The sequence below is a fragment of the Erpetoichthys calabaricus genome, chromosome 3 (assembly GCF_900747795.2).
Source record: "Erpetoichthys calabaricus chromosome 3, fErpCal1.3, whole genome shotgun sequence".
In the NCBI taxonomy this organism is placed as follows: Eukaryota; Metazoa; Chordata; class Cladistia; order Polypteriformes; family Polypteridae; genus Erpetoichthys; species Erpetoichthys calabaricus.
In genome coordinates, this window is record NC_041396.2 from 142,366,436 (window position 1) to 142,502,731 (window position 136,296).

Consider the following 136,296-nt stretch of genomic DNA (forward strand, 5'->3'; position numbering starts at 1 on the left):
TGTGTGTGAGACACTCACAACTCACAACTATCAAGACAATTGTGTGAAATCTTGAGAAGCATTGATTTAATGATGGTTGTTTGACAATATGAATTTAAATGCTTTGCCAGGATCTGGTTTTGAATCTGATATTTTAACATTTTTTATATATATTTTTATATGAATTCTTTGGAAAGCCATACTTTGATTTTGCTTTTTTTTCATTTTCAGCACTTTCAATTAAATCTGTTAAATTAAATAAAAGTTTTTAATACTGGTTCACTTATTCAACCCTTTAAGTAGCTCTGATTTTTAAAAAAAAAAAAAAAAAAAGGGGGGGGGGGGGGGACTTCAAATCATTATTGTCAAAGGAGGCTGAAAAATTATGTGCCAACTGACATTTATAGAACCTTCTAAACATCCATTTTAGCCAGTTCACTGACTCCCATTAATTGAGACTTGGTGGTGGTCATATAAAATGTATATTTTATTAAAAATATTACAAATTGTCTGTTGGTGTCTCCTTGTTTGTTTATTATTTAGCATTTGTACTGTTAGAAAGCAGTGCCCTACTTGTATGGTAAAAGTCCCATTGTGTCTCTGTAGATTGGTTCTGTTTAACAGCCATTAAATCAGTTTTCGGTATTACAGATGACGAGCAGCTTTTTTTGATGTATAATTTGATCCTCTGTATATTGGCCTAATCTGTTAGTAACAGTCATAACTAGAAAAATGATACCCGAATCTGCTTCAGAAATCTGACATGTTGCTATGATGAAGCAAGCCCTGAACTTGAATAATAGATGGGAAGTCTTTTTTTTTTTTTAATCTTTTAAAGATTTACATTAATTTTATGGTTGTACTTCTCCTTACTTTAGAGACATGTACATTATGCAAAAGTCTAATTTTCTTTAGAATATGCAAATCACCAATTTCCAATTTTCCTGTGCTACATTTTCTACTTCTATATTCATTTTAATACTTTTGATCAATGTATTAATATAATTGACTTTAATTTGCAGTGGACAAATATCGAAGACAAAAGAGAAATTACCAGGTTGCAACCAGACCACTGTCCCTCACAAGAATAAAGTTAACAAAACTCGGCCTAAATGTGAGAAATACTTGCTTATTAATTACTATACAAGTAAACATAGAAACTTCAGAAACAGAGCCAATGTCAATAGTGTGGATCACCTAATATTAAATCTGATGTGTTGTAATAGTGTAAAGCATATGGTGAAATTCAAAGAGAGTGGCTTAGTTATTACTTTCAGGAACACAAGTTGAATTCAGCCTGTACTGCTTACTTCATGAAACACTAAATGATGTAATCCTCGATTAAGGTAAATTTAAATTCAGATGAATTTCTTTTTTTTTTATTTAATATAATGTTAAATTTGCATTTGTGTTTTTTTTTTTTTTTTTACAGTGTTATGAAAAAAGTTGAAACATTTATTTTTCAATAGAGGAAACTGGGGAGGGGTAAAATATTCCTAAACACATGTTTATGCTGTAGGATAGTAGAGAGTAATAACATAAATATTAGTTGTGGCAATTTTAAAACTACATTTAATTTTTTTAAATCACGTAGACTGATTTTTCAGTAATGCTGTGTGCAGAAAATAGAATTACTTCATGAACAGCATGTTTTACAGTTGAGAATATACATTTCTTTTTGTAAAGCGTATTTAGTTAATATTCTCATTTCAGTTTTTTGTCATGGTTCAAAGATGCCCCGTTCAGGTGTGTACCTCGAGCTCATTGCTGTCTTTTGTCGTTGATCAAGGACAGGCTTCTGCTGCCCAAACCAGAGAAAGGTAAGAAAAGAAAATGCTTAATGCACATTATTATAGACATACGTCCCAAGGCCTTTAGAGAATTATGGTCTCCCTACAACATATGTACAAATCCGATTTTCATATGTAATTTTTATTCAGTTAATAAGAATTTAAATCCTACATTATCAGTGTATAATGTCATTTAAGAAATGGGAGGAATGATTGTATTTCTTGCACTTTACCAAGTTAATATAGATGTTATGTTCACATGTGGATAGTTCTTGTCATTTTTGTTTCTTTGTATTCTCCTTTTTCCATTTTCTTTTTATGTAGATAGTTTTTACAGAAGCTCAAGAAATGTAGAATTATAACAAACAGCAAACCCCTGAAACAGATATATTAATCACAAAAATGAAGGAAAAAAAAACTTCTGACTTAGCTAATGGTAAGAGAACAGTCACTGTGAATATCATAAAGCCGTATTGCTGTAGCTGTGAAAGACCCCCGGTAGCGTTTGTTTGACACTCTTCTCCTGAATAATTCATTGGCTGAATGTGCTCAGTGATTGTGTGTAGAATTGTTCACAATATCCTTCAGTTTTGTTGTAGTTCTGTCCTCTGTGGCTACCTTCAGCAGGTCAAGAGCACATCCCATAACTGAGCCCGTCAGAATCATCTTCCTGATTCAGTGGGCTTCTCTTAAAGTGACGTTACCAGCCCAGCATACTACCTCACAGAGTTATAGAGCATGTAAGGGGGGTGTCACTTCCCACCTTAAGTGAGTGTAATCTTCCAACTGCCATTTCTTATGTAATTGCTTTATGTTGCTAGACCAGTCCAGCTTGTCATTAATGCTGACCCCCATGAACTTGTAGTAGTGTACCACCTCCACAGCCATTCCCTGAGTAGTCAATAATCAGTTCCTTGGTCAGTTGCATGTTTATCACTCTCTTCCACAGCTTGTGAGACATACTATTTCACCGTAGTTACAGTAATTTCTGAAGTGAAATATTTTACTTGAAAACGTTGATTGAGAATGGTTAAAACATTGTGGAGTGGATTTCTTTAGCATTCTGCGTCTTTCTTTCATGTAAGGCCCTGCACCATTTGTTTGACTCCCTAAGTCACTCTTTGTACTGGACAAGTGATTGCTCAAATAGTGAGTGAGGGACTTGCATGCTGTAATAGCATTCGAAATGTAAGCTGTTTCTTTCATCTTGTGATCCCCTGCGTCAATTCATGTTCAGGTAATTCCAGTTCCTTTATTTCACTCAGTCTGGCCATTGCACTTATGACATGACATGTTTAAAATAGCCAGCAGTTTTTCTTGCTATGACAATGAGAATTCTGAATGAACATGGGAGTCATGAATACAAAAATGAAGAGTGTGAGAAAAGCAGCCTACACGTAGTCTCGGTTTGCATATTGTATTACCTTCTCAATGTTTCTAGCATTGTCCCTGATAAGCATATCCATCTTATTGTGTTTCCAATGACTCTGTCATGGCCAAAATAGTATTATAAGTATTTCAGTAAAATGTCTAATACAGTAGTTACATTTTCACGGTGGAGCACAACAAATTGTCTTTGTGTTGAAATTGTCATTAATGCAGTGTGCAGTTAAACTCGTCAAGGACCGTTTGCTGCATTAAGATGTCTGTGTGTCTGTTGTAAATGAGATGCCCTTTATGTCATGCAAACAAGTTTTAATCTTTTGAAACATTTTCATACATCCATCCATCCATTTTCCAACCCACTGAATCCGAACACAGGGTCACGGGGGTCTGCTGGATCCAATCCCAGCCACCACAGGGCACAAGGCAGGAACCAATCCTGGGCAGGGTGCCAACCCACCGCAGGACACACACAAACACACCCACACACCAAGCACACACTAGGGCCAGTTTAGAATCACCAATCCACCTAACCTGCATGTCTTTGGACTGTGGGAGGAAACCGGAGGAAACCCATGCAGACACGGGGAGAACATGCAAACTCCACGCAGGGAGGACCCGGGAATCAAACCCAGGTCTCCTAACTGCGAGGCAGCAGCGCTACCCACTGCACCACCGTGCCACCCCATTTTCATACATATCGGGGAAAATTTGTGAGGTGGTACCTTGTAACAGGGCTCAAAAACAGCAGTTACATTTCTAAAACCTTCATCCTCAACTGTTGAAAATGGCTGAACATTTGTGCATACAATCCAAGTTATTACTTCATGAACGTTTGAAGCTTCAGTGCTGCTATTTGACCATGTCTTGATTCTTTTTACTACATGAAACTCTTAAGGGTTTGTTGTGGTGTGTGCATGTGTGTGTTTTTTTTGGGTAACGTACTGCCAGGGTCACTAATCCCATTGTCCAACCTTAACTGTTCCTGTGGTGTGGAGTAGATATGGCAGGCACGTATGGAAATACCTGTGAGTTCGACATGTAAAGGCAGAGAAAGTACTACGCAGTGTTGTGCACCGAACAGCTCTACTATAAACGGACCAGGGTACACATCCTCTGTGCGTTTCATCGCCTAAAGCTGTCTGCGCTGGAGTATAAACGGGCCTTTAGACAAGACCTTGGACATGCTTCCCAGCTGCTAAAGCATGTCAGTCTTTGTGCATGGCCGCTCTCGAGTCTCAGATTTGGACCCTGGCCTTGGGCCAATTCATAAACCAGGGAATAGCGTGGTATATAGGTTGTCTCTGAACTTGGGTGAGTGGAGAGTGACAGAGCCAGGCAGTGGGTGTAAATGAACCAAGGAGCAGAGCAGCTGGGAGTGTGTGTCGCCGCACATTGTCTGAGTGACATGGTCGAAGCTGTTTTGAAAATGCTAATGGCCCCTCGCAAGCAATCAACGTAAAGGGGCTAATTCCATTCCTCCATCTCTACTGCAAAAATATTAAAAACTATTGTAGAAATTTGGTCATGTTGGATTGACGTTCGCAGACACAGCATTTGTGTAAGAGTATAATTTTCCATCATTGATGGTGATGAACAATTGAGGTTGGTATTTGCAGAGTTTTAACACAATTTTTAATGTATGCCCATTAAGAATGTATATTCTTTCAGTTAAATTAGTCTTCAGCGGTGCATACAAAGTCAACAGTCATTTTGGTCATTTTTTACTTTGACATGTCCGTGTTTCATATACCAATTTGAGAATTTACTTTGGCGTCGTTTTCTTCTTGCCTTATTTTCAACTTGTCTTTCAGGAAGGCGTTCAAATTCAGGTTGTACTTGCTCAAGTAGTATTTTGTTAAAAATTCAGGTTTAAGATTTAAGTTTAAAGTATGCTATTTTTTAAAATTCCTTTGTGTTGATTCTACATTATTTATGTGATTCAATGTGTATGTGTATTATAATTGCATTTTTTTAAATGTTAGACATGATTAATTACATACATTTATGTATTTAATTAGTTATAACTTGTCTGTGAAACAAGCTTTAAATTAAGTATCTCCTGCAAAAACATCACTAGTTGAAACATATATGTTGTATTTTCATTATACCACACAGTAATTTAAGAAGTAAAAAAATGAAATATGCTTTTACAAGTCCATATGGGCTGAAAACATTAATAGCATCAGAGAACCTTCTATATGGCCAGCTTGAAATAATTTTCCATACTGATAAAAGCAGAAACAATCTTTGAATTTTATTTAAAATTACATTTAAATTGGTAAAAAAGAACAATTCTGCCTAGCATTAGTAGACTTTTTCACACTTTTTTTTTTTTTTTTTTTTTAATAGAACAAAGTCAGCACAAGTTTGTAAACTGAGCAGTTAGCTTCTAGGCTTAATGGTAAAGCATTACATCAAATCACTTTTTCTACAGACCGCCTTCATAATTTGAAGATAATCAGAGAAAATCAAAATATTTATTTTTACAAAAGAAATCATCAACAACCTATCCTTTAAATTCATTTTGACAGGATTTCTCTATAACGATAGAAAAACAAGATTTTTGACTCTGAAACTTTTGTGTCTATATATTATCCTTAGGAGATAGCATTTGAAAGTATTCTAGTTCATTCGTACCCTGACCTAAGTAGCAGTGTGTCTTAGTGATATTTCTCAATACCTTGTTTCTGATGAATTTAATTAGTGAGGTGAAAAAGAAAATAAGCGGAAATTATGTTTCCTTTAACCTAGACAACCTACAACAGTAACCATATCAATGCATTTTCTCACTAGGGCAGGTTACAGAAAAATTAGTCCATTCGTTTTTAGCAAGAATTGATTATTGCCATGTATTTCTTTCATATTCAAATCGTTCCATGTCACCTGTTGAATTAGTTGAACATTTTGTAGAAAGGATAATGACCATTACTAGGAAATATCAGCCTATTTCTCCTTAGATCAATAGCATGTACATGGCTTCCTAGTTAAGTTTAAAACAACCTTCTAACATAAGAAAAAAACATGGATAACTTGGTCCAATCCAGTTTATGTAATATAACTTGTTAATACTGTAAAATATAATGTATGCTCAGAGGCTACTTTATAAAATATACCTAACTATTACAGAGTGAGATCCTCATTTGCTTCTAGAACCGCCTGAAATTCTTGACAGCTTGGATTCAAAAAGGTGCTGGAATTTTTTTCTTAGGATTTTGGTCCACTCTGACTCGATAGCATCGCATGGCTTCTGCCATTTTTTTATTCACCCATTCATGCTGTGAACCTCCTTTTCCTATTTATCCCATAGATGTAAGTTAGATTAAGATCTGAGGACCTTGCAGGCCAATGGAGGAAATTTAAGCTGGTGTCACATTTGTGAGACCATCTTGAGCTATTACGTGTTTTGTGACATTGACAGATTATCAAGTGGGAAGTGTCCATTTGAAAAAGACTAAAATGATGTATATGGTGAATCACAATGCTTGGGTACACTGTAGTAGTCACGAGGCTTCGTTTAAAACTAAAACACATCACCAACATGTACTGTTCACACAAGCCAAGATGGATCCATAATGTTTGTTACCACAAATTCTGACCCTACCATCCGCATATTTTAGTAGAAATCTTAATTTGCAGACAAGGTGACATTTTTCCATATTCAGCCTTCCAGCTTGGTTGATCAGTTACCCATTGTAACCTAATCTTGTTGTTTTTTGCTGACAGCAGTGAAACCCGGTTTACTCCTCTGCTGCTGTTGCCCTTGCACTTCAAGTCTTTTCTGCATACCATTGTTGTAAGGATAATGCTGTGTGCAGTGGAGCAGACGGTAAATACAAGTTTACGCAATAGGAAATTTCATGTTAATGCCCATCAAATTGGCAGATCCAAATGCTAGTTAGTAGAAAACAATACTACTCAATTAACCAAGTTGTGATGTAACATTGACCTCTCATCTCATTAAGTCATATTGAAAGAAATTAAGTAGGATAGTTTTGAGTTTTTGTGGTCAAGTTGTATTTGTAGTGATCCAACTCAGTGTGTTTAGTTTTTGTATTTACTTTCACAAAAAAAAAGAAACTAGAAATAATCTTTAAAAGCTTTTTGCATGGACCAAGTAGAAAATCAATAAAGACCTTGTGTTTCCCCAAAGTTATCGACTGAAAGTTCATGTAAAAACTAGGAAGTGGCAAGATGAAATATCACAAGTCCGAAAAATTCTGATAATCCACTGACGCGTGTCTCCTCTCATCTCGCTCATTAACAAAGTGGTTTTGCTCACAGAGTTGCCCCTCATTGAATGTTTTTATTATGGCGACATTTTCTGTAAACTCTTGGGAACCGTAGTATGTGAAATTCCCAAGAAGGCAGCACTTTCTTAGATATTGGGACCACCTCTTACTGTATGTCACTTAGATTGTGTGTCTTTCCCATCCTAATGTTAACTAGAAGAACCTCTTGACGGTGGCTGCATGCCATATTTAGTGACCACTTTAGTGATTGGCTATTTGGAAGAGCAGAGTTTTTGCATTAACAAGCAGGTGTACTTCCTAATAGTGGCCATTAAGTGTGCCTACTGTATTTGAAACCCATGAGTATCGGTTCAAAATGAGTGATACACCTTAAGAATCTGATTTAATATTCAGCAATACATCAGAAGCTCTATAGACTTTTAAATGTGGGCTCTTGGCAAAGCGCCACACTCACCCATTCAAATAGGTTTTCCATTTTGGGGTTGCCTGATCCTTTTCCAGCATCATCATCATCATCCATAAGGCAGTAGCCACTTTTAATGCAGACACACTCACTCACTCAGTGTCAGTTTAAAGTTGCCAGTTAACTTTGTGTCTTTGGGATGTAGAAGAAAACCAGAATACATGGTGAAAACTCTCTTGGCCCCAGGAAAAACCAGCAAACTCCACATGGCTGATATCCAACCAGTAATTGTACACGTCACTGGAGTTGTGAGACTGCACTATGCCACCCAAAACAGATTTATTCTGATGTATGTTTTACTACATTTTATCATTTTCATTTAGAAACACCAGTATCATAAACTGCGCAAATATTTTTTTATGATAACTCAGGTGAATGGAGGTTAAAGAAAATACAAAAAATATATACATTCATTCAAGTATAAAAATATGTATGCAAATATACATATAGTTTTTTTCTTTCATTATACCTTCTATAAAATAGAGAACTAATATTTTCATGTGATAAAAATACAGCAATAGGTTATTTTTCTCTCGGTGTAATATACACCAATCTCTTGCACATTCCAGGGAGTCCAGAATCTGAGGTTCCCGCAGGTGTCTTCACAGTCCATTATGCAATGTTTCTTTCTTCATTTACTTGGCTTCCTGGACTTGGACCTTGTTTTCTGTTATGAAAGAAAGAAATCTTCAGTAAATTAAGGAGCTAATAAACAAACAAACATTTTCTGAGTTTTATTTAATGTTAATATTCTGTATTAATTTCACCTACTGTTGGGTCCCTTGAAAGGTCTGCTACTAATTGAGGATTCTACAGTAACACAACTGTGCAGAGCAGCAAAGAACTCAATCTTTTCATTGTTACTTTGCCTTATCATACCATATATTATGGAAACATTATTACCTGGTCAAAATGTCAACTTTGTTATCAACAGAATTAGGTTTGATCTGTCTCAGTCTCTTTATGTGTCACAATGTAATATGTCACTTTGGACTTGTAATTGAATCATTCAGTATGACAAAAAACGCAAGACACATTCTGAATTTGAGCAAAGTTGCTCCAGTTGATTTTGCTCTGTATACAGAGGTAATTGTTTTTTTTTTTTTTGCATTTTTTGATCATATTACCCTGCAATAGTTTACTATAGCTTTATGTAGGAATCGTCAAGTTCTGGACTTTTTTTCTTTATCATCGCCCATGAAGATCTTAGTCAGTTCCACAAACAGCCACAAGGTGGAGCATAAGTTCATGTAAATGCCTGGCTTTTATTGTATGCTTTAGTACTAGGGTGTTGCACCGTGTTAGCCATTATGAATGTAGAGAAAAGCCAAGCAAAATGACACCTTTTATTGGCTAACTAAAAAGATTACAATATGCAAGCTTTTGAGGCAACTCGGGCCCCTTCTTCAGGCAAGATGTAATCAATGTATGCTTGTATGCTTTATAAACTTCAGTACTGTGATATGTGTGTGTCTTCAGAATGAACTCGCAGGAGCCATTCCAGTGTCAAGAGCAAAAAAGTTAAAGCTTCAGTTTGAAAAATTTTTCAAAAAATTAATGTATATGATAAACCTCACAAAATGGGTAGGTGAAATTAAGTATCAAATAGTGGGTTCATGAAATATCAGAAATGTGTGCACAAAATCATCCAGGATTTGCAGGAAAACCTGAACTGACATCTTGTATTTTATTATTCATTTTATGATCCATTATTTATATACAAAGTAAAAATAAGGCAGGCCATGCTATGTCTACCTCACAGCCTCAGCAGACCGGGTTTGAGTCCTTGGCCTGGCCACTGTCTGCCTGTGTTGGGTTTGGCACATTCCCAAATGGCTTGTAAGGCTTTCCCTGCTGGTACTCTACGCTGTTTTTTCCTCCCATATCCTAAAGTCTTGCTGGGTTGATTATTTGGCTCTTTATGTGTGATTGTTCATGACTGCATGGGGGCACCTACACTGGACCTGTGCCCAGTCCTGGGTTACTCCTTGACCTGCCTACAATGCTGCAAGCCCTTGCCATTTTCAAAATGGTAAGTCTAGCACTCTTAAGAGTTACTGTATCAATCAGTAAAAGAATGGTTTGTCCATACAGCTTGTTAGGTTCCTGTTACTTTGTGGCACTTAAGCCCATAAAGACAAGTTGTGCAACACTTACAGAACATCTAACATTTTATTACCAACATGGACAGTGGCACACACATGCTCATAACAATAATACAACTGAAAAAAATGAACGCGTCATGGAAAAGTTTGCTGCATGATTATGGCTGTTTCTCTAATCAAGCAGAGTCCACATAATGGTATTGGGCGAACATTTTTTTTAAACTTGGAAAAAGGCCTTTGCTCCATCGCCAATACAGTTACATAATGCAAAATAAAATTGTCAGGATATATAATGAAAGGATACATTATGCAATAAGAATTTTGTATTCATTTAGACTGCTTAACATTCACTTGTTTTAACCAATTATGCTGTAACTTCAGATCTCTGCTTATTTTAGAACCACACTTGCTTCCCCGTTTTCTGAAAGCCATAGCCAATCCAAGGAAGGTAAAGTGGATGCAAGTCGGCTGCAGTGTCTTCAGGTCTTCAATTATTAAGTGCTGTGGCAGCAATGTGGAAAATTGATAAATACATATACTGTATAAAAACCTAAAACTCCCTGATAGACTCACTGACTGGTCAATTCATGAAAAGAAATAACCAAGTAAATCTCATCGCTGTTGGCCCCCAGAAAAATCCATCCTGACTGAAAAGTTAACAATGGGGGAAAACCAAAAAAAGTATCGTTTTGGCAGCAGTAACTGTGACGCTACTATTGGTAACATCTGGGGTCACACTACACATGTCATTGGGGGCAAGGGTATGAAGGTCCGCTCCATGCCTAGCCTGCTATCCAAGACTGGACAACGTCCTTTCCCTTGCTTGTGTGTGCTTTCTTGCCTGATTTTTATGATTTATAGAATCTTTGGACGACTCCAAATAGGGTGTAGAAAAATGTCAATGACGATAAAAAGAATGGGATGCATTTGAGCCAGAATTCATGTGTGCCACAGCAAAGGTTCTGAATACTTGTGTCAATGGGATATTTTTTGTTTTTTTTTTGTTTTTGTTCTTTATTTCGCCTTATACAATTTCTTGTATTAGGAATTTGGTAGTTTTCGTATACCCCTTGGGGTCAGAGCGCAGGGTCAGCCATTGTACAGCGCCCCGGAGCAATTACAGGTTAAGGGCCTTGCTCAAGGGCCCAGCAGAGCAGTGGCCTTTTTGGCAGTGACGGGGATTCGAACCAGCAACCTTCGGGATACCAGTGCAGATCCTTAGCCTCAGAGCCACCACTCCGCCCCCAAATTTCCGTGTGTGTGTGTGTGTGTGTGTTTTTTAAATAAATTAGCAAACATTTCTCAAATCTTGTTTTTGCATTTGTCCCTGTGGGTTTTTGAGTTAAAATGAATTTAAATGATTTTGGCATGAAGCTGGAGTATGACAAAATGTGGAAAACGCAAAGGGCTCTGAAAACTTTAGGAATTCACCAAATAATGGAAATCATGTGAAAATTTTCTAGGGGGGTCCCACCAATGGTGCACCCCTTCTGCTAGATACAACATTATCTCACATGTAATTTTTAGCTTGTAGTTATTTGTATATATTGCAGCTCATTTGGTTTTTGTTATACTTTGGAATGCATTATTCTTTACTCAGTTACCGTTTTTAACATGAGACAGTAATGTCTGCCATGCAGACACATTTTCTATAAGACAAATACAAAGCCAACTGGTACTTCTCCATACTGAAAAGGATTACCTGAGCTCAGAGAGGGATTGCTTGTTCCGTATTCTGACTTCCTCAGTTATTGGATATAACAGCAGGATGACTAACCCCATCACGATGAACACTACTGGGGCCGCTCCAATTAGCAGCTTCAGGATGTAGGCCACGTGGGGGGGCTGTTTACAAGCCCCTGTATCATAGCCGGCAAATCTGTAACAAAAGAGCAGACTCGGAGTAATGTGCAGTTACAAGTAGATGGAAGAGAATTCTGTTAGAAACAAAGTGATAATTAGATGCATTATGACTTCTGTGCTAAAAAGATTACAAGATTACTTTCAAGGCAACTCAGGCCCCTTCTTCAGGCAAGATGTAATCATTGTAATCATTGCCTGAAGAAGGGGCCTGAGTTGCCTCAAAAGCTTGCATATTGTAATCTTTTTAGTTGGCTAATAAAAGGTGTAATTTTGCTTGACTTCTCACTACATTTATAACGGCTAACACGGCACAACACCCTAGTACTACAGACTTCTATGCTGGAAAAACCATGGCATTTTACATGGATATGCAGTAAGCTTTATTTCTGTGGAATTAATAGCTTTAAGTGATAATTTTATATAAAAAATTGTCAGTTAATTATAAGAAATCCTCTCAAAATATCCACCCCAATTTCAGGTGCAGTGGTTAAGGCCCAGGACTCAACTCCACAAGTCTGTCAATTTTTGCCTTCCTGTATAACCTTTGCAAGTCACTTAACCTGTGGGTGCTCCATTGTAACAGACTAATCTTGTAAAGGGGCCTGAAAAATATAAAATGATCACACATTATTATTGCTATTTCTCCAATCCATAAAGGATTTTTTTGAATGTTTAAGAGGGGTCTCCAACACCACTCTTGGAGGGATACAGGTCATCCTAACCCTTTTCTTTAGTAGTGACCAGTTTTTTTTCTGCTAATTAACTTTTCTCTTAATTTTGATGTACTTGCTATTTAACACTCAGACTCCTTAAGTGTTTTCTTCCTTAATTAGCAGCCAAACAATAAAGAGATACAAAACGAGGCAACATGTGACCAGCTCACCTGTGTGCATAATAAAATATCTAAAAATAAAGAAAATTGAAGGTCTCCGTTAACATTCATCTGCTCAGACAGCAAAACATTTTGACTGTGCTCTTTTGGAAATGTCTGCTGTGGCAGAATGAGAGCAGTAACAGGCCATGGAATTCAATAACGGGTTTAATTAACAGCAAGAATCGGCTTCTCAGTAAGAAACTATTGAAGTAAAATTTGTTGGAGATAAAAGAGACTGAGCTGCTCATCTATTGGCTCACTTCACATCTCATTTTATTTGGCTGCTACATAAGGAAAAAAGAAGCAATTCAGAATGTTAAACACATCAATTAAAAGGAAGTGAAAAGACGTCATTGTATCAGTATGCTGCTGCTGGAGAATGTGAATTTCCCATTGGGATTAATAAAGTATCTATCTATCTATCTATCAATTCACAGCAGAATTTGGTCACTAATTAACAAAGAGATTGGAAGGAAAACCTGCAGTCCCTGAGGCCCTCCAGGACCAAAGCTGGACACCTCTGAACTACTGTACAGTATATACCACCTAAGACAGGGGTGTCAAACTCTGGCCTGGAGTGCCGCAGTGGCTGCAGGTTTTCATTCTAACCCTTTTCCTGATCAATGGTCACTTTTCACTGCTAATTAAATTGTTTTTTCCCTTCATTTGAGTAGCCCTGTAAGGATTCAGTCCACTGAATTGATTCATTTCTTCATTAAATGACAGCCAAACAGAAATGAGATGTGAAACGAGCCAAAAGATGACCAGCTAAATAGGGACTTCATGCTCCACACAATTTCACTCCAATCACTTTCTTAATGTGAAGCCGATTCTTGCTGTTAATTAAACCCGTTATTTAATTCCATGGCTTGTTGCTGCTCTCATTCTACCAGAGCAGACATTTCCAAATCTGTTGATTTTTCTATGAACACCGTCAAAATGTGTTGGCGACCTAAGAGATCAACCTTACTGAGACCTTCACCTTTCTTTATTTTCAGATATCGTGTGATGGGCACAGGTGAGCTGCTCATGCGGTGGCTTGTTTCGTGCCTCATTATTGTTTGGCTGCTAATTAAGGAAAAAGAGATAACTAAGAGGCCTGAGTCAAGCTAAATAAAACTAAGGTGAAGGAAGTTAATTAGCAGCAAAAACTGGTCACAAATGAAGAGGATGGTTAGAATGAAAACCTGCAGCCCCCCAGGACCAGAGTTTGACATCCGTGGCCTAAGAGATCCCTATCACCAAGTAAAGGGTGTAGTACATCGTGCTGATAGGCGTGTACAGTATAAATACAAAGACAACATGAAAAGAAGAAAATGACAATACAGTAGCACTTCCCTTGTATCCATAAAATTGTTCCAGAGGGGAAACACCCAAACATAATATTGCAGAATCTCTAATGACATGAATTACAAATGGCAGTGGATTATAGCACAGAGCTGTAATGTTACCAAATTGCATACTGTGGCAGATCCAAATCTGTACATTTGGCAATGCAGTGGGTCTGCAAACAGGATGGACAGAGCTTTAGCTGGCATCTCAGAATTATTTGTGCTGATTACATGATTTAAATCTATTTAGTTGGAGGTTAAGCGGCGACATGATAGAATTCAGAATCATGAAGGGGCAAATAGGAGTGATGCTGTCAAACTGAAATAAGTTTTTCAATAAGAATGCAGGAGTAGAGTTGGAAGTTGGTAAAGGGTAGATTTTTCTTTTTCATATAGAGAGCCGTACATGTGTGTAAATGAGAGGAAGGTCAGAGGAATGGTGAGGATGTAGGGAGTAGAGTTGGCGAAGGTGGATGAGTTTAAATACTTGGGATCAACAGTACAGAGTAATGGGGATTGTGGAAGAGAAATGAAAAAGAGAGTAAAGGCAGGGTGGAATGGGTGGAGAAGAGTGTCAGGAGTAATTTGTGATAGACGGGTATCAGCAAGAGTGAAAGGGAAGGTCTACAGGATGGTAGTGAGACCAGCTGTGTTATATGGGTTGGAGACGGTGGCACTGACCAGAAAGCAGGAGACAGAGCTGGAGGTAGCAGAGTTAAAGATGCTAAGATTTGCACTGAGTGTGACGAGGATGGATAGGATTAGAAATGAGGACATTAGAAGGGTCAGCTCAAGTTGGACAGTTGGGAGACAAAGTCAGAGAGGCGAGATTGTGTTGGTTTGGACATGTGCAGAGGAGAGATGCTGAGTATATTGGGAGAAGGATGCTAAGGATAGAGCTGCCAGGGAAAAAGGAAAAGAGGAAGGCCTAAGAGAAGGTTTATGGATGTGGTGAGAGAGGACATGCAGGTGATGGGTGTAACAGAACAAGATGCTTAGGGCAGAAAGATATGGAAGAAGATGATCTGCTGTAGCAACCCCTAATGGGAGCAGCCGAAAGAAGAAGAAGATAGAGAGCCATAATTGCGTGGACCTATTCGGTAAAAAGGTACTAAGAATGTCACAAACACATCTCTGCTCACCACACATCAGCAGGGTGCATATACAAAGCTATTTAATAATCCCATCTCTGGACTATAAAAATGAAGGTCAAACTTAGGGCCAGGAGAGCTTCCACATCATTTTGTGCTTTACTTGTATTCTTGTTTGCTTTTCTAGTTGTGATGTTTTATGTAATGATTGATTGTCTGGATGAGCTACAAATAATAACTTGAATGTGTTTGTTAGCTAAGCTGGAGACGCATCATTTTTCAATTCAAAATGCCTGAAAATATAAATAAAATTAAACAATTCCAAAGGTTGCAAAGTGTATAAAAACTGTAATGTTTGTCAATTTTAGGTTAAATGAAAGAATAAATTAGAAACAGGGAAGATATATGTTTCTCAGTAACCTAACGTTTAATCATGTGAAGTGAAACTAATCACTGTGTAATTATTTAGTAACTAACACAATTTCATTTATAAGAGTTATTTTCTGCTTCAGTGGAGCTTTCCCAGTAATGTGAACCAAATAAAAAAGCAATGTACTTTTTTAGTCTACAATTAAATCATGTTAAGATATAAACTACCTGAATATTCAACTGTTTTTCCCCTTAATGAGTAAGAAAAAAATGAAGTTATTTTATAGACATTCTTTTTTCATAATTTTTCATGTAATAGAAATACACAATTGCTGATGAAGTCGAAATAACAGCTGGTATTATATTTTAATGTATTACTATTAAATAAAATATTGGGCCATCTCAATGCAATATTCTAATTTGGCTTAATGGTTTTCAACTGTTTATATATTTAAAAAAAAAAAAATGTTCTTAAAAATAACCTGTTCAGCCGAGCACACCGTGGGAATTCATTTGTAACTAAAGTCTCACTTTAATCAGGTCCTGCAGTTGTTTCATGGCTCCAATTGCTTAATTTTCAGCGCGGATACCATTTTGCTGTGTTCTCCATCGTGAAGGCCTCATCACTCCGAGACACGTTAGTGGCATCAAGTTCAGACGGCCAGATGCATACCCAGCAAGACTGTTTCTAATTCTAGATGCTTTCTTTCTAGAGTACTAGGACAGAAAGTATCTTTGACAAATATTTCCTGGCTCAGTGGAATGGTTGATCCCCTCCTTTCTGATCTGTACCAGAGATATTTATGATTGTGTTGGGGTTACCAACTGCGCATTAACCACTTCAGTTTTCATCCATCTTTCACGTCAGCTGTCAATGTATCCACCACCATTACATATTCTGGACAAATCCATCTCTGTAACCCGTCATTCGGTGAATCCATTTACATTTGCAAGACTCTGTGTACTTTTGATAGTAAATATCAGTTGTGAGCTACAGAGTGGTATTCAAGTCTACATCTTAGGACTTCCTTCAATTCAAGACTAAACACACTTGTACATGTAGGTATCCACTATGTATGAGAGTCAGGCGTAAACCCAAACAAATCGAAAATCATTACAAGCTATCCAATCATCCATTTTCTGCACTTGTCTGGTTCGCAGGGGCAGTAGTCTAAGCATTACAAAGTAGCTTCTATCAATTTCTATTGACCTAAGTAAAAACTTACTCAAGACAAAGCGTTGACACTCCTAAAGAAACTCCAGCTGCAAATTTTGTGAAGAACACATAAAATGAATAGAAGATAGCTTCATGTCCCTTGGAGTGTGGATTTATTAATCTAAAGTCATCAACCACATCAGGCAACATGGACCTGAAAAGAAAAGAAGAAAGTAATAAATCCGTCTTCCTGACAAGTTCTGCCAAGGTCTAACCTGAAGTACATTCTTCCAGTCAACTTTTGTGCTATAAGGTGATGAATACATAAAGCTGATTTTATAGTTGATCACATTGTTACTAATGAAAAGGCAGTGTTCAAAACAAAGTGATTTTTTTGAAACTACGGTCCTATAACATTGGTCTGCACCATAAAAAAAGTGTACTTTTTAGATTTAGGTGTGCTGAATCCATTTCTGAAATTTCTCTACCACTTTCTCTATTGGGTTACATAAAAATAGCTATTTTGGGGAAAAATAAACTTTTTTTTTGTTTTAAATAAGTTACATTTGTTTTATGGCATAATTATTTTTCATGCTCCGAACATTTTTTGAAGCACATTTTAAGCTGGAAAATGTTCCTCTTTCTCGTTCTTCATGTTAGCTGAGGTGGAAATAATTGAAAATAATGCAATAAGTTGTACTTTTTTTCTCTCTTTTTTTCCCTTCAAAATAACTGAATTTATATTCAGAAGGTCTAAAAGAAGCCTTTTTATTGTACAGAAGAGAGAAAGTTATTGTTTATTTTTACAGAAATGTGCACGGTCAGGTTGATTCATCCATTGTCTTGACCAGATAACTGGTAAGCAAACGGTAAGCTAGAACATGGGAGCGGCGTCTGAACATGAGGAGATTCAACAAGGACGTCACGGAACAGACTTCTGTTGGGCATTCTACCGTGAAACACCTTCACAGGACTATAAAAGGAAAAAATGTAGTAAGTGACAACTCTTTTAAAAGTAATAATTTCAATAATGTGAAATTGTTTCAAGTGTAAATAATTTTTTTAATATATTACTTTTTTCAATTTTAAGCCTTAATTTTTCAAAACCTGGATGTGATAGAGCAGGCCTGTTGCCAAAACACCTAAAATTTCTGACGGGAGTACATTTTTTTTTTTTTTTGCAGGCCAGTGTAATTCCCCCATTTTCAAACCCTCAAACCAGTTCAAGATCGTGAAGGCCTTCTTACCATGGTAAAAGAAGAGAGGCTGCCACGCTCAGACCAGACGACAAAGCCACTGCATAAGCCACTATGATATTAGGGATGCTGACCAGCATAACTGCAAATGGGATGATCCACTGAAGGAGAGGAAGACCAAACAAAAACAGCAGTCATGAAGACATGTATGGCGATCATCTGAACAACTCATTGAGATAAGTCACAGACTGAGCTGCATATTATTAGCAGACCTGCTAGGATCTTACTAAAGCCTAGTACTGTTTTAAAAACATAAACTGTCAGTATTAACAAGCCACCAGAGCCGAAAAATACACAAAAAGGTACAGTAACTGAAATAATGTAACTTAAACTGGTCAACAAACATTTTGCTACTGGGATTCTTTCATCTGTACTTTAACAAATTTCACTTGCTGACTCCAAATCTGAAAACCGCTTTCGTCCAGCACGTCCCATTTTTTAGTTATGATGTTCCAGGTCTTGGACAACTAGGGTGACTGGACAGTAAAGGTGATGAGTTTCAGCATTTAAGAAATAAGTTTGGTCTCAAGAAAAGTGAAGCCAAAATTAAGGAAGGTGTTTTTGTTGGCCCTGAAATCCGTGAACTGATGCTTGACGATGAGTTCAAAAAGAAACTGAAGCCAACTGAATCAGCACCCTCATTCGTGCAGGTTGTCCAGAATTTTCTTGACAGCCACAGAGCAGAGAATTATACTGAGCTTGTGGAGAATATGCTGAGAGTATATTAGAATACAGGAGCCAGAATGTTACTGAAGATATATTGATATTCAAAAGTGTCAAAACGTCAATGATGTGTATTTCAAAAACCTGACGTGTTGGCTTAATAACGATTGCATATATGAAATCAGAGTAAAAACTTAATAAAGAGCTGCTCTGAAGTTCCCAGAAGCAAACAAAAAATATTTTTTTGTAGACCAGTGTTATTTTTTCTAGGATTACACAACTCTTCAATTATACAGTAAGATGAAGGGCTGGGGAAAACAATAGCTGCTGTGTACTGTACCTTTTAAAGTGCCCAGTTTACAGTATGTTGTGTTCAGAATTTTTATAATTTTTAAATGTATTAAAATAATGCCATTTCATGTTCAGGTCTCTGTTGTTCCTAGGAAACCCTGTTTGCCCACCCTGAACCCCTTTGCTGCAGGTGTGTCCTACTGTAGTGAATTGCCAGTGTCACTCACCCTTTTATTATACTGTAAATATGTCTGTGTGAAAACATACACTAAATTTTACTTCTTTCTCTCTCCTCCTTCGTGTATTTTTAAATACCTTTCCAGTGATGACATTACACCAAGTTGTGATATGTTTATCTTTTTCTGCCTTGAACATCTCAATGTCTGTCCCTGTTAGTGTGTGTTTGTTATATAGAATCCATTTCTTTCATTCATTTTCTGTTTCAGCTTCATTTTTTTGGTTGTTGAAATATTTTCATGTTCTTCTGAGACACCATGTTGCTTTTCATTGGCACCACTATTTGGTCAGTGTTTTGTCTACTTTACTATGTTGTTACTACACAGGAAACTGGAAGTCTGTGGTGCGTAACGTCTCAGATTTGACGGGATGAGGTCAGCTCCATGTACTTTGTGGCTGTCCGAGGTTACAGATTTAAAATAATGGCACTTCACACAGTTGTTGAGATTCAGTGTTCCTGGCTTTAGATCTTTGCCAAGTTATTGACTACAATTTAGTGTTGTATTTTGTTGCAGACTTATTGGTTTAACATCCTTGGTGTTAACGCCATGTCTGTCTCGGGCTCAGAATTCCTATTAAAAATGGTTAAGTCCAAGTTTCTCTTGGGCTAAACTATAGATAGATAGATAGATAGATAGATACTTTATTAATCCCAATGGGAAATTCACATTCTTCAGCAGCAGCATACTGATACAATAAATAATATTAAATTAAAGAATGATAATAATGCAGGTGAAAAACAGACAATAACTTTGTATAATGTTAAATGTTAACCTTTACCCCCCGGGTGGAATTAAAGAGTCGCATAGTTTGGGGGAGGAACGATCTCCTCAATCTGTCAGTGGAGCAGGACAGTGACAGCAGTCTGTTGCTGAAGCTGCTCTTCTGTCTGGAGATGATACTATTTAGTGGATGCAGTGGATTCTCCATAATTGATAGGAGCCTGTTGAGTGCCCTTCGCTCTGCCACAGATGTCAAACTGTCCAGCTCCATGCCAACAATAGAGCCTGCCTTCCTCACCAGTTTGTCCAGGCGTGAGGCGTCTTTCCTCTTAATGCTGCCTCCCCAGCACACCACCGCGTAGAAGAGGGCGCTCGCCACAACTGTCTGATAGAACATCTGCAGCATCTTATTGCAGATGTTGAAGGACGCCAGCCTTCTAAGGAAGTATAACCGGCTCTGTCCTTTCTTGCACAGCGCATCAGTATTGGCAGTCCAGTCTAATTTATCATCCAGCTGCACTCCCAGATATGTATTGTTCACATGTACTGTGTTAAGCCCTAAATAGCACTAGAGACAGTATATAAAAACATAATGCTGCCAAAAATCATGCCACTGTATGGTAAATCATCAATATTCATAAATGTGCCACAGCCTTTAACCTAAACACACAATGGCGTGTAAATGAAAAGCTATAAAGCCAGGTTTAAAATAAACTCAAAATGAACCATTAGTTTAAAAGTATGATAGTGATGACAATAGGAGTTGGTCACCAGACGTTGACACATGTAGTGAAACTAATGCATACAGCACTGTATGACCTAACTGCCATGATGTGCCCGGTGAATTCAGTCACATAAAGCTTTAGCATGGCAGAAAGGTAAAATGATTGTGATTAAGTGGAAGGACAGCTATCCCATTGTACTGGACTGCTGTGCTCTGGCTTTGAATCCGGTTAACCTCCAAAGCTTCTGCGTTGTGACTCGCGATGTGCTGCTTCATGCGAACCACCACAAAGGGTTAATGACACCACCTTTATCTGTTAATGTTTATTATTAACAGGTTGAATGTTAAAACAGAAAACATGAGTGCTCAAACTCTGCCAGTACAATTCCAACTCTCACAGTTAATACAGTGAACACTGATGATGTAACACCGACAAAGAAAGGATTTGTGAAGCGAACAAAACAAAATAATAAGATAAAAAAATAATTTACAAAAATAAAGAAAATCTACACAATGTGCTAAGAATGATTATTTAAAAAAAAAAAAAAAAAAAAGATATGAAACAAACAATATGACTGGCGGAGCCGAACGTGATTGTAAGTCGACGATTACCTGTAGTGTGTTTTTGTCCTTTTTTTTTTTTTTTCTATAAGTTTGTTTCCTGTCTTAGGGAGTCAAGGCTAGGGTGCTGTCAAAAAACAGGGACTGTTCAGGCCCATTTTGGGCTTTACAAGAAATAAATCGTTGTTGGTCGTTTTTCACAATTTGAGTAATAAAATATTGACACGTTTCATGAAAACTTTTTTTTTTCTTTAAAAAAAAAAAAATAATAATAATTTGGGTTCAAACGTTTTAAATCTGTCGCAGTGTCATTCCGAATATGCAACATAAATCACCATTTTGTGCTCCTTGTTCAAGGACACTGCCATTTTGTTTACCAGTGCCATGGCAACCTTCAGTTTCGTGACTGACATCACAGATCAAAAGTGGTGAATTACATCATCACCGCAAACCTATATAACATGGTATTAGCTTAATAGTATTGGCATAACAAACACATCTGGTTAATCTCCTTCTTTTCTTTAGACTTTTCCTTCCACTTTTGATTTGTTTCTTCTGAGATGACCTTTTCCTTTAGACTTTTAATACTCTTTTACCTAGCTCTTCATCTTCTGATCTTCATGCCTTTTATCTCCTCCAGGCATGATAAGAGCAGTGGGTGTAATGGTATGGGTTGCCAACACTTAAGATAGATTTTCACCTTATTAGCTAATAAGGGGATGTTTGATCACACAGATTGTATGATCTATCGTGGAGCCTGCTGTGGTAGACTGGCCAGAGGGGTCTGTTTGACCACACATTTCCTGGAAGCACTTAGGTGACCACCACATCCTATGTTCATCACCCGTGTCCCCAGCCTTCAGTCTCATAGAGCAGATTTGAGACCTTCACACCCTCGAAGGACAGATCAGTTACACAATGCTTTGTTGGCTGTGTAACAGAATTCCAAACAATCAGATAACCATTTGTTTTGCCAGCCCAAAATTAACATTATTTTCCTCTTCTGTACTGCGGTTTTCATTCCAGTTAGATTCTTCTTTGTTTGCATACTTATTGTAGGCTTTGTTGAATGTTATATAGTGTGCAGCTTAAGTCACATCAATTTGTGCAGCACTCTGAGCTTCTTAATGGAGAAGTGTGCGCTATACAAGTAGAGTACTGGATTGAACTGAATCTGAAAGCTTGTTTTAAGATCCTGTGATATATCTTTGACAGCAACACTCCCCATTGTGCTATTATTATAAACTCACTACCGCAAACACAGAATTCAGCCATTCTACTGAGCAACACTTTTTAATAAAAGACTCTTGTGCTGCTTCCTAATTCTATGGTTCCTATCAGAGATACTGACCAAAATGGAAAGCTTTGTTAATCAGGGTGGAGTGACCTTGGAAAAAAAAAAGACAAAAACAAAGAAGAAGAAAGAGCTTACTGAAATGCCACAGTATGCCGCTGTCTTCTTGCCAAACCTCTGCAGAAACCACTGCCAAAATGGGATGCTCACAAGAGCGGACATCTGGATAAGAAAAGAAAAGAGAGTTCGAGAGTTGCATTAAGGGTGCAGTTCTCTAATCATAAAAGTTTGTTGTATTTAAAAAGTTATTTTATAGTTCAGCTTCAGTATGAATTCTAAATGGTAGAATCATTTGGATGAGTGTAACTGAATGTAAGGAGGACCAGCACAGGTCACCAGAATGCCAGGCAGAATGCAACACTTGACGGGACTCCAGGCCATCCAGAGTCCACCAGGCCAATTTCCATTTGTTAAACTAAATCATTCATATATTAAGTTCCTTTACTGTGGCTTGGAATTCTACATACTTATGGTTAAACCCAAATCGAGTATGGGGTGACATGTAATGATATACTTTAAGCCTGATTAACTCTTGAAATAACATTGTGCTACAAAAGGCCAGGAGTATTTCTATGCATTCTGGCACTTTATGGTAACTCCTCAGTATTGCTGGGTGGGGTGGAGCCTCAAACAAAAAACACAATGTCAAAACGATAAGCCGTAAAGATAGCTTTAGAATTATTTGAAATTGAAACATTACTTGAATCGAGCGATAGTGATGCCAATGTGAATTGGTTATCAGACATTGACATGAAAAGTGAAACTGATGCATGATATGGCACTGTGTGACCAAACTGCCGTGATGTGCCCAGTAAATTTGCTCGCCTGAAGATTCACGGTGGTGCGACAGTAGCTGCATGAAAAAAAGCCAAGATAATTGCAATCAAGCAAGACATTAGGCCCCTATGCACTGTTCACAATGCGGCAACTGTCAATGTTTGTGTCAGGGGAAATGTGGAAGTCACTAAACCTTGCACTGTGTAGCCCGCAATAATGCAATGGGCATGTCGATCATGCAGGTCCGGCGCTGACATTCTATCTCCTGCAAGCAACAGGAAAAAAAAATATAAGTGTGCAAAGAAACGCAATTTTACTGTCCTCATTGCAGTGTTCGGCTGTGCGTTGGTGACTATCTCAAATCATATCACATGGAGGGCATGTACTAATTCTGCATTAGTACAGCAATGGGCACTAGACATAGGTTTTTCTACTATATGTTGATGTTTTGATATTTACATTAAAACGTTAGAAAGATTTAGATGAGAATAGGCCATTTAGTCCGGCAAAACCCACCAGTCCTCTCCGTTTAATTCCTCCAAAATAACATCAAGTTGCATTTTGAAGGTCCCTAAAGTCCTACTATCTACATGTTTCTGTTACACATAACAGGTCTTTTGGCTTGTTTTTCCTGGCGTAAACAGAATGCTTAAGAGGCTACTCCACTTTTGAACCAATGAGCCTATTTTGGCAATATCTGGTGCCTAACTGGGATAAGGAGCCACATCTGCACACACCTCCACTCACCAGTGCCCAGTTCGTCTTTTATTGACATATTAATACACTGTTCAAGAGTGGATGGCAAAACGTGGAGCTGCTTGCTGTTTGTTCACATGCCAAGACTTATTTGTGCATTTCTGTTCTGAAAAAATGGTAAATGTCATTTAGAAGAATGCTGCAACTGTACGCTGTCCGTCTTCATGAATATATGAGTATGTTAAAGGATAAGTTCAATATTTTTCAAATCAAAGCCGTTTCTTCATAAACTATATATGCATTTACAATTGTGTTCTAAAATTATGTTTTCTATAAATTAAGTTCTGGCAATTACAATGGCAAAGAGTAAATCGGAAAACTCTGAAGGCTTGTTTTTATATAACAAAACTTTTTCCACTTCATCAGTAAGTGTGAGAAAGGTATCTTTTTTTTAATTTGAAGAAAACACCTAACTTTAGAACACCGTTTCATGTGGTAAAAGCATATATACCATGTTTGTGGAGAAATAACTGATGTGAAAAATACCGAACTTATCCTTTTACAGATGAGCAATGCAAAGACTAATTATGCCCAAGGGCAAAGGTCACTCCTGGTTAATTAATTAATGTCTATTGTGGCATACGAACAGGCATCCCTGTCAGGAGAGAGCATAAGTTATTACCAGGACAGAAACATCATTGGCCAGCTGGATGGATAGATAGATAGATAGATAGATAGATAGATAGATAGATAGATAGATAGATAGATAGATAGATAGATAGATAGATAGATAGATAGATAGATAGATAGATAGATAGATAGATAGATAGATAGATAGATAGATAGAGAAAATTCACATATTCCAGCAGCAGCATACTGATAAAAACAATATTAATTAAAAACTGATAAAAAACAAAGTGCAAGTTAAAAAATGCAAGGTGGAGAGTGTGAGGCATAACAGTATAACAGTCAATAACTTTGTATAACGTTACCGTTTAAGGGTGGAATTGAAGAGTCACTTTGTTTGGGGGAGAAATGATCTCCTCAGTCTGTCAGTGGAGCAGGACATTGACAGCAGTCTGTCGCTGAAGCTGCTCCTCTGTCTGGAGATGATACTGTTTAGTGGATGCAGTGGATTCTCCATGATTGACAGGAGCCTGCTCAGCGCCCATCGCTCTGCCACGGATGTCAAACTGTCCAGCTCCGTGCCTACAATAGAGCCTGCCTTCCTCACCAGTTTGTCCAGGCGTGAAGCGTCCCACTTCTTTATGCTGCCTCCCCAGCACACCACCGCATAGAAGAGGGCGCTCACCACAACCGTCTGATAGAACATCTGCAGCATCTTACTGCAGATGTTGAAGGATGCCAGCCTTCTAAGGAAGTATAGAAGTGTCCAGTTTTTTTATATCATGCCCAGCCAGTATAAAATAATGGAGGGACCAGAGGAAGCCGGAAATTGGGAGTGGGTCCATCCCCCATATGCTAGGTGGTAGTGGTCTTCATGTAAGAGCCTAGTTGGGACACTTGCAGGGGTGCTAGGGAAATGAAGTCCAGAAGTGCAGCCCTGTAGGTATCCCTTGAGATCAGGAGAGGGCACTGTCAGGGGAGGCCCATTCTACTTTGTCTATGACCCGAAAGTGCATCCTAGAGGGGACGGAATGATACCGGAAGCACGGGTCTGACAATAAAGGAAGCCCACTGCTACAAATGGGCGAGTTGGAGTCGAAGGAGGAGGAAGGATAAGAAGAACCAGCAGATCATTTATTGGATAGTTGGTGGCTTGTTGTTGTTATTCTTATTATTATTATTTTTACTGTAAGACAAGAGGATTGTGAGAAGGTGCCTGAAAAAAGGAATAAAAGTCTTTTACTTTATTCTATTACACATGTGGTGTATTGATGGGACTGTGGTTTAGGGCACTCTGGTGCCCTCTTGTGATCACACAGTATAAGTATAAAATATTCTATTCATACTTTCACAGCCCCTTGCATTGATTCATCACTTACTAAAAGTGAAAGCAATGCTGAAGAGTTGTTGGTTTGAATTATCAGAGGAAGTGATAAGTGCTGTAACGTGCTTAGAGCATAAAGAGTTGAGCAACTTGATGAGTGGTTTGGATGTTGACAATAAAAATCAATTATTGGTGAAGTGGCTATTGAAGGAAAAACCTTGCCTTTGGCAGCAAGGTGCCTCACAGGTGAAACTTTGTGGTTTTGAAACCATCACCTGGTCATCTTCTATTTGGAGTTTACACGTTCTCCCTGTATCTGCATGGTTCTGGCTCCAGGTACTCCCAAGTTTTCGTACCACATCCCCAAATTATGTGTAAGTTAAGTTGCATGGTGATTCTACATTGGCCCCTCTGTGAGTATAGGGGTGTACAATGCAATGGCCTTGGCACCCTGTCCAGGATTGTTTTCTGCCTTTCATCCAGTGCTGCTTGGAGAGGCTCCATCCCCATGTTCAAGTTCAAGTCGGCTGTCATGTGTACTCCATACACTGAAACTCTTACTTGTATGTCTCCCGAGAACAGTAACAAAAACACAATACCAACTAAAATACACAAAAAAGTATACATAGTTTGCACCATTTATATGTATACAATAATATCTAGCTCAAGCAGATCCTTTGACAACTTTGAAAAAGTGTCTGGATGAGATGTAGGGACAACTTAACCGTGAGCTAACAATGCAAACTTGATGGACTAAAGCGCCTCCTGTTGTTTGTCAGACTTCTTCTGTTCTTATGAGACAACACAATAGCTGAGGATTATATGAGTAAAAGGAGAGGCACTTGTCTTTCTACCAAGACTAATGAATTCCATATACTGTTCTTTTAGAAGAAGGAACATCCACTTCTTTTTCCCCTGTGACCTGTATATCTATACAGTGTAACTTGGCCACTTCAGTCCACAGTAAGTATTCCCATGGGTTTGAAATTCCTGAGCACAGTATAATCTGCCATGTACAGCACTGAAAAAGTTAAGGCTGTGATTTAGTCACAAGTTAATTACAAAGCAAAGAAGAAGACATTCCCACAATGTTATGTGAAGCAGGTTAAATATTTTCATCCGAGGAAGAAGGTAAATCTCAGCCAAAAAACAACATAACCATTGGGGCACAAAGTATAATTTTATGTCATTATTTTCTTTTCCATCCTTTCAAACCTTGAATGAAAAGCAAAAGTGCAGTACTTACTAGAATCGTGAGAACAATGTTTTGAAAATGATCTCGAAGATCAGCAGCATATGTACAGAAGAGAACAAAATTACTCTGCACCATCTGTGAAAACAGAAATTCAAAAGGAAGTCGTTTAACATTTGACTTTATACAAATCAGTGCACCAATTGTTGTTTTATTTACATGGAATAACTTATAAATGTGTTTAGAAATTAACTTTAATTCAGGTAAATTAATTTTGCCATCATCAAGTCTGCCTAAATCCAGTTGACTGGCACGTGTGGGGTGCAGCAGGAATAAGTCAAGAAGCAGCTACAGATAAGGATGGTGGTCTGTTACAAGGGTTTTCCTATGTTCAGTCATTTTGGGCCAGTTTAGGGAAAACTCCAGACCATCATGAGGAAAACATGGAAGCGCCATACCAGTTGAGGTCATCCTGTGACCACCGATTTGTGCTTCCATGCCACCCACTAGGACATGTGTTACCTATAAATTATTGTGGATATTCAGGATATACAGTAAATGGCTTGTGGTCGCTCAGACCAAAATATTGCTGAACCTGCTATATCTGAAGGAGTATCAGAATAGAAGAATGGAAAATAAAGCAGGGTGTGAAAACACCAACATATCAGGGAGGGCTCAAGCAGAAATCTTGTGTGCAGGCTGTATGTGAATAAATAGAAGACACAAAAGAAAGTTTGTGTTTGCCAAATAATTGGCATCTTTGCTTGGTGAGCACAATTCTGGTGAACCTTACTAACGTTGCATGGCAGAATTGCTTCCTTGTTTCTATAAAGCAGGCAGCTTTTTCCTGTCATTTCCTTTTCTAACCGCTTAATCCAGACCAGAGTCATGGAGGTGTAGGTCCTAAACAAGCAGTTCAGCAATGGATGACTCTTAGCCTGGTCTAGTTCTAGATTCTGAGAAGGTGCTTGACATAATGTAATTTATTAAACAACTAACCTTAGAGTTAGGGAAGGGCAAGCTGAGCTGTCTCTAGATAGAAGATGTCCTTTAAGGCTTATGGGCAGTGCACACTAATCTACACGTCACCAAACTGCTGCTCTTGTCCTCCAAGATGAAGAATAATCCAGCTGTGACTTTCATGGCAAACCTTCTGAACTGAGAGGAAGCAGATTTGCCTGATAAAAGTCTAGTGGACAGAATGATTTCTAGGGGTGCATCGGAGCGAAAAAGTAATTTTGTGGATTGTGAGTAGTTAATCACATAGAGTGCTGAAATATATCATGCATGTGCTCAATATGCAAGTTAAACAAGCAAAAAAGTTAAACATCTGAGGAAAACTACTAAGTGGCAGGTTTCCTACAGTATTTCCTCCCATCCAATCATCAGTTTATTTATGAACGTTGCATTTTAGTCTATGAGCTAATAGAAGGAAGAGTATGTCCCATGTGTTTAAAATGATTTCATTTTTCTATTCATGTGAGCCAACCTAAATATTTGACTTTCTTTTATAGTGGCTCAAAGGAATGCAGCCGAATTCATGAAAAATGTCTGCTATGGCTTCATTCATCTCTGGGAATTGTGCACTTTGTATTCTGTTTGAGACTCGCCAAAGTCCCGAAAGCCCAGTAGTCAACTAAGCAGCAATCTTGTTCTTGTTTATGGGTGAGACTATAAAGTATTGTTTTCAGAGACATTTTATGTTAGAGTCATTGACGTAAAAGGAGGTAAGACACTGTTAGAAGCAAAACTGGCCTAATGTTGTACTATGAAAAAAATTAGAGAGAGGTTATTTCCACACTGAAGATTAAGGAGAAAGTTGCAGACATGACATTTCACCAGCTATGTCTTTCATTTTTCTTTTAGCACTGATATAGCCTAAATCTTTAATTTTCTTTTGCAAATCCACGCCATAACAGTTCCTGACTAATTTCTGTAACAAGCTTACTTAAGGGTGCACATCTATGTTGAAGGTATCAAAAATGGCAACACAACCACAAATTACAAAATCAAGCATCTGTTTCCCATCAGTGATCAGTAAAGTACTGACTTAATATAACCGATCCTGTTTTTGTCAAAAGCCCGTTCACATTTTTGTTTCGTTCTGCTTAAACCACCGCAGTTCCCTCTACACTGGTTATTGGCACTCATGGCTGTCTCACTTACAATTAATCCAAAATGATGTTGACAAAATTTTGACTGGCAAAAAATGAATGTGTGTGTGTATATATATATATATATATATATTTGACTCATGATGTACAGGATGGATTTTAGGATTTAACTGTTTGCCTTTAAAGCTTTACATGGCTTAGCCCCTTCTTAGCTTGTCTATCTCCTCTTCCAGGTCTCTTAGGTATATTGGCCAATTGTTACTGTTCATTCCACAAACATGCTTGAAGCCTAGAGGTGCGATAATGACTCCTAGGTTCTCAAATAGTTTACCCCTCACAATGAGATCAGCTCCCACAACAACTACTTCTTCTTCCTCATTTTCCCACTTCTTTGTGAGGTTCATATACCTGGTCATCCTTCTCGATATACAGTAGCTCGGTGAGGCACCTCCTCCACCTCAATCAGACCCTTTTTCCTTCAAATCTTCTTTAATTCCATATATCCACCTCTGCTTTGACCTCCCTCACTTTCTCTTTCCCATCACTCTTTTGCCATCATATTCATTGTCTTTCCTCATCACATGTCTGTTCCACCTTAACCTACTTCCCTGTACTATCTTAGATATCTCTCCCACTTCTGTACTACCACTGATTGACCCATTTATTTTTCTGTCCTTTTTTGTAACTTCACACATCCATGGGACACAACTAAGTTCTCCTGCTCTCCCTTTACTGCTCATGTCTCCACTCCATACATCATGGCTGGTCTTACTGTCTTAAAAACCTTACCTTTAATCTTCAACTTAATTCTTTGATCACACAATACTTTTGATACCTTCTTCCAATTATTCCATTCACACTACACTCTATGGGTTATCTCTGCATGTAGCTTTCCATCTTGGGCTACCACTGATCCTAGATATTTAAATGTATCCACTCTTTTTTCAGTAGCTCTACCTGCAGGCTAACTTCTGAATCCTGATCATCATCAAACTTCATATACTCTGTCTTCTTCCTACCTTCAACTGTGTATTTTCTAAGGCCCTTCTCCAGTCTTCCAACTTCCTTTGCTCTTCCTCTTTTCTGATGCTACACAACACAATGGCATCAGCAAATAGCATGTACCAAGTGAATTGGTCTTTTATCCCATGACTCAACAAATCCATGACCAGATCAATGAGGCAAGGACTTAAAGACAATCCCTGATGCTGACCTACTCTAACTGGGATCTTCTCTGTTACCTCAACACTGCTTTTAAACCCGAGTCCTCACTCCCTCATACATATCCTGGACAATCCTCATATACTTCTCCAGTCCTCCTTTCTCTCTCATGCACCTCCAGAACTCTTGACATGGCACTCCATCATAAGCCTTCTAAACACAATGTGCAAACCATTCTGTTTTTCTCGATGTTTGTCTAGGAGCTGTCTTGATGCAAATGCTGCATCAGTTGTTTCTCTCTAAGGCATAAAACCAACTGCCACATCTAATCACTTTAAATCACAATTAAAAACCTATTTTTATTTACTTGATTTTAGGTCATTTTGAAGGGCTTATTTCCAATTTTCTTCTTTCATTTATATTTGTATTTGTGTGTATGCCGTGATTGTTTGGTCTGTTTTGATTTTACTTTCGTTTTTTCCCTTCTTTTACTAGAAGTTCTTATGTTCTACTCTTGATTATTAATTGGCTATCTGGTTTATATTGTTGTAAAGCACTTTAGTTAACTTCTAGTTGTGTAAATTGTGTTATAGAAACACATTTGACTTGCTCCAGAAATGTGCTTTGTGATATCCAGGCTAAGCACTGCTCACCAGTTGCAAAGTGGTGGCCTTCTACTTACACATCATGTTGAGCAACAGAAGGAAACCCCCCTTTCATTGCAGATATCACAGCTTCGGAGCTGCAAGTGTCATAGTTCTAAGTGTTATGATTTAAATTTTTTAAACCTGCTTTTTCTAATAGGGTAATATGGGGAGAGAGGGGCTGTCCCGGCAGTGTTGGAAAAAGGCTTGGGGTAAAAGTAAATGGATATCCTGTCTGAATAAAATGTGTGATGATACTCCTGTTATTATTTCATACAGAACAGCGCATAAAGTATTCAAAAAATATACTAGTGAAGCTAGTGTGATGCCTGCTGAGTGATTCATAAGGTCTACAACAGTTTGGAGGCCTTCACTAAATACAGGACAGGCCATTTCTCATTAGAGAGATTAGTGTTTTTAGCAAAATGAACAGAAAATGACATTCAAGTCACCTAGTTTTCACGCAACAAGGATACAAATCAGCAGTCAACATTTGGTTTACTTCAGGAAACTGAAACGCTAACGCATCGCATTTGGGAAGCCAGATTCTTACCTGAATGGCAACAGATATAAATAGAAATGCAGCCGTCAGTTTAATGTAAGGTCCATGCTTCATCACCAGCTGTAGGCCTTTTAAGAACGGTATTGGCTTGTCAGTTTTCAGAGCGTAGGGGTCTAAGTGATGCAAACACAAACAGACACAAAATAAATAAATACAGTCATTCTGTTGGCAGTGCAAAGTAAAACAGGCAGATTACTTCGATTTAGAAACCAGGGCAGTTTATAACTGTAACATATCAGCAGCACCCTCACACCTATCAATGGTAAATATTTTTTTAGAATGATTAATCCTTAAAAAAAAACTGTAGAACTGTTTTTGCTACATCTATGTATCAATGACCCCGGACCATTTAGGAACACAGTTAAACATCTACGTATAGACACTGGCACAGGCAGCACCATCAGATGTGTCTAAATGCTCAAAGCAGGGCGGTGTAAGAGCAGCTGGGAATAAAGTCGGCCCAGCACAGTGATGTACAAGGCCAGTTGTGACGAAGTCTGATAGTAAAGACATCATCATAGCATATTCGCTAAGCTTTTTGTTATCATTATTATATTTGGTGGTGGGTTTATGAATGTTATGTTATTTTCATTTTTTAATGTTTTTACTAGTCTTGGTCTAGTGAGCTAGCTAGCCTTACTGAACTCTTCATTCTGCAGTTGTGTAGCCAAAGACACACAAAGTTACAAGCCATCAGTAGAAAAAATGAAAAGCACAACCTATTCAGAGTTAACTGGAGGAAATAATGTCCTTCAGTTTGCCTTTTTTCATGTTCTCCTTAAGGTTTTAGAAGCATTTATGATTTTTCCTCCATTTTCAGCCCAGCTGTTTTACTTTAGGACATTAGAACACAGTGAAAAGGACAGGCCTTTCAGCCCAACAAGTCTGGCAATCCTCTTCACCTGCAGTCTCCTCATCAAGTATCAACGCAAACAGTATTTAGCAGCCGGATGTCACACATCCTTTAAACTTTTTTAAGAAATGAAAACTGATTAAGTCTGCCAAACATCACAAAGCTATCTGGCAACATAAGAGAAATCCAATATCTAATGTTAGATAATGTTAGATACAGTGGCAAACAGTCTTATGAAAAGTGTTGATCAGAAATGTATTCCAAATTGTGTTTTTTTATTTAAAATTTTTCTACCCATATTCCACTTTCAAATTGTCCAGATATAATGACACATGTGGGTGGGTGCTTGATGATTGAAAAGATGTGTATTCCCAAGAATTAGGATATACATTATTTTATATTTTAGAGTTGGGAGTAAATATACACTATGCATACTTTTTTCAAATTAATCGGAATTAGGAAATCAAGCATGCAAGTTAACATGGTAACACTTTATAATAACTTTCATTATGTTACTAAAATATCCTTACAAACTTTTACAATGATTAGCTACTGCAAAAAAAAAAAAAGCTACAACTAATGAGCATATGATTTTGAAAGATTTAAAGAAGAATTTATATTGTTTCTTAAAAAGTTATCCAAAGTGACTTTCAACATTTGAGATGTAATTGGTTATGTTTCTTTTCTCAAATTGGAGCACTGGCAGGTAAAGGGTCTTGCTCGGGGCCACAGTGTCAGGATTTGATCCCACCAACATCAGGGTTTGTAGTCCAAAGCCTTAACCACTACACCACACTGCCTGTTATTACAGTGTGTGTGACCTGTAGAGGCACTGCAGACCCCTAATGCAGGTTCAAAAGACCTGTTATTTGTCACAAGATCTTAAGCTGTTTCTTCAAGGGTTCAATAAACAAATCAACACAAGTGTTTTCCTCTCCTTAAACTCCTCCCAGACAAGCCTGGTCCACTCCACCTGACTCCAACTCCCAAACTGAGGTGAAGCAGATTCTTTTATGTTAGAGATAAATGCCACTGCATTGCATGGTGGACACACTTTTGGGACATGTGGAAGTTCCATAACGCTGGGAGGTCTTCTTCTGGCAGCACCCAGGGACTCCAACAGGGCTGCCCTTCTGAACAGCAAGTCCTATCTAACCTGTGGGTGTCCAAACTGAGGCCAGGGAGGAGGTGTACTGCCACCTATTATGTTGGGGGATGAAGGGCTTTGTGTCGGTAGCTTCCCCCTGTCTGTCCATTATTACTTCTGCCTAACTGGGAAAACGAATGGGAAGCCATCTTGGCCACACTCCAAAAAAATGCATATGCATGTATTTAGCAAAAACATCTGCCAAAGGTGCGGTGGGCTGGCGCCCTGCCCAGGGTTTGTTCCTGCCTTGCGCCCTGTGTTGGCTGGGATTTGCTCCAGCAGACCCCCATGACCCTGTAGTTAGGAAATAGTGGGTTGGATAATGGATGGATGGATGGATCTGCCAAAGGGGTAAGCAAGTCAAGTCAGTAATTCTTACAATTTGGAAAGCAAGACCTAATGTCATGATTTAAAACACATTTCACTTGGCTTGGATTTCATTTTTTTTGCAGTGCAGGTTCCACCTCCACCCATGCAGTCCATCCATTAAGCTATTGTCCTCCATTCCATTCCAGTCAATCAATTACGGCATTTCCAAGTGTTCTCAATAATATGAATTGCTTTTTGATGGCATCATTAGTTCACACAATGAATTAGCATTATTTAGTGTTTGATATTAACTTGGTAAGGAAAGTTATTATACAGTAAAGTGCTACTATTAGTATCATCTATATTGAGAGACAATTCATTGCATGTAGTGAAACTGTAGACTTTATATAAAAAAAAAGTCAGTAGGATTCATTATGTAAATATTTTTAAATCATTGAATGCAAAACAAAGGTAGCAGAAACAAGAATGATATTTTTTTATAATAAGTGATGGAATAAAGGGACTAATGTACCACCACTCCCACACCACTGCTTCTTTTGAATTTCTTAATTCTTTCTGATCATAACCTCGCAAAATAAAAACAATATCCTATTGTTAACAGTTTTTATTGTTTATTAGTATTGTTACAGCTTTGAAGATCTTCAGAAAAAGGATAGAATTTTCTGTGCTGCCTTCTCTGAAGCTCACCAGTGGCTGGAGCCTCACAAACAGCCCCTCTTTTGTAGGAAATCTCACTTCTGAGGCATACGTGCTAACGTATTCAATTATTGATGTATACAGTATGACATTCTTTCTGAAAGTCGATGGTAGCTTGTAAGGGGGATGCCAAACAGCAGCGGGCACTGATTTCCTGGAGAGATGGCTGAAGGGCAGTGGACAAATGACATTGCATTAAGGTTTGTAGATATTTAAAATGAGATGCTTTGGGCTAAAATGGGTATTCTTCAGAGCTTGACATTGACTGACATTTTATGTAGGAGTGAACAGGCACATAAGAGAAGAAAAGGTGGAAGGTGCCCACATCCCTGAGTGGTGCTGCAGCGCCTAAAGGAGGCAGCGAACTCTTTTAGCTCAGTGAAGACTCGACATTTTACATTAGTCACTTCGTCAGTGCTCTAATACGGTGTCCAAATACTCAAAGAACAATCAAACCCGCAAATATTAAAAAATATATACATTGATAAAAATGAGAATTCAAAAAAGGATGTGCATTTACTTACCATCTTTTTCTTTGACCCCCATAAATAAAACCACTGTGCATAAAACAAACAGTGCACCTATGACACCTGCAGCTATCATATAGACTTCTTTCTGTCAAAAAAAATAAAAAGAAAGAAAACTGTGTGAGTTTTATAAACGTTCAGCAACTGCAGGCTGTCATTTATGTGGAAGCCACATTTATAATTTCAGGAGGATAGATAGATAGATAGATAGATAGATAGATAGATAGATAGATAGATAGATAGATAGATAGATAGATAGATAGATAGATAGATAGATAGATACTTTATGTATCAATTAGTCAGAAATTGTTATGGAACAAGACCCTAATAAACACCTTATGATGTCGAAAAGCACCAATGACGACACTAAAACGGGTGCTACTTATTCTGCATCTGTTAAGTGACTTATTACCTTCATAAAGGCTTTGTTTGAATCAAGCAACACTAATGGCCGCACTACAGCAAGATCTTCAAGCCATTAAATGATTAGTAATATTTTTATTAACATTTGTGCATTTAGTTATTATTTTTTAATGTAAACTTTTTAAACTATTTAAATATTAAAACTACAATGTAGCCCAAATGTTTTAAAGACATACATTTACTATCTCACTAACTGAATATGAAATCCTGTTGCACAGTGTATTACTGTGGAAGTCTGCTAATCCATGGTGCATAGTTATAGCTAATTCTGGTGTTGTATGAATGCTAGGTATACCCGCTTTATGGCACCCCATGTGTACAGCTTTACCTGCACGTGAACAGCCTCCTTAAGCCAAATGAGACTTCTCTATAGCGCCCCACATGTACGGCTTTACTTACATGTGGTGGGCTGCCTTAAGCAAACAGGCCTATAACTTGGCAAGAGCAGACCAAATGGTTATCTTCAAACCTAAGGGTCACCCAACCCCTGTACCACTTAGCAAAACAAATGCCCACTCACCATGCTGCTATTTATTGAAGGCATCCCTTCTCAGCCAGCAGTTCTTGTCAGAATATGGCAATCACCCACACTAGGTGCCCTAGACAAAATACCTTGTCCCAGCCAAACAACATTCACATTATATTGCAATAAAACAAAATTAATACAAAACCGTAAAAACCAATAGTAGCAAAATGTAGGAAATTTATTTAAAAGATTAATTTAATCTCCTTAGCGTGAAGTTTACCCCTGGAAAAATGAGTCAAAAATTTTGAATTTTTTTTTTCTTTTCAACAAGAAAACAGGCTTATTCTCTCATGTCCAAAGTTTACAGTGACAAAGAGATGGATAGGAGGTAGTCAGATTTATATAGCACCTTTCTAGATCCTCAAAGCACAGTACATAAACAGTGGGGAGTCACTTCAACCACCACCAATGTGCAGCATCTGGATGATGCAATGGTAGACATTTTTCCACCTGCATGCTCACCACACCTTAGCGATTAATTGGTATAGGGGTGAGAGAAAGAGATTTACAAATTGTTCTGCTTTATAATAATAATAATACAGTTTATATAACACCTTTCCCATGGTCAAGGTGCTTCACAGAGTCTCAGAAAGAACAGCAGAGTATAAATAACATTGGATACAAATAATATCGACATACAATACTAAGAACTGATAAATACAGGATATACAAAGCATTACACAGAAAAAAAGACAATAAACCAGAGTAAATTACTAAATCCAATACTAGAAGAAAAGGCTGAACAAATAACATAATTGGTGATATAATACATGCACATATCATCCTGAGCATCTGCACAGAGAGGTAAACTGAAAGAAGAGGCAGAGTGTCAGGTTAAGTTGAAAGCCTTCCTGAACAGATGAGGTTTTTTAAAGAATGAATGGAGTCAGCTGATCTAATTAATTTTGGGATGTCATTCCAAAGTCTGGGTGCTATGGAGCTGAAGGCCCTGTCACCCATAGAGTGCAGGTTAGTGTGAGACACAAGATTACCAGAATCAGAGGACCTTAGTAGGCAAACAGGAGCATAGTGATTTAGAAGGTCACTGATGTAGTTTGGTGCAAGGCCATTTACAGCTTTGTAGGTTATTAATGGAATTTTATATTCAATCCTTAAAGACACAGGGAGCCAGTGAAGGCAAAGCAGGATGAGTGTGATGTGTTCACTGCTGCTGGTTCGAGTAAGGACTCTTGCAGCAGAGTTTTGAATCAACTGGAGCTGTGATATAAGATTAGAAGGGGCTCCTGCCTCATAAGAAAATGAATTATTGCTGGACATTTTCGTTTTTACTTGAAAGCTTTTTAATAGGAATATAGAATTATTTGTTGGTTTTCTGATCTCTATTTAGCAAACTTCACCTATTTTTTGCTCTCAAATTCAACTGTCATCTCTCTTTTACTAAAATAATAACTAATGAGGTTGTTTGAGCTTATTCTTTCTCAAGTGATCATTGTCATGAGCTACATGGGGTGCTCACAATATGACAAAACATAAAGAAATATTACAAAATGTTAATGCTGTTTGATGTAGAATTGTGTCCCACAACGTTTTGGGGTGACAGATATTGTGTACGTCTTAGATAATAATGGTAATCCATTGCATTTCACTTTTTTCAAAAAGATAGCCTCATCATATCTTACAGAGTCTGGATGGAATTGATGTGTCACAAATTTGTAATTTGAAATAATAAAGTGTGACATTTTATGACTTTCCCTTGTTCATCAATAGTAATTGAAATAGAAGCAGCACCCTGATGAACTGAATTCCTCATCTGCAGGGCTCTGCATAGCCATAAAAGGCTTCCTAGCATTCGATAAGCATTTGCTTACAGTTTACTGGGCAAAGTTATTAGTATAAATCCATATATTTATTTGGACCATAATTTAATATATAATACAAAACACATATCTATACTAATAAAAGGCAAAGCCCTCAGTCACTGACTCACTCATCACTAATTCTCCAACTTCCTGTGTAGGTAGAAGGCTGAAATTTGGCAGGCTCATTCCTTACAGCTTACTTACAAAAGTTAAGCAGGTTTAATTTCGAAATTCTACGCGTAACGGTCATAACAGTCAACAACGCTAAACTTTCTTATTTATGGCCCCATCTTCACGAAATTTGGTAGGCGGCTTCCCTGTGCTAACCAAAATCAATGTACGTACTTATTTCGGTGGTATGACGCCATTGTTGGCCACCATATTGAACTTTCCAACAGTCTTTGTTACTTATGGGCCCATCTTCAAGAAATTTGGTACGTGGGTTCCCAACGCTAACTGCATCCTACTTACGTACATATATATGTCCATAGCCTGCAGCTCGGTCGCCGTGTGAGGCGGCGTTGGGTCCCCCATCCCCACGCCTCCCACGTAGTTGGCTGCCTGCCTATATAAGGCCGTCCATCGCTCCGGTCTCTTCATTCCCTTCCTTGCTTCACCACGGTATTCACGTCTCCCTGCTGATAACTGCATCCTTTTTATTTAATCCACGGCTTCTCCGCTGTTTTATTGTTCGTTTATTAGGACTATAGTTATTGTGTAGGTATTTTAGACTTATTTTACATTGTTCAGGTACCCATTTCCTTTATCGTTGCAACCATACCCCCATTAACATGTCTATCGAGGTGATCACCATCGATCAAAAAACTGTCACTTACCGAGTGGTTTCCATGCCCGGAGATGGCGACTGCCTTTTCCATTCTCTGTGTTACATATGGCACAGCCATATCAGGCTCACTCTTGATATCCGGAGGAACATTGTGTCTTATGTATTGAATGACTGGGACAGGTTCAAGGTGTGGACTGATGACGGTACAGGAGATAATTATACTACACAGGAGCACTGTAAGAGTGAAATGCTTAAGCCCTTCACCTATGGTTCTGCATGTGAGTTGATGGCGGCCGCTGAATTGTTCGGTTGTCGCTTTCAAGTGTACTGAAATGGCCAAATATTTTATACCTTTGGACAACCGCCAATGCCTCTTAAACATATTAGATTCACAGGTGACAATTTCAGTAGTGGACACTTTGATGTTTATGAATGTTTAAACTCTCAAAAGCTGGATGCGAAGTTATCGATGAAACCCATTTCAATTCAAATGCTTCCAATTTCCAGTAAGGCTCTGCTTCACAATGACAATTAATAAGTCTCAGGGACAGACCCTACAAAAGGTTGGCATTGATTTGAGGCAAGATTGCATTTCACGTGGCCAACTATACGTTGCATGTTCAAGAGTAAGCTCAGTGCACAGCTTGGTCATATTACAACCGGGGGGCCAAACTGACAACGTGGTATACAAAGAGATCCTTAACTAAGAATTATTGGTATATTTTCCCTCAGTTTAAAAAGGTTTACTTTTCTTCTTAATAAAAATTTTAAAGCAGTACTTTGCCGCTGCGAAGCACGGGTATTTTGTTAGTCTACAATATACTTTACTACTACTACTTGGTACAGCGTTACTTATGCCTCCAAAAATTTCAGCCGTACTGCCTGATTTAATGAATTCTCCATAGACACCACTTTCTTATACTCACTTAAATGGAAGCTGATCTATCCAACCATCTTCTTTATCCACTTTCTGCAGTGCAGGGTGCAACAGACAAAATACCACACTCACACCGAGAGGCACAGATTTATGTATTTTCATACCCTGCTGTCTGTTGCCTATGATGTCAACACAAATCCTCTTTATGTGTAAACAACTCAACATAGAAATTAACACAGACTGCATGGACATGATCTAAGTTTGTTATATTTGGCTAATAAAGACATTTATTTGTCTTAGAGTATTGTGACCTTTTGATTAATAGTCTAATATAATTCCATTCCCAGATTGGTTAGCCGACTGAAAAAATCCTGGTTGCACTCCATGTGGGGTGAGTTATTACTTGGATCTCTTCTGTCTTTCACTTGCTGCAGCCTTCATACTGATTGTATGCAATTCCTTGGCTGTTCTTGATTCTTGTGTTGAATACGTGATTAGTATAGTCTGTAGCACTTAATTAATATAATAATTGGCACAGTCTTACATTCAGCCCTCACTCACTCGCTGAGGTGTTCACTGTTTTTAATGCTGTTATTGACTGGTTTCATTTTTGTATCGGTGGCCTTAATGCTGGTCATATGCCCAACTTAAGATTTGGTTTTTGTTACTGGCCTGCTTCAAAAGGTGTCTCAAGTGCCACTGGGACATTTAATTGCACTGTACATGGTAGTCTCTATACATAATCACGGTGTAGGAAATGATGCTATTTTCCTGCTTTTTAACTTTAATAGTGCCTTTTTACATTCCCTTTTTCATTTATTCTGCTATACTTACTGTTTGGAAAGAAGGCAAAAATAACTTATTTTCTTCTTATTTGTTACTGCAGGACCTGTAAACAAACTCATTATAATGAGCAGCCATGCCATGTAAGTTTCACCAACATCAGACAAAACTCTAAATCCGATGCTTTTAATTTGACACTTACTTGCCATAGATTACATGCTGTAGTTTGTGATAAAAGAGTGCTAGGAAGTGTTGGTGCCTTTAATTCTTTTAGATCACTACTTTCAGAAAACTAAAGGCTGTCATCCAGCATCTCCTTCTTATAAAGCATGGATAACTGAACACACACTCTCTTATTCTCTCTAAATTCCATTTCCTGGATCAAAAATTATATTGTACCTAGTCTGGGAAAACCTATTCAAAAACATGACATTCTAGATGCCTAATGTTAAGTAGTCCAAAAAATGTTTTACTTACTACCTGTACCATTTTTTTTTCACTTTTTAATAATTAATTATTTATTTATTTATTTTACTGAAATCTCACAACATTCCATACAAATACATCAATTTTACAAGAATAGGATTGAAAACAAATCAACCCCCATCCCAGAGAAAGGGAGCATGGCCAGCAGAATAAAACTAGTAACCTAGTAAAAATAAGCAAATAGATAAAGTAATAAGTGAATATAGATAAATGGAGAAGACAAAAAAAAAACTAGCTGTCATTCTGTTATAAAGCAAAACAAATTTGAAAATCCATCCATCCAATGTCCAACCTGCTGAATCCGAACACAGGGTCACGGGGGTCTGCTGGAGCCAATCCCAGCCAACACAGGGCACAAGGCAGGAACCAATCCCGGGCAGGGTGCCAACCCACCGCAGGACACACACAAACACACCCACACACCAAGCACACACACTAGGGCCAATTTAGAATCGCCAATCCACCTAACCTGCTTGTCTTTGGACTTTGATTTCTGTTTGGCTTTCATTTAATTAAGAAAATAATTAATTCAGAGCACTGAATCCTTAAAAACAGGGCTATGAAAATGAAGGGAAAAAGAAGTTAATTAGCAGTGAAAACTTGTCATTGATTAGGAAAAGGGTTAGAATGAAAACCTGCAGCCACTGTGCACTCCAGGACTGGAGTTTGCCACCCCTGTCCTAGGCCCTTTTCATAAGGTATAAGTTTGTGTGTTATGAGATGCAAGGTATCCAAGGATTTTTGTGAAATGAGAAGAAAATAATCAGGAGATGATAAACCTGAGTCAAAAACCATAGTGGAGAAAAGTAAGATCAAAGCTGAGAAGACCAAACAAGGCAAACAAAACACAAAGGCAAAATGAGATTCAAAGCTGAGGACAAAAAGTCATTCAAAAATGACCAGAAATGAATCCTAACACTAGGGCCTCCTGGGTATAGAAACTAATTATCACTTATAGAGTTTTTTATTTTCAAAATGTGAATTCACCCAGGAATAATGCATACAGGGAGTGGTGCCATATTCATACCGTCACCTCCTGTGATGACATGGAGGCAACATCGTGATCCAGTCACACATCATACCATCATATTGACTGCAACGAAATTAAACTTTGTCAAAATGATTGAAATGATTAATAAACCCCAAAACAGGGTCTACATAATAAATAAAATCCAAAATATTGGAAAATACACATATAAAATATGTTAAATGGTAACACTGTGGGGTGTCATGCTTTCATTTTAAGGCCCATGGGTATTTCCTTATGTTGATTAATGTAAAGTACTCCTTGATTTTTATTTTTTTTTATTATAACGTGATTAAACAATCCAATGTCATCAGTAAGGTGATCGTCATCATTAAAAACAAGATTTCTCAATAAACACAAATACTACTTTCAGGAAATTATTTAAACCCACAATAACTGATGCCAGCCCATTGCAAGGCACACATGCATAACCTTTAGTGTTATTGATGGATAACTGAGACTTACCAAGTTCATTTACTACGTCACACCTTAAGATTAACACACACACAAACACACACACACACACACACACACACACACACACACACACAGATCTTATTCACACAATCATGTATGAGTGATACCTAATGCCTATCATTCCTTCAGTACTCCCCAAAATGACACACTATCTCCAGCACTAGCAATGTATGGTTGTCCCTGAGACATATGAAGGCTCGTCATAAAGTTTACTTTATTACTTTAGTCATTCTAGATATAAAGACAAAGAATAGAAATTTAATATCAACATGGTATTTTTTAAAGTATAATAATACCAATAGAAGAAAGTGTAATAGAAAATAAAATAGAGAACAAAAGTTGGGGTATACAGTACATAGTTTTAGAAAAGCCTACTGAAAACCAGCAATGTCAAGGGTGGATGTTGTCCTGGGGGACTTTTTGATTCAGCACTCGGCGTGGTCCATATTTTACATTATTTTACAGCCAGATGAAATGGTCACCCTCTCTTTTTTTCTGACATGTCTCCAAGTCTGACATCACCTCCTCTTTTGTTTTTTTTATTTCAATCCTCGGGCGAGCCATATTTATGCTAAAATCACATGTGGGATTCTAGGATTTGTGGTATTTATACACGTTTCTGGCAAGCTATCCTGGTGATTGACATCTGTGCTAATCTTTTGCCTATCTGTACAACCTGTTGCTGTCTCCATTCTTTTTACCATTAAGTTTCAACTGACTATTTTAGACTAAAAGCACAATGCAGAACAAATGTACAAATGTATTTGGTCAAAAATTATTAGTCCTAAAGAGAGAATGCTTTCAATGTAAATTGCCCCTGTACATTAGTTAGTTAAATTGCCTTAAGGGTCCTGTAAATTCCTTTGTAAGCAAATTCATCATGGTTCATTTGAGCCAAATTAAAAATATAATATAAGCTGTCTGAAGTGATGATCTTATTCTCAAGGACATCCTACTAACCTAAATAAAAAATTGTAGTGGTGCTAAATGATTAACGTCGTCTTAAATGTATTCTGTGCTGAGTCACGTCTTTCAAAGCATTGTCCTATTTACATGGTCTGTGTAAATATTGTCCCCTGGAAACAGTGGGGAAGGATAACTCCATGGAACCATAGTCCCTCATGATAGTTTGTCCAGTCAATCCCATCATTTGCATCTGGGTCATTTACTATTTAAACAGGAAGATGAAAAGAAGGAAAAATCTCATCTATTACACTGACACTTCATCACAGAACTAAGAGAGAGCATCGATCGAACCACCTACACCTTCCCCTGCTTTCAACATTTCAACGATCCTGATTATGCTGAGACTCTGAAGATAAGAACGGTAAGACTGTCTTTTTTGTCATTTGGGAGAGGAGCAAGCCATCATTTTCATCTGTGTATAATTGCCATAGGACACTTTTCCAGCTGAACAAGGTTTACAATCATTATTCACTCTCCGTTTAATCTTCAGGACTTTTATGTGCATTTTGTGTTTCCATATGCCTTACTTGTTTCATGTTCAGTGTGGGGTCAAGGGAGGGTTTGTGTTGTATATTAGTTTTTTGTTTTTTTGCTGCACCTTTTTATTATATTCCGCCGGTCACTGTTGGGGTTGGGTGTGATGTGAGAGCTTTGGAGGGAATGAATTATATATTGCTCTGTTGTTTTGTTTCTTATCACTATTTATATATATGCACATTATTATTTTAGAAACTGTTTGCTTTGTGATTATTTAACTGTCAACTGTATTGTTTGTTGGGTCTAAAGTTCCTCAGCTTGCCAGGCCACGGGTCTTGGTGGTGTAGCTGCCATTCCAGGTGAGTGGGTCGGCCATTACAACATGCCTTTGTGATGTAGATGGAAGCTAAACATATCCACAGAAAAACCTAAACAGAAACATGGGGAGCACATATAAACTCCACACAGACAGTGGCTAGGGCCCTGGATTCAAACCCAGTCTTCTAGACCTTGGTAGTCTCGCGGGACCGGACATGAAGGTCAAACAAGAATACACATCAGGGGATAACCCATTGCAAAGTTTGTAGTGAATAGCAGAGAAATACACCACTGCAAAGGTTACTTCTATAGGGATTCTTAATAAAAATCTGCCTGCAATTTCTCTGCAGGGATTTCAGGGAGAGAGCAAAAGAAACTAAACAATGCTGAGAGAAAATAAAAAGCTAAAACTGCTGTTATCAGTTCAGGAGCTTAGTAGCATAAGGGTACTGAAGCTTAATGATTAAGTTGTGCATCGTAATAAGTGCTGAGATATTGGAGACAGACAGACACACACAAAGAGACCACCGCAGCTACTTGGCTTCATGCATTTCAGATGTGCCTCTCTCTGCAACAATATTTATCTGTCATTTTGACTATTGCAAAACTATTTGGCATAACAACTGAAAATTGAGTTTAGATAAACATACTGCATGTTAAAAGGCTTGCATTTCCAATTTGACAGTAAAGTTAACTTCGTTTAGTTACTCATTTAGACGTGCAGTCAGAAGATGAATATTGTGTAATTTCGCCATGCTTTTACTGGTATCCTTAGGCAGATTGGTTGATTCTGATCTTTTGAGTACTGAAATCTGCATCTCCTGTGGCTCTTTGCTATCAGCTCTCTTAACAGCAGTCCTTTGGGCCAAGTGTGACACACCGTTTATTTTGAATGCATATTTTGCACTTCATATCATAAACATAGATATGCCAGTTCTTTCAAGTTTACATTGACTCCTACACTTTCGTCATAAGTGAACAAAAGAGAGCACACAAAGCGCCTGCGACAACATATCATTTATGCTAACCACTGGTTCATTGATGTCTTTGAATGCCAATATATAATCTTAATATTGCAGAATGGTTTTCATTTGAATCAGGTTATGTTTATTTTTAAAATGTGCAAAATGTTCTCTGCTCAAGCGACACACTTTGATATTTAGAATTAGGGTCTTTTTAGGAGACTTTGACTGTAGACAGGTTATCGTTAATCGAAGCTTGCTCTCTGTCAGACCAAGTAAATGAGAACACTTCTGCTCATTGCAGATCAAAATCGCGGCCCTACTTTGAGCGCCACCTTCATTAATGGCATACTCCATGAGCTGTTTAATTGTCCATACCCAGTTCTGAGTAAAATTGACTCATGATTGTCTCCAGACATGTAATTTAAACCTATTACTTCAGCGAGACTAGAACCACGGGGGCAGCAGTGGTATATCCTGCTACAATAAGAATCAACAGAACACCCACAAGACATTTGGAAAGTTAAGATAAAAGATGGGTAATTCCAGGTAACAGTACCTGTTTAAATACTACTTAATAAGCTAAAGGTATGCACTATGGGTAAATTGTGTGAACCATTGTCTAGCAAGAAACATACATAGAATAAGAATAACTAGCATTCAGTCCTCCTGACTCCATAACTTATTCTCACTGAGAAAAATGCAGCCTCTTAACATGCAGGCCATTTTCTAATACACTGAAGGAGATCAGTGCAGCAAAATATGTTTCTGTTGACTTTATGAGAGATAGACTCTAGACATCAAGTCATGATTTGCAGCCCTGCCCCACTTTAGGAAGTACTTGGGGAGGCCATTTGTTTCCATTGAAAACAAATATCCTCTTCTGTGAGGAAACCTTGCCAGCAGCTCAGTGCCTTCTAAATGGGTGTTCAGGGCATCTGGTAAGCTATTTTCAGACAGAGGCGAGGTCATGTTAGAGCATGTGGTTTTAGAGGAACATCACTAAGCTGCTTATATGCAGCATGCACTACACACAAGATGCAGTATAAGGCCTCACATAAAATGAAACCTCAGACAAATGGTGCCTTGTGTGCTTTTCTGTAAAACATCATGGGCACCTAATGTATACAGGCAGTAAGCCAGATATTTATTACTCTGTTTGTTAGGTGCACTTCCATAATAGTGAGCTGGCCCCATATTTGCTCCTTTGAATTAAATAGGAGGTGTGTCCGGGTGTCAAAAGTGGGGCACATGTCCAATATGTTCCATGATTATTGTGTAAAAATTTTAGGAGCTCCCAAATGCTGCTACATGATAGCCAGAAGTATGATGCGTAATGTCATCATGCTGACACTATTTACGAAGGCTGCAGGCTGTACCTAGCATCCAACTTTCTGAATGTGAGTATTTAATTAGTTTAAAACTTGTTTAGGAGTTTGGTTCATATGTACTTGTTTGACGTTAAGTTCTGGTTTACACGTTGGGTTGGGTATTGTGGGTAGTATCCTTATTGACTTTGAACCCTACCTACTCCCGACAACATTTCTCTGTCATTTCCTGTTCTTTGTCTTTCTTTGCCTTAGAGTGTGCCATATTCCGAACTTCTGGTAAAGCACTTTGAGCTACACATCTTGCATGAAAACATGCTATAAAAATAAATGTTTTTATTTTATCTGTATTTTAGGGCTTCTTTTTATTGTCTTTAGGAACCTGGGTGGTGCCTACATCTGTTGCTCTTATAATGGATATTGCAATTATTATGTAACAACTGTGCTCTTTGCATTGCAGCAATAATAATTATTGAATAAAAGAAGTCAGTTCAGCATTCAATTATTCATGGATTAATAAGGCAATGGTCTGACGATTGACATGAACGTGGTATAAATGACAATGACCTAAAATGGACACCGTAGTGGTAAATTTTCCTGCTTTGCAATTTATTATGGCAGAATATTTTTTAAGATTAGGCTGTGATGGACCTGTGCAATACTTCACTCATTACATCATATTCCATAGATGCTCCACCAGGCTGTTGACTGTGAAGAACACTGCATTAAACTAAATTTACTGTCATTCTCCTCAGACCATTTCAGGAATTCCCACGCTTTCTAGCACTGGATGTTATTTTACTGATAAAGCTCCTGTGTAAGATTAGCAATGGTGTCCATATATTCTGTGGCATTCAAATATGTCTAGAATAGCATCAAGAGATCCAATGTGAGTCATGAAAATGAACCTCACACCATTGGGGTTATGCCGCTGAGAGGAAAAATATTTGTAGCAACCAGGGGATAGAAGGGAAGCAAACCAAAGGGCAGATACCACACAGTCAGTCCTAACTTCAAGTACGTTAGAAACGCTAATCAAGAAATGACATTCAATCAACACTAGCCAGAAGTCGAAAACCAAAATAATCTTTCAGAAAAATCACACACCAGCGTAGAGTTTTGTTTACATATCTGTAATCTCAGATTGTTTCAGGTTTGCCAGGCAGCTAAGCTTCACACATCTGATGTGACATGTAGCAACATTGTAGTAGTGATACCAAAATGGCAATGCCAAAAACAAAGTAGTGTCCCAAAAGATGTGATAATATTTGAAATATTAAGATCCTTCATATCAGAAAAGTAAAAAACATGAAAATGATTAAACTGATTGATAGACCGACAGATATGTAAGGCGCTGCATCAGATAGATAGATTAAACAGACACACAGGCAGACAGATAGATATGTAAGGCACTATATTATATAGATAAATATACTTTATTTGTATATGAGATAAGAAATAAATATATAAATAAAAGCATAGTTATACCCATTAGTTCACAATGTCTGCCAACATCCGCTGAGATGGATCCCTAGGCTTATAGCACTTAATGTATATTTTGGTGTTCCCATCGTCATGATGGTTTCCCAATCAGCAGTTGTGGAAAAATTTTTAAGCCCACTGCAACTAAACCTTCTCACTGACAAGGGTGGAAATAACTTGAGTCCTTAGCTCCCATACCTCATTTGTGACAAACTATGACAAGTTTTATTTCCAATATAAATTACCAATTGTAGTCATTTTACTTCAACTAACAGCTTAGCAAAACTCAAAAACAGGCTTCTCTTCAAAATGTAGGCCACAAAGTGATATGCTAGGCATGCTAGCAAAAAGTATTTTATGACGGTGATCAGGAATAAAAAGTCTAATTGAGAAATTGAAAGTGGGAGGTCACTCAGCACCAAAATCATAGCCACAACGAGAGACAAAGAGTTTTGAAATGGTCAAAAGGACCTTTGAAAAAGGGTGTTTTTTATCTGCAAATTCAGATGAGGAAGTGCTCTGAAAGATGACCTTTTAACCCATCAGGTCGTCACCTCTGAGGACACGCCCCTAGCAACGCAGGCTGCTGTCCTAGCATTGAGAGACACAAAACGACAGCAGATGTAAATAACTAAAATGGCGACAAAAATGGCCCAAACATTATTTTAACAGTCAACATAAGGTTTGTTTCAAATAACTGATTGCTCAACTATAAAGACCTCCAAAACAAGTGTAAGAACATCTGATTTGTGCAAATTACACAAGAATTTTCTGAAATGTACATTCCTAATGCAGAGCTTACATGAGACCTAAAAACAAACTAAGCCTGGCCCCATAGTTGAAATGCAGGTTTTGTTGCATGAACAGGCCAAAAGGAACCATATCTAAAACCTCAAAAGTATGAAGAGAACTGTAAAAAAAAAATTAAAAAATCTCTGGTCCCAAATACCAAACAGTGTTCATCAATTTAATAATTGAGATTATTTCATAAAACACAATAATAACAAAAGTTGTTCCAAAAGAGGCAAGCCAAAAGATGAACTAAACCACAACCACAAACCAATAATAAGATCTAAAACCAAGGCATATGTCCATAAACCGAAGGAATCAGAAAAAGAGAATTTGCAAAAGTGAAACCCAAATTAAGTATCCTCAACCCAACAAAGCCAGACAAGCATCAATAGTGAAAACGATTGCCTCAGTGAAGGACTGAACTTATTCATTATGGAGGCTGAGGTCTCCTTTTCAGTTGCAACATTAGGGGGCCGTGCCCCTTAAGTTTAGCATCACATTTACAAGAAAAACAAAACAAAGAGGTAATAAATACATAATCAACAGAAATATATTTGACAAACCTAAATTACTAAATAAGACAAAAGTTAAAAAATAAAGAGAAAAAGACAGTAGAGCCAAGATGAAGTCCTGGCAATGCTGTGACAATCACTTTCCCTTTTGTCAATAATCGGTTTCCAAGCAAAGAACTCCATAGAGTTTTGTTTTTTTTTTTGTGCAAAGATAAAAACTTCAGCAGCCTTTCTGATCCTCAAACCCTCCTCATGCCAGCAGGTCTGACTGCCACAGCCATGGTGCATTCAAAGCCACTTAAATCTTAACTTGCCACTCTCTCCCTGTGTTATTTATCACACACAATCCATTTCTCCCACTTACCTTTTTCTATAGGATATTTGGTGCACATATGATGCAAAGTGCTTTCTAAAATATTTGTCTCATAATGATATTATTTTTGTTTGGTTTAGTAGGACAAGTTAAACATTTTATTACTGTGATTTCAGATATGAAGCTGCCAACTCCAAAGTACAGTGCATCCGGAAAATATTCACAGCGCATCACTTTTTCCACATTTTGTTATGTTACAGCCTTATTCCAAAATGGATTAAATTCATTTTTTTCCTCAGAATTCTACACACAACACCTCATAATGACAACATGAAAAAAGTTTACTTGAGGTTATTGCAAATTTATTAAAAATTAAAAAATTGAGAAAGCACATGTACATAAGTATTCACAGCCTTTGCCGTGAAGCTCAAAATTGAGCTCAGGTGCATCCTGTTTCCCCTGATCATCCTTGAGATGTTTCTGCAGCGTAATTGGAGTCCACCTGTGGTAAATTCAGTTGACTGGACATGATTTGGAAAGGCACACACCTGTCTATATAAGGTCCCACAGTAGACAGTTCATGTCAGAGCACAAACCAAGCATGAAGTCAAAGGAATTGTCTGTAGACCTCTGAGACAGGATTGTCTCGAGGCACAAATCTGGGGAAGGTTACAGAAAAATTTCTGCTGCTTTGAAGGTCCCAATGAGCACAGTGGCCTCCATCATCCGTAAGTGGAGGAAGTTCGAAACCACCAGGACTCTTCCTAGAGCTGGCTGGCCATCTAAACCGAGTGATCGGGGGAGAAGGGCCTTAGTCAGGGAGGTGACCAAGAACCCGATGGTCACTTTGTCAGAGCTCCAGAGGTCCTCTGTGGAGAGAGGAGAACCTTCCAGAAGGACAACCATCTCTGCAGCAATCCACCAATCAGGCCTGTATGGTAGAGTGGCCAGATGGAAGCCACTCCTTAGTAAAAGGCACATGGCAGCCCACCTGGAGTTTGCCAAAAGGCACCTGAAGGACTCTCAGACCTGAGAAAGAAAATTCTCTGGTCTGATGAGACAAAGATTGAACTCTTTGGTGTGAATGCCAGACGTCACGTTTGGAGGAAACCTGGCACCATCCCTACAGTGAAGCACGGTGGTGGAGGCATCATGCTGTGGGGATGTTTTTCAGCGGCAGGGACTGGGAGACTAGTCAGGATAAAGGGAAAGATGACGGCAGCAATGTACAGAGCCAAGGATAGGTGTGCCAAGCTTGTGGCATCATATTCAACAAGACTTGAGGCTGTAATTGCTGCCAAAGGTGCATTGACAAAGTATTGAGCAAAGGCTGTGAATACTTATGTACATGTGATTTCTCAGTTTTTTTATTTTTAATAAATTTGCAAAAACCTCAAGTAAACTTTTTTCACGTTGTCATTATGGGGTGTTGTGTGTAGAATTCTGAGAAAAAAAAATGAATTTAGACCATTTTGGAATAAGGCTGTAACATAACAAAATGTGGAAAAAGTGATGCGCTGTGAATACTTTCTGGATGCACTGTATACAGTATTTACAAGCCATGATGGTGTCTGTGAGTGCCACAATTAGATAACACGTCATTTCTATTTCTGTGTGCTACTACTTACTTGTTTATCAGTATTATGTATGTTTCTTTTCAATCATTTTGGTATTATGTTTTATTGGGTGGTGCAGTGGTAGCGCTGGTGCCTTACAATAAGGAGACCAGGATTTGCCTCCTGGTTCTCCCCGCATGTAGTTTGTGTGCTCTCCCCATGTCTGTGTGGGTTTCTGTCCAAAGTCATGCAGGTTAGATGGGTTGGTGATGCTAATTTTACCCTGGCGTGTGTCTGACACACGATGGACTGGCACCCTGTCCAGGGTTTGTCCCTGCCTTGTGGCCTATGCCCTCTGAGGTAGGCTCTAACTCACCCACAACCCTGGTCTGGATTAAGTGGCTTAGAAAATGACATGACATTTTGGTTTATTTGATTATTTTTCTTAACTTCTTGTTAAGCAATTTGAGCTACATATCCTGTAGGGAAATGTGCTATAGATATAAATGTTTTTATTTTGTCTGTCTTTTGGGGCTTCTTTGTATTATTTTAAGAACCCATATGGGGCCTAAAATGTGCTGCTCTGAGAATGGATATTACAATAATTTTGTCACAATGGGGCTCTTTTAATTGCAGTTACAATGATACATTATTGAATAAAAGCACCCACTTCGGCATACAATTATTTGGTTATGCAGAATATGTTGTTATTTATTTACAAAAAAGAAATAAGTACATCATTTCTTGTGCTTATATCTTCACACTATTAATGTTTCAAAATGCACATACAAAAGGGTGCCAGAGACACAATAACCTGAATATCGAATATAAGTGGCGCCCGGATAAGCTGTTTACATAGAAGTTAAAAGTAAAGAATGTCACGGTCAGTGTTTCCACTGCAACAAGAAGGTCTTTCTTTGGAAGCAAAAAAATCTGACAGACAAATGTTATGAGCTTGTTCCTCCAAAGTAAACAGTCTGGAATGACAGCTCAACTTTAGTGCTTGAATAATAAAAAAGAAAAGCAGCATCCTGCCTTCCCTCCTCATGCAGCTAATCTTAGTGAGGGTCTCACTGGGACTGGAGCTCCAGGAGTAAGGCAGGAACCCACCCAGAGGAAATGGGATATTTCAGAGTAATATGGCTGTGACCAGTTTGTTTTTGTATTTATAGATCATGTGCAAAAAAAGGCATGCATTATTATTATTGTACATTTGAAGAAAATTGCATATTGTGTGTTTTCAATCTTTAGTATATGCTAAACAGATTCAATCTGGAAAATTTAAGTTTAGAAAATTGTAGATATTATGTGTTTTATTCTTTAATATACAGTGGATTTAGAAAATATTTAGACCCCTTCATGTTCTGCACACTTTATTGTGTGGAATTAATTATTAATGTATTAATTTTAACGTGATATGTTTATCCTGTTGCCCATCAATCTACACTCAATAACCCTGGATGACAATGCAAAAACATGTTTTCAGAACAGTTGGCAAATTTATTAAAAATCAAAATCTGAAATCTCTCATTGATATAAATAATCTATTTAGACTCTTAGCTGTGGCAGTCCAAAGTGTGATCAGGGATATCCTGTTTGCTTAAATTATCTTTGAGATGCATCTAGAACTTGATTGGACTTCACCTCTAGCAAACAAAATCAATTGGACACCGTTTAGAAAGTCATGCACCTGCGCATACCTGTATAAGGCACCACCATTCACATTGCATGTCAGGGCCAAAAAATACAAGAAGTCACAGGAACTCCCCTGTAGGCCTCCGCCATCAAATTGTGGTTAGGCAGAGATCAGAGCAAGGAGCACTTCTAAAGCTTTGAGTATTGTCAGGATCACAGTAGCATTGATAATTGTGAATTGGAACAGTTTTGGAACTACCAGGACTCTTCTTAATGTTGAACATCCGACCAAACTAAGTAAATGAGCAAGAAGGACATTGGTCAGGAAGATGACCAAGAACCCAGTGGCCAATCTCACAGAGTTTTGGAAGTCTTCTGCTGAGATAGGAGAACCCAGTGGCACACCTAGGCCTTCAGTAGTGCTCCGTCTGAATCAACCCGCCCCTCAAAAACTAATTTATGGTTATAAAAACCATCTTAATATGCAGAAATACAGTATAAAGAGCCATTGCATCGCAGATAGATAACTCCTGTAGCCACAATAAATGCCTTTATTGAATAGACAAACCAGGGGTGAACAAGTTCCTTTCTACTGCAGCTACAGATGCGACACACATAAAAAACATCAATAATAACTCATAAACTTGCAATATTATTTAGGAAAATCGCAACATTTTACTCACCAAAAATTTGGATTATTTGTAAACAAAATCCATCCTCCTCTCTTTCCTCAAAAACAGTTCAATTACTCTGTCGTACAGATTATCCGTGCTCTTCAGTTCCATCACGATGTCCCTTTCTATCGCCATCGAAGCTAATGCTGAAAGTCGAACCTGCCCTGTCATATTTCTGGCATAAGTTTTAATTCGCTTTAGGGCTGAAAATGTCCACTCGACAGAAGCAGTGGACACAGGAATGGTCACCGCCAAACATACCATTGTGTACAGCTGCCCCATGATGCTCTCATTCGGATTTTTCTGTTACATCATCCTATCCAATCAACGGGTCTGAATACGGTGACATTGCCGTACGCCTGCTAGAGGGCCCTAGTGAAACCAACTCAAAATCTGATTGGTTGAAGCAACAGTTTAATCGACATTTATTTTGTGTTAGAGGGCCTGTAGAACGGATTGTGAAGGCCTCCAGGCAGACTTCATTGATTTTGACCCTGCCTGGCAACAAATGATGGCTGAAATGTGATAATGCTTTAATACGAAAATACATGTCTGGAAGCAGCACAACCATCGGAAAAGCTATGAAAGGAAGCGGACAGACTATTTGGAATTATTTAATAAGTATTCATGGACAAAATATAATTAACATCAGTTTGTGATTCAGATATTTTTTTAGGCCAGCAGAGAAGGCCTTTCAGGCCCTGATGGCCCACCACTGGGAGAACCTGATGGAAAGATGACCATCTCAGCAGCACTCCATCAATTAGGTGTTTATGGTAGAGTAGTTTGACAGCGGCCACTCTTATGTAAAAGGAATATGATGGCATTTAAATGACTTGGAGAACATGATGAAAAAGATTCTCTGGTCTGACTCTTCGGTCACAACTCAAAGCACTCTGTTTGGCGAAGGCCAGGTCTGCTCATCACCTGCTTAATAGCCTCTTTATGGAGAAGCATGGTAGTGATGGCATCATGCTGTGAAGGATCTTCTCTGTGGCAGGGACAGAGACATAAGTCAGAACTGAGGGAAGGATGAATGCAGCCAAATACAGAGAAGTCTTTGAAGAACACCTGCTCCAGAATGCATGTAACCTCATACTGGGGTGATGGTTCACCTTTTAGCACAACAACGACCCAAATTATACAGCCAAGACTATGCTGGAGTTGCTGTAGGACAAGTCTCTGGCTTTCCTTGAGACCAGACATAAACCCCACAGAAACATGATAATTACAAAAGTAAACAAAGACAGTTAACTCCTAGATTATGATTTATTGTCACTCTAATAAATAAAGTTTAGCTGTGTAGCACCTACTGCTTGTCGGAGGAAATCGTGGGTCATTGTTGAACTAGGGGTGCTATTTGAGCTCTCCGAGTCTTCAGTAGCATTGGAAGAGGCGTCAATAGATGTGTTGTAAAGTGGACAGTGCCTGGATGCATGGGCACTGGCTACTATCTGTCCCTGGATGGCAGCTCCAATTAAAGTGCCAAGAACTTCCATGGTCATTCCTGAAAAAAAAAATATATCCACAAAATATGATAATGCCTTTTAATGTATTGAATAAGTATTTTATAGCTTTTCAAACAACGTTAATTTTAGAGGGTCAGCAGCAGTCCCTCTTTCTAGTTCTTTAACCATAATTCACACACTTTCTGCCCAAAGTGACTATTCATATTTTCACAGTGTGCCCTTGTGTCCTCTTCCACTTGTAAATAATGTACTTCATGTTGTAGTTAACGGGATGTATGCTGTGCTTCCATTAATGTGTACAGTTGATAATTGAATAGCTTTGGGAATAAATTTATCTTGCAATTTTTTTTCTTTTCAGTACCAGTTGCCATTGTGAAGTTTGTTTTTTTTAAAGGAAATGTAATGTTAAAGTTTGAAGATTTATTTTACACTTATGAACCAAGCAGAGCTGCACTCCCCTATATAGAACTTTTAAAGTAGATATAAACCAGCTAGCATACATTACAAATCATATCTCCAGATCCCCCCAAAACAGCACCAGTTCTATGTTGAAATGACATTAAAATAAGACTTTCTTTTGAAATCAATGAAAAATTTGTAAAAAAAAAAAAAAAAGAAAAAACACACAAGATAGCAATAAATCCTAAGTGACTAGCGAGCTGATGATACCAGTGCCACTCCAGTGTGCCTGATGCGGATTATGTTGTCCAGCTCTTGCTTTCCTAGTGATGCTCATTGATTGCCTGCCTTAATAACACAGAGTACTGAAATTAAGTTTACAAGCCTGTCTATCGCAGTGCAGGGTTTCAGTGATCCAGTCACTCATGCCAACTATGGACTGGGTGACAGTCAGTTATAGGGTGCACACACATACAGCTTAACATGTACATGTTTGGGATGTGAGATGAGACCACTGCCAAAGAAATACATTCTCTGGAATGTTGTGACCAAGCTATACGTTTTTCCTCTGTGCTTTAAAAAAGCAGTGTATATCTGGAAGCTGAAAGCAGTGTAAGGAAACAAGTCCATGTAAAGTCATAATAAACAATTCATTGGCAGGACCACAGACCAGCAGCCCTCCTAAACGAAGTGCCGATAATAGAAGTGCAATTGAGAGCGAAGGATTAAATGTACTGTACATCAGAGGATCTTTTCTCTCAATTATAAAAAAAAAAATCTTGGAAGAAGACGAGACGTGATTGTGTCAGAGACACTTTCACATCCCACAAGACGAGTCTTTGTGCCAAGCGATGTAACCACGCGAGACAAGAGCTTATGCAAAGAGATTTGGAAAAGTCCTGCGTGGTTATGTCAGACACATTTATTATAGGGAGAAAGAAACCATATTCACTCACAGGAAGTTAAACATTGTGTTGTAATGATGTAATTCCAAACACGGAATCAAAATTCAATGCGATATTGATGGAAAGGTAAAAGTGAAAAGGGATCGAATATATGGACATAGGTGATATGACAGAAGTGCGCTGCGTAATGCACATAGCATTATTAAATATTAAATATTTTCCTTGCAGGATCATTTAGTCATCTAAAGTTACTGTAAAAACATGTTACACTTGGACTGGTTTAGACCCCTGTCCCTACAGGTTGTTCATTGCTTTATATGAATTGTTAGTAGTAATGAGCGGAAACTACAGTGCTCCTTTGCTATTGGGTTTAACTCGGCTAGGAGCTTTAAGTATGGTGAAGAATGGATGGATAAATTCATAAACTAAAGAAACAAGTGGGCAGATTGGTACAAATAACAGCCCAGCTCTTCCATCAACTTAAACATTTAGTATTCTAGGGAGCTTTGCCCCCTGCTCACTTTGCTCGACCTCTCACCTGCGCTATGCGCCAACCACTTTGCATCTCTGCCACTCGCATTGTAAAGAGGGGGGCTGAACACACCCCAAGGAGACGCGGTTGCTCCTCCAACACCCCCTTTTAAATGGTGATACAATGGGAAACACGTGCAATTTTTTTTTACCTCCTCTTGGCTTGCTGCTGCTGATTAAATGATCCTGCAAGGAAAATATTTAATATGCTACCCTCATGAGATGCTGCACTCATATTACAAAATTTTAAACAGTATACTAATCTGACATCTCTAACAGTGTACTATACTATATTGATTAATAAAATTAGTGAATCGGTGGAGATTTGACTGTTGATGTTTTCACCCATTTTACAGTTAGACTTCAGTCCAGATGAGATCTCGCCAATCCTTTCATAGTCTGTGGTCATCACAAGTCTTTACCAACCCACCCAAGCTGTTGGCAAAATAAGCCGTGCCTTCTGTTATCACATCCTGTAAGGAGTGAAGCGATCTCAGAGACTGAAAAGTAAGTGATGTTTTGCCTTAGTATGACACACACTGAGGCATAGTAATTTTTAAAGGACCAGATTATCAAAAGACCAATACAGTGATCCCTCGCTATATCGCGCTTCGCCTTTCGCAGCTTCACTCTATCGCGGATTTTATATGTAAGCATATTTAAATATATATCGCGGATTTTTTGCTGGTTCGCGGATTTCTGAGGACAATGGGTCTTTTAATTTCTGGTACATGCTTCCTCAGTTGGTTTGCCCAGTTGATTTCATACAAGGGACGCTATTGGCAGATGGCTGAGAAGCTACCCAACTTACTTTTCTCTCTCTCACTCTCTCTTGTGCTGACTTTCTCTGATCCTGAGTAGGGGGATTGAGCAGGGGGGCTGTTCGCACACCTAGACGATACGGACGCTCGTCTAAAAATGCTGAAAGATTATCTTCACGTTGCTACCTTCTGTGCAGCTGCTTCGTGAAGCGACATGCATACTTAAAAGCTCGAAGGGTACGTATTGATTTTTGCTTGTTTGTTTTTCTCTGTCTCTCTCTCTTTCTCCGCTCCTGACGGAGGGGGTGTGAGCTGCCGCCTTCAACAGCTTTGTGCCGCGGTGCTTCGCATACTTAAACTCCAAACAGCCCTATTGATTTGTTTGCTTTTCTCGTATCTCTCTGACATTATCTGCTCCTGACAAGCACTCCTTTGAAGAGGAAGATATGTTTGCATTCTTTTAATTGTGAGACAGAACTGTCATCTGTCTTGTCATGGAGCACAGTTTAAACTTTTGAAAAAGAGACAAATGTTTGTTTGCAGTGTTTGAATAACGTTCCTGTCTCTCTACAACCTCCTGTGTTTCTGCGCAAATCTGTGACCCAAGCATGACAATATAAAAATAACCATATAAACATATGGTTTCTACTTCGCGGATTTTCTTATTTCGCGGGTGGCTCTGGAACACAACCCCCGCGATGGAGGAGGGATTACTGTACACAAATGAAACCATTGTCTTTTAATCTAGCAAGAATCCAGTGGCCTAAATCTCAGTAAATACTCTTGTCACACACACATTTTGTTTAGAATTATCCGTAAACTTGGACACCAGCACACTCACACGGCTCACTTAAATAGCATTTTGATGATAACGTCATGTGCTGCACATGCAGCAATCACGTGGCGCACGTCCTTACAAGCACATGATGACAAATGAGTGCCACAACTATCAACACCACAGCTTCAACACGGCAGAATCCTAAATGGTGGAGCAAACACTGAAAAACAATCTGCAGAATGGCAACGTGGTGGGGTCATAAAAATAATACTGCTAAACAACAATGTCAAAAGTGAAAACAAAAATACCAAACAATATTAAAAATGTAATCTGCATAGTTCAAAATCACAGAGTTAAGTTAGATAACAAAGAATAGTTGCTTATTTAATATATGTTACAAGCATGCCTCAGATACACTAGTGATTAATGGCAAATTTCCATCATGCACTAGATTTAATGCTAAGCTTTTTCATAATTATATTTAACTAGCAAGAGTACCCGGCGTTGCCCGGGAATCTATAACTGGTGAATTTCCCAAATGAAAGAAACAGAACATAGAAATCGAACAAACATTTTTCTGATTGAGATTTTATTGTAATAGGTAATATAAGTGGTCATTTTAGAGGCTTTGGATACAGTATATTATTTGTGTTGTCCTGGGGTTCCGAAAATGAACAAATTGTGAGGATTGCCCACTGTAGAACATGTTGCGTAGAGTTGTCTGTGTGAAAAGCATGGATTTTCCAAATTGATGCCTTTAACTTGGAGTGATTGCCCTTCAGCCTTAGTAATTCACATAGCAAAATCCAAACGAACAGGAAATTGTAGCCTTTTGAAATCAAAGGGTAAATCATTCGGAATCAGCGGAATTTTTTGTATGAAAACATGTTGACGTCTTGCGCAAGGTTTGAGACGGCCTTGAAATAGACTTTTTTGTGGCATCGGAAGTAGACTTTTTAATGCCATGTCTTTTTTTTGGTGGCATGGGCATATTAGCGAAAAGCAGGACAATGATGTTGTGTCACATGGTATACATGGTATACGGAATAAGCACCAGAGTGAGATGAATGTACGTTATTTACAATACGTCAGAAAGCGAACAAATAGCACCAGTCAATCAGAAAGATCAAGACTGAAATCTTACTGTGAGTCGGAAAGCGAGCAAACAGCACCACAAATACACAAAGCCAGTCATGCGCACTGGGTCGTTCACGTTTTACATCCATACGGCAGTTCCCCTTCACGCGATGAAAGCAGTCGGCTTTCTCATACTTGGACACTTCCACAATGTCTTGGCAATTTAAAGAAACATTGGTAAAGAGGGATGCACAGAGACCAAACGTGCCGCTAGATGGCGCCGCCATTAACAACTGTTGCAACGTGCGGCCATCTTGTCGATGATAAGTACGGGGACTTTTTGCGAAACGTTGTGTCGGTCAAAAAGTGTCCTGCGCTTGACCGAGGACATTTTTCCCAACCAAACATACCCTATGACCTCCTCCTGGTCACAAAGCAGCCCCCTGCCCAGTTTGGTCGGACGCCTGATGCAGATTTGTATAGCGGACAAACAAGCATACATAGACTCTGCTTTATATATTAGATTACAAAGTACTGCCAAAGTATAGGAAGTGTTACAAGCATTATAGCTTATTCTGTTGCTGATGTTCTGTGTCAATCAGCATTATTGCCCCCCCAACAGTGTACTGTACTATACTGATTCATAAAATCAAAGGATGGGTGGAAAATTGAGTGGTGAAGTTTTCACCCATTTTAGCGTTAGACTTTCATTCAGATGTTCACATCCCTGAATTATTTAATCGGCTCTAGAAAACCTTGATAGATGCATGCAGAGTCTGCATGTTAGTGGGAGGGATTTGAACTTTTTATTTTGAGAATACATTGCTGAACGTATTTGTACTTTTTATTTTATTTATTAGCTTTACTATTTTTTAAAGTTATTTTTTGTTATCACCACACCACCATTTTTTGTTTCAGAGAGCCTTTTTGCAGTGATCCAAGTTGCTTTCACATGATGATCGAAAGTGACTTCATCACCCCAACGGTATAAAACTTGGCTTTGTGAACTTCTTGATTGTCCAGGACTGTGAATATTCTAATGAATTGTAGCAGTTTAGGGTTCTTTTTCCATTTAAGACTTTTTGTAAGTCCCTTTGACAATAAATTTTGCATAGTGTTTTGGGTTTTAACAGTAGGAATGTATAGACTTGTATCGGCGACCATCACTCTGTTTTGGATTTTGCTTTGTTCTCCTTATTTCCTGGTCCATTTTTTCCCCATACTTGTAATAATTTAAGAACAAGGATAAGTGCAATTCTGAAATTTCCTATAAGTGAATGAAATGGGTTTCTTGTCTTGTTTTCTATTTTCCATTTCTTGTTTAACTTACTAAAATTAATGACTTCATTTTTTTTTTCCACTACTTGGACAAACACTAAAGCTTATTAGCAGACTGCATGCCATGTCAGTGCACGTTTACACAAGCTCTAAACTAGAACAAAATCTCCCAACGGTATTAAATCACAGTCTTATTAATTCAAAGGTCAAGGGAGACGGCATTGTAACTCATGTTAAAGAGAATCAATAACAAGTTTATGGGCAGTCTGGTGGCACAATGCTTAAATCTGGCAGCTCACAGGTCCAGAGCTCATATCCCAGCCTGGTTAGTATTTGGATTTAGTTTTCAAGCTCTCTCTCTGTGTCTGTTTTCTTGTCCTACTCCAGTTTCCTTCTCACATCCCAGGTTAGTGGAGTACTGTGGGCAGTTCTGGTCTATGGGCTACAAAAAAAGGCATAGCAGTGCTGGAGAAGAGTCCAAAGAAGAGCAACTGGGCTGATCCTCGGACTGAGAGGTATGAGCTATGAGGAAAAAGATTGAAGAAGTGGAACCAAGAAGATTAAGAGGTGACATGATTGAAGTGTTTAAAATTGTGAAGGGAATTAGTATGGTGGCTCTAGAGCGTTATTTTAAAATTAGTTCATCAAGAACACTGGGACACAGTTGGAAATTTGTTAAGGGTAAATTTCACACAAACTTTAGGAAGTCTTTCTTTACACAGAGAGCCATAGACGGTTGGAATAAGTTATGAAGTAGAGAGGTAGACAGTAGGACTTCAGGGACCTTCAGATCTTGGCTTAATGTTATTTTGGGCAATCTAGGTGAATAGGATGGATGAATGTGTTAGGGTGAATGATCTGTTTTCATCAAAATGTTCTACAGTTCTAATAAATGGGCTTTATTTGAATGAGATTATCCTATCCTGCATTGGCCATTGCCACAGCCTTGAATTCTTTGCAGCCCTAAAACACAGAAAACAAACTGACGTGTGGACAACAATGCACGTGATTGTTGAAAAAATGAGAATGCTCAGTACTGTGCTTCATTTTACAGAATTTCCAACCAGTGGATGCATTTGTCAGGACAAATTAGTATTGAATCATTTAGCCATGTCTGTTTTAATAATGAACTTATTATAGATAGATTATTATAGATTATTTAGATTAGCTGAAGTCTAGCAGTGTGCAAGATCTTATATACCAAAAGGCTATGCATAAAAACAATGTCAGTTCTGTGCCCAGGAGGTCGTGGGCACATTGAAACATCAGCCATAGTGAAACTTACTGTAGGCCGTTGCAGAATCCCGCTCCTTCTGGTCTGTGCTGAGGAACATGGTGAGAGCAGAATATGGCACGTGGAAACACTAAAGGGACAAAACCCAAAGAGGAAAACACTTTTAGACACCATCCTTAATATAGGTAGCTTACCTTTTTCAACAGCAGAGGGCTACAGTTTGCATAAAAATAATTAAAATAACAAGAATTTTCAGGCAAAAATTTTAAAAAATGATGTTAGTCTCTGCCTCTTAAAAAACAGTAGACGACACAATGCACAGAATTCTGGGCCCCTCTTTTTGTTCGGTGTAAAGTATCAAGCGACATTCATCTAAGCCCTACAAACATTGTTAAATGTGCTGTGCCCTTGGACGTGACTGGAACTGCATGTGGAATCCTTTCACAGAGGAAAGTCCCAAGTTTAGTACATCCTGGTAAAGACTCACATTTTATAATAATTAAAAGCAAGCTTGGAGATTAGTGTTCAAGGAGTAGTATTTGCCATCAGGGACGCATGTGGCCCTATGCTTGAAATGGTGCTCGATTTCCCAACCTCTACTCGCCATTTTTCAGTATTTTTGGAACTCTTTGTGCTTAGGAACTTTCTAGTACATAACAACCCGCTTTTGATCACCATATAAAATGAGAACATTTTTAAAAAGTTTTGCATTTCCTGGATATGTTTACCTGTTTTGTTTCTTCCCCTCTTCTCTTTCATAGTTTTTATATTTGCTGCACTTTTGCATTTGCTTTCTCTTTGGAATGGCTTAGGAGGACTGAAAAACCGCTAGAACATCGAAGGGGTGTCACCGAGAAGACACAGGTTGTCACCAGAAAGCGAAAAATACAGCTGGGCCGTTGCCAACATCAGGACCACCACTGCCAGGAACAAGACAGCTACGTGGAGTTTCCGGGAGATTTTTGCTGCTGAATCAAGGAGTAAGTATCTAAAGAATGTTGCATTATGCAGAGAACGTTATCTCATGTACAAGTGGGAATCTTCATTTGGGAAGCTCTTGAGCCTAGTGGGCCCAGAAGACATTTTGCTGAAATAAAACAAAATGTCTGTATTCAGGGGACCATAATAACTCTTTGTGGCTTTTGAAATGTTTGCACCACTTTGCTAAGCACAACATTGCTTGTGTAAGTTCTGGTATACCCATGATGTCAGTGTGGATCTCACCTGCTGTTTGCGTGTGCATTTGACGTGCAGACTTGGTCGGGTGTGGCAGAGCAAAGACCTTCTTGTGCACAGAAGGAGGCAGTTTGCCAGTCCAACACTACAAGCTGATTTTTACTGAATGCACCCGCTGTCTCAGAGATGAGGTGCAGGCCTTGGTTTGCAGGTGGCACAGCCCAAGTGTATGGCATTTACAGACATAACAGTAGTTCTTTACATATTCCAAATTGAGCTGCACCATACTGTGTATAGGCAGCACAGCATTAGGAGTTTTAAGAACAATTGAATTGCTTCACTATATAAAATAATTCATACAGAGGCTTTAAAATGCTTACAGCTTCACAGTCCTGGGTTTGAATGTCAGCTAATTCAGAGTCTAGGAGTCGCTTCCATGTTGTCCTTGTGGCCCTAGACTGAAATAAGCCGTCTTAGGAAGCAAATAAATGAATAAACATATTGGATCAACTGTATTGTTTTCTAGATGATGCTTTCCTATGTATTATCATATAATAGATTGTGACAGATGTCTCTTCAGTAGCATTAGAGAAGACCTCTTCAAGAATGAAAGAACTTCACTATGAACACCGTGTAACCAAGTCTCTTTAAGGACTTGCAGGCCACTGTGAGTGGAGTTAATATGTTCAGGTTTTCAGTGTCACTATTAGAACATCAGTTGGATGTCATTGACCCTCTGGATTCCTTCTTTCTTGATTTTCACTTCAGCCTGTAATTGAGAGTCCCACTAACTATACTGGAGTTTTTCTCAGGAATTTGTCCACAAAACTGGGAGCAAAACTGAACATCAGGTAAGGTGACTTGTTTTCTACTCAATAGCATTTTGACGGAGAGTGGTGACATATTGTATGTTAGCTGAATGTGCCAGTAAGAATTTAAACTGTACTCAGAACACATGACAATACTATTATTCGCATTACTGTTACTTCTTACAGTATATACAGCTAAAAGAGAATCCCAAAAATACTGAATGTATGCAATTGAATGATTTATAGCAGACAAACTTCATATTTAGATTAGTCAGTCAGTCATTCACCAACCTGCTATATCCTAACACAGGGTCACGGAGGTCAGTTGGAGCCAATCCCAACCAACACAGGGCACAAGGCAGGAATGAATCCTGGGCAGGGCAACAGCCCACCGAAGTATTTAGATTAGTGCCTTTAAATAATAATATCACTCTTGTATAGTAGATATATTCTATTCACCCCATGAATGTTATCAGATGTTATTGTTTTATAACATTGAATTACAGTGGATTTCATTTGGCCTTTTTAACACTAATCAACAGAAAGAGACTTTTTAATGTCAAACTGAAAATAGATCTCTGCAAAATAGTTTAAATGAATTACAAATACAAAACAGAAAATAATTCATTGCATAAGTAGACCCAAGTCGGTTTTTAGTAGATGCACCATTGGCCACCATGACAAACTTGAGTTTTTGCGGACAGGTCTCTTTCAGCTTTGCATATCTAGACGCTGCCAGTGTTTCATCATTTTTCTTTGCAAAACTGTTCCAGTTCTGCCAGTGCATGTGGTTATGGGTAAGTAGCCTTTTTTTTTTTTATTGAGATCTGGACTCTGACTTGGCCAGTTTAGGACATTAACATTTTTGGTTTAAAGCCATTCCTGTGTAGACTTGGCTTCATGCTTGGTGTCCATTGTCTTGTTGGAAGACAAGTATTCTCCCAAAGTGCAGGTTTCTTGCAGACTGCATCAAGTTTTTGTCCAGGATTTCCATATATTTTGTTGCATTCATTTTATGCTCTCTCTTCACAAGGCTATCAGGGCCTCCTGCATAGAAACATCCTCAGAGCTGCCACCATCAAGGTTTACAGTGGGAATGGTATGATTTTGATAATGTGCGGTGTACAAACATGGTGCTTAGTTTGATGGCCAAATTTGGTCTCATCAGACCATAGAACCTTCTTCAAGATGAATTCCATGCCTCCCATGTGCCTTTTGACAAACTCTAGCTGAGATGTCATGTTTGTAGTTTTTTTTTTTTTTTTTGAAGCACCTCGGCAAGACTTAATAATAATTCTTTGCATTTATATAGCGCTTTTCTCTCTACCCAAAGCGCTCAGCAATTGCAGGTTAAGGGCCTTGCTCAAGGGCTCAACAGAGCAGAGTCTCGTTTGGCATTTACTGGATTCGAACAGGCAACCTTCCAATTGCCAGTGCAGATCACTAGCCTTCCTTCACTGATCTTCTTCTTTCGCCATCATTTAGTTTTTGTGGATGGCCTGCTCTAGGCACATTTACAGCTGTGCCATCCTCACTCCATTTCTTAATGATATTGATTTAACTGGACTCCCATGGATATTCAGTGACTTGAATATTTTCTTGTCTCCATCCCCTGACTTAAGCTTTTCAATCACCTTTTCACTGAGTTACTTGCAGTGTTCTTTTGTCATCTTTGTACAGGTTTATCTATCATAATGACCCACCAATCAAATCAAGTGCATTTATACGACAGCCAATTGAAATCCCAGAGAGGTGATCTCCGTTGAACTAATCATGTGACTTTGAAAATCAATTGCCTGCACCAGTGATGATTTAGGTGTGTCAGTGGAGCGGCTGCTGCTTTACCACCTGAGGCCACAGGTCCGCCACGCACTCGACCCTCTGCAGTTCGTATACCTGGAGAAGGTGGGAGCGGAGGATGCCATCATCTATATGCTACACCGATCACTCTCCCACTTGGACAGAGGCAGTGGTGCTGTAAGAATTATGTTTCTGGACTTCTCTAGTGCCTTCAACACCATCCAACCTCTGCTCCTTAATGACAAGCTGACAGAGATGGAAGTAGATTCATACCTGGTGGCATGGATCATGGACTATCTTACAGACAGACCTCAGTATGTGTGTCTCGGGAACTGCAGGTCTGACATTGTGGTCAGCAGCACAGGAGCGCCGCAGGGGACTGTACTTTCTCTGGGCCTGTTCAGCCTATATACATCGGACTTCCAATACAACTCGGAGTCCTGCCACGTGCAAAAGTTCACTGCCGACATTGCTATCGTGGGCTGCATCAGGAGTGGGCAGGGGGAGGAGTATAGGGACCTAATCAATGACTTTGTTAAATGGTGCGACTCAAACCACCTACAACTGAACACCAGCAAAACCAAGGAACTGGTAGTGGATTTAGGAGGACCAGGCCCCTCATGGACCCCGTGATCATTAGAGGTGACTGTGTGCAGAGGGTGCAGACCTATAAATACCTGGGAGTGCAGCTGGATGATAAATTGGACTGGACTGCCAATACTGATGCTCTGTGCAAGAGAGGACAGAGCCGACTATACTTCCTTAGAAGGCTGGCATCCTTCAACATCTGCAATAAGATGCTGCAGATGTTCTGTCAGACGGTTGTGGCGAATGCCCTCTTCTACGCACTAGTATGCTGGGGAGGCAGCATAAAGAAGAGAGACGCCTTATGCCTGGACAAACTGGTGAGGAAGGCAGGCTCCATTGTAGGCATGGAGCTGGAAAGTTTGACATCTGTGGCAGAGCGACGGGCACTGAGCAGGCTCCTGTCAATCGTGGAGAATCCACTGCATCCACTAAACAGGATCATCTCCAGACAGTGGAGCAGCTTCAGCGACAGACTGCTGTCACTTTCCTGCTCCACTGACAAACTGAGGAGATCGTTCCTCCCCCACACTATGCGACTCTTCAGTTCCACCCGGGAGGGTAAACGTTAACATTATTCAAAGTTATTGTCTGTTTTACCTGCATTGTTATCACTCTTTAATTTAATATTGTTCTTTATCAGTATGCTGCTGCTGGAGTACTGTATGTGAATTTTCCCTTGGGATTAATAAAGTATCTATCTATCTATCTATCTATGAAGGTGAATACTTATGCAATCAATTGTATTGTGTTTTATATTTGTTATTGATTTAGAAGACTTTGCAGAAAATTTGTTTTCCCTTTACCATTACACAGTCTTTTTTAGTTGATCAATGTCAATGATAATCCACTTTGATTCAACGTTGTATAACAATAAAATGTGGAAAAAGTCCATAGTGGTGAATGCTTTTAAAGGCACTGTAACTCTTTATCTTCTCCATGACCCTTACAGAAAGCTCTTTTAAAAAATAAAAATCAAAGCTTCACAAACATCCCCTCCATTCTCTTTTCCTTTTCATTCCAATAGTTGTTCCCAAGGGTCCAGGGAATTGGGCTGTTCCTGACTGAATGGCGGTCCAGTGGAGGGCACACACCTTTACCTATGCAGGGCCCACTTAGCATTGCCAGTCATCTTAAAACGCATGCCTTTTGAATGTGGGACACAAAGTGGAGCACACGGACACAGGGTGAACATTCTCACTGCACACATTAAACTTCAAACCCTGGAACTGTGAAGTACCAGGCCACTTCAAATAACAACACTCAATTTTTGTTTATTTATTCCCTGAACTTTTTTTTTCTTTTTGGATTTGGTTAAGGTTTCTTTCAAATGGATTGTCAGCCTTGATAAAAATCAGTAGAGTCTAAACCCTCATTACATTTTTAATATGCAATTAAAATGCCAAATGTGCACTGCAGAAGGATAGGAAATAAAAAATAAAAACACACACACACACACACACATGCACGCCAACACACCCACACCGCAGGCTAAACTCCCTCACGTCGTGAATGGAATTCCCTCTCCTTTGTTCTCCCCTAAATGATGAGACATGTCATTTACAAATGTCTGCTAACCTCATATTTAGAGAAAGGAGGTGGGCGTAGGGGCGGGGGGACTAAAGTCTGATACAGAGGATTAAAAGATTTTTAGCGTACTTTAAACATGATCTGTCTGGAAGTTGCATTTTACAGTGTGTGTTAATTGCATTTATAGTTTGTATGTACAGTGCTTTCCTCTCTAAAGTTAGCATATTTTGAGCAGCATAAATCGGTCCAGCAGTTACTGAAGTAATAATTAAGCTTTCCTCAAACAATGAAGACCTTCCAAACTACCATTTACAAACTCTTGAGGTTTTGGCCTCAGATGATATCAATTTAGTTCCCAGCCTAGCTGGATGTATCATTATCCTCACCACTCTCTCCATACTTTCTACTGCACATGGCTATGGCTTCAAACACAGAGGCCTATGGGTGTTTCACCGGTCTCTAGCGGAGGAAGATAACAGTAATATGCTTAGTAAAAAGAGAACTTTTATTGAAGCCATTCTGATCCAACTTGATGCTCTGTGTGGCTGAAATAATGACAACAACACGTGAAAAAAAGAGTTTAAATTTTAAGTAAATTAGGACCCGAGTGCAGTCGTGCAAAGGGTGACCACTCCACACCATACTCCGAACATTAAGACATGTATAAAACCTCTGAGCAATGGACCCAAGTAGTAGGGTTTGATGAACCATCTTTCAGCCTGTTCTCTCCTTCTGGATGGGTTTCTATTTGGAGAAAACCAAAGGATGCCTTCAGCCTAATTCTTAAGCCTGGTGGGTCCTCTATAATGGTATGGACAGCTATTATATGTATGTTTACATAATGGTCAAGGAATGTGAGGCTATGGTGCAAACTCTGTTCTTTCATGAAATTCTGCTATTCATGAATGGTGATGCTTCCTTAGACACTGCTAAACTAATTCAGGAGTGGTGTCATGATCACCAGCATGAACTCAAATGCCTTCCATAACATTTTCATTTATGGGAGCCAAGTGCAAAGTCATCTTCTTCATTCTTCAAAGTACTGAAGACTTTTCCTCTTGAACAATGGCGTAATATCCCAGTACACACAGTTCAGGGCTTGTATGACAACACTTCAAGAAGGGCTGAAGCTGGTTGAAAGACAAATGGTGCTTATGGGTCCTTGATATTCATCTATTTGTTTTTCAATATTCTGTAAACTCCCAATAAGTGTCTGTGAATGAGACAACTTGAAACAAAATACTCTGATGACCTGGAACCATGCAAGAGGAATGCAAGACATCAGAGGAGATGATCTCATTCCAGTCCGCTGAACAGAGTATTATTATTTTAACAATTTTATACAGAGGTGGCCCAGCAGTTAGTGCTGCTGCCTCATGGTGTTTTTAAATGAAAATGAACTCTGTCCACTCTAGCAGTTACATATCATTTATGAAAATATCTCCATCCACGCTAAAACAACTCAAAACACATACTTGACAGAATGGTAACATCGCCAGCCACAGGATTTGACACAAAACTGTAGAGACCAGAAAATAATTAACACTTCAATGTCTGCAGTGTTGGAATATGGGTTTCTTCTATGACTGATGACCAGTCAGGGAATGAGACGTTGTTTTGAGATTAATTCAATCAGGAAAGGGATAAGTAATAAGCAAGAACCGAGTGCGGTTCTAGTCTGTGTTTTTACAAGACTATGGTTTTAACCCATCCACATTGCAACACCGAGACCAAAGTTTTCAGATAGATGCAGCTCTGGAAAGTGTTTTCAAAAGTTTCAATTTTCAGGGGTTAAAATGCTGGTGTGGTGTGGATGAAAGGTGTGAAACAGAGACTATTGTCTGCATTTGTAAATGAAAACATGGTAGAGTGGGCAAAGCCTAGGTGTGTGTCTCAGTATAGCCGTTGTCTGTTTGGAGGTAGCAAAGACCTGTCAATAAGCCTTTGAGACAAATACAAATACATACTCCACACAAACACTGCACAAGTCACGACCTGAACCCTAGACATGGCACCAGTCCATCACTTGCTCATAACAGACACCTTTTGTATAAAACAGAATGTAACATTCTTTGCAGTAGGTAAGTACAAGATACATTTTTTTTACTTCTTTATGTATATTTAAATCATGAAAAGAAATACTCAGGCAATTAGTAAGAAATGAAATAACAATGACAGATTCCAATGTAGTGATAATAAAGTGAAAGGTGCTGAAGTTAAACATACAGGGACAGACAGTTTAGAGCCATAAATAAATTAAATACAACTGGCGTTGACATGCAGAAAATACAACAAACATGTAGAAGAAGTCAGTAGATGACTGAGCTGGGGATACTCACGGTGATCAGAGTCTGGTAAAGGCAGTAGAATCCCAGGTACCAGATGAATTTCCCAGAAGTGAAGGGGGGAACAAACCACAAGTAGAAGTAGGACACCACGACAAACGGGGTGCAGCCCACCATCCTGCAAAGAACAAGACAAAAGCTGAAAACGGCATCTTATGTGCATTGAGTGCACTCAAATAAAGTGAATGTCCTCAATAGTTTATTTATGTATCTAATTTAAGATACTTAATATAATTGTTTGATGGCATTACTTACCTTTTTTCTAATTACATTGTTTTAATTTTGTTAGCTGTCACTCAAACACAGTTATTTGATATTGAAACAAAGCAATCAGATTATTTTCTTTAAACAGAAGCATAATCCGATTCAGGGACTGTTGTCATTACTCACTTATTTCAAGTCATTCTTACTTGAAATTAATACTTTTCTAATCCTCTAAAAACATGGTATTTCCATTTTCCCTATAAACAGTCAAATTAAGTTGATTCAACTTAAAATATTTGCAAAAAGTATGGTGACTTGTATAAAGAACCGCTCCTTTTGTTGACAACACATTCTAAGGGATCCACACACTTTTGTATACAAGACTTTTAGTAAATTGATTTGCCAGGGTGTGAATTAATTTTTAAATCTTTTTTGATACATGTCACCCATCCTATATCAGAAAAGCATCTTTTTCTTTGTTTCCAATACAACAATATAACTAATAATAAGTTTACATGAAAAATGCAATCAACCAAAATATATATAATTGGTAAATCTCCATCATCAATAGATAGCAGGAGGCCATTGTAAACCTTTAAAAGCATTTTAGATAAATAGATATTTTGCAGCAGATAAGTTGTAGACTGTAGATTATTTATTTTTTGAGCTTTCTCCTATCTTTTGAGGATCTTAAACCTCAAGTGGTAGAGGAAGATGATGCAGGCTTCTTGTTTGTGGGATAAGAAAGAAAGAAAGAAAGAAAGAAAGAAAGAAAGAAAGAAAGAAAGAAAGAAAGAAAGAAAGAAAGAAAGAAAGAAAGAAAGAAAGAAAGAAAGAAAGATCACCTGGTTCCTATAGGGTACACACATTCACAAGTGAAGGCACCTTGCTGTCTCCTTTAAACTTTGTGGTCCCTTCATGGCTGTGGACAATTGAGGGCCACACTACTTTCAGGGCTGCCATAGGACATTATGGTTTGATGAGGCTTAAGTTCACCTGGAGGGGTGTTCAAGAGGGAGAACTCGGGTGATAGGACAGTAAGTGGTGGCAGCTATGCCCCCAAGAGGTAAGGTGTATTGTTATCTCTTTATTTTATTGTGTGCACTTGTATTGATTTTTTGGATTCCTTCACTTCATTGTGGGTCTGGGGACCCCTCTCAAAAGCCCTTTCTTTTTTACATGGGATGTCACTTCTCTCCACTTGCAGTATTAATCTTGTAGCTGGTAGGTACTAATTGGTCAATTTTACTGAAAGAATGATTATTGTGTAGTAGCACACATGAAAGGTGAGTGTCCAAGAAATATGGGACACCTAAACTGGGATGCCAATTCAATGAGTCTTTACTCTCAGAGTTATCCTTTGGAGTGCACCATTGACTGAAGAAGGGCGGGCCTGTCAGTTATCTTTGAAAATTTCTTCTCAAAAAGTCACATGCAAATGACATAAAACAAAAATATAATTTTGTAGTTACAAAAAAAATTGAAATCTGATACCCTGCCATGGTTGGATTATAAACTGCTCAAAAAGATTAAAGGAACACTTTGAAAACACATCAGATCACAATGGGAAAAAAATCCTGCTGGATATCTATACTGATGTATTCAAGTTTCATATTTTCAAGATATTTTGGATTCTATTTTAAAATGGTCTGCTTTTAAAAAGAACTTCTGTATCATTCAACGAATTTCAGGAGATATCTAAGATACATTTTCATGTAGCAGTCAATCAATAGCATCTATCCACTTACAGAATGTACTTAAATTAATTTCAGGAATACGGCACAAGGCAACCTGGGACAGGAACAACAGGCCATGGCTGAATGCACATGTCCACGCTGGACTATTTACACTCACCAATGGCACAGCCTGCATGGGGGAAGCCGGTGTCCCCAAAGTGAACTTGCACAATCTGTGAACTCCACCCAGGCAGCAGCCAAGCAGCTCTAAATGTAATTCTGCCCTGCCAGATTATAGCAAAGTCCTAAGAAACATGCATGAAAGTTAATCATTATTCCTTCACACAAGCATTTTACTGGTCAGTAAGTAAGTTAGCATGTCTGGTACCCTCCATAACCATCACATACAGTGATCCCTCGCTATATCGCGCTTTGCCTTTTGCGGCTTCACTCTATCGCGGATTTTATATGTAAGCATATTTAAATATATATCGCAGATTTTTTGCTGGTTCGCGGATTTCTGAGGACAATGGGTCTTTTAATTTCTGCTACATGCTTCCTCAGGTGGTTTGCTCAGTTGATTTCATACAAGGGACGCTATTGGCTGATGGCTGAGAAGCTACCCAACTTACTTTCTCTCTCTCTCTCTTGCGCTGACGTAGGGGGGTGTGAGCAGGGGGGCTGTTCGCACACCTAGACGATAGGGACGCTCGTCTAAAAATGCTGAAAGATTATCTTCACGTTGCTACCTTCTGTGTGCAGCTGCTTCCTGAAGCAACATGCTGCACGGTGCTTCGCATACTTAAAAGCTCAAAGGGCACGTATTGATTTTTGACTTTGCTTTTCTCTGTCTCTCTCTCTCTCTCTCCCTGCTCCTGACGGAGGGGGTGTGAGCTGCCGCCTTCAACTGCTTTGTACCGCGGTGCTTCGCATACTTAAAAGCCAAACAGCCCTATTGATTTGTTTGCTTTTCTCTCTCTGATGCGCACTCCTTTGAAGAGGAAGATATGTTTGCATTCTTTTAATTGTGAGACAGAACTGTCATCTCTGTCTTGTCATGGAGCACAGTTTAAACTTTTGAAAAAGAGACAAATGTTTGTTTGCAGTGTTTGAATAACGTTCCTGTCTCTCTACAACCTCCTGTGTTTCTGCGCAAATCTGTGACCCAAGCATGACAATATAAAAATAACCATATAAACATATGGTTTCTACTTCGCGGATTTTCTTATTTCGCGGGTGGCTCTGGAACGCAACCCCCGCGATGGAGGAGGGATTACTGTACCACAAATAGTATGGTCGACGTGCTAGCTTACCACAGCTTGGTGTGCATACATTATTTACGTTGCCTTTTGCAATGTCATAGAAGATGAGGATTGGCTGGCATCTCCACCAGGCTGGATGTTTCCTTACCCGCTCAGGAGGCTCTTATAGTGGACAGAGTCAGGGTCTATTATTTTGATTATTTTTTGCATCTCGTCTAGAGGTTATATATGTAAATTTTTGCCTGGTTCTGGTTTTGATTTTGATTTAGGAGTTTTATCACTACAATTTTAACAGCATTATTGTTGATTCCTGTTGTCGGGACTGTACCAGAGTGGGCGTGTCCTCAGAGGTCATGGTCCTGTCAATCACAACGTAACGGTTATCAAAGGGTATACTTCCTCATCCTATTACACAGATTCCAAAATCTTTCGAAAAATGTTCTTTGCTTAATTTCTCTTGGTTTTTGAATTCTCCACACTCCTTCTGACTTTAATTTTGTCAAAATAAAAAACGCATTCTGTATTGAAATGACCTACACAGGATGAGGAAGAGGCCGTGCTAGCAGGAACTTCAACTGGCAGCCTTTATTCCCTGGCATGGCATTGAATGGGTTCAGGAAATGTGATTGTGTCTAAGGTGTGATTGGTGCTTCTGCCACGCAGCTCAAGCTCTGAGCTCAAATCCCAGCCAGCCTTCTGTCTGTGTGTAGTTTGCATGTGCTTCCTGTGTCTGAGTGGATTTTCCCCTCCCATTTCAAATACATGCAGACTGTGAATTAGCCCATTATGAGTGTGTGTGAGTGTGCCCTGCAGTGCACTACCAGCCCAGAGTAGGCTCTGGGACCTGCTGCTATGAATTGGACAAATGGATGGATGGACAATGGATAATGGATGGAGGTACCGTGTTGTTATGAATATGCCCCTGTCGATTAAGATCAGGGGTCCTCAATCACGGTCCTGGAGGGCCGCAGTGGCTGCAGGTTTTTGTTCCAACCCAGTTGCTTAATGAGAAGCACTTCTTGCTCAAGTAACACTTCTTCACTTTAGTTGTGTTGCTCGTTAAGATTTTGAACCCTTATTGCTTATTTTAGTCTTAAACAGCTGTATTCTTGGTTTTTAATTGGTTTTTAATTGCTCCTAATTAGTAATAATATGCAAATGACAAAAGAGAGCAGCATTTCTCCATTTAGCTTGTTACCATTTACACTTGTGTGTATTTCCCATGCACTATTGAGTTTAATTAAATACTTGGAAGGAAAGTGAAAAGAAAAAAGTGAAGGACTGAGAATTACTCATCCATTTTAGCTTTCAAATCATTTGGATGATATCCTTAGAAAGCGGAAGAAAATCCAGGATATGAGAATTACCTGACATAGTAGAGTTAAAGCACTAACAAGCCATAAAATTAAATTATTGGCAAGAATTGCTTTCTAATTAAGCAACCAGGTTAGAACAAAAACCTGCAGCCACTGCGGCCCTCCAGGACTGTGTTTGAGGACCCCTGATTAAGATGAACACAGTAAATTCTGTTGTCTTGTCTGCCATGACCTTCTAACCGATTGGTATGACTGAGCCTTGTTTTAAGTAATTATTCACAGCAATCTTACTGTGACAAACCAAAAAAAAAGCAGTTACCAGTGTAACGCTAACGCACATTACTTCAGCTGAAGGTGTGTGCCTGGAGTAAAATAAAAGCAAACATTTCCTGTTATTTTAAGCCACTGTGCAGAAGAGATGTAAATGAAAGATTGCTGGCGACTCAGACGAGGTATGTTGTGTCCCCCTAAGCGCTGGCACTCGAGACAGACGGTCCCAGAAGCAGATTAATCTTTCCAGTTGTTATGAATAAAAACTTTGTTTTTGCCCTTTAGGCCCTGCATTTATTATGTTCCAGGACTACGGTCGGCTGAAAAGGATAGCGACCATCTAACATAAGCTCAATAAATGTCAACGAAAACACGTGACCCTCTGAACTTGCCTGCCTGTTATTTTAAAAGAATACGCGCCAGCAAAACGCAGCCAATTCTGGCACTGTCCAGCTTTACTATTGCACAGCGGGCGTCCAGTTAACAATTGTCCACACAACAAAGGCGTCTGTCAGTCTCGCTGCCAGCCGTTTAGGTGTGTCATTCATGGAAAGTGTCTGACTGAAGTGGTGCGGTGGAAGGTTCTGTAAGATCAATGTGGAAACGCTGTTTGTCACGCTCTTTGCAGAAACAGTTTGCCTGGGGTTTTTTTTTTTAATAAAAGATATCAATGCTTTTTTGCAGTCAGATGGAGAAGAGATGCGTTGACAGCCTGTTTCTGGAAATTAGCTGGTCCTTCACATGGAGACCAACTGAGCAGACCCTCTGATCTTATACAATAGGCATTCAGCAGTCTGAGGCCTATTTACAGATTGTATTGTTCAGAATAACATCACACACGCACATACACACAGTTCTCACATCTGTTTGATGCAATTCAGGATGACAGAGCACTGTACTCAAGGCAGCAAACAGCTCTGGACAGGGCGCCATAATAGGGCCCACACACTGGAGCCAGTGGTCCAAACCTGCACATCTTTGGGAATGTGGTAGGAAGAGCAGATTACAAAGGGGGGGCTCCACATGGACACGGGGAGAACATGCAGATGCTACATGGACAACAGCCAGGACATGAGATCCATGAAGCAGTCGTACTACTGCACTCCTCTACCGCACTTAACCATCAAGCACTTATGTAAAATGTGAAGAGTGAGCCAAAGAAAGACTTCACACATTTCATAACCCACTTGCCCTACCCACTTTTCTTATCTTCATTAATTCACATAGCGGATGCTTTTATCCAAAGTGACTTACATAAGAAGTCAAATATAATCCGAGTAGCATCAGCCTGGGGACTGTTTGGCAACACATCTTACAGGGTGAGGCTACAAGGCCAATATTCTTGCTCATCCGGTTGCTTTAGTTTCACATAGCAATGTGCAAGACTGTTCTGTGCCACCATTGTATTTACCTCACTATTAAATTAAAGAAAGAAAATAAAGATTTTAAAGAGTGCAAGCACCAAACAAAACTGATCTCTTTATAAAGTTCCTGTAAATGTAAACCTTTCCTAATGTTTGCTATTCCATATACCTTATTATTTTGTGCTTCATATCCTTTTGTACTTATACCAAAAACATGAATTAGTTCCCAGTTCATGGATTAGGTACCCGAAAAAGTCATAACTGTCATGTCCCTAATTATTATAGTACATTAAAGTACTTTGCGCAGGTCCTCCAACTTGCAGGGAAAACATGGGGGTTGGTGGCAGGATTGGCACTCCAGCCACTGTAAAAAAACCTCACACTGTTTCCCAGTGTGGCACTGAGGTGTCACCCATTGCACGGCTGCACTCGGGTCCCAATCCAGGTTGTTTTTTAGGTGGTGGGTGTGGCAATGCACAGTAAAATCAGCGTGTGCTCCCTACCTCTCCCTCTACAAGTCATTGTGGTACTGAAGCATACAGTGATAATGTACAGTTACAATGTACCATAGGGTTCATGTGCCATATCAGAAACAAACTGAAAAGAAAGTGCTGGGGGCCAAAAAGAAGTACATTTGTGTAAATACGTAACAATATAAAGTCATAACTAAGATAAACATACAACATGGAACATACATAAACAGTAACATTAAGATGATTCAAGTAAATGAGCTGGGGACAAAAAGAAGTACATTTGTGTAAATACGTAACAATATAAAGTCATAACTAAGATAAACATACAACATGGAACATACATAAACAGTAACATTAAGATGATTCAAGTAAATGAGCTGGGGATGGTCAGTAGAACTGAATCAATGGCACGAGCTGATCTGCTGTGCAGGTGCTGATGTGGCAGCAGGTTGGTCACAGATGTGATGTCTTAGCCACAGGTCTTACGTGATGGCGTCTTACTCACATGACTTATTGTTGACTGCACTACTGACTACATCAACTTCTGTATGGACATTGTAGTTCCAGTAAGAACTGTACGCTGCTATGCTAACAACAAGCCATGGATTACAAGTGACATCAAGGGCCTTTTGAACCAGAAGAAAAGGGCTTTTAAAGGCGGTGATCATCATGAGCTCAAGCGCGTGCAGAAGGAACTCCGAGTCCAGCTCAGGGTGGTGAAGGAGCAGTACAGGAGAAAGCTGGAGCAGAAGTTGCAGAATAACAGCATGAAGGAAGTGTGGGATGGGATGAAGATCATCACTGGCTGCAGCTCGAAGCAGGGTGCCACCATTGAGAGAGACGTGAAGAGAGCAAACCAAATGAACAACTTCTTTAACAGGTTTGACCACCCTAACCCACTCTCACTCTCACCTCGGAGTACTGCACCCTCCACACATCCTTCTGCTGATACCAGCATAGGAGAGACATCCCCACCCACATTTACAGCAGCGCAGGTGAGCAGAGAGCTGAGGAGACTTCGTGCCAGCAAAGCAGCGGGTCCAGATGGAGTATCGCCACGACTGCTGAATGTCTGTGCATCGGAGCTGGGGGGTCCTCTACAGTGCATCTTCAACCTGAGCCTGGAACAGGGGAGAGTCCCTAGGCTTTGGAAAACATCTTGCATCATCCCAGTCCCAAAGGTATCACGTCCTAGTGAGCTAAATGACTTCCGGCCTGTTGCTCTGACGTCACATGTGATGAAGACCATGGAGAGGCTGCTGCTTCACCACCTGAGGCCACAGGTTCAACACGCCCTCGACCCTCTGCAGTTTGCATATCAGGAGAAGGTGGGAGCGGAGGATGCCATCATCTATATGCTACACCGAACCCTCTCCCACTTGGACAGAGGCAGTGGTTCTGTAAGAATTATGTTTCTAGACTTCTCTAGCGCCTTCAACACAATCCAACCTCTGCTCCTTAGGGACAAGCTGACAGAGATGGGAGTAGATTCATACCTGGTGGCATGGATCGTGGACTATCTTACAGACAGACCTCAGTATGTGCGTCTCGGGAACTGCACGTCTGACATTGTGGTCAGCAACACAGGAGCGCCACAGGGGACTGTACTTTCTCCGGTCCTGTTCAGCCTGTATACATCGGACTTCCAATACAACTCGAAGTCCTGCCAAGTGCAAAAGTTCGCTATCATGGGCTGCATCAGGAGTGGGCAGGAGGAGGAGTATTGGGACCTAATCAAGGACTTTGTTAAATGGTGCGACTCAAACCACCTACACCTGAACACCAGCAAAACCAAGGAGCTGGTGGTGGATTTTAGGAGGCCCAGACCCTTCATGGACCCCGTGATCATCAGAGGTGACTGTGTGCAGATGGTGCAGACCTATAAATACCTGGGAGTGCAGCTGGATGACAAATTAGACTGGACTGCCAATACTGAGGCTCTGTGTAAGAAAGGACAGAGCCAGTTGTACTTCCTTAGAAGGCTGGCGTCCTTCAACATCTGCAATAAGATGCTGCAGATGTTCTATGAGACGGTTGTGGTGAGCGCCCTCTTCTACGAGGTGGTGTGCTGGGGAGGCAGCATTAAGAAGAAGGACGCCTCACGCCTGGACAAACTGGTGAGAAAGGCAGGCTCTATTGTAGGCATGGAGCTGGATAGTTTGACATCTGTGGCAGAGCGATGGGCGCTCAGCAGGCTCCTATCAATTATGGAGAATCCACTGCATCCACTAAACAGGATCATCTCCAGACAGAAGAGCAGCTTCAGCGAGAGACTGCTGTCACTGTCCTGCTCCACTGACAGATTGAGGAGATCGTTCCTGCCCCAAACTATGCGACTCTTCAATTCCACCCGGGCGGGTAAACGTTAACATTATTCAAAGTTATTGTCTGTTTTTACCTGCATTATTATTACTCTTTAATTTAATATTGTTTTTTTTTTTTTTTGTATCAGTATGCTGCTGCTGGAGTATGTGAATTTCCCCTTGGGATTAATAAAGTATCAATCTATCTATCTTTCTATCTTATACATGGTCTTACTGTATATGATGGTGATGGCACCTAGGTCACAGGTCTTATGAGACGGCGTCTTAGTCACACATCTTAAGTAATGATGTCTCAGTCTCGGGTGCTATGTATTAGTCACAGGTTTTATGTGATGGTGTCTTGGTCAAAAGTCTTATGTGAAGGAGTCTTGGTCACAGGTTTTATGAAATGGCATATGATTCACAGGTTATATATGATGGTCATGGTGGCTTGGTCACCGGTCTTATATGATGGTAAAGGCATCTTGGTCACAGGTCTTATGAGATAACGTCTTGGTCACAGGTTTTATGTGATGGAGTCTTAGTCAAATGCCTTATGTGATGATGTCTTGGTCTCAGGTCACAGGTTTTATGAAATGGCATATGATTTACATGTCTTACGTGATGGTAATGTCGGCTTAGTCACAGACTTATATGATAGTAATGGCATCTTGGTCACAGTTGTTATGTGACAGTGATAGTGTCTTGACGCCTTAGTCAGAGGTACAGTATACTATAATGGCATCTTGGCCACAGGTCAAACAAATCAATGAATGGGAATAAGTATTTTGATAGCCTGCAGGTATAAAGCCCTTGCAAGTTTGCTGGTAAAGCACTGAACATCACAAAGTCACTGGTAGAGAGCATTTTCCTGTCTGTGAAGGTGTGTGGGTTCTGAGACTGTGGAGAGTGCTTTCTTCAAGAGTCTTTCCTTCATAGAAACAGAGAGGCTCCTTAAGAATTCTGCCAGCACAGTAAACACATTGGACTTTCCTGTTGTGACCAGATATTCCCCACTCCCCACTGAAGCCAATCACAAGTCAATTGCTGACCTTTACTCCAAATTGTGAAAGCAGGTATAGAGTTTGACGGTGTATAACTGTATCTCCCCTCGTGATCACAGGTAAGCTGAATCTCCGCATACCCACTTCCTTGGTCCTTGAGGCTTCCGTTGACAGGAACATCCTACAGCTGCCCTGTATCTCACTGCCTAACTGTAGGTGGACACTCCTCAATTAAACATTAGGAAAGACCCTTAATGACTCTGAGCCCTGGCCTTTATCTTCTACGAATGTTTATTTACATCTCTCTGGGCAGTGAAATTTGAATGAACATTCCATGGTAGGTCTTGGTGGAATTCTGGGAAACTGTAATGGAACACATGGGTTGGGAATGTCATGTCCAAAGTTCAAGACACCTCTGCTGTTTCTGCAAATGGATTTAACACCTTTGTCCTCAAGTATGGCTACAATGTTGCAATCTGTTTGCTCTGTGGACAGCTTTACGCTCCCTTAGATGAATGATACAATGACACTTTGTGCTGGAGAGGATGCGTTACTGCCAGAAAAAGCTGCTAGGATGCGGTCAACAGGATTTTCATTGTACTTAAAAGAATATTAGAACACTCTAGATGAGAGCAGGCCATGCAGCCCATCAAAGCTCGTCAGTCCTATCCACTTAATTCTTCTAAAAAAAACATCAAGTCAAGTTTGAGTCCCTAAAGTCCTACTGACTACCACACTACTTGGCAGCTTATTTCAAGTGTCTATCGTTCTTTGCGTAAAGAAAAACTTTCTAATGTTTGTGCGAAATTTGCCCTTCACAAGTTTCATTCAGTGGCCCCGTGCTCTTGATGTACTCATTTTAAAATAACAGTCTTGATCCTCTGTATTAATTCCCTTCATAATTTTAAACACTTCAATCATGTCTCTTCTTAACCTTCTTTTGCTTAAAATGTAAAGGCTCAGCTCTTTTAATCTTTCCTCATAACTCATCCCCTGTGGCCCTGGAATCATCCTTGTTGCTCTTCTCTGACCTTTTCTAGCGCTGCTATGTCCTTTCTGTAGCCGGAAGACCAAAACTGCACAGGTCTTCCCTGCATGGAGTTGGCATGTCTCCACCAGGTGTTCTGGTTTCCACTAAAGACTTACAGGTGAGGTGAAATTGGCGATCCTAAATTGGTCTGAGTGTGCCTGTTTGGGTACCCTGTTTAGGGTTTGTTCCTGCCTTTGCACCCTATGCCAGCTGGAGCAGGCTTCTACAAACCCTGGTCTGGACTAAGCGGGTTAGAGAATGACATGACTTCCTGGAGGTATGAATGTTAGCCGTGATTGCATGCACAGTTTTCTCTACTTAAAAAGTAATTTTTTGATAATCTCAAAGACATTTATCTGTTATTAAGACTGTGTAAGCATCTTGAGCATGGGAAAGGTGCTATATAAATAACATTTATTATTATTAATTCAGTTTGAGGTCACTGACCGGATTCACCAGACTTGAAGCAGGAATGAAAGGTACAGTCCACTGCAAGACAAACTTATGGACATATTCACTTAAGTGTTTATTGATTTTCTCAGGAAACGGGAGCACAACTGAATTAGTGGTATTGAAATGATCAAGGGCTACATCAGGTAAGTCGAGTTGTGTGTTCTGATAAATAAAATGAAGTTTGGGATTTTAATACACTCTCGTTTATCATGATGCCATGAGGATGGCATCATGTTGCCAGTTGGTCACGTGAAGAGTTTCACTATACTCCATACAAGTAACAATATTAGTAATTAATACTAGTACTCCTCCATCCCAGCATCACAGGGTGGAAATGAGGAGTACATGAGGTGCCAGTCCATGGCAAGACACAAGCATGCAGACCCCCACACTCTCACATTCAGGCCTGTGTAGAGCCACCTGCTTTAGGCTAAAAAGCACATCTTTGGAATTGGGGAGAAACTGCACACAGACATGTGTCGGACATGCAAACTGCACACAGACAGGCCCCAGCCTGAGGGCTGAACCTTGGACTCAATGTCAGGCTTGTTATTTTTTTTTATATATACTTTATTAATCTGCAAGGGTAAATTGTCTTTTCTCATGTGGGTCAGAGTGCAGGTTCAACCATTGTATAGCGCCTCTGGAGCAATTTTCAGTTTAAGGGTCTTGCTCAAAAGCCCAACAGAGTAGGATGCCTTTTGGCAGTAATGGGACTTGAACTGGCATCTTTGTAGATACCAGCACAGACCCTTAGCCTCAGAGCAACCACTCTGCTTTCTTGTGTGCTTAGTGCGATGACATTCTTACGTTCATGTCTCATCAGAATAGTGACAGCAATACAACACCAACAATTACACACACAAAGCAGCAGCAGCCATTGGGCACCCCCGTGTTTCATGAACCTTCAGCTGACTGCATCTTTGTTGCCTGACCCTGATTCACAATATACAGCAATGCTGTCCATGCCATTTGCTTTTCAGCCACATATATTATTGGCTTGCTCAAGGCAAGGTCGCATGTTTAAGACCTTCATACACTTTGAAGCCTTTCTTTGGCCACATTCTGTGTCCATTCATTAACTGATATTCAACTCTGGCTACAAACGTGTTTAGTAAAAGAGCTGCAGACAAACATAAAACCGTATGGCTGGCAATTAGACAGCCCAAAACCCAGCAAAAGCTATTTGTAAATATAATAAAAGGTGCTTCATGTCCCTGGGAGGTGGACGCCAAATTCCTTTGCTGTTTGTAATATAGCCTTAAAGTGGAAGAGACCTTGACAGAAATAATAAAAAAAAAAAAAAAAAAAAAAAAAAGACTGGCAACGTCAAGCTTCCAGCAGACTGCCTGGCACAGCAAGAACTGGAAGAAACACTGAAGGTGGAGATGAAATGAGCAATCTTAAGACACACAATCACACAAAGATTAATAACGAGAAGGGATACTCGACAAAATATTAATAAAAGTTTAATTCAAGTGGCAATGAGCATCTTGCAGTCACAACATTTTTGTTTCTCTTTTAGCCAATGACGCCAGTCCAGAAACGCAAAGCACTACACAAGTCAAGTTCACTCAGCTCTTGAATTTGGGAACTGCTTGTAGCCAATTGATTTTTTATTCAGAAATAAAATTACACATGGTGTATTAATTCAGAATGCTCTTGCTACACTGAAGGCCCAGTGGCCAGTCGTGTGACATTTAGGACTCATGTGGGCCTCTTTATTCATGTCTAGATGATAGAAGATTGTCTTGTCTCTGCAGATCAGATCATTACCTGCTGTATTTAATTGTAATGCCTCATAATAATAATTCTTTACATTTATATAGTGCTCTTCTGACTACTCAAAGCACTTTACATAGTGAATGAGGAGCCACTTCAACCACCACTAATGCGCAGCATCCACATGGACGATACGACGACAGCCATTTTGTGCCAGAATGCCCAGCACACATTAGCTGGTGAGAGATAGTTAGCCAGTTAGAGACAGGGGAAGATTAGGGGGCTAGAATGACTAGACCACGGTGGGAAATTAAACCATGACATCGGAATACACCCTACTCTTTACGAAGGATGCCCTGGGATCTTTTCTGAGTAACAGAGAGTCTTAGTTTTACATCTTATCTGAAGGACGGTGCCATTAGTTAGTTCTGGCGCCGCCGACAGTGGCAGCCTTTTCAGCAGTTCCGTGTATGACTGTATGTGTACTTTTCTACTTTTATTTTTCTATTTTTATTTATTGATCTGTGAATTTCCCCTTGGGATTAATAAAGTATCTATCTATCTATCTATCTATTTTTACAGTGCAGAGTTCCCATCACTGCACTGGGGCATTGGGATCCACGTTCAGACCACAGGGTAAGAGCCCCCTGCTGGCCTCACCCACCCCTCTTTCCAGCAACAAGCCAAGCTTTTCCTTGATGGTCTCCCGTCCACATGCTTAGCTTCAGGTGGATAACCTGTTCTGAAGTGCAGGTGCTATGGCTGCTGGACAAGAGCAAAACTACAAATTTATTCCTTGTGGACATTAAACACTGTAGAGAAGACTTCCATCGCTGTGGCAAATGTCACAATCAACTCAGCTATCAACTCGTAATACTCGGCTCCCATTCTCTTAGCATGACACTTGACATTGTGGCTTGGGACTGCGTGAACAGCATCATTAACACCACTAGGCAGGACTGGGCCTTCCCAGAGACAAGGGACTTACAGACGTCATTTCTACCAACTCGAGTTTTTCCTTCTATGTTGCCTTAAATGCCTTTACAATATTCATCTAATTGTATGCACACACTTCTTTTTATTTACTTATAGAGTTAGTAGAGGGGTGTATCTATTTAAAATAAAATGAAGGAAATGAAATGCTTTGGCTGTGAAGCCAACTCCCTTGTCAAAGACTTCATTGCTGAGGAATTGCTTTTCTAACCTTCCTTTTGTTTTTTTAAAGCAGCGTTTCTCAACCTTTAAGTATTTGCGACCTGAGTTTTCATAACAGTTTTAATCGCCCCCCCCCCCCCCCCCAACGTTTTTTTGAAAGGAGCCCACTAATACCAATTTGTTCTTTTTTAATTAATGATATATCATAGATGCATATTTTATTATATCTACTTAACTTTTATCAACATTTATCTAACTCTATATTTATTTTTCTAGTATCAGAATGTAGTTTAAATTAATTTGTTTTGGATTCAATAGATGTATTTTTCATATTTTTGATTCTTGTTTTCTTTTTTTCACATCTTCGCATCCCCCTTTTTGTTACTTCGCACCCCCCTAGGGGGACCCGCCCCACAGATTGAGAACCACTGTTTTATAGTATGGAATTAACTAAGGTAGCACATGTGAAGAAAATTGCACACTGTTTCAGCTATGACCTCAGTATTTCACAAATGTATTGCATCATTTTGCAAAATTGTAGCACTGCTGCCTCACAGTATGGAGACCAGGGATCACGTCCCAGGTGCTCCTGGCGTGGAGTCTCCCTGTTCTCTGTGTAGTTGCATGGCTGATCTCCAGGTGTTCTGGTTTCCTCCCGTAGTATGAAGACATGGCAGGTTACCTAAACTGGCATTGCTCCATTGGCCTGTATATGTGTGTGAGTAGTCAGGGTTCTAAAAAATTCCCACTGCTCTTCGATTATGGCTGTGATTTTTATTAAGTGCTGAATGAGTTGTGCCCGTTGTTCCTGTTCCCCTTTTGAATCCTAAAGACATGTATTTAAACTGGTCACTCTGAACTGGACAGTGCTGGACTGGCACGTGATCCTGGCTCAGGTCCTTCTTTATTGCCATTGATATAAAAACTAGCACATATAAACTAATAAATGACTAATACATGAGGGTCTCTTATAATCCTCAAACTTTTCAATTTATCACATTTACTGTATTTGAAATCATTGAGATGTAACTGATAAAAGAAATAAGGGAAAACAAAAGTCTTACCATGGCATCAGTCTCCCAATCTTCGTCCACTTACTTTTACTGACGAAAAAGCCTACAATTGGATCATTCGCAGCCCCCCATGCTTTCCCAATGAACAGCACCAGTGAAGCATGGAAGGGGTTAATCTGGAGTGAAAAAGAACAAAAGCACACATTTAATATATAAAAAAGGTTCCATGCCCAGTATGTCACTCTGAATCAATCAACCAACCTAACAGGATCCTCTTGTGTTTAGAGATATGACCTCGAGCTAAAAAATATAAGTGAGCATTCAAGTGGAGTTTGGACACGACGCAGCAAAGCATACAATTACAGATGCCAGCTGCTGGACATCTGTGCCAGTAAAGATGGCAAAAATAAGTTCTTAACAAAATGTTAAATATTAAACAATTTAAAAATGTGGCCATCCTTCCCTTAAACTTGGGTGGCACTAAAGAAAAAGGGTTAGAAATGCCACCTCACAGAATCAGAGTCCTCAGTTTAAATCTCACACTCAGTGTGGCTGTGCGAAGTTTGTGTCTTCTCTCCATGACTATTTGAATTTTCCTCCAGGAACTCCAAGATGGACTGGTTGGCTTAATGATGACTCGAAATCTGCCTTATGAGAGTGTGTGTGAGTGATTGGCCCCTACGATCCACGGGCAGCCCATCCAAGGCTGTTTTATGCCCCATGTCCAGTGTTGCTGGGACAGACTTGAACCCCAGTGACACTCAACTGGATTAAGCTGGCCTGAGAATGTGAAGTTTATCTTGTCTATAGAATGATTATGACGGCACATGCATGCATTCGTGTTCATACTCACTTAATCCTGGTTTAGGGTTATTAAGAGCACATCATTTAACAATTCACAGCCTTCTCAGCTTTTAAACAGTCCAACAAAATTACTTTATGCTTACTTGTGCAATGTCCAACAAGTAGATCTGCAGGAAAAATGCCGTGGCACTCCCAGCCACTTGGATAGGAGCCCCTCCAATGGCAAAGCAGAGTTTACTGCACACAGACAGTGAGGTGTCAGCATGGGTCTGTCAAGAGAAAACAAAAAAAAAACAAATGACATTTAATGGAATTCAACGCAGTAAAGTAAGTGCAAAGTGTGTGTGTGCTCAGGATAACACAGGCTTGGAAGATGGATGGATTTACTATTGTCACCCAGGAACTGACTACAGCCTACCAGAGGGAAAGCTGAGAGATGTAACTAAAACAAGTTGGCAAAGCAAGGCGGATGCTTGGTCACAGCCCCCCAGACAGGCCTAAGCAGAGCTGCTGCAGCAGACTAATACAGCGTGGGAATCAGAATTCGCTTGATGCACACAACTGGAAAGCAATGGCGGGTGAGGTGGGCGGGGCAAGCCTAATTGGATGGGCGGGGCCACAAGTTACCAACCATAAGGCACTTTAATGCTGAAGTGGACACCCCATTTCATGACTTAGCACTACGACTATAAAGAATGAAACCTTAAGGCAATAAGACGTGTTTCAAATATTACATCATTTGAGGAGGCCAAAACAACAATGTTTATATTATCACAATATCATTGCCATAACAAGAAGTCTTCAGTATTTCTTTTCTTCTTCTGATACTCTTCTGAATTTTTTTATTATGCAACAATTAAGTGTTGGTAATTATATAAAACAATCTAAAATGTGCTTTATAGGAAGTAAAACAAAGAAAATAGCTAAGTTAACTATGAATAGATACATAGACAATAAACACACACAGTGCCCTTAAAGTAAACTCACGTATCAGCTTATTTTGTTCACTGGGGTTGCAAGGTACTGGCACATTCCTAAAGTTCAGTTCTGGGTTCAAAAATGTCCAAAATATTTCAGCTTTCTCAAGGAAATGCCATGTCACCCAACCCCACTTCTCTGTTCCCTCCACTTTTAATTTACATTTTTAACCCAAAATAGAAAAAATACTATTTTACAGGTGCCAAAATACCAGAACCAAATGATCTATAAAACATGTACAAAAGTGAACCAATAAACAATCAGAAAATCGATGCAACATGAATATTGCAATAGAAAAAATACAAATAACAGAAAAATCAGTGTGAGCCCGTTAAATGAAACGATCAGTCCTGAATTTATACAATCATTGTAGAAAATATATCATGAAGACTAAACAGGCACAGCATCAGGAGAAACTGAATGAAGTGTCACTGGATTTCTGACTCCTTCAGGTGTTGTGAAGTGTAGGTCTGACCAATGCGTTTCGAGGAAGAACATCTTCTTCAGCGCAAAGCCACCCAATACTGAACTATTGTGTAAGGTCAGTTGTTCACAATAGTAGATCCATTATCTATCAATTGACCAAAAGTGAAAGCTCACCAATAAATAAATACTGAAAAATCTCGAATGAAGGTCTTGTAACTAGCTCACACAATTCATACACAACACAGAGGTCAACAACTGTCTGAACAGTATTACTCCTAGTAAGCAGTTTAGTGTAACTTTTTTACGTTTTTTACGTAATTTTGCTCTATTTTGATTTAGCTTTACCTAAAAGTATGCATAAGCAAATGTAAGGGCCAAGAGTGTAAACTAGGCATTACTTGTTTTTCTTTCTCATAAGTATACAAACTGGAAATCTGCACAAAGTCTCACACTGCAGGATGAAGGGGGAGCACAGCTTAACAAATAACAGCTAACAGCTAACATGTGGGGCAGAACACTCCCCGTCTGATATCCCCGTCTGATATAATAACATTATATCACTAAACAGTACATAGAGGCAAACATTGTGTTAACTTATCCATTTTCTAGTAGAAAGATTTTTGTGATAGGCCTGATAGAGTTTCTGGCAATGCCTTGAGAGGCAGTCTTAACTTCTATTTTTTGTTCAGTACCATCACTGCTAGGGAATACCAAGGTGACAAATCCCATAGGCCATTTATTGCGTGACAGTTGACTCTTCTTCAACAACACAACGTCTCCTATTTGTAAATTTCTGGATCAGTAAACCCATTTGCGTCTGCTCTGCAAAATAGAAGGGTATTCACGTTTTCAGACTTGAGACGCACTTGTCTCCACTGGCTTTTAAAGAGATCGTTCTCTGTGAAACCACCTGGAGGTGCAGACAGTCTGTTCCGTTGCAACATGGAGTCAAAAATTGTCCTCATTTGACCATACTTCTGTAGATATGTTCTGAAAAGTGGCAGGTACCGGCATTTTTCCCCTTCTTTCATTGGAGGGACTGGTTCTGCATGTCCATTCTCAAATATTTTCTCCATAAAGCTGGTGAACTGCTCTTTCATCTCGAGTCTTCTGTATAAAGAGCGCTGCAGAGAGACAAGGCAAGAAGGAGCCTGTTCATGATTCTTGGGGAGATGAGATCTGAAAAATCTTAAAGGTAGCAGAGCAAGCCAGCTATTTCCTTCATCTCTGCTAGGTTCCTTCTCCATAATTTTGTCAAATATTGACATGCCCAGCACATCTTTATGTGCAGACTTGATCAAAGAGGCGAAGGTGGCTGTAAAAGGGCGTGAAAAGTGAAGGTAGTCCATTTTCCAGCACATGTGTCTTAAAAGTACAAATTATTGGTTTGTGTGCATTTCCAAGGCAAAGTTCACGTACAAAAAACCAACCTAAGTCAAGTCTTTGAGCAAAGGGTGCATTGTGAGGGCCATTAATTTGCTGTCTGACATTGTGCACACTGATGATGTCTCTTCCAAGCAACAGTAGAATGTAGGCATTATTGTCCAACTTCAGGATATGGGCTGCCACAGACTTCAAGCGAGCGTGGTGAAGTGCTGCCTCTGGTGTTGGTTTTTATGAGCGATTGTTCAAAATCACATTGCATTCAATAACTGGAGGCAGTGCTATACTTACTACTCCATTCGCTGACATTGTGCACACTGATGATGTCTCTTCCAAGCAACAGTAGAATGTAGGCATTATTGTCCAACTCCAGGATATGGGCTGCCACAGACTTCAAGCGAGCATGGTGAAGTGCTGCCTCTGGTGTTGGTTTTTATGAGCGATTGTTCAAAATCACATTGCATTCAATAACTGGAGGCAGTGCTATACTTACTACTCCATTCGCTGCCTCTATTTGGAAACCAACTGTTTTCCATCCAATTGTCTCAAAAACTTCAGCACAGGTTTGTAGAGAATATGTGAATGGGTTACTCTTTAGAGGAGGGGTCTTGATGTGATGATCAGGCAGTCCTGCTTGGTGGGGCAGTCTTGGATAAATGGCATGTGCTGACTGTGATGACACTCTTTGGACATCTTCACTTTATCCTGCCTGCACGTGTGTAGAAAATGGGTGGTCACCTGAGATGCGTGAAGGACTCCTCAGCATGACGTCCTGTTGTGATGCAGGTGATCTTTCCATTTCTGTGTGAGTAGGTGAGTTAAGCTGAGAGGTGTCAGGTGTTGAAATAGAGGACATAACTAGAACATGGGGTTGTTGACCTCTCCTACAGGCAGGTACTAATACTGAATAGATCTTATAGTTGTATTGACCCAATATAGCAATATGTGCAGGGTACAGTGAAGCTCTTACCTGCACATAAGCAGATCTACCATTGGAGTTTTCAGAGGGCCTCTGATGGGAAGGGGTCTTTTCACCACTTACGCATTGACATTACCCACCGCTCAATGAAACGATTGGGTGTCCATGTGTGAAAACCATTAAGAGAGAGCCCCTCTTCACTGCTTGAGACTCCACTTGAATCGAGTCTATAGGTGCATTAAATAGCACCGAGTCTGCTTGCTGCATTGTTTAAAGTATGATCAAGTCTGCTAAGGAGCTCAATTCATTAAGTCATCCAGGGTTCTTACTTCGGCCTTGTATCTACATGTACTAATGAACATGCAAGATGATGCCATGACTAATGTGTAGAATCATCTTACCTCCTGTGTTGCTTAACTGAAAAATCTCAGAAAGGTTAACAATGTAAACATTAGCAAACATGGAAAGTTTCACTCAAATCCTGATAGCTCTACTTATTAATAAGATTGGTCAATGCTTCTTCAGTGTTGGTTGAAAAGAAAGCCAACACAAAACATAGTAATAATACAGGGTGAGTCAAAATTATGTTAACATTTGAATGGTGGAAACAATTTATTCACAAAACATACTTCATATGTGCGAGATGATTTACAGAAATGTCTCAACCTATTCACCATCATGTTCAACACAAGTTCCATGTGGCACATAAGTTGTCCGCACACATTTTATATAAGTTTATACATAGCAGTACCATTAGTGTTAACATAATTTTGACTCACCCTGTATTTAAGACATTTATGTTAAGAGTGGTGTCTGTGATGTGCAGTTTTGAGCTGAATTAAACCATGCCTCAGACTCATTGAGTAAAAATGTGTTTAATCTATGGCTGATTTCGATTTGTATAATTGTACGTAAATCATTGTACATGTACGTTTATGTCGGGTATATTTTTATAAAAGCACTAGGGTACTTCAATGACACTTCTTTATCTTAGTACTTGGCAGTAAAAACAGTGTAGTCAATAACAGGGTAATATTAGGATAGATAGATAGATAGATAGATAGATAGATAGATAGATAGATAGATAGATAGATAGATAGATAGATAGATAGATAGATAGATAGATAGATAGATAGATAGATAGATAGATAGATAGATAGATAGATAGGATATTTTAAAGTCATGTTTACAAATTTCAAAATTTCTGATATAATAGTCAGCTACGGATGGCTTCATCTGTCACAACTTCTTTTCAGAATTCCCAAGTACAGATGCCTGCTGTTCAGCCAGACGTCTTCTGTTTAAGGTCTCTAAAGACAGTTATTTTGCCGGAGCCTTTTTCCTCTGCAAATAAACAACATTAATAGCTGCATGCAGTTTTTTTGAAGAAGAATTTATTTATATACACAGGAAGGCACTGCTAGCAGACGTTTTGAGTTCTTCCAGTGTCCCGTCTTTTTTCTTTTAAGTTGTGGTGCCCAAAAACACTTTATGATCGTATAGCTTAAACTTAGACAAGCAAATTTAGTCTTATGATAATTAAACAGATAATGAATCCTTACAGATCATTAACAGACTTCTTCAGACTAGCCCACACGCCACAAACTCCAGGGCATGACAGCTTGACTCTCATTCCTCCTTCAAACTGGTAAGCCACAAAGACTTTCATGGTTACTGATCTAAAAGGTATGTGATCTCTAAAACAGCCCCCTTCCTACACTGCGGCTCCCTCGGTGTAGTGGATCCACTGGCGGTGCCCAAACAGCGAAAAGTCTGCTCTTTGAAATTATTTTAGTGGCTTTGAGAATTTGACTAGTGACCACAGAGGACTAAAAATGGAAAGTGAATCCCAGCAGCACAGCACAGAAGCAAACAAACATATCCAAACAGCGGAGTAATTGGAGCCCACAAGCTTGCAGGCCATTCATAGCATCACACAGAGAGTGGCCATCAAGTCAATGTTAGCTTTCTGGAAATACATTTAAATAGTCACCTCTGTTTGCTCTCCATAAACCTGAATTGGAAGAACAGCCTGCCTTGTATGAGTGAATGGGACCTGCAATGGACTGGCACCACATCCAGTACTGTGTCCCCCTGCAACTTGTGTGAGGTTGGTAATGAATTAATGAATTGGTGAATAGGTAGATAGATGGATTCATGTAATGATTCGATGGATCACTGTCTGCATTTCTGACAGTTTAAGGACTAGAATCACTACACTGGTTACCTGTGTCATTCAGGATTAACTTTAAAATTTTGCTTATGGTTTATAAAGCCTTAAATAATCTCGCCCCATCCTATATATCGGAATGTCTGACGTCTTATATTCCAAATCGCAACCTCAGATCCTCAAATGAGTGTCTCCTTAGAATTCCAAGAGCAAAACTTAAAAGAAGTGGTGAGGCGGCCTTCTGCTGTTATGCACCTAAAATCTGGAATAGCCTGCCAGTAGGAATTCGCCAGGCTAATACAGTGGAGCACTTTAAAAAACTGCTGAAAACACATTACTTTAACATGGCCTTCTCATAACTTCACTGTAATGTAATCCTGATACTCTGTATATCCAATTCATTATAATAACTATTCATGGTGGCTCTAAAATCTGTACTAACCCCTACTCTCTCTTCGGTTTCCTTTTCCGGTGTCCTTTTGGTGGTTGCGCCACCACCATCTACTCTAAGTACCATGATGTTCCAAAAATGATGGATGGATTAAAAGCCAGAAGTCTGTATGACCATCAGCATCAAGTGACTCCGTGAGAACCCTAACTACAAAGAGGACTATTTCATTTATGTTAGGTAGAATGCCCAGAGGGGACTGGGCGGTCTCGTGGCCTGGAACCCCTACAGATTTTATTTTTTTCTCCAGCTTTCTGGAGTTTTTTTTTTTTTTTTTTTTTCTGTCCACCCTGGCCATCGGACCTTACTCTTATTCTATGTTAACTAATGTTGTCTTTTTAATTTCTTATTTTGTCTTTTATTTTTCTTTTCTTCATTATGTAAAGCACTTTGAGCTACTTTTTGTATGAAAATGTGCTATATAAATAAATATTGTTGTTGTTGTTGCAGAATTAACCTCCATGCCAAAATACTCTTTAAATAAGAACAAACGTGTACCTCAGTTTGGAGAAAGGGTTAATCAGCTTTCTGAAAGTCATCACCCTTGACTTCCTCACAGATCTGGGAATGACTATGAACTCCATACGTGGATGCTTGAGCCTCGCTTGTGAGAGTGGGCTACATGACAGACAGAAATCCCAATCAGGATGGACTCTGCCTCCTGCCTACTGTTCAGTCAGGCAGGCAGAAAATAATTTAGAATGGGACCAAGAAGATAAGACGTGGACAGGAAAACAGGCAAAGGTTCATAGCCAGGGCGTCAAACACAAAAATGTCAAGCTGAAAATCAGAATCTCAAATCGCAGTCAATATTCTGTTTACAAGGATTCATTTGACAGGAGTAGAATCAAAAGTAAAAAGCACCAGACTCACAGTTTTCACTTCTTACACTCGTGTGTCATTTACCCAGCAAAATTGTAGCAACTGGTCCACAAAATGGCGGCGCCAGCAAAAAAACAAAATGACTTTGAAAAAAAGCATAAAAATAATTCAGATTAAATAATTTCCACTTGGGAAAACTTACCAGAATCGGAATCTGCATATTCCATCCAAAAAGGTTCACCCAAGTATCATAAGAAAGCCAAAAAGTTAGAAATGTAACCAAATCACAACACCTTGCTGCATTTCCCTGTGCTTTGAAAAATGATTGACATCAAATATAATCCTTTCTGTATATATAAAACTCAGAATGTTGATGAATTTGGAAATACAATTAAAAACGAATTTCAACTATTATGGTTAGGGATGCCAAAGCAGCCATTCATTTACTGGCACTGGAGTGCAAAGAAAAAGGACCACCACAAACACAGCCAGCTACGCTTCCTCCCCTGTGGATGACCAGTTTAAAAATTTATCTGTCAATTTGCAGACCAAACTGAGGGTCACGGTGAGCCAGTTCTGACAGCTTGAGGCTCAAGGCAGAAGCCAGGCCTGGGCAGGGTGCCAGTTTAACACAGGGCACACTTTCTTATTCACCTAAGAAGCATTGTCCATCCTTTTTTTTCATTACAGGTTCATATTTTTTGAGTTATGACTAAGGAATAGATTTAAGCAGCTATTATAATAAAATAAATTAATATGACATGGTTGTGATAAGTAGTGCTATGTACAGAAGATGTTACATTAAACAAATATAGTTACACTTAACCATTTACTCCATACTTACAATGCCTGAACTCTCAAGTTTTACACCAAACTATCAAAGTCAAAATGAAAGTATAATAACTGCTTTATTAGAAATGTGCTCATGATGTCCTCCCTTTCATGTGTTTTTTTTTCACCACATTGCTGGAGATAGCATGGATTTAAAGCTTAGCTAATTACGAGTGCAGGAGATGCCCAATTTAGCTAAACCACAGTGCCCTCTAAACAGGGACAAGCAAGCATGGCTGACAGCACATTTGGGCCCTTTGTGACTCTGACTCGATGAGACTAGGGATCAAGTGAACCAGAAGTGACCAACATGCTGACTATGTCACATGTTCAAAGAGGTGTGATAAGACAGATTTAGCACTTGGGTGTGACAAAGTTTGCGCAGATGAAAGACATGGTGGGAATGACGTTTGGTCAGCTGGCCAACAAGAGGACATATGTGGTGGGCAAGTAGTGTGGCTGTGTCACCTGTAAAAAAGGACGCACATGTAAGAAAGGACACACAAGTTTACGGTGTCACTTATTGTGACTGACCATTCATTTATTTATGCCTTCGATTACTCCAGTCTTTATTGTACAGTACATTAACATCTAGTGCAGTTGTTAAAATTGTGTCAGTAGAGTGGCCCCCTGAAATCTTCAGAAACATATACTGTACTGTGACAAACACGTAACTTAAAGCATGACAAGGTACACTGGTTGGCACAGTGGTGTAGATGCTTCCAAACAGCTCCAGGGCCTTAGGTTCTACAACATTCTCCAACCTGATTAATCCAGTTTGGGGTTATGGGGGGTCAAAGCCAACCCTGTCCATGTTGGGCACAAGCCTGGAACCCAGCTGAGTCTGTTCACTGTCAGTGTGGAGTTGGTATGTTATCCTCATGGTTGTATGACTTGTCTGTCCCACATCCCAAAGGTGGTTGATGATTCCCTGGGTGTCCATAGCCATGGGTCTCTTCCACCTCCGGGACATCGATAGTCATAACCGAGGATGAACTAGGGAGAGTGAGGGCACAACGACAAGTTTGAAGGTGCAGAAAGTACAAAGTGCACTTTTATTAAAAACAAAAGACAACAAGCGTGTCCCAAACAAAAGTGCGGTGCATTCACATTCTTTAATAAATAATAGTTAACAAAATTAATACAGCCCAAGTGTAAATGAGTTAAAATACAATAAATAAGCACAATAAACAGTTAAAACCCAAAAGAAAAGCCACATCACAATCATCTGCATTCCCAGTGCTCCTCTCTCACTGTCTCATCTCCCCTGTTCACCATCAAAGCTTAACACGGCCCTTAAACTGACTCCAATCCCAGCCACCTCTGGCTCTCTCTTCCTGCTCTCTTCTGTTGGCCCAGCAGGACATCTGGAGCCCACAACCATCGCTGCTCCACAACTCAGCAATGTTGTGTTGCCCCTAGAATGCTTTTCCTTGAACTCCTCCATGGGAAATCCCTAAACACTTTGCCTCTCTCATTCTCACTACTCAACTGCACAATTCTGTCTCTCTCTCACTCGATTGTTGTCCTCCAGTTTAATTGTCTTTCGTTTTGTTCCCCTCTTTTCATCCTACATAGTTCTTTTATTAGCCATGTGAGTGTAGTTGTTTCCCTAAAGAACCGTGGAACACTAATGAGGGACGGTTGGTGCCAATGTGGTAGAAATTTAACATCTTATTAAAGAAAGAAACATCCTGTAACAGGACAAATCAGTAATCAGGCAGAAGAAAAGCTGTTCATTTGTAACTTTTAATTACTCCTCGGCAAAATGCCTTAGAGGGGCCATTCTTCAAAAGCAGTCTGTTACAGAATGGTCAGAGAAAACAAAGAATAGAGATTCATTTTATAAAGTACTGAATTTACATACAGTTTAAGTAAATGCAAAAATTTACTCTGGTTGGTTCGTTGGTTTACACCTAAATTACTTATATATAAAAAAAAGTCTATTATCTATAATAATAAAAGGCAAAGCCCTCACTGACTCACTCACTCACTCACTCACTCACTCACTCACTAACTGACTGACTCACTCATCACTAATTCTCCAACTTCCCGTGTAGGTGGAAGGCTGAAATTTGGCAGGCTCATTCCTTACAGCTTACTTACAAAAGTTAGGCAGGTTTCATTTCGAAATTCAAAGCGTAATGGTCATAACTGGAACATATTTTTTGTCCATACACTGTAATGGAGGAGGCGGAGTCACGTATCGCGTCATCACGCCTCCTACGTAATCACGTGAACTAAAAACAAGGAAGACATTTACAGCACGAGTCACACGCGGGAGCGAAGGTAAATGACGTTAATTTTTGACTGTCTTTTAATACTGTGTGAGCATACATATTAACACATGTGCAATTAAACGTGTGCATTTACGGGGTGATTTCTCAGGCTTAAAAGCTCACCTTTTATCAAACGCGGGAACAAAGGTAACTGACGTTGTTCACTGTCTTTTAATACTGTGTAACCATACATATTAACACATGTCCAATTAAACGTGTGCATTTACGGGGTGATTTCTCAGGCTTAAAAGCTCGCCTTTTACTAAAAAGGTAAATGCAAAACTATTTTCAATCAGTTTATTGAAACGCTCCCGTTAAGGATTGCAATAACATATTCGCGAGATAAAAGAACGAAGTAGGGGGAAATGGAGGAACAGCCGCAAACAGCGAAGAGCAAAAAATTAATTAAACAATTGAGAACGGAGCGAGTTAAGCATACAAGCATGTTCATAAGGGAAACAAAGCACGGTGTAAAACGTAAGTTTAAATTAAGTTTATAGAAACGCTCCCGCTGCGGATTGCAATAACATATTCGCGAGATAAAAGTTTAATGAGAACACACGAGGTATAAACGAAGCACACGCCATGGCGCAACGTTAGGGGCAACAGTTTCAACCATTCTATGATCTGCTTCTCGCAACTGAAAGACGGCACATGGCGGATGTTAGCCGACTTGCTGACCGCAACGTTAGGGGCTTCAACTATGGCGCTGACGCAACATCTCAGTGCCAACACTTTGCAGACTCTACTTAAAAGACACGCCCTCCTCACTGGACAGTTAAAAACACCAATCAAACTAACGATGACATCAAGTATTACCCAATCAAAAGTAGGAAAGGAGGCATCTTCATAAAATGCGTGTGGGATGATTTGCATGAGACGCTGCTTTAAAAAAAAAATGATAAAAAAAATACGGGATGAATCCTGTCCAGTATTGATTCAAAACGGGACGCGCAATTTCATTCTCAAACGCGGCACGATTCCGTATTTTAAAGGACGGGTGGCAACCCTACAGTGCCAGGTAACCACCCATACAATCAGATTGTGATTCAGACTAGGAATGCAATGAATGTAATTACCCCGATCTACATACAAGGCGAAAGTCTTGCAACATTCAAAGATGATGGTTTGGGATAATTAGTACTTATTAAGTACAACATTGAACATAAAAGAGCTTATGAAGCCTTGAACCGAAAAAAGCAAGATCTCAGAGATCGTAAAAAAAAAAAAAGGAGGTAATGTCGTTTTACTCGCTGTAGATTTTAGTCAAACATTACCAGTTATTCCACGAGGGAGACCAGCGGATGAACTCAACGCGTGTTTAAAATCCATGCTTCTCCCACGGTCGGTTATATGTCGCGTGTTCTCGGGTAGGTACACCAAAAAATGTATACATTTAAGCATGTAATGGGCAAAGAAAAAATGAGGTATACCCGAAGGCACTGCAGTAGTACTCAATGTAACTTTACTTCTTAAATGTTAATGTTTTACTGTTTAATAATTTATACGCTTCTTATATATTGTTCAAATTCTTTTATCAAAATACCAGTGACAGCGCAATGCACGATAACATGGAGTGAATACACCATACGCATCTGCCCACGGCCGCCCTGGTGTGCGCAGATAGGAGTTGATTCTAAAATAAAATAAACATAAAAAGAGTAATACATTCATCACCCATAAAGCGGATAGCAGACGTGACGTATTATATGTGTACCACATTTCAAGTCAATACGTGAAACGGTTTGCAAGCTACATGTGATTTAACATCCTGGACAGACCAACGAAAAGCCACGGTAGCAAATTATAGAAGAAGATTTTACTGTTTAATAATTTATATTTATATGAAATGTGCTTCTTATATATTACTTCATATTCTCATATGATAATGATGTTAATGTTGTTTATATTGATTTCTATGTTATTGTAAGTGCATCTATGTGTGTATATGTATGTATGTATGTGTATATATATATATATATATATATATATATATATATATATATATAAAAAATATATGTGTATATGTATATATAATATATCTGTATATGTGTGTGTATATGTGTATATGTATATATATATGACAGCAACACTCATAACAATGACAACACAATTACATTGACAATCATGTTACGTTATTTTTAAAATGTTTCCTTTACTTTTTCATAACCTCTTTAACACACTACTTCTCCGCTGCGAAGCGCGGGTATTTTGCTAGTATATTATATTCTGGTTCTTCTTATACCTTTGAGTTGAGCAACCACCCTTGAAATTTCTGTGCTTATAACTGCCCATTCTAGTTCTTTACAGGACATCTCCTGATTTCATTGTCATCTTTCAGTATATTTTGTTGTTCACTTGACCATTATCTGGTTTCCTGATAGACCTGCAAAGGTTTCTGACATTTATTAACCCTTATTGCTATTTCTTTAAGAAGAAAGCTATGTTACCCCAAATGTATTCTTCCACACCACAACCCCTCTTTGGGACTTCTTAAAGTCCCACTAAAACTGTAAGGACCAGTTACCTACTGTAACTTGATTCCCAATCTATATAAAACGTGTGTACACTAAATATGTCCCCCTTTGGGACTAAAAAGAAGTAAAATATTCCTGGCTAGATTAATTTGGGGAAATAACAGAAATCAGTGGAAATCATTAATACCCAAGATAAATCAATATAGCTAATAAAATCTATAGTAGTGAACATAGAAAATCAAGTCAAACAATAACATGTATCAAAGTCCTTTTTCCTCAGAGTATACTGACATTACATGCTTTCCTCTGTAAATGTCAGATTTGTATCCCATAACCTCATAACTTTCAAGTACAATGATAAAACTATCAAAAACTATTTCACTTCCTTCTCATCAACAAAAATTAACTATCTTAGTTCACAGAAGTGTACTTAGTCCTATATTTTTCAGCAATGGTCAGATCTTTTATTATTATTGGTGGCAACACAGACAGCACTATTTACCTGAAAACTTCAAAATAGGTCTAGTTTATATTGCCAGTGATGTATACAACAATGACCAGAGATATGAGTCCTCATACACACAACCATGCTCACATCCTTGTGTTCTCATCAATAAAGTTGCCCAATTTACATCCTGCTGTGGTCTTAAATTAGATGATCACTTTTACTGCATAAAAACAGCTATCTTGCTGAAGGTAGGTGTCAATCCTTCCTTCAGAAGATGTCAGCACTACTCTTGTTAAAATTGCAAGGGTTGTACCCAAGCTTCTTATTGATGTTAAAAGTCTTCTGCCACCAGCTGGGATCCTTGTTTGCAAGCGGGACGTTCAAAAAGTTTCTGCACTTTTATGTTTTCGTTGGAAACAGTGAAGATGGGAGGAGTAGTAATTGGGTATTAAAAATTTGGTACGATGTTGGGAAAATTGCATCGCAAACAAAGGTGACTATGTTGAAAAGTGATGTAATTTGTTTTTAATATTCTTAACACTAGAATCCCTGAAGCCTACGAACAAAGTCGTAATCTTGGGCCATTTTAAAATCCTTTGTACCTTTCCATCAGTGTCTTTTGTTTTGCAAATGTGTCGATCAGCACAAACAACAAGCAGCCTACTATCCCATACTCCCCACCGATGCATCTTAAGTTCTCCCAGCTCAAGTCTGTTTATTTGAGTGTGAGGTGCCTGGAGTTGTATAGGATAAATAATATATCATTATTTGGAATACATACATTTCATGTGTGCTCCGTATGTACAATGATCTGTGTAAATGTAGGATGACAGGAAATGTGAGGCAAGAAATGCTGAACACATACCAAAAACAGAAACATTTTCCATTTTATAGTAATAATGACAAGAAGTGTATAATGTGTGAAAACTTTAGTCCAAATATCAAATGAACATGTGCACTTTTATTCAAGAATATAACCAAAGAAAAAAAATCATTCAATTTACATGTTGCTTTTAATGAGTTAAAAACCCAAGTTCAAATGTCAATCAACAGAAACTTGATACATATTCTTGGAAGTTGCAGAGGAAAGAACTGCTGCCTTATAACCAAAAGGTTATGGGTTTGAGTCCGGGTACTCCATGTTTTGAGTAGTGAGTTGCTATTATTATTATTACTATAATATAATACAAACATACATTTGATTTGAGTCTGTAACACCCAGTGTAAATTTTGGGTACTTGTAAAAGTTAGTTCTTTTTGTTTTATTATTCAGTTCTATTCTGTCAGTGATGTTCATGTGGTACAACAAACTTGCCTCTCCCTCTCCGAGTTGATGGTGTTTATCTCCATTCTTTTCACAAAAATGACCACAGTTGGTGCTGTGGTTGATGCCTGCTCAGAACTATTTGTTGTACCGGGAATCAAAGATACAATGTCTTGTGACCGCTATCAGACTACCATGAGGCATTTGTGCTTTGACAACAAAGACACCTGTGCAGAACATGTGAAAAACAACAGATTTGCTGTGATTTCGGACATCTGGCAATGTTTTATTCAGAACTGTGTTTTGAGTTACAACCCAGGGCAAAGATATTCTGAGACTGTCGTCATGAAGCTTATTGAGCCGTTTCTGGACAAAAGCAGAACTGTAACAACAGACAGCTTCTTCACAGAGCTTTTACTGGCTAAAAGACTGCTGCACCGCAACACAACTCTGCTTGGCACCATAAGTAAAATAGGAGTTCCACCTGCAGCTAAAGTCACTTTAGTATGTGAGCAATTCGCCACGCTAGTGTTTAGATCTGGCAATGTCATGCTGATGGTGTTTGTGCCCAAAAAGAAGAAGCCTTTGATTCTAGTCTGTAACGCCCGGTGCAAATTTTTGCTACCTATAAAAGATATCGCTATTTGCTATCTTCTATATTACTTAGGCTCAAGAAGCCATAATATGAATTTTTTGTCCTTTACTGCCACCAACTATTTCTATCTATATGGCCCTAATTAACCCAGTTAATTACATTTCCCTTATACCATGTTCTACAAACCTGGTGTGTACTATACCCTGTATCTTAATTTGCCATGTTTAATTCTAACACCCAATATCATACAATGTGTGTCCTAATAAAGAAACTATATTAAAGTAAAGAGTGATAAAAATGCAGGTAAAACAGACAATAACTTTGAATAATGTTAACATTTACCTGCCCGGGTGGAATTAAAGAGTCGCATAGTGTGGGGGAGGAACAATCTCCTCAGTCTGTCAGTGGAGCAGGACAGTGACAGCAGTCTCTGTCTGGACATGATACTGTTCAGTGGATGCAGTGGATTCTCCATGATTGACAGGAGCCTGCTCAGCGCCCGTCGCTTAAAAACAGCTCTCCAAAAATATTTACTCTTACAAATTGCCTTTACTCTAAGTGCAGACCAAGTTATGCTAGTCACATTTTTTAAACTTGTTCAAATATATTATCCCAATTGCTATCAATTGCTAATCAGCCTTAGAGGGAATGTGGAGCAGGAAGGTTTTGGTCAGTAAGAACCCCAAAAGCAGTCCCATTGCCACAGCTGTCCTACAGAGAACACATACGTCCAGGAGTGGCAAACAAAGGAAAAGAGAAAGTAGAATGGAGTGGAGGATATTAGTTAAAAAACATGTTCTGTGGAGGTTCCTGTAGAAATTAGGAAACTTTAGAAATGACTTCAACCCTCACCTTTGAACTAGAATCTGGGTAGGTGCTTTTTGTTCCTCCTTTTCAGAAAATGATGGATGGTAACATAACTCCCAATTGCTCTAATTACAGAATATTGTTCAAATATGTGCAGTTCTGGGATTTAAATTATTTAGAAAAAAAAATTCATATTTCACTTCATCTAAGAGTAACAGGTTATTTTCAAAAGTTACCATTAAGTCTTCCAAAATCTATTACCTCAACACATAAAATCTTAAAGCTAAACAGTTTCTATATTCATATCAAAGTTATTTTTCTTTAAGCTAATATTTTACTAATTATAAAATTTCTTCCTATGGCTTCAGAATTTAACAAGTGTCTGTAATGTTTCATTAGAGCAGGGGTAGGCAACGTCGGTCCTGGAGTGCCACAGTATGTGCAGGTTTTTGTTCCAACCCAGTTCCTTAACGAGAACTCAATTATTGTTGATGAAGCACATTTTGCTTAAGTGACATTTTAATGCTTCATTTTAGTGGTCTCGCTTGTTAAGGTTCTCCAACCTTAATTGCTTATTTCAATCTTAAACTGCTGCATTCAGTGTTTCAATTGCTCCTTATTAGCAATAAGATGTAAAAGACAAAGCAGCCAGCAGTTCTCCAGCTAGCTTTTTTCCAATTACATCTGTGTGTGTTCATCATGCACGGTTTGATTTAATAAAACACTTAATAGAAAAATGTGACAGACTGAAAATGATCTGTTTTAGGCTTCAAATCATTTGGATGATATCCTTGGAAAGGAAAAAAATCTACGATATAAAAGCCTTACATTGCACAGACTAACAAGCCATAAAATTAAATAAGGTCTGAGATTGGCAATGATTGGTTTCTAATTAAGCAATTGGGTTGAATGAAAACCTGTAGCCACTGCGGCTCACCAGGACCGACATTGCCTACCCTTGTTTTACATCTTATTGCTAATAAGGAGCAATTAAAACACTGAATGCAGCAGTTTAAGATTGAAATAAGCAATTAAGGTTGGAGAACCTTAACAAGCGAGACCACTAAAATGAAGCATTAAAATGTCACTTAAGCAATATGTGCTTCATCAGCAATAATTGAGATTCTCGTTAAGGAACTGGGTTGGAACAAAAACCTGCACATACTGTGGCACTCCAGGACCGACGTTGCCTACCCCTGCATTAGAGCATCAGATTATAGAAAATAAAGCTAAACCCTATTATCAGCTATATGTAATCATTCAAACATCAACATTCTACTTCATATTTAAGATATTCAAATTACTTGTGAACAAGGAGTGATGGGAAAGGAAATCAACATCTCTCACTGTATCAAATGCCTTAATTAAAATCTTTTTGTTTAAAAATGCTCTCATGGTAGTTTGTGTATCATACCATTGCATACAGTGTTTTAAAGAAAATACTTTTATATTTATAAAATGTAGTTATGCTTAATAATATTGACTTCTTTTACCATAACCTCCTGTTAAGGCTAGTTGTTCATGCATGCTTTTTTTTTTGTTGATGTCCTCTTGAGATGCTTCATGCAGCTTCTTCAGAGTGCTGATTCTGCAGTAAAAAGACAGTCTACCCTTTTTGTTAGTTAACCCCTGCCCCCCATTTGTATAACATATCTTAATATAGAAGAATACCTAGACTGGAAGCCAGTCTTCATCACCAGCTTTCCTGCTATCCTAAAGAATATGTCTTTTTTTTTTTACTTTAATTTTAAATTACTAAAAGAACTTTCTTCCATTTGAGTATGGCCAGAATTCAAACTTAGTTAAATTCCTTCACCTGCACTTCAGTCACAGAGATCTTTCACATACTGTAAAACTTATTCAAAAGACACTTACATTGCCTTTAACACATTTAAACTTACTCAAGTTTTATTATTATTATTATTAATAGCATCTACTATTTATAAAGCCTTTACACACTCTTTTCCTTTCATTGCTTAAATTTATTTTACTCTATGCAGAGAATATGCAAGCTTGAACCTTCATTTCCTGTTGTTGGGCAACAGTGGCAACCACTGCGCCACTATATCAACCTTACTACAATAACCTACTTGGTGAGTCAACTGACACACACACACACACACACACACACACACACACACACGCACACGCACACGCACATACCAGCAACATTTTATTCTTATTCAAAGAATATTTTTCCCCTAAGACTTGATCAGGGTCTGAAGGAAAGATGTTTTATACATATAAACATTTTATAAGCAAAGTGGAGACGTTTTCATTTTATCAAACATTACACAGTTTCAAAACTCACATTTTAACCCAAATTTACACAGAGCTCTGGAAATTGATTTTTTTTTTTCTAAATTTGTGTGCACAATATATTTTTAGCAGACACCTTGAACACTCAATTTAATACTAATACATTTCAGTCAAAGAAGTCCCATTCACAACCCACTTTTTAGTCATAGAACATCTTCAAGCACACGGAGCATTCCTTCAAAATGTTCTAATCACTTGCAACATTTTCTCCTAACATCCATCCATCCATCCATGTTCCAACCCGCTGAATCCGAACACAGGGTCACGGGGGTCTGCTGGAGCCAATCCCAGCCAACACAGGGCACAAGGCAGGAACCAATCCTGGGCAGGGTGCCAACCCACCGCAGTTTCTCCTAACATGTCATAATTAAAGCCTAATTTTTCACCTTTCAAACATCCTCTCGATCTCTCTTATTGACAACTTTCAGTCTCTCGCTTGCGCTCTTTCGTCACTTGTGCAACTTCACTGTGCATTAAGATCTATGTATTTTAAGTTTTTATTTTAACCAATCCCCCTTTGATTCCAACCAACTTACGTATGTACCGATTTCACAAGTGCTGCTACTGTTTAACTTCTCTTTATTTTTCAGATCTATGTAAACTGTTAAAAAACTTTTACCTTCTGCTCTCACTCACTTTGTTGATTAGAATAAACAAAGAAACACCTGACAGCCTCTGATGACGTAATCTCCGATTCCTGCTGCGACTTCTAACAAGAAGCACAAGCAGCAGTGTCTACTCACCAACACAGAAAATAGAAAACCTTATAACCTATACCAATGACAAAAAAAATATTACCTTTTAGTCTTAGCCCTATTCTTTTTCTTACTGGTTCTATTATACAATTGTCTTATTCTACTTTTAACCTTATTTCTTTACCTGAAATTGCACTAATTCCCTTGTTATATTCACATATATTCATAACTCGATACAAGGCCTTTTTGGTCTCAAGACATTATATATATGTGCATGATGTGTCCTCCACATAAACTGCTTGAACCGACTCCAAGAGTCACCTGAACCGAAGACAATTAAGTCTCCAAAAGTTATTTGAACCAAAGACCAGAACTCTCCAACAGTTAGTCCTAACCCTATTTTAATGATATTAAACCCTATTTTAGTGCTGGGAGTTCTCTCTTAGGTACGAAACACCTTAACGTTGGCCGCCAAAAATGTTGGTAGATATTTAACATCTTTTTAAAGTGTGACGTGTGAGTCCCTGTCTTGCACCCCAAAACATGAGGCCAAGTCTCAGTACTTTAGCAAAACCAGCTTTACTGCACTTAAAACAGAATCAGCAGGGTTATTTATTGCAGCGAGAGTTACCACTCTCCTATACACAGACACAACAAACTGGCAGGGCAAACCTCACAATATGTATTATACTAGCTGTGTCTAAAGAGAGTTGAAGTCTAAGTAATCAATGCAGACTTCAATATAAACATTTGCAATGCACCACACAATGCATATATGTCTCTGTCATACAGAATTCATAAAAAGCAGTGTTAATGTTTGTGATGCACCATCTGTTGGAATGACAATCGCAATACATTTTATTCTTAAAATGTTTGTGATGCGCCATCTATTGGAATGACAGAGACATATGAACCAGACGGACAAACAGACAGACACTTATCCTTTAATTAGGATGGATAGAGATACTCTGCCCCTGTTCTGGATCTTCATGAACATCAGTCAGTCTGGCTTGATCTACTCTGACCGGGTCTTTGGATGCCAGTGTGAAAGTGCCCAGTAATACACTGGTCTCTCATCCAAGCTTGTGCTAAAGGCTGACAGGGTAAGGCCTGGCATCTGCAGATCTACGATGGGAAAACTGACTTGGCACTCATTTCTAGAACAGTCTAATTTCTCTTGGGTCTGGTGACTTTCCATACCTGCTTTTTCTAATTCAGGGTCACAGGGTGCTAAAGGTTATCCTGGCAGCATAACAGGAATCAACCCTGGACAGGAAGCCGGCCTTTTACATGATGCACTCATGTACACCTCACACAGGCCCTGACTCTGACATCTTCGGGATATGAAAGAAAAACAGAAGTTTCTGGGAGGAAAGAACATGCAGACCACCACATTGTGTATGATTTCAAACTTGATATTAATAAACAAACTGTGAGGTAGCAGTTCCAACTGCTGTGCCACTTGTAACATACTGCATACTATTAAGATGTCCATGTCTGAAATGTTACTAAAACAGGGAATGTAATCATTCTGAAGTTCTGAAGTTAATTAAGTTAGCTCGCTAGACAAAATGAGAATCCTGGCAATATGAAGCACTTCAAAGCAGCTTCCAAAGACAGCTCAAGTCTGCTTTTAATTTGTATTTTATTTTTTAACTGAGGGGGAGACTAGACAGCATATTGTCCACATCAGTATCTCAAAAACGCTAAGCTGTGAACAGCTGTTAGAGGAACTTGTGAAGAAGTGCCTCAGTTATTAAGAGATGTCTCTGAGCTCCACTGATGGACCACCCTTAACCAAAAAGTAGCTGAATGCTGGCATTGAAGAACCCACTACCTGAATGTGTGGAGCATTTTTAAGTACATCCATGGAAACAACGCCTCACCGCATAACTCCTGTCACCATAGTTAATATTTCAATAGTTCCTGATGTCACAATTATTCTCCAAAATAGGATTTCATTTCTAAAAGATGAATGATTACATATTTGTCAAAAATAAACATATTAGAACATTTGAACAGCTACACCAAGATCAGGCCATTCGGCTCAACATAGACTGTCAATCTCTAATTATTGAACTCATCCAAAAAAAAAAAAAAAAATCCAGCCAAGTTCTGAAGGTCTCTAAAGTCCTGCTGTCTACCAGATGACTTGGCCACTTATTCTGCATGTCTGTACTTCTCCGTATGATGAAAAACTTTCTAAAGTTTGTGAGGAGTGCAGTCCCCTTTGTGTCTACACTCATTGCTGGGATCCACCATCAAATGCATAATGTAGTGCAGTGTCCTTTAGCTTAACTAGATAAAATGATTTGTGTTTGGTCTGCAACATGAGAGCTAAGCATTTATACGGCATGGAGCTGTGTAGGAAAATAACATTCATCAATAGTTTCTTCAAATTGGCAAATGTGTATCAATTTAATGTAGATTAAAACATGGGTGTCACAAGATAATAAAAAACAAAAAGATCTTTACACTACACTGAATTTGCAACAAAACTTAATTTCACCTCACAAAAAATATTGTGAAACAAGTGGTGTTTCATGACCAGCAAAATCTGTGCCTTTGACCCCAAAAGGTGGTGTCTAGTTCCTGTGTGCTTCTGCATGTCACTTAGTGTGTAAATAAAGTTGTTTAGTGATAACAAATGTCATGGGTGGATGTTTTGTTGCACTGTGAGACATATGTTGTGGTTGGTCTGGTAATACGGTGCCATTTATAAGCTCATTGGTTCAATATTGTCAAAGAAAATCGTATTTGCATGTGCCAGTCCACATTATGATGACAATGTGGTGATCTCAATCCTAAGGCGTGTAGGAGATATAAATCATACTCGATATATTCTTACACAGCATGTGGAGCCCTGTGTACAAGGGGGCGTTTAGGTGGAGAACATGCAGCAGGTCACATTTTGGAAAAAAAAATGCGCTGCACTCCTCCGAGGTGATATGAACGACAGCCATCATGTAGAATTGATTTTACTGCCATAATGTGGATTACCTGCATAGACATATAGGAAGCAATACTCCTTGTTTTTTTACCTTAAAAAATTAAATAATGCTATTTTTAGTGAGCTACACAATTGCAAAATAGCACAACAAACAGCTTTTAGCACCAGTTTCATGAAAACTGTATGCAGAATGAAACTTGTCTGTGTTGCTCGTCACTATTGCTTAACACCAACAACTCCAATTTAAAAAGAAAAAAAAAAGCAAAACGTAAATCAGGTTTATAACATGAATGGATGTGCAGAATGTACCAACTTAATAACTGCTGAAGATGATGTGTCAACAGTGAATGAAAATCAGGCTGTTGGGACTCCAATCTTTTTTTCCTTTGTGCCTTGTATAGGAACAGTGGCATCAATGATGTGGGCATTGAGGGGCTGGGGATATGTGACCCCCCCTAACTTGGACAAACTGCCTGGTATTTCAAGATCAAAACCTCCCCTGGGGACAAATAAAGTTCTATCTATCTGTCTATCTATATTTCTATCTGTCTGTCTAATATAGTGCCTTTGATATCTGTCTGTTTGTCTAAAATTGTTATCTATCTGTCTTCTCTGTATGTTTGTTTAATATAGTCCTCTATCTGTCTATCTATATATTATATAGTGCCTTCCACATATATCTATTTATCTATCTATCTGTATGTATCAAGATTAAATTTATATATTCAAAATTAGTCTGCATATTCATAGTTCATTCTAAATATTTCAGATTTCACTTTATACATTACATACAGAAAGTGAATCCATATACAGGTATATCTAATTTTCCCCTTTGGAATGCCATCATATATACTTGTTTCACTTTAAGGATAGTTGAAGTCGTATTTCTCATAAATCTACACGTACGGACTGCATATTACCATTTTCTGCCATTTTTCTGGCTCTCTAATTTTCTAGTAATCTGCAGTGACTTTCTCCCATTGTGGTGGATTTCAGGCGGCCACATTTTTGCTGTTTCTAATCCTGGTTTGCAGAAGTGAAAACACCAAACAAGAATTCTACCATCTACCAGTTTTCTAAACTCATTTATTCTTTTACAGGCTTAAAATCTTATCTGGTAGCATTGGCATCAGTGCCCAGTTCATCACAGAGCACACTCACACATACTTCTGTACTCAGTCTACCAGTCCAGTGCAGTTAGCTTAACCTACACTTCAGAACAATCTAGACAAGAACAGGCCATTCAGCCCAACAAAGCTCACCAAGCCTATCCACTTAATTGTTCCAAAATAACATCAAGTTGAGTTATGAAGGCCCCTAAAGTCCTACTCTCTGCCACACTACCTGGTAGCTTATTCCATGTGTGGGGGGTTCTCAGTGTGAACAAAAACTCCCTAATGGATGTTCATTGGGATGTACAGTATAAGATGCCAAGAAGACCCACTCACTCCCCACAGTGGCCACATCAGAACTCTAACCCAGATCTGTGAAACAGAATCATAATTGCCTGTGCTGGTATGCCACCCAGCTCACAGAATCATGGACTGTCAATAATGCCTAGTGCTGTCCTAACATTTAACATGGCACTGCTTCACTGTAATTTAAAAAAAAATCATAGTACAGTGCATCTGGAAAGTATTCACAGCGCATCACTTTTCCCAGATTTTGTTATGTTACAGCCTTATTCCAAAATGGATTAAATTCATTTTTTTTCCTCAGAATTCTACACACAACACCCCATAACGACAACGTGAAAAAAGTTTATTAGAGGTTTTTGCAAATTTATTAAAAATAAAAAAATTGAGAAAGCACGCGTGCATAAGTATTCACAGCCTTTGCCTTGAAGCTCAAAATTGAGCTCAGGTGCATCCCGTTTCCCCTGATCATCCTTGAGATGTTTCTGCAGCTTAATTGGAGTCCACCTGTGGTAAATTCAGTTGATCGGACTTGATTTGGAAAGGCACACACCTGTCTATATAAGGTCCCACAGTTGACAGTTCATGTCAGAGCACAAACCAAGCATGAAGTCAAAGGAATTGTCTGTAGACCTCCGAGACAGGATTGTCTCGAGGCACAAATCTGGGGAAGGTTACAGAAAAATTTCTGTTGCTTTGAAGGTCCCAATGAGCACAGTGGCCTCCATCATCCGTAAGTGGAAGAAGTTCGAAACCACCAGGACTCTTCCTAGAGCTGGCTGGCCATCTGAACTGAGCGATCGGGAGAGAAGGGTCTTAGTCAGGGAGGTGACCAAGAACCCAATGGTCACTCTGTCAGAGCTCCAGAGGTCCTCTGTGGAGAGAGGAGAACCTTCCAGAAGGACAACCATCTCTGCAGCAATTCACCAATCAGGCCTGTATGGTAGAGTGGCCAGACGGAAGCCACTCCTTAGTAAAAGGCACATGGCAGCCCGCCTGGAGTTTGCCAAAAGGCACCTGAAGGACTCTCAGACCATGAGAAAGAAAATTCTCTCGTCTGAAGAGACAAAGATTGAACTCTTTGGTGTGAATGCCAGGCGTCATGTTTGGAGGAAACCTGGCACCATCCCTACAGTGAAGCATGGTGGTGGCAGCATCATGCTGTGGGGATGTTTTTCAGCAGCAGGAACTGGGAGACTAGTCAGGATAAAGGGAAAGATGACTGCAGCAATGTACAGAGACATCCTGGATGAAAACCTGCTCCAGAGTGCTCTTGACCTCAGACTGGGGCGACGGTTCATCTTTCAGCAGGACAACGACCCTAAGCACACACCCAAGATAACAAAGGAGTGGCTTCAGGACAACTCTGTGAATGTCCTTGAGTGGCCCAGCCAGAGCCCACACTTGAATCCGATTGAACATCTCTGGAGAGATCTTAAAATGGCTGTGCACCGATGCTTCCCATCCAACCTGATGGAGCTTGAGAGGTGCTGCAAAGAGGAATGGGCGAAACTGGCCAAGGATAGGTGTGCCAAGCTTGTGGCATCATATTCAACAAGACTTGAGGCTGTAATTGCTGCCAAAGGTGCATCGACAAAGTATTGAGCAAAGGCTGTGAATACTTATGTACATGTGATTTCTCAGTTTTTTTATTTTTAATAAATTTGCAAAAACCTCAAGTAAACTTTTTTCACGTTGTCATTATGGGGTGTTGTGTGCAGAATTCTGAGGAAAAAAATGAATTTAATCCATTTTGGAATAAGACTGTAACATAACAAAATGTGGAAAAAGTGATGCGCTGTGAATACTTTCCGGATGCACTGTATTTACAGTGAGGTTTGTGATTCACTGCATCAGAAGACCAGGCATTTGCAAATGTCTTTTTTTCCACAGATACACTGATTTTATTCGCACAGCCAACAGGCAGACATGTTAAGTTAATTAGTGACTCTAAAATGGAGACTGTTTAATGTCAGCCATTTCAAGAAAAATGCATTAAACGTCCAAAGAAAAACATAATGCACAAGGCGTTCAAGATGCAAGCCATTTACAAAACAGTGACCTCACAGTCCCCTCAGATTACAACAGTGGTAGCCACCCGGACAAAGATGTTCCTAATTTAGCCAGTTAGATTTCCAAATGTGTGCTTCACAACATTTCCAGTTATGGTAAGTGGTGGCTTTCAGTACCTGAATCAGAATGGTGTCAGCAGTGGGATGCTTTGACAGAAGATGGCAAATGCCCAAAATTGTGGTGATTGTACCACTTCCACAGGTTAACAGAGATGGTAGCCTCATAAATGTTAGGTTTTCAGTCTTTCATTTTTTTGGTCTTTTTTATTATTTTTCAATTGCATACATTTTTTCCATTGCTGGTACTCTTTCTCTAATCCTTTTCCTCAGAATAATTCATTTAGACACCTGTTGCCACAAACTCTGTGCCATGGCATTTATATCCTTTTTATTGTAAGTTTATTAGTCTTTAATTGGATTGCTCTTTTTTTTTCATTTTTGTTATTTTTGGAAAGGATTTTTATTATACTCACTTTAGATATTAATAGTTTTTGAGTGTGGGTCAGGTGTTTTCACTTTTGGCACTCCAAGTCTGATAAATCATGTAAGACTGAGGGCTAAAATCAATGTTTAGTTCAGTAGTTAGATCCCTTTTATGAGGTATTGGCAGGGGATCAGTGCCAGGTAGAGGACAAGCCTCCTCATATGCTGTGATATCTGTTGTAATGGTGTCAGCAGGGGGATTGCCTCCATAGAGAATGCAGGTTCAGTGTGCCAGCCTGGCTTCAGTGCTGCTCCTGTAGACAGTAATGATAGTAGCTGTCCAGAACGTCATCTAGAGAGTTAGGGTTAGGCTTAAGGTTAGGGGTAGGGTTAGTTCACAGCAGTTATTAAGTGTGTACAGTCCACAGCAAGGCTGTAAGCGTTACAGTTCAATGTCTGGTGTGGAGATGAGCTGTGGTAGATGCCAATGTTGTTTAGGGTACATAAGTCGGCAAGCCAATCCAAGCCGTGTCACATACTCAGGAAAAACAAACTAACGTCACAGTCAAGTCAGGACTGCCACAAGTGCAGCTCGAGAATGCCTTTTCTTTAATTTACATTCCTTCTTCTCCTTCTGAACGTGTTTTAATAATAGACACAAAGTCAAATACATAGATTGTTTGCTCTTATATAGTTATTATGGCGCCCAGTGCTATTTTGTTTAGAAACTCTACCCCACACTTTGTGCTTACTACTAGATGCTGGGGCTTTGTAGCTTGAGCCAGTAGCAGGCACCAACTTCCCCAAGCCACTGCTCACTTGGATAGAAACTGCAATTAGGCTGCTTGCTGTCTCAGTGGAAACATGCTAATTTGGACAGTGCCATGAAGCGGGGACGGCTCTCTCAGCTCAGCGGTCTGCAGGGAGAGTTAGGAATGGAGGCCACTAGTTTCCAAACAAGCAACTTTCTTGTGGTCAGATGAAACCAATAAAAATGAGGACCACAATGGTGCACATTATTGGGAATTACAAGGAAGGAAATGACTGTAAACATCTGGTATTGAGAATTATTGTTAAAAGTGAACTCCTCAAGTGCTGCATATACTGACAAGATTGAGAATTTTAACTGTTTATTCTGATGTGCCTTGGTACAAATTTGAGATATGGTAGGGCAGTATTTACCAACTTAAGGCTACCTCTTACTGGTTTGTCCTCACTATTATTGCAAGATATTCCTAAGTGGCAAACTTGGAGCCTTATCCTGTGCAGAGCATTGTAAGCAACCTTCTCAATCCATCAAGAAAAAGAAGAACTCCATCAGCTCAAAGGACTAATGGAGCTTCAAACTTGGACGGTGTGTTTTGTCTGTAGCAAGCTGGCTCCATCAGAGCTCTCCAACAAACTATCAAACAGAACTATGGGGCTTCACCAAACCAGTCAAAATAAACTTCACTATGATGGTAAGATTTAAAAGTGCATTGGAACAATGGGGTTCTATTGTTTGAACCTTCACTTTCTTCACTTGTCCATATCAGTGCATGGCAAACAACAAAAAAATGTAAACTTACCATACTAAATGGAAACAATAACGAGGAAGAGGTCAGTATAATTTTGAAAAATGAACCATGACATTTATAAATGGTACCATTCTTTGGTTGGTCCCATGAAGGATAGGATAGAACCCTGGTGAAGCTCTCTGAGGGACAATGGGCCTACCATATCTTCAGTAGCACAGGGAAGCCTTCAGGTAAGCTTTGTAAAACAGAAGACACACATCACAGTTTTGAAAGTGAGTTTTACAAGTCTATCTAATACAGGATCATAAAGACTGAAGCCTATACTGGAAATATCACTTGCTGCGGTAACAATGAATCTTGGATGAGGCTTAAGTCGATCACAGGGCACATTTCTGCACATGTCCACAACATTATCTCTAAACACACCTATTGCTGTGATGCAGGAGGACACCAGAGTGCAGAACATCCCAGACATAGATACATATTACTAACCGAGAATGGTAAACCGGATGGCATGGACGCAGGTACACGGCGATGGGACCATGAGACGTACTGCGCAGGCGCGTACAGCGCGCGTCTCATAAACCGCACGCGAAGTCGTATCCACCGCGCACGAAGGAGTCACGGCCCAAAAACAAAAGAGCTCAACTGACGTGAATGAGAAATGAAGCAACAACGCGCCCATGGCTAACGACTACCGACACAGCCACGCAAAAAAGAGGACTCTGCGCTGCAGCCCAGATTCAAATGGAAGAGGCTACGGAGGCCCCACGGGTCCATAAAGTACGGAAGGCGCAGGCGTCACCGCCATATTGTGAGTGGCACTACTGCGGAGTGAAGGCGCAGAAGTCACCGCCATATTGTGAGTGGCACTACTGCGAAGTGAAGTTAGGAATAATGTGCTGCTTGGGATTGTACAAACCAGTGAACGCTTTACACCGAATTCAAACACAATACAGCTCAACGAAACAAACACGTGCCCACCTAGATAACTTCAATGAACGCAGGCGCCTACAACGCGCGTCTGAAACTGCGGAAGCAAAGCAGGCACGGGTTCAAAACGAACGAGCTCGACTCACGGATATACAAACATGAGCCCGGCTGGATAAAATCAATGAACGCAGGCGCCTACAACGCGCGTCTGAAATACCGCTAGAAAAGCGGGCACGGCTCCAAGACGAACGAGCTCAACTAATGTATTTCAGGATACCCAACGCTGGGGGTAGGTGAGCAAAGCGAGCTTGTTCAGGGAGAACATAGAAACTCCACATCGGCAGCAACTTAATGGAGATTACCCAGTCTGGTGTAGAACCCATTGTGTCAATTAAAACATAACGTGACATAACATTCTTGAACCCATGTAATCCAGTTCAGGGTGGGTGGTGCCAAAGCCTATTCTTGTAGCCCTGGATGCAAGAGAAGAGCCAACCCTGGTGCCAGTCCTTCACCAGGTCCAACACCAACACTTACACAGGACCAGTTTACGGCCAGAAAATACCCTGAGCTAAGTCCTTCACAGGGAGAACATGCAAACTCCACAGGAACATTCCACAAGCCCAAGAGTCAAACTCAGTGTGCCGGGGATGTATGGCAGCACTGCTAACCACTGCACCAATCAGAACTCATTAACCAAATCAAGTGAATAGACCGTCAACATGGGAGAATCAGAAGTAAGGGTGCTTGGGGAGAAGAGTTAGGTGTGACACATGGACTTACATGCTGTGAGGATGCTTCTTGGCAGCAGGCCCTGGAGGGCTTGTGAGAGTAAAATACATGCTATAAAATACAAGGAAATCCTGAAGGAAAACTTTATGCAGTCTGCAAGAAACCTGCATCTTAGGAGATGATTTGTTTTCCAGCAAGACAACAACCCCAAGCATAAAGTCAAAGCTAACAGGAATAGTTTAGAAACAACAATGTTCAATAAATGTCCTGGAGTGGCCATGCCAGGGTCCACATCTCAATGAATTTGAGAATGTGAGGCTGAACTTGAAAGTGGCTGTTCATTCACAATCCTCATACAACCTGACAGAGATTCATTAGTTCTGCAAAGAACAATGGGGTGAAAATGGTAGTGTCTAGATGTGCAAAACTGATAAGAGACATGTGAGCACAGACTCCAGGCTGGAATGTCTGCCAATGGTGCATATGCCTAATACTGACTTGAAATGGGCGAGTACTTATGTGATCAGATATTTTGTGTTTTATATTTGTAATGAATTTAGCCCACTTTGTAGAGATCTGTTTTCACTTTGACATTAAAGACTCCTTTGATGTTGATTAGTGTCAAAATAAACCAAATTAAACTCACTGTCATTCAATGTTGCATAAAAATAAAATGTCAAAACCCTTGAGTGAGTCAATACTTTTTATAGGCACGGTATATTCAGAAAAATAAATGTACACATTGCACGTTTCATTTTTACAGATCTTGTGTTTAAATTACAGGGTTTGTCCCCCAACAGTTTATATAGTGCCTACAAGAGAAGCACCATCACATGGCCCTGTACCAGGCAAGTCATAACATAACTCAAATAATTTAAAACTCAACCCCATCAATACTCCTTTTATGTTGGGTGAGTGGTACTGCCAACCCCACTGAATGAAATGCAGAATTGTAGGGGACCTTAGCCAGCATCTTCCCACCAATCAGGCTAAAGCCCACAGCACTCTGGGAAACATTCTTACAAGGTACGCTCACTTATTACACACACATACACACACACACACATTACCTTTAAAACACCAATACAGCAATATAAAATCAGGTTTCCCATTTTACAGATTTGCTCATTTTGGGAAAGGATTGTGTTTTATGCTTAAATGTGTTTGCAAATTTTCCCCAAAAAGTTTGCTTTTTTTGCATACTGCAAAAAATTACACACTGGATCAACTGATTTTATGGCTACTCCCACTTTGATGCTTGCCATTACACAACTTTCATGAAACTCAAAACATTTCCAGCAATGATTAACTGATGTCATCCTGGCTTTATTTTTTTCCCAGGGTCCAATGCTCAATGCAATGTCTTGCCAGGTGTTAAGCTAGCAACACTAGCAAAAAAGTTTTGAGACATGATTGGAGGAAGAGACATAGCCAGGAAGCCAAAAAAGGTACTGGAAAGACAGACGCACAGTAGCAAACACAAAACTGCACTTCACAATGTATTGGGGCTAAGAGAGATGATAAAATGTCAGCCAAATAACGGGATACAAAATATGATGCAAAAAGAAGATTTATCAACATTTCATTTTGTCATACAGCCCAACCACCAAAGTACAGTATAAAAGATTTCAACATCATTATCAAAAACTCAAATGCAAATTACATTTTTTATAACGTTTCAATTTTTATCTGATGTTCAAAGTGCAACATCAATGTGATTCATGTCAATGATGATGACTACAATAAAAAAGAGATGTACAAATTCACACATCCTTTAAACTGAATCACAAAAAGCTGACCAGGTGGCTCAATTAAAATGGCTCCAGCCTTCAAGGGCCTCCAAGGTGAAACTGAAGGTCTAAGGCTACACATAGGCACACAAAGCGAAGGTATGACGAGAACATGGCAGAGTCAAAGGGGTGCCCGACCGAGCAGCGAGAGGCCCAAAGAAAACTTCATATACAATACTTCAAAAAGAAATATTTTTCTAGGTAGGAAATTGCCTTGCACATGTCAACATGTTATGATTTGCTTTGGTTTTACATTTGTTTCTATTATTCTGAACTCTGACTTTAGAGCTGCAGAATGTCATTTTGATTTTTTGATTCAAAGACATTTTGATATAGTTATTAAGTAAATAATGTCTTACCGTGACACCATATTTATTTTCATTGTACTTGTATGCAGCCATTTTGAGACTCTTTTGTTTATTGTTTTCAGAGCAGTTGCATAAAGAATATAAGAACATAACAATCGACAGGCAACCATTCAGTCCATCGGGCTTGTTTGTTTTACAAATGGCTACACTCTCCCAAAATCTAATCCAGATCCTTCTCAAAGGTTGTCAAGGCTTCTGCTTCAAGTACATGTCTCAGCAGTTTGTCAAGGTCAGTGCCATGCACTAAATGGTCATCTGAGATTGCAGAGTGAGCTTCAGAAAACAAATTTAGTGTGTGTTTCTGGTAAAAGACTCTAGTCTACAATTTCTGGTTTCTGACTCTGATCAAGACCCTAACCATAACCCTTTTTTTAAATACTTTTTCTTTTTTAAATATAAACCCTAATGTTTATTATTTGTACCCCCGGGTGTAAATAAGACCCCTCTGGGACATACGAATATTTTTGTTTTTAGTATTTTAAATGCTCTTCTTAATAAAGCCCTGGTTATTTTAACTGAAATTAATTTTTATTAAAAAGTAAGTTTGTTATTAACATATGAGGTTCTGTTTTAAAGTATAAGCTCGAATTTGAATTATAAATTATTTTTCAGAGACTTTTTGAATTTATTTTAATAATCTCGTATAAAAAATAATTTATCAGTTTTATCTATGGGTGTAATTTTAAGAAGAATATTTATTTAAAAATTAATTTTGAATGTTAATAGAAGTGGCGGCACGGTGGCGCAGTGGGTAGCACTGCTGCCTCGCAGTTGTGAGACCTCAGGACCCGGGTTCGCTTCCCGGGTTGAGTTTGTTATGATCATTTTAACAATATGTTCAATCAATGGGGCAAGCTTATGGCTTATTTAATTTTTGCACAACGTTGCCATCTGCTGGGAGATGGGGGTAAGTGCCCTATTTGAGTTATTTAAATTATATTTATGTATTTGGCTGACAACTTTATCCAAGGTGGTTTACATTTATGATAAAATTGCTTAGATCTCTGTTGGTTGTCTAGTTGGAGCACAGGCAAGTGAACTGACTTGCTCAGGGTCACACAGTGTCAGTAGTGGGATATTAACTCACAACCTCGGGGTTTGAAGTCCAAAGCTTTAACTACTACACGATAAAAACAGAGACACCACAGCCTTGGACAATATCTAAAAAGCCTGGTCCCATATTCAATGCTCCTTGGTCCAGCATGAGACTAAACAGCCACATCCAAGTTATGGCCATTCTGCTGGCATCTTAAAATTGCCATGTTTTAAGTTAAAATATAAATGCATTATACTTGTAACCTTTACAACCATGACAGATACTGTACTGTATAGCTTACCAATAAGAACAACAGCGTTCAAATTCCATTTTGATCCACTTCTAACGCCTACCCTCTATCCAGTCCAACAGCAACTACCACGGCTGCACAGGTCAGCTCCTCTTTCCAGATATGTAAAATGTCTTCTCGCTTGACATAACATCACTTATTTTCCTGTCCCATGCCAGTTTTTCACTTCTTCTCCTGTATTAAATGTTCATGCTGGTAGTTCAGTTTTATGATGCTCCTCTAACCCCTAGGGATTGATTCGAGTCTAGTGGAGACGTTTAGTCAGAATCTTTAGCTCAGGCCCACCATCACATCACTTCTTGCGCTCTGCTTGCCATTTAGCACCTGAGTTGACTACACATGTATGAGCTCTATAGTTGGTCCTTGTAAGATTAAATAGAAATGTTGACTCTGGTTTGGTTGTCTGATATTGCTGGGTTTCTGTTATTCCTGGAACAATATTGAAGTCCAAGGATAAACAAACCATCAGTGAAGGAATGAAGGTGCTGCATATTGGTTGGCCATGTGAGTAAGAACGTCACTGCATTGTATTCTGTACACATATGACAATGAACTTGAATCTGAAGGAGGCTTCACTATTTACTGTGGTGTAACAGTAACTGAGTGTTGTTAAGATCTTGTTACTCCTCAGTGATGGACTACTTGGCGTAATTTACAGTAGGTAGTCCATATTGGAAGGGGTCATTGAAAATGCTTGTGGTCTGGTAATAAAAAGAAAGCCGTCTGTATGCCGCATATCAGGGAGTCCCGCACAGATCTGTTGGATTTATGAGAGTGCCACAACAATTGCATTACAATCGCAGGTGGTCCATCTTTACTCTGATACATTTTTTTTGCCTCTTTCTGCCTTTAATAAGATTATTAGCCTGCATTACTAAGAACATGCTGCAAATTTCAGTTTCATCTGAAAAGGACTGATGGTTGCTGAAATTTATATTATGAACAGCGGGCATAAAGGAAAAGACGACGCACTGCTGAAGTGAATCTGTGCAGATATTAGAAGTCCGAGGGGCAGCGATTTACTAAATGGCCAGTTAGTCCTTCATAAGGTACACTCTCAGTGTTCCTTATAATTCTAGTTATTTAAAAGATCATTTATACATTTAATTATTACTCATTTGCTTTAAGAATATTTATTGATTCATTTACTCATTTTTTTTAAATATATCCTTTTCAAACATTATTATTGATTTATGCACTGATTAACTTGTTTTTTGTTCTTGCTCTTCTTTTTAATTAAATCCTTTAAAAACATTGATTTATTTATTTGTGCTGCCTGAATGCTCAATGAGCTACGAGATGTAGTCCTCTTCAGGTCCACTCTACAGTCCTGTCCTGCTCTCCGTATATAAATCACCGTAAGCACATTTCACTTCTAGGACGTCCACCATAGGTCACGCTGCAGCTGGGGGTTTTAGGCAGCTCCAGATTAACCCTGTCTGGGGTCTGAGGGTTGGTGTACTTGTGCCCTACCACAGACTGGCAATTTTAAGGGGGTTCTCCTGCCTTGTATCCAGCACTGCTGAAATAGGCTCAAACAACCAGCAACCTTCAACAACCTTGAACAAGTGATCACCCAGTATGAGCACAATGTCCACACTGAACCTCACTTAAAACAGTTGCCTGTTCTCACAGCATAAAAATAGTCCAGCAAACTAGCATACTGCATTAAAAATGTATAAAAAAAAAAACTAATATGTATTCTTGAAATAATCAGATAGACATTATTGCACATTTTCAGTTTAGGTTTTAAACTAGACATTCCAAAGTCCAAACCAGAAATCAGCAACCTTGACTCATCTTACACAGAAATAGAAAAATTCACAGACAAAATGACAACATTAATCCCTTACCTGGCATAAGTTCTTGCCTTGTTGGGAGTCTAAATTTTTTATCAGTTTATCGGGGGAAAATTCAGAGGCTCCCATTCCTTTAACCATCTCTCTTACACCGTCGGCAGCCACTACAGTAGTTTATACTGCTGGCAGGCAGAGGCTTCTGATTCTGTTTTGACCGTCTGCCAGAAAGGGAGGAGGATGAAAAGCCATACATGTGCCTCTCATCAAATCACCAGTCAGCCTGAAGACTGAGTGACAAACTTCTAGATAGATAGATAGATAATGTAAGGCACTACATTAGACAGATAGATAAATATATATGACAATATATTAGGCAGGCACACAGACAGATATTTAAGGCAATATATTACATATATAGACAGAGAGACAAACAGAAGATGAGATAAGATCACACATACAGTGAGGCACAGATAACAATATTAGACAAACAGACAAAAATCAAAGACACTATACTAGGCAAACAGAGAACTATATTAGACATAGAAATGTAAGGCACCATATTAGACAGACAGACAGACAAATAAATAAATATGTAACTCTATTAGACAGAGAGATATTTAATGCATTATACTAAACAGACAGAGAGATATGTAAGGTTGTATTAGACAGACATAAGACTAAATTAGGCAGGCAGGCAGCAGTGACTTTTCCAGAGAAAGTTTTCTTTTTCATCAACAACAACAACAACAATCCTCTTTGTTCTCCTGTTGACAGCATTTGAAATTTCTAGGACTGGCAGGAGTCACTCTGCTTTGTTTCAGAGCTCTGCCTCCACTCTGATTTCTAGCTCATGAATTTTAAAAACATCCTTTCACTCAAGTGTCCAATAAGCATTTTGCTTTTGACCTTTTTATTCAAAAAGACAACCACACTGAAATGTTGAGCTAGCCTAACTGTACAGCATGGTCTAGCACAAATAAACATCTATGTGCCCTCTCAAACCTGCTTAATGCAATTTAGGACTGCAGGGCAGGAACCAACCCTGGGTGTCACGCCAGTCCATTCCCAGAAACACACACTTGGTGTTTGCTCAGAAACACTTTGGGGTTGGGGGGGAGCATTGAGGGGTGGAGTACCAAGAAAGAAAAAGTGTACAATGAGAACAAGCAAAGCCCACACACAAATAACAAATCAGGTGTAGATGTGTATTCTGGATCAATGTGGCTACAGCCCTAACCACTGTTGCACTGTATCACCCCACATACATAAACACAGAAAAGAGTGCTGGTGAATAGCAGGCCAGAAAGCTGGTTATTCACTTTGTCTAAATCAAATTTAACAGTTTGTCTTGGGTCATTTTTATCAACAAACCACTCTTAGTATTTCTAGAAAAGGAGGAGGGCCAAAGTAATGCAGAGACAGAAGAAGCAGGGAAGCAGCCTGAACAACGTGAATCTCTCCTGTTTGCACATTATTCACGTTACCATCTGAGATATGAAAAGTGGACTGTCCAGCAGACAGCAGCCTCTCGACTTGCATGGTTGTACTGAAGCAGTGTCTTAAAAACTGCAATGGAGAGCACCAACATTTTGAAAATGCCTTTTAACTGTAAAATAAAATGTTTCAAAAGTACCGGTAAATGGAACATTTAATTATAGCATGTTTAATAGTATTCATTCTTTAGCTTGTCTAGCCCTAAACCTAACCCCTAAGCTTAATTATAGCCCTATAAAAATAAAATGCAATAAAATAGATTTGTATATACTGTACAAAAAATGAAAACACTTGATGCTGTAAAAATTCCCTTAGGGTCTCCGTGTGCAACACCCAAACAGAGTGATGCACTGTCACCAGCAGGGGCATCCTAAGAAGAACAGGCTATTCAGGCCATTCTCTGTTCTCGAGATTTGCAAGTCCCCATAATCCTCCTGTCCACCACACTGTTTGGTCACTTATTCCATGTTATCTATTTTTCTGTATGTGGTGAAAAACTGCCTTGGGAAACTTCGGCTGAGAGAGGAGTTAAGAACTTTATTCTTCCATCAGTGCCCCCAACCTACATATTCTGGTTGTCTGATTCATTTTATAGTAACAGCCGGCGTCCATCCTAATTCCCTTCATAGCTTTTGACCAAGTCACATGATGAGATTAATTTCATCAGCAGACCCAAATTAATGATTATGGGTGTGTCTATGGTTTTTCAGATATCTAAACACTGTGTTGGATGGGAGTCTCTTATTATCTAACAGGCAGCTTCTCAAGTTTCAATCATAAAAATCAATGACTGTCTCATTGTAAAATGTCTGTGCTTTTTCCTATCGGAGTGACAACTTAGCCCACACCAAATCATGTCATGATGGTGCAGAAGGCCTCCACTGATGCAGATTTCTCTTGGTGAGCAGCTTGCCCCCCTTAAACATTACTCATTTCTATGCTCTTCTGTTCTAGCGTGTGTTTGCAAGTTATTTTGTGTGTATAGAACTCATTCCAGACCTTTTCAATTTTATTCCTGTGTCGTCATTCAGTCTCTTGGACTGTATCCAGCCACTCACACATTTCTGCGAACTGACCACAGGCCAGACTGAGATGGCTTACTGTTCGCTCCGTGTTGACCATCCATATTGAAGAGGCACAGCATGGTGGTGCAGTGTTTGATTCTGCTGCCTCCTGCGTTCAAATCTGAGCCCAGGTACTGCTACGTCTACATGTTCTTGCTGTGTCTCCAATGGTTTTCCACGGGATACTCAAGCATTTCTTCTGACATTCCAAAGCCAGACATGTTTGGCTTTTCTAAAGTGATCTGTGTGAGTATAAGGCTATGTCTACACTACAATGTTTTAAATTAAAGGAAAATGATATCCGTCCACACTTGTATTTTCACAACATATACGAAAGCATCTCCATCCACACTACGAATGGAAAACACATATGATGTAGATGTTCACCTTACACTGGGAAAGCTACATCAGAGGAAACATCTTAGCGGGTACGGTAACACTGCCAACCATAAGATTTATCATAAAACTATAGCAACAAATAATTTTTGCTTTTTGTTCATATATGCAGCATTTAAAAATTCCACAAAACCCAATTTAGATGCCTACAGGTAAGCAACACAACAAGCAGTGTGGAAAGCAACTCTTCTGTGCCGACTATGTTGGAATATGGTTTTCTTCTAGGAAGTGTCACTAGTCAGGGAATGAGACGCTGTAACGAGCAGGAACCAATCAGAGTGGAGCCACATAATATGCACAAACCACTTAGAGCATGTTTTCAAAACTGTACATTTTCACCCATCCACACTACAAAGCCGAGCCAGCATTTCCAGAAGTATACGGCTCTGGAGGGTATTTTCAAAAGTCTCCGTTTTCATGAGTGGTGCAGATGAAAGGCAAAAATGAAGACTACATTTTTTAAACAAAGACATAGTAGTATAGACATAACCCAAGTGTGTTCTGGACTGGTCCAGGATTCATTCCTGCTTTGATAGGCCTCTCTAACTCAGAACTGGATTAGCAGGGTAAATAAAATGGATGGATGAGGTGAAATCAGCCTGCCCACAAGTGCTTAATGGAAAACGGGCACTTCGAGTGGCATTCACCAGTGCAAAACCTGGCAGCAATCACAACTGAATATGTGAATTACAAGTGACAGAAAAGCCACTAGAAGAGATAGACTTGACAGTGCAGCACCACCAGAGGACGGCATTCCCATTAGGGTCAGCAAGAAACAACACTCCTACTTGTCACGGGGTAGAGATAGCAGTGAGTGACCATGGGATTGATGGTTTGCCAGTCAACAGCACATAAATGCACTCAAACTTGTAATTCAATCATAACTGTCACAAAGTGACACTATTGTGGCGACTACGAATGTCTCATATTTACTATAAACTACAGAGTAACAAGCAGGAAAAAAGAAAACATAAACCAGCAAACAATCAAAATATAGTCCATCTTTCCAGGGAATTTAAGGAGTGGATTTTTCCACTTGCGTCTTAGTGAGATTGTAACTTGACCAGTCAGTGGCCTTCCTGTCATTCAAGTCACTGGTCTGAGGACTCTTTGCTCTCAGACAGTCCGTCTACAGCAGCCAGCTGTTTGATGTCCTTTTTCAAGTAGTCTGCCAGTGGTGGTCTCCTTCCTATCTTTGCTAATGCTGACTGCAGTACAGTAGCCCCCATTAGGTGGCCTTCTATCTTTGTCAGTCACACAATCAGAGGAAACTACAATGACTGATCTCTACATGAAGACCCCACAAGTCAGCCACCCTCTCCATAATGTTGCTTTTCAAGTCACACCCAAAGGCCTTAAAGGAACCTAACACCTAACTAAGACTTTTTGACTTGAAGACAGGACTTGGGGTCTTCAAATCAAAATGTCAATCCCATGAGGCTTCAAGTTTTCTCAATATGTGCAAGATGGTAGCTCCAAAAGTAAGGATTTAACAATATTTCAGCAAAACAGCATGCATTTTGCATATTTTTATCAAGTGACTGGATAACAGACGTGATGATTACGTGACACAGGTAATGTGATATGTTTTTTTTTCTATGGATGCTTTTCACATCGCTTCCCAATATACCATTATATACCATAGCCAATTAGCTACTATTGGCTTCTGTCATGTGATAAACTTCTCTCTCTCTCTCCATTCCGCATAAAACGCGAAATATTTTTTTTTGGCCATCACTACAATGTACATGAGGTAACATATAAACAAAATATAATTTTAGGATGGAGCATTCTTTTAAATCTAATGTTCTAATGTACTCATTCTAATTAGTAAGGAAAGGGACCAAGGCCGAATTACCAACAATACATTAAATGTAAGCAAAGAACAGGCAAGGGAGTGGGGGACAATGACAAGATTTTGAAAAAGTTATAATAGTTACAGGAATATTGTGACCACCTCCAGGCCTGTCTCTTCTGGTCTCAACCAGCTTAATCTCAGCCGCTCATCAAAATGATGTCTGTCGTCAGATGACCAACTGAGCAAGTCAAATCAATAACGCAGGACTCCTTTCTTGTATTTCCTTTTTCCAACAACACATTAACCAATTTTATCTTTTAGAAGACTTTCTTGCAGTATTTTTTATTGTTGTTTTTGAATATTTAGGTTATATTTTTCCTTGCATTCTGTTTTTTCTTGTCAAGTAACTGTTTCATCATGAGTCTCTGGGTGGTTACATTAGTGGGTACCAGTTCACTCTGCACATAGGTGAACTCCTATTTAATGACTGTGATCTTATAAATATATAAAGACAGAGGTGTTCTGCCTCTGAACTTTTATTTGAGAACACAAAGATTCTCACTAATTTACCAAAAAAAAAAAACAATAAATCACTTCAAGAATTTCAGGTGCTGTGCCCTTTCTGACAGTTTGGTTTTGTTCTTCTTGCTGTTTGAAGTCTAATTGATTGACCTCACATGAGTAACTACATTTTCAATTTTCTGCCTTCATTATCTGTACAGCATTACTTTTTCAAGCCATGAAATTACTGCCAGCCATCACAATCTACAGGGTTACCAGCTTACAATGGCCTCCGGTGGTGTGTGCAGTCACCAAATGCACCTCAGCCAAGAGCTCTTTAATGGATGATCATTTTTGGATAGCCAGAGTGTCTCTTAACCCAAGAGGAATGCTTTTGCTGCCACCTGCCATCTGGAGAATTTGCACTTGTTTGGATGGACAGGCAGTCTTGGCACATGATGGGTTCTTTGCCATTTACCAGTGTCTGATTGTACCTAGCTGGTGTCGTCTTCTAAGTGGAGAGGGTCCTGAAAATGTCTATCTAGCCTACCTTGGAAGGCCCAGGCTGTTCACCTGCTCTACTGCTTTAGATTTTTACATTTGGAACTCTTCAAGTGCAGCTTCACTGCTTGCCTGACACTTTTTTTATCTATTTGACAACTTCAGACACTGAATTACAATTTTTAGCTTTCAAGAAGAGGACTTTCTCTTCACCGGTTAAAATAAAGAACTTTATTGTACTTCAGTCTGCATCCTCTTCTCTGGTGTCACTCTGTGCCAAGTGCAATACAGCAGGGCCGATTACAAATGGGACTGTGAGGAGATTGAGCAGTATAGTGGACTGGCTCATTTTATGTTTTGTTTTCACTAAACTGTGGATTTGTTCAAACCAGGAATTTTAGTGTGGAAAATGAGAGAGAAAAAAAAACTCAGTTGTGGGGCCATGAATCTTTCCAGCTTTTGACAGTAAGAAAACCTCAAAAAACTGTAGGCTCTTTCTGGCATGGGCATACATTTCTGGGAAAATGAAAATGACATGCTTTATTTTGTAAGCCCGGCTTCTGTTGACTCAAATAAGCACGGTCTAGAATTAGCTAAAGCAGAAGATTCTGCTGGGATTTATTACTCAGAGAAGACATTTACCCAAGAAATACTCACGGTTTGTTGGAGACCCTGCAAGAGCAATTAAATAACTAAATGCAGTCTGCGGCAGCAAAGCTAAAAGGAGTCCAAACTGAATCCAAGACAGCTTTATCAATCAGCTCCAAAATAAAAATAGGTGGAAGGGCATCCTAAACTAATAACGTAATAAATATCTCTGCAACCGAGGCTGTAAACTGCTTTGAATGGGGAGCAGTGCATTACGCTGAGGGGGTTTGCAAAGCACTGGCACCCATCTGCCATACCTGGAGATAATGGATCATCCCTCCTGCAGGAAACTTGACAAATGGAAATGGTCATGCAATAGTGAAATTCAGATGGCAATTTTCAGGAAACTTGGGATGTCTGCTGTATATGAGGAATTGCTTTTCTTGTACAGTACTTAGGATAGAAGATATAGTAAAACCATCTAAGGCACCTCTTCCACTTCCCTGTGTTTTTAAGATCAGTGCACAATAAAGATGGGCTGGGGCTGCCATTAGAAGTACATTAAACTTCTGCCACACTTCCACTTTCCATGCTGTAATCTGAATGACACACATAATACCAAACATGACTGACATCTAATGTGTCATTCTTACCCCACCACACTGGCAGTACTATTACACTTAAATTGCATTCATTTATTTAGATTATTTCTTCTACTTTAATTGTATGTCACTAAATTGTGTATGCTGGTGGGGCACTTTGTACTGCTGCCTCACAGCTCTAGGAAACTGAGCTCAAATTCCAGTGGGTCACTCTCTGTGTGGACTTTACATGTTCTTCCTGTGCACTTTTCAAGCAACATTGCCATATAAGGTACACAAAAATTAGCTTTTAACAATACAGAGCCTACTTCTAAGACAATGGTAAGTACTGAAGTAGACTTGTGGTTATTCCAGTTTTGATATGTGGGCTATGGCACACATTATTTCAGGTTAGGATGACACACACGGACATCTCTTATAATAATATTTAAGGGTGAGTTCAGTAAAAAGTTTGGAGTAATATTTTGGTATTTATAAAGTCTTTATTTGCAGAAGCCAATTTTGTGGTAAACCTTTCTACTGGAAGTTAGTGCAAATATTTATATTCCATAAAGGGGAATCTTTGATTCTGAACTGAACATCTGAGAAAAGTCATATCCACCTGTTTTTGAGGTAGAATCTTCACATAAACAGGATGAGAGCAGACTGCTGCTTTAAATAGCTGTACCTAATTTGAAGTTTAAGATAAACATGGATATGGGGCTTATAGGCACAAAACTCTTTGGTAAGGAGATGAAACAGAGTGGCTCTGAAGCTAGGGATCTGCACTGGCAATTAGAAGGTTGCCGGTTCGAATCCCGTAAATGCCAATAGGGACTCTGCTCTGTTGGGCCCTTGAGCAAGGCCCTTAACCTGCAATTGCTGAGCGCTTTGAGTAGTGAGAAAAGCGCTATATAAATCCAAAGAATTATTATTAACAGGAATGTTTAATCTAGAGTGCCAAATCAAAATTCAATGAAAAGAAACATACCCTAAGTTTGGAGCAGCAACTCCACTCAGTTCTTCCAACATTTACCCAAACTACTCATATTGTTATATTCCCATCAAAAGAGTTAGCTCAATTCTTGTTTGAAATGGAGATAGATACCTAATGGGTTACATTCCTGGTGTAATGCTGAGGACTCTATTGTGCAGAGAGACAATGATGCTACCTAATGCACAGGACTCCCTAGAAGAAGATCACAACATACTTCAATTAATCAATAATTACTTTAATAATGGCTGCTTACTCAAGCAGCGGGGGTGCCACAGTGGTTGACACCTTTGGATTCAAATTGAGGCCTTGCTTGCTGTCTGTGTGGGGTTAGCATTATCCCCAAACACCCCCAACTGCTCTTGTTTCCTCTTCAAAATGGATATTGCTTGTAATGAAAACACAAACCCAGGGGACAGTTTTCTCTTAAGGTATTCTTCCACTGCTATTTCAACTTACTCTCGGGCCCCTTGTCATAGCCCTTCATACCTTTAAATTAATAATAAGTTTTCCCCCTAAAAAATAATAATAATGGTTCCCCTAAAAATGCATCACTTAATGCTGATGATGTCTCACAATATCTGGGTCATGCACTGCATGACCATTTATATCCCGAGTCGTTTTAAGTCCTTTGAGTCTCTCTTAAGCTATAAAATTAACTGGCATAATCTACTCTGTTGTTGTTTAAAACCCATGGCAAACAATACACAAATTGCATCTCCCCCTGTTCAAGTAGCTGACTCACTTACATACTTTGAACTAGATGTCTTTCCATCATTACAATCAGTGATATCGCCCAACAATTCTCACGTATTTAAAAGTATTAAAGGATTCATCACACAGTAGTCCTTCCTTCCCATTATCGCTTTGCTCCAGTTTGGCTGTTCTTAACATGAATATTGTTCCTTGCCTTAGCTACATTAGTGCTCTGTTGCCCCTTCCTCCTCCCCTCAAATTCTGGTCTAACATTGAGTCATCATTTTTTGCATTCTTAAAATAAAAAAAGACCTAGCCTCACACATTCTGCCTTAAATAGGGAATGAACTAAAAAGGGACCATAATTTGAAGAAGCAATTAAGTCTGTGTCCACTATGGTACCAGCATACCCTGATTTCCTGAAACCCAGCCCTATGTTTAGGAGGCAAGCCCATAGTTTTTCTAATATGGTCGGATCAAGGCATCTCTATCTCTGGAGATATTTTTGACAACACTGGCCTCTGCACCTTTCAGTTCCTGAGGCTCAGCTATAAAGGTACTATTCCTAGTCTTCATTCTTGTTTTACCTTCAGCTAAGATCAGTCATTAAAGCCTGTAATATACCACTATCCTTACATCTCTTAAAATTGATAACCCAGAACCCATATACCCATGATCAGTAGCGGTACTCTATGCAAGGTTACATGAAGACTTTTACCAACCCCCAAGGACACAAGCTGTATCTGACCACTAGAAGATTTGCTATACAGCTGACCTCAGTTACCTTCTGCTTTCTGTGCCAAACTAGGGCACTGGGGACCTTCCTACATATGTTATGGGACTGCTTTACTATTGCAGTCATTTGGTCTAAAGTTGCTACCTTTATGCCTTCTATCTTCCCTATGGTCATACCTCTACTTCAGCAGATATTTTTATTACCAGACCTCACCCCCTCACCAGTTATATGCAGAAAGTCCCATTTTCACTTGGGACAATTGCTGTCAAATCATCTCTGGCCTCCTGTTGAAAATCACTAGACTCTTTCTCTTATTGTTTGGAAGGCATCCTTTTTCAGTATCACCTGGTTACAGCATTCAGCAACTAGGAATCATGGGGCATTTGGGACAATGTTACCTAAAGGTATCACTGAGCACATAAAGTACAACAACAACAAGCATCCAGTCATCGGTGTTGATAACTAAACTGGTGACCCATGCGATGTGGGGTCCCCAGGCATCTTTTCTCATCTCCTGAGTCAGACTGGGAATCTTGATCCTCTACATTGAAGGAAAAAGGTGGCGGGAAGCAGAGGAGTTTTTATTTTAATTTTACATATTCTCATTTGTGGTGGCTCTACAACTTAAGGATTTGGGCTGGTAACTTGAAGCTTGCCGGTTTGAATCCCAGCAGTGAAGGAATGCTACTCTGTTGGGCCCTTGATCAAGGCCCTTATCCTGCAGTTGAACCAGAGGTGCTATACAAATAACTGGCCCTGTGCTCTGAACCCAAAACTCTCCATGTGTCTCTGGAGAGTAAGTTGGGGTATGTGAAAAATGACAAATTCCTAACCGAAAATGGAAAGCTCCCTCAACATTTGGATTTTAGAGCTGGAAAAAATAGAAGAATCAGTCACAAAACAACAAGAAGTTCCTTGCTTTTCCAAACCCATTTAATCCTGCATGTTAGCTGAATCTGCCAAATTCACCTAACATACACTTTTTTCAGAAATTAAGGCAACTGGAGTGTCAGGAGAAAATTCACGGAAAACACAGTGAGAAATTCCACAAACAAATCCGGCACAGTGACATAATACCTAAATAACAATGCTAATCACTGTGAACCAGTCTAGCTGACAGGTTAAGTGAATAACTACATTTTAATACAGCACCATACACAATGCGGACAAAAGAACAGATACATAACATTCATACTCAGATTTTAATGAATATGGCTACAGTTTCAGACCATTATCTAACGTGCTTATCTGGATCAGTAGCAGTAGAGTGTTGTACCGTGTTAGCCATAGATTGATACAGGAGAAAGTAGGGTGAAAAGACACCTTTTATTGCCTAACTAAAGGGGCTTCCGCTGCCTCAAAAGCTTGCATTTGTAATCTATTTAGTTAGCCAATAAAAGGTGTCATTTCACCCTACTTCTACTGTATATGGATCAGTGTCATTAGGAGCAGATATGCATTCCAGCTGCACTGAACTCCAGGCAGGAACTAAACTTAGATGTGGTGCCATGCTCACTCTTTACACACATCCACATTTACTCATATACTTATAAATCTAGCCTGTATATACCGGTATTTGGGATGCAAGAGGAAAACTGGAGTATCAGGCAGTGCCAAGAATAGCTTTAGCAAGTAAGAATCAAGTCAAGTTTTAAGCAAAGATTAATGGCACATTTAATATATAGTTAAGAATTAAATAGATCTACACCCTTCAAACATGTTTTTAATAAAAACACTGTTAAACGTTATGCCTCTTTTTTTGGAATATTATTTTACATTACCAATGTTCCTTATAAAATTACAATCTTTACTGTCTCTGTCTGTCCTACATTGATCTTTATTAATTCATGTCTGTCTTGCTCCTGTGCAGCTATTAAGATAGTAGTTTAAAATTATCACTCCCATTAAAAGGTTCAGTTTGTCATTAGTTTACTATAAAGTTTTCTGCACCTACATGTACTATCATGGTAAGTGAATTATCCATTCCACAATAAAAACAAAATACCTTACAGAATGCATGCCTTAACTATTACTAGAGTAAACAATCTATTATATTAACAAAATGGATGAACTCTGTAGTGTTCCCTGGGCCAGAAACTGGACACTTCGCTCTGGAAAAAAAAACCCTAAAAGGGCAAAATGGAAGGATTAACATACAATACAAAGTGTAAATAAAACAACAAACAGTATACCTCTCTGAGCCTGTCTGAATAGTTTTGGGCCAACTAGCAACCAGTTTAATAGAGTATGCTTCTTTCTACTTCTCAGACTTCTACTTCTCCATTCTGCAGGCCTCCTCTTCCTTCTTGCAAGATGAGCCCTTGTTTCTGCTCAACTCCCAATTCCAAATGTGCCAGACTATGGCGGCAGAAAACCTTATAATGCTAGTCCCTTATAGTGCATCTGTCCAACCTATGGGGAGACACATCTGGGTCACCTCTCTTCCCATAAAAACTACAGTTCCCAGGAGTCTTTGGGAGCTCTGGAGGGATAGTTAACTATTGAGTTTATCCCCAGCCAACAATCTCTTCACAATTCCTGCTGAATCTGGCTCTCCAATACAATGCATATATATTATTATCATGTGCTGCATAGCCTTGACTGGAATGAGTTCAAACCAAAATTGCAAAAGCAGAATTAAAAAAAAAAAGTTGTCCTAATTTAAAAAAATTGGTAAATTGCTAAACTGGAAAGTTCTGGCTGCACATGCACACACACCCAAGGGTACACCTAGAACACTGCAGGATCAGTAAGAGCTAGCCCCTTTAGCTAGAAACATAATAAACTAAGAAAATATTTTTCTAGATAAGAAATTACTTTTAGCATTTGATGGAAAAAAATACTTAGAACAAATTTAAGGATTGTTGTAAACATTTTAAAGATAAGTTAAATTACTGAGTGAAGTTTATTAATTATTTTACACTACATCTGGTGGTGCTGTGCTCCACTGGCCCCTGATGTAGCATTACCACTGGGTGTAGCAGTATTAACAACCCCCTTGGGGCACATGACATGGTGATGATGTTTAGAAAGAACATTATTTAAATTTGCTTTGTTGAAGTTCCCAGCCACAATAAACATTAACTCGGGATGTCATGCTCCTATTCTGTGACAGTGTTGTAGAGATTGTACAGTATATTGTTTGTGTTGACTGGCAGAGGGAAAAAAAAAACAGCAGCCAGAAAAAGATCAAATGGGTGACCCTTGATCTTTAAATAGTTTTGGGGAAAATTTTAACATTTGTGCACCAGTACCATTCATTGGTCATCATAAAACAAATTCATCCTCCTTTGCTGATAGTTCATTCCGAACCTCACAAAAGATAGAAAAGCCATCTGACTGTATTGCAGGGTTTGGCATCTGAGCAGTTAGCCATGTTTAAGAGAAACAAACACAGTAGGTTCTGATCTCTTTGTGTAGCCAGTCCTGCCTGAATGTCTTTTTGTTATTATTCAGCGACTACAGGTTCACCACAGAAATGTTTGGCAGAGAAGGCTAGTTTCCGCAGTTTTTGCTTTCACCAGAATGTCTCTCCTTCATTCCAATTCCAAGCACTCTGCTCAGTTAATCTTAGTTGAGTCATGTCAGTTAAATTGATGGAGTATCTATAATAATAAAAGGCAAAGCCCTCACTGACTGACTCACTCACTGACTGACTGACTGACTGACTCATCACTAATTCTCCAACTTCCCGTGTAGGTGGAAGGCTGAAATTTGGCAGGCTCATTCCTTACAGCTTACTTACAAAAGTTAGGCAGTTTTCATTTCAAAATTATACGCGTAATGGTCATAACTGGAACCTCTTTTTTGTCCATATACTGTAATGGTAGGCAGCAAGATGGCCGTAGGAGACTGAGTTGCGTGTCGCGTCATCACGCCTCCCACGTAATCACGTGAACTGACTGTGAACTCAGTACATAGAAAAGAAGGAGGAGCCCCAAAGAGCGCAGAACAAAACATTCATTACACAATTGACAAGGCAGCGAAACAATAAGAAGCGAGTGAGTGACGCATACAAGCATCTTCATAAGACACGAGGTATAAAAAAGCACGGTGTAAACCGTAAGTCTAAATTAACTTTATAGAAACGACCGCGCTGCCGTTTGCAATACCATATTCGCGAGATACAAGTTTAATGAGAAGACACGAGGTATAAAAAAGCACGGTGTAAACCGTAACCTTAACTTTATACAAACGCTCCCGCTGCCGTTTGCAATGCCATATTCGCGAGATACAAGTTTAATGAGAAGACACGAGGTATAAACGACAGTTTGCATCACTTTGTAACAGAGTTAAAATTGCTGTAGCGAGAAACTTTTAACTGCCGGGTCTTAGCTAACATTAAATAAACCCGTGGACATCGCAACATCACACAAGAGAGTGGCTCACGTGAAGTGACTGAACGCAGCAGGAGTGATCACTTGCATTAATCAAACCTGTTCAAAAAACACATTACACAATTGATAAGGTAGGAAAAGAATATGAAACAAGGCACGGTATAAACCGTAACTTTAAGTTTATAGAAACGCTGCCGTTTGCAATACCATATTCGCCCCTGCGAAGCGCGGTGATTTTGCTATATATATATTAAACTATTTCAACCATTGTATGATCTGCTTCTCGCAACTGAAAGAGGGCACCGTGGCAGAAGTTAGCCGACTTGCTCACCAACCACAAGCGTTACCTGGTAGGTAACCACCCATACAATCAGATTGTGAATCAGACTACGAATGCCTGCAATGTAATTACCCCGATCTACATGCTGTCAAATGAACGAACCTCACGCCGTGGCACAACGTTAGGGGCTTCGCCTCTACGTCCGAGGATCGATTCCCGTAAGGGAGTGCAGTGACTGTGTACTCCTGATGAGCCCACAATTACGGCGAAACACGTGTCACATACTATGCATCTTCAAAGCACGGTGTAAACAGTAAGTTTAAATTGAGTTTATAGAAACGCTCCCGCTGCCGTTTGCAATACCATATTAGATGACTTTGTAACAGAGTTAAAATTGCTGGAGCGATAAATTTTTAACTGCCGGGTCATGTCGCGTGTTCTTGGGTAGGTACACCAAAAAATGTATACATTTATGCATGTAATGGGCAAACAAAAAATGTACTATACCCGAAAGCACTACAGTAGTACTCAATGTATCTTTACTTCTTAAATGTTAATGTTTTACTGTTTAATAATTTATACGATTCTTATATGTTATTCAGATTCTTTTATCAAAATACCAGTAACAGCACACTCCACGATAACGTGGAGTGAATACACTTGACATGACCATTCATAGTGTTTATCCTCTTTCTCTGTACGTTTACCATTCGTTTGCTCAGAGGTTGATGCGCTTGCTGCTTAATGAGCAGCTCTTGACCCTAGCGTCCCACTGCTTCTCTTCTTTCGTCGGCATCTTTTCCCGTTAAAACTGATTTCTTTTAAAACTTAGTATGTTTTCTTTAATTTTTCAGTTAAGCTGGCACTTAAGTCTTCAATCTGCCTCAAGAATGATTAGCGGAGGTGGTAGACAATGAAAACGTCAGCCGTACGCATCCGCCACGCACGCACTGGTGCGCGCAGCTGTGAGTTGATTCTACAATAAAATAAAATAAAGATAAAAAGAGTAATAACTTGCACCACCGCTATTCAATTACACTTGCCTAACGCCTCTCCTAAGGGGAAATACTGTGGGATCTGGACATCCGTCAAAGCAGCAATCACAAGCCCGATTACAAAGCGGGAAGCTGTGATTTGTCGTCTCCCTCCCATGTAACAATCACAGCCCATGTTGCAACGCACTATGTATGTATATGTATATATGTGTATGTGTGTGTATATGTATGTGTGTATATATATATATATATGTGTTCATATGTGTGGGAAAGCGAATAGTAGACGTGACGTAGTATCTGTGTACCAAATTTCAAGTCAATAGGTGAAACGGTTTGCGAGCTACAGCTCATTTAAAATCCTGGACAAACTAATAGCCACGGTACTGTTTTATAGAAGAACATTTTAATGTTTAATAATTTATATTTATATGCAATGTGCTTCTTATATATTACTTCATATTCTCAAATGATAATGATGTTAATGTTGTTTATATTGATTTCTATGTTATTGTAAGTGCTCTTTATTTGTGGAAAAATAAATTTGGCAATTTAACTTATTTTATACATACATTTTATTTTTTTCTCTTGCACTCTGAGCGAATCCACTGGCTAATCAGCTATATATATATATGTATGTGTGTATATATATGTGTGTATATATATATATATATATATAGATAGATAGATATATGTGTATGTATGTAGATATACAAATATGTATATATATGTATATATGTTTATATATATGTAGATATACAAATATGTATATGTATATATATGTATATATGTGTATATATATGTAGATATACAAATATGTATATGTATATATATGTATATATGTCTGCATCTGTGTGTATATATATATATATATATATATATATGTATGTGTATATATATGTTGATATATGTATATATATGTGGATGTGTATATGTATATATTTATGTATATACACTATGTTTATGTATATATATGTTTACATAACCTCTTTAACACACTACTTCTCCGCTGCGAAGCGCGGGTATTTTGCTAGTAACTAATGTAAGGTAGATGCATACTCAATAGCTTT

At 39.2% G+C, this 136,296-nt stretch overlaps 1 protein-coding gene across 1 annotated transcript; it reads right to left on the minus strand.

Moving 5' to 3' along the window:
* Window positions 1-8,001: 8,001 nt before the first annotated feature.
* mfsd2b (MFSD2 lysolipid transporter B, sphingolipid) lies at window positions 8,002-120,452 on the minus strand. The gene is made up of 14 exons (XM_051924934.1): window positions 120,323-120,452; window positions 86,206-86,331; window positions 85,310-85,434; window positions 70,008-70,131; window positions 61,820-61,898; window positions 54,650-54,843; window positions 35,113-35,203; window positions 31,554-31,675; window positions 27,136-27,219; window positions 22,544-22,627; window positions 17,905-18,014; window positions 16,728-16,871; window positions 11,676-11,852; window positions 8,002-8,535 (listed from the first exon to the last, which is right to left on the minus strand). The coding sequence occupies exons 1-14, from the start codon at window positions 120,407-120,409 to the stop codon at window positions 8,481-8,483; spliced, it is 1,602 nt and encodes a 533-aa protein (XP_051780894.1). The 5' UTR covers window positions 120,410-120,452; the 3' UTR covers window positions 8,002-8,480.
* Between the last annotated feature and the right edge of the window lie 15,844 nt (window positions 120,453-136,296).

What these genes read in the sequence shown, in the direction of transcription:
- mfsd2b (XM_051924934.1), bottom strand. Translation starts at nt 120,409, where the DNA reads ATGGTTAAAGGAATGGGAGCCTCTGAATTTTCCCCCGATAAACTGATA. An exon ending in ATTGGGAGACTGATGCCATG is followed by an intron (nt 70,132 to 85,309) that starts GTAAGACTTTTG and finishes TGTTCTTTGCAG; the next exon opens with GATGGTGGGCTGCACCCCGT. An exon ending in GGGGGTCAAAGAAAAAGATG is followed by an intron (nt 31,676 to 35,112) that starts GTAAGTAAATGC and finishes TGCATCACTTAG; the next exon opens with ACCCCTACGCTCTGAAAACT.